This window comes from Equus caballus, chromosome 2, assembly GCF_041296265.1.
Source record: "Equus caballus isolate H_3958 breed thoroughbred chromosome 2, TB-T2T, whole genome shotgun sequence".
NCBI classification, from domain to species: Eukaryota; Metazoa; Chordata; class Mammalia; order Perissodactyla; family Equidae; genus Equus; species Equus caballus.
In genome coordinates this window covers 82,407,231-82,551,409 of record NC_091685.1, presented here as the reverse complement: position 1 = coordinate 82,551,409, position 144,179 = coordinate 82,407,231, and the positions used below count along the sequence as shown (strand labels likewise).

The 144,179-nt window shown below is 35.1% G+C and overlaps 1 pseudogene; it reads right to left on the bottom strand.

Annotated features, from left to right (window-relative positions):
* Window positions 1-62,261: 62,261 nt before the first annotated feature.
* LOC100069308 (ATP-dependent Clp protease proteolytic subunit, mitochondrial pseudogene) lies at window positions 62,262-122,828 on the bottom strand (annotated as a pseudogene).
* Window positions 122,829-144,179: the final 21,351 nt, after the last annotated feature.

The window sequence follows — 144,179 nt, the reverse complement described above, 5'->3', positions numbered from 1 at the left end:
CCAAGACTCTCGCTTGATATTAGAAGACTGAGATTTCAATAAATTTTTCAGAAATAACTAACTTAGCATACCTTTTGTCTCCCAGCTCAGATATTCTTTCTGGAGACATTTTACCCTGAAACTCTTCATTTTTTCCAATGTGCACTTTCAAGTTTGTATGTGGTGCATATTTCAATGCATTTCCCATTTTAGAAGAGAGGGAAATCCCCGTGACTAACCATATCTATCATGGAAAATCTGGAAATAAATAATTCTCTCTTGTCCTCTCTGTATTCATGGCAGACAGAACTACTTATACTCATATGCATAAGGAATGCCATGGGCCAAATGATTCAGTGCTTTCCCTTGGTTCAAATTCCCCAAAATACCACTTTCTATCACCTCCTACTCTTCAGCACTACCTACCCTCTCCAGAATGCTGGGCCATCTGGGGCTTCCAGCTCATGGAGAACACAACAGTCTGTTGTTACCTTTGGGGTGTTGCTTTCTGAGGGAGTGTTTTCTTTTATAATTCACTCATCATTTGCATTTTCTACATCTTTGCATCTTTAAAATATTATAGATATTTGGGTCTCATAATCTATGGAATCACTTAAATACAAATTTTGGAATAATTTAAATTATTAATAAAAATTCCAGGCTTTTGGAGAAATATGAAGATTTGAAGGAGAAAATGGCTATCCACAAAGGAAATCTAACCCTTTTGAAATGGTGGCTAAAAGCAGGTAACAAGTTCAACAGGAACATTAGTTTACAAAAGAATGGGATATACCATTGTCCCTTGTTGAAATTCTTGCTTCCCTTCTCTGTCACCTATTCATTCAGGTTTTGATTCTTGATGTGGTACCACTCATCTCTATTATCCTTGGAAAATATTTGCATTTTAAAGTTTTGGATAGGTAACAAACAATCACAAATTTTAAACATCAAAAAATATTGAAAGGTGCAAAGTTCCCTTCTGCTATGGACTGAAAGTTTGTGTCCCCCAAAATTTATATGTTGAGGTCCTAATCCCCAGTGTGGTGGTGTTTGGAAGGGGGACCTTTGGGAGGTAATTGGGTTTGGATGAGGTCATGTCATATAGGTTTGGCACCCTTATAAATGGAAGGAGAGACCAGAGCTCTCTCTTTCAGCCACATGAGGCTACAAGAAGAAGACTATCTGGAAAACAGGAAGGGTGCCCTCACAGATGGCAGATCCGCTAGAGCCTGATGTTGGACTTCCTAGGCCCGAGAACTTGGAGAAACAAATGTTTGTTGTTTAATCCACTCAGGCTGTGGAGTTCTGTTCTGACAGCCCAAATTCACTAAGACAACTTTCCCCGCTCCGTCCAAATCCGCTTAGTTAGCACCTCCACTCAACAGGTCACCCACTAGTATTACTTACTTTTTTCTTTCTGTTAGTGCTTTTTTTCTGTGTGTACATATATATGAACCAGTATAGATATTATACATATATATATGCACACACACACACACACACATATATATGTATATATATATATGTAGAGAGAGAGACAGAGAAAGACAGAGAGAGAGAGAGCGAGCCTTGGTGGTCTAGTGGTTAAGATTTGGCACTCTCATCACCAAGAGCTGGGTTTATTTCCCACTCAGGGCACCATACCACCCGTCTGTGGGTTCTCATATAATGGAGGCTGCTGTTGCTGTGATGCTGAAAGCTATGCCGCTACTATTTCAAATACCAGTACAGTCATCCATGGTGGACAGGTCTCAGCAGAACTTCCAGACTGACAGACTAGGAAGAAGGACCTGGCCACTCACTTCTGGAAAAAATTGGCCATGAAAACCTTACACATGTAATATATATATATATTCTGTTCTCTCTTCCTTTTTACACAAACGATGACATATTACTCATTTTTCTGCTTTTTTTGCCTTAATGGTACATTGGGACATTTTTTCTTATCAAGACATAGAGAGCTTTCTGATCCTTTATTTGTGGCTGATTGGTATCTCTTGTAGGGAAATCTCATATGTCATTTGACTAGCATTAACCTTTTGCTATTAGAAATAATGCTACAATTAAAAAGCTTGTACATAAGCTATTTTGCTTATCCACTAGTGTATATGAACAAGGAACTCCAGAAGAATTGCTGTCACAAAAACATATACATATTAAATTTTTCTGAAAACTCTAAAGTTGCCCTGCATAGTGGCTGTACCCCTTACACTTCCACAATAATGTATGAGAATGCCAGTCTCACTCTAACTGCCCTGCCCCTCAAGACCTCCCTGTTGCACAACCGGAGTTGCATAGTGAACAGCCATTCACAACACTCCAATATGAGTCAACATCCTGAAAGACGATAATCCATTGGCTCTGCACACAATTTCACCAATATTGTGGGTTATTAAACTTTCAGGGGTTGGTCAGTCTGATGGGTTAAAATGGAATAACACTGTAGTTTTAATTTGTATTTCTCTTATGAGTGAGATTTTGCATCTTTTCCTATACTTAAAAACACTTTTTTTTTTCTGTGACTGGTGTCTTCTTATCTTTTGTCTGTTTTTTCTAATGGCTTTCTTATCTCCTTGTAGGCTTTCTTTATACTTTTAGGAGTACTTGAACATGATGTTAGTCATGGTATTTTCCCAGTTGGTCCTTGTTTCTTGACTGGTCATTTTTTCGTTGTTGTTATATAGTAACTCTTGATGTCCACAGCATTAAATTTATCAGTCTTGTTCATGACTTCTGAATATCTGTGTCAAATGTAAAAAGGTCTTCCACTCTGAGTTCATGAAAGAAATCTCCCATGTGTTCTTCTCTACTTTATGGCTTCCTATATTTAAATCATTACCACATTTGAAATTCATCTTTGTGCAAATACGACAACAGCTTTTTTTTTCCAGAGCTAAACACAGTTGTTTCAAAACACATTTGTTGGTTAATACATCTGTCTGCTTCAGATTGATTGAAAGTCTTGTGTTAGAGTCATTGCCTGAAAATTTTGTGTTATTGCATTGATCTGTCTCTTCATAGTTTTCAGAACTCAGTTCACGTGCTTTGTTAAATATGTTAGGAAAAGTCTCCTTTATTGCTTTTCTTCTCCAGAATTTTAATTTTTAAAAAATTCCATATAAATTTGGCATTAATTCATGTAGTTAATAAATGGTATATTAATTGGGATCCTCCATCTATTTATGAGGGATTACTAGTTTTCCTGTTATTTCCATTGGTTTCTTTCTTGTGTATGTTTTTTATTTATGTGTATGAGAAGAAGATTGGTCTTGAGCTAACATCTGTGCCAATCTTCCTCTATTTTATGAAGGGATGTTGCCACAGCGTGGCTTGACGAGTGGCGCTAGGTCTGTACCTGGGATCCAAACCTGCAAACCTGGGCCGCTGAAGTGGAACACACCAACTCGTCCACTATGCAACCAGGCTGGCCCCTATTTGTTTCATTTTTTTATTTACCTTCAGGATAGTTTTAAAGTTTTTAATATGGCGCTGCATATGTCTCATTATGTACGCCTAGGAATTTTATCTTTTTTGAGTCTTTTTCCATTGCATTTCCTATAGTTTTTATGTTTGACTACAATTGACTTATGTAAGTTAATATTATACTCTACTATATTCCAAATGACTGTATATTTTGAGGGTTATTTTCCTCAATATATAATCACATAATCTGCAAATGGTGTCATCTCATTTTCAATTTTCATGTTCTTATTTTTTCTCCTTGTCGAATTGGGTAAGCTAATCTTAGTATCTTAGATAATTAGTGATAATAGTATCTCAGTACAGTGTTAAATAAAAGCAGTTATAGGTGCTATTTCTTGTTTCTGACTGTAGAAAAGTGTTCAGATGTTTCACTATTAAGTACAACATTAATCTTAATAAGAAAAGTTTTTATCATGTTGAAAGAATTGCCATCATGGTTCAAAACTGAGTATTTTAAAATGAAGAATGAATGTCAAAGTGTGTTGATGTTGTTTTATAAAGATTGGCGCCTGAGCTAACATCTGTTGCCAATCTTTTTTTTTTTCTTTTCCTTCTCCCCAAAGCCCCCCAGTACATAGTTGTGGGTCCTTCTGGTGGTGCTATGTGGGACGCCACCTCAGCGTGGCCTGATGAGCGGTGCCATGTCTGCACCCAGGATCCAAACCATCAAAACGCTGGGCTGCCAAAGCAGAGCACCTGAAATCCACTCGGCCATGGGGCCGGCCCCTGATGTCAAAGTTTTAAATTCTTAGAATCTATAACGAGATTATATTTTTCCTAGACTTATTAATAAATATTCTTAGTGTTTCTACTTATAATCCCACTCCTCTACCTGCCAATAGGGATGAACTATTCTGAAAAAAATCTCCCTTACTTATAGATATTCCTATTTTAAAACATTCATTTTTACTTCTCTTGATCAGAGTAAGGTAAAAGCCTGATTAGAGAGTCATGTCATAATGAGTATGAAATATGAATATTTCTGAATATGTATGTGTTATTTTATTTATTCATTTCTTTGTTTACTTACTTTGCTTCAAGCTCTGGTAATAGCTAGTCTAAACTTCTGAACAAATAGAAATGAAGAATTACACTAGGGAAGGAGAAGCCATTCACTAATCAGAAGGGAGAAAAACATTTTCTTTCTTTTTTTTTTTTGAGGAAGATTAGTCCTGAGCTAACTGCTGCCTATCCTCCTCCTTTTGCTGAGGAAGACTGGCCCTGAGCTAATATCCGTGCCCATCTTCCTCCACTTTATATGTGGGACGCCTACCACAGCATGGCTTGCCAAGTGGTGCCATGTCCGCACCCAGGATCCAAACTGGCGAACCCCAGGCCGCCAAAGCAGAATGTGTGCACTTACCTGCTGCGCCACCAGGCCGGCCCAGAAAAACATTTTCAAGTCACACTCTGGTCCCAGGGTGAGGGAGTCTGGTGGTGGCAAGGACAGCGGAGGAGCAGAGGCACATTTGGAAGGAAAGGCTCAGTTTTACATTAATGTGACCTGTGAACCTTAGGTTTTGGGTGCAGAACCACCACATTTACAAGATAGGAACATCTTTTGGAGCCATAATATAGCAAGTATGCACCAATACCAACATCATCACAATGGTTTGTAAGGTATGAAAAGACATATTATCTCCCAATAGAGACTTTATATCTTAGAAAAGAAGGCAAATATCTTAAAGAAAACATAGAAGGGGAGTTGTAGAAAAAGTATACAGTTCAAAAGGAGAAATGTAAAGGGTGCTTTGTGCTCTCTTGAGAGTACATACCGGACACTGTTTTGCTTTTCCACCTTCTACCTCTGCATCCTCTCCTCCATTTCCAAGAAGTCCATTGCTTCAAAAGCTCTCACTAAATGCTCACTGACTAGAAGTGGATTGAATAAACCTTACCTGTAGATATTTAGGCTGTTATTAGAGATTCCTTTTCATTTGTTTCTTCGGCAAGCTTGGCAGGAAACAGATGTCAGGCTCAAATATAAATACTTTGAGAATAATTTATTAAAAGAACCACATATAAAGGTATAAACAGGGCATTAGGAATCCACAAAGGATATTACAGATCCATGGTCTGGAACAGCAGAGCAGTTCCCACCCCAGGTACAAATGAAAAGAGCAAAAAGTGGGCACTATACCTTGAAAGACAGAATGCTACAGAAAGAGCCAATTGAAACGAAGAAACCCCCCCGCCTCACCGATGGACATAGCTTGCCTGTGCATGAAGGGAGCCAGAGGAATAAATACCCAATGTTACTCCATAATTTCAGTCTCCTGCTGGGCCATCCCATTGGCCAAACCCAACTGGAAGTGAGAGATCAAGAGAGCCCCTTATTTGGTCCACAGACCAGCCTCTAAGGCAGAAAGGAGGTTGGAGAATGGTGGAAAACAGATCTTCAGGGTTAAACAGAACATGTCCTGTACACCCTATGTTTCCTAACTCTGTTCTCAGGCTAGATAAGAGCTGGGGAAGTAACATGGATAATTTAAATACATGGGACAAAAGGCATCATGACAACTATCAACTCTGGCACAAAAGTTTTTTCTTCAGGAAAACAAAACCAGATAATGACTGCAGTGTCCTGAGTAATGTATAATCTTACTTAACGTTTGTAAAGACGTGGTTGACAAAACAAAGCATACTACTTATAAGAATGCATTTTCTTTACTTTTCTCCAAATGTGAGAAGTTGCCTCATAACTCCTTCATATTTTAGAAAAGGTCTATGAATTACTTATGATAATGTGGTTTAAGATGTTTGAGTAAGCATAAATGAAATATTCAGAAGTTGGCTAATGTTAAACATTTCACTGCAGAGTTTTTTTTTTAAAGTTTTTCTTTTTCTTTTAAAATCACTGGTTCACATCATACCTTTACTAGCCTGAAACATATAGACACAAATAGAAAAATTAAACTCCTTTTAGCCATCTCCAACCCTACTGCCATACACATAAGGCAACCAGAATGTGTAAATAAACTCTGTAAGAGGTTGTCCTCAGCATTTTCTCATGCCTGGTACAAGAAATAATTCCTCCAATTGTTAAGAAAAATAATACACCTTAAGAGGAAATAGAGAGATAAACTAATGATATATTTGGTTATTCTTTTGGATATTGTGATAAATGTAAAGGATTCAAATTTCTCCTTTGAAGTTTGTTTCTAGCCCCTTGAAAATGTTATGTAAATGGACCCAGCTTTACATGTTAACCTAGCACTCTTTACAATGTTCAAATGTGCTTCCTGGAAGAAAACAGAAGTATCTTCACTGGAAAATACTGAAATTGTTCGAGCATGGAACATAATAACTTGAAAAATATTTTGTAATTAATCTGAAAAATTTTGTTGAGAGGAGAGAATACTAGAGAAACTCAGGACCATTATAGTTAAAGTTCTATTGACACTCAGGATTCACTCTGGGAACCAAGATAAGATGTGTCGATTGGTTGCACTTCTCCAGCAACACGCTTAACTTGGATCTATCAAGTGAGTCCATTTGAGCATCTTGGTGGCATCTCCAAAATTGTTGAAGACTGATTTTCAAAAAGGTAAAATCATAGCTGTCATTCAAATATAAAATGACAACCTGTCAAAGGTTTTATTTAACTCACTAATTAATTAGGAAATCAATCAGATGTCAAAACTAGTTTCAATGAGAACATGAGTTATAGGGGTTTATATTCTCTACCAGACGAATTTCATTTGCATTGCCAAGAACAGGAATCATTCGCCTTGCTATGGACGGGTAACATTTGCACTGTAGCCAGTTTGCTACAACTTGAATTCTAGCTCTTCAAAATCATTAAGTGATGCAAAGACATTCAGAAGTGTACAGCTCTTAGAGCATCAGCTAATTCTTTGAGGCTCCACTAGACAGACAACATTCCGGTGAAAGGACATTCAGTAACATTTTTTTTTTACACATTTCCAAGTTTTGGATGATTTTTCCTGAAAGGGCATTATGATGAGGTTAAATCCATCTCAGAGACACTCAGTTACTAAGTCACACTTACATTCTTTAGAATAAAAGTTATTTCTCCCATATTCTCATGTATTAAAATATTTCATACAATTCTGTATCTTTACACTTCCAAAAAGCGTTGCCTCTGTCTCCCATAGTTTCTATCAATATTGATGTTGGAAAGATATGCAAGTAGAAAGTTCTCTGTTCTAAGTACTGATTTAGATAGTTTGCTGGCAGTAGCCAAAACATAAGGTGGATATCTCACATCAGAGTGTAGCCTGAGTTTTCGTGGCTCAGAGATCAGTAGCCTAGTCAATATACATTCCCTCCTTTTCAATAAGTAAACTTCTGTATTATTCCAAGTGGGAATCTTCTGAGTTAATAAACTACCTTGTTTTTGATTGCTTTGCAGATCAGGGTGGGCACAGCAATGGAAATTGAGATGATTGCCTGGGACCTCAAGAAAATTTCGTGAACATGGGGGCTGCTAAGCTGGGAAACATTTTTTTCCTCCTGCTCAGTGTACAGACTTGATGGTTGGATGAGAAAGATGATGTAGTTTGGGACAATAGTGATAACAGTGGCACAGCCGCTGTATCCTTAGACAGTGTACTTCTGAATTTCACAAGAGAAAAATAAATCTTTTTATTATTTAAGGAAGTGTTATGTTGACCCTACGTGAACATCAGTTAATGCAATTACTAGCTGGTCCAGGTCCATACTTCCATCAGGTACCCTAAGTCATCCACACTGAGTCATTTTATCATCATATGCCAAATACTTTTTAGAACAGAAATTCTGCCTTACTCTAATGTGGAGAATATTGGATGTAAAAACTAAACAGATGGGTAGAGTAAATGACAGATATTTGGAACTGACTATAACTGGGCAGTGTTACATTTGTAAATAAGTTTTTTCACTCTCTCACAGCCATGTTGGCCAGTTTCCCTTTCATTATTGACTTAACCCTTGGTCCAAAGCAAAATTCCATGTTCTACAGACATCATATAAGAATGAAATGTTAACCAACAATTCCTAAAAAAGCTTCTTTCTATAGGTCCCGGTTTGACTTAATTTCTTCCTATTCTCTCTTTTTTTTAACTTTTAATTATGGGAAATTGTAAACATAGAGAAAATAGTATAAAGAACCATCATTTAATTATCCCACATCAGCAAATCTCAGTATCGCTTTATCTGGTGCACTCTTCTCTTCATTCTTTCTCTGAGTCATCTTGAAGCAAATTTCAAACATCAGCATCATTTTAGTTTATCTACACATTTTAACATGTCTCTAAAATACAAAAATTCTCTTTTTTAACTTAGCCACAGTTTCACGTTCCCATCTAACATTTTAAATAATGATTTTTTAATATTCCTCTATTATTTTTTCTTACATTTTCGTCGTTTTTAAAACTAGGTTGTTTTTCCTACAGAGACTCCCATACTCTTGATATTGCCAATTGAGTCCACTTGGTGTGGTTTCATATGTTCCTTCTCTTGCAGTTTTTCTTGTAAATGGTAGTTAGATCTAGAATTTTGATCAGATTTAGGGTTGATTTTTTGCAAATCTACTTCACAGATGATGCTTTAAATTCTATCAGAAAGCACAGGAGGTCTGGTTGTGTCTTTTTCAATGGTGTTAGCCTCTGATGATCATTATATCATTTGATGCATTATTCCATTGGAAGTAGAAAAATAGTGATATTCTAATTTTATCATTCCATTTTCATTTATAAGCTAAAATACATCTCTAAAGAAACTGTCCCCTCAACATTTGGTAAATTTGAGGTAGCCTTCATGAAGGACGGGCAGGATAATTGCTCGATTCTTTCCTTTTATATGTTAGTTTTCAAAATAATGACTTGACTACTTAGAAAAAGGATCAGAAAACTTTTCATGAAAAGGGCCAGATAGTAAATATTTTAGGCTTTGCAAGCCATACAGTTTCTGTCACAGCTTCTCAATTGTAGTGTTGTAATGAGAATTGCAGCCATAGACAATATGCAAACAAATGGGCATGCTTTGTTTCGATAAAACTTCATTTACAAAATCAGGCATTGGGACAGATTAGACCCTATGGGTCATAGTTTCCAAATTCTGACGTAGAATCCTCCAAAATGGCCAATGGGATTTTGTTTTCTTTTGGCTTGTATTTAGCATATTAGCAGCTCAGCTCATAAATTTAAGCTTAAACTTTCATATCATTGTGGTTACTACAATTTTTTTAAGATTTTATTTTTTTGAGCAGTTTTAGGTTCACAGCAAAATTGAGAGGAAGGTAGATTTCCCATATATCCTCTGCCCCCACACATATATAGCCACTCTCATTATCAACATTCCCCACCATGCTGATACATTTTTTATAACTGATGAACCCACATTAACACATCATTATTACCCAAACTCCATAGTCTACACTAGGGTTCACTCTTGGTGTTGTATATTCTCTGAATTTGGACAAATGTATAATGATATGTATCCACTGTTATAGCATCATACAGAGTATTTTCACTGCCTTACATGTCCTCTGTGCTCCTACTATATCCATTCTCATATTCTTTCTTACTAACAGAGACCTATTTTTATTTGGGGTTCAATTATACTCAGAAACGTGGCATGCGGACCTTGAACAAAATTTAGATTCTGTTAGTTAAGAGAAAGGATATAATATTTATTGAATAGTTAACAATTTCTGCCACTGTAACTTTAAACCATAATTAAAACAAAAAAGTGTAAAACATAGTAACACACACTCACTATGAACCATAGCCCTGCTTGTTTCCCCAGCCTAGCCATTAGTTCATATCGCTAATGACTGTCCTCCTGGCTTCGCATTGTAGTTATAACTAATTTTTATATTTCTCATTTTGCATTTGCAAATAGATTGTTACATCACAAACCCTGTCTCATCTACTTCTTACCCTTGCCAACACACTCATACACACCTACACACTAAATCTGCTTTTGATCATTACTAAACTGAAATATCCGAAACATTATTGTCATCTTGTAATTTTTGTCTATAGTAGATACAGAAACAGATGACTAAACATATTTCTAAAAGTTTTTTCATTATACATTCTTTTAGAGATACATATTTTCACTTTTATCCATATTATCTACATTGTACTTTCTTTGACATGACTATTAATAATTAAAGAAAAACATTCAACAACAGAAGTTATGTGTCAAATACTCAGCTAGACATCACAAAGCACGGATACAACATAATTCCTTTCTCAAAAGGCTTGCAGTAAAATGCTGGAAATGGACAAGATTTAGAGCTTTTTCTAAAATCTCACTGGTGGCATTATTAATAATTATGCAATCATTTAAATTTAAAAGAAAAACATTTATAGATTATAGAGCATGGCATTTTAGAATGATAACTGTGAAGCTAGACCCTCTGGATTTAAAACTGGATCCATCACTTTCTAGATGTGTTACCTTGGATGAATTATAACCATAGAATAGGTATAATAATTTTATGCATCCACAGAGCTGTCAGGAGGACCAAATGTGTGTATATATATGTGTACATATGTACATATATATATACACATATGTACACATATATCCATAATACACATATATCCATAAAATATGTAATGTCATCCTCATATCCTATATACGATTTCCTTAAACAATAAATAATAAAAATTTTGCTAACATTTATTGAGTATTTCCAATATGTCAGAAGTCCTCCCTAGTGATATCATTGGAAAAGGTATCTGGCATATTAGGAATACTCAATAAGTATTGGCAAAATGATTATGTTTAATTAGCTATTTAAGAAAATGATATATATTGGATATGTGAGTGATATTATTCTTTAATGATTATAAAACTAGTGAAATATAATGGAAATTTCCTTATACATATTAGATTAGATTTTGAAATGTGTGGTCAGATTCCTCCAATACTACTAATTATTAATAATATGCTTTTAGGTATATGAGTTATTTAGCATTGAGAAAGCATAGATTTTTAGAGAGGCATCTAATTACCATGAAATATTTTGCACAAATTAAATCTATAGGTAACGTTTCAAGGAACTACTTTTTGCATAAGCTCAATAAGCTTGCAGTAATATACTTTTTCACATATAGTCAATGCACTATCTATTAGAGTCTGAGAAAAAGTTTTATGATTATATTGGAGAAATAATATTAACAAACACTCTAATGGCTCTTTTATCTTACCCTTTCTGTGCTATACCAGGCATGTTAAACTAGATTTACTTGTTCTCTGATATCTTAGAAATTATCAACAGAAATTATACTCAATTTTGTATGGATTGTGGGAGACATATAGCCTTGATTACAGGTATCCCCCTGCCCCCGCCACCAACCAAGGCCAATCCCAACATACATGGCTGGTTTAGCAACAGCATTAGACCCATATTCTACAAACTTGGCTTAACATATCCAGTTTAGGAAAAGAAGTTTGACAACCACAGAGCTGTCATATTGCTCTCTTAGAAATTTGGATTGGAATTAGGAAAGACTGAGCTAATTAACTGAATCAAAAATTCAAATAAACCCTGGACTAGGACCTGATGAATAAGTTTAGCAATCTAATGCAAAGAGATGGGCAGGGAGAAGACATGACTCTATTTACTAACATTTTTTGAATTCTTACTATGTACCTGTAGCATATTTTGTCAATTGACTTATTCAACACTTAGTCTAAATATCACATATTCATTTGTCTTTCTCTCTCATAGAAGCTATAAAACTAAAATATTTATTACCCAGCTTCTCAGCACCTAGGCTACACATTTAAATCTGTTCTTGCTGATGAGATATAAACTTTAGTCTCTGTAGAGGATTTCCTTTTGTTGTTTGCCTTCCTCTCTTCTTCTTATGAATAAAGTCAGACATGCAGACATCTGTAGTGATATACAGTATTCATCCTTCAATGATAATAACAGAAATCACATACAAAGAATGGGGGAGCAAAAAAGTTAGAAAGAGAATGGATCTTTGATAGCATCATCGTCCACCTCTAACCTCTTATTGAGCAAAGTAAATCAATCAGGTTCTCTGTTATCTACAATTTTAATTTATATGTATCTAAGTGCTTTACTGTGTGAACTCTATTAACTCATTGCACACTCCCAACTACCATTATTTGATTGGAATTTTCTCCATTTCACAGATAAAGAAATTTAGGCATGGAATATTTATATCACTGTATTAAGATCACATTTCTAGTATGTAGAAGGGCAAGGATTGGAACCCACATGGTCTGGTTCTGGAGCTGTCAGCATAACCATCCTACTGTGCTTTTATTTATCATGAAAATTCAGAAGAAAAAGAGAAACAAGGAGATATCTATGATCTTCTGTGAGACAAAACAGGGTAAACCTAATTCCAAGTTTCATGAAACCCATTGGAGTTTGCTTATTTTTGGTGTTTGGGATCTATGAGATAAAAATCTTAATTCATGAGACATTTTATTCATCTACAAAATAGAGACATGAATAGATACCATCCAGTGTGTTAATTGAGATAACATTTGTTTGGTGGCTAAAATAGTACATGTCAAAAGCAATGTAGTGCCAATGAAATTCCATTCAGCTCTCAAAGGAATTGAAAATCTTATGATAAACCAGAAAGCAGATTATTTTTAATCTATTAAATCTTTGCTAGTCTTTCAGTTGTATGGATCGCAAATTCTGGCATCACTGTCGGATAACTACCAGCCATGTTAAGATACTTTGAATCCTTGATTTATCTTCCAAACTGGACTTAAATGAAAAGATCTACCATATTAGTCTTGAGTTAGTGTTTTGCAACCTAAGGTCCTAATGAATATCATCCTAACCAAAGGAATCTGATTTTTTAACTAGTCTTTGTGCTGGTTCAGAGCATCATGAAATGACTTAAACTGTGTTGGGTAAACAGAGATGCAACTAGTAACAGAAATATTTTAGAGCCATTGACAATCTCCACCATGACAAACATTGAAGAATTACTTGCTTACTTGGTGTAGGTTGGTTGAGAGTAGTAAACAATCAAATAATTTCTCAATGGTACATGTGCTTTTTTGTTCTCTTGAATGGTAGTCTGCCCTTTTGAAATCTCTTCAGCACATTGCAGAGCTTGACCAACTTACCAATTCATGACACTTGTATAAGCAGACCCAAGTCTGAAAGTTAGATCCCTGGACAAAATCTGACAAAATTTACAGCTTATACTCCTCCTTCCTGCCTCAAATTTTCCATTATAGAATATTCATTACAGACTAAGGATACACATCCTAAAAGAATTCATCAATAGATAATGAGTCTGATGTTGACTTTGTGGGCTAATATAGAACTACATCAAACTAACTATAATCTTAAATAAAAGGCCTATGTATAAATTCTGCTTCCTCAATTTAGGTAGTTCATAAATATTTATATGTGATGATCTTCAGAGCAAAATGTAATAGAAAATACTAAGCAAATCATCCTCAAAGTAAAATGCTCAAGAGTAATTCAGCAATGTCATGTTATGCATCTTAATGGCTTATATAATTCTTAATAATATGTGTACCACATAACAACAGTCATAAAAGTAGCAGTCACTTGTCGAGGTATTTTCCAAGGGAATCAGCAATAAAGGCTACCCTTTAACAAGCAGATGTCCAAAGCTCTGAGATCTGTTATGTTAATAACCCCAATGGCTAAGCTTGATTGGCAAATGGAAAGCTTCTCACACCTGGCTGCCTGCCCCTTTTCCCTAGTGGACTATCTTAAAGCATTTTCCACAAGAAAAAAAAATCAAGGTAGCACATTACTTTTTGGATCTCAATTACTTATGATTATGTTATTAAAAAAATCCAAGACTATTGACTCTAAAGTCAATAATCAAAGGCTACAAATATTACAGGCAGCTAATATACAAGACAATTATTTTTAGGAATACTCTACATTAAGAAATATTGCATATGTAACAAACATCAATAGATTAGAAGTTTTAGCTATATGATGCTTTCCTTCTATGACATCTTAAGTGGAGACTGTTGAAGAAAATCAGAGCCTGACAGTAGTTAAATTGGTAAAGACAGATTTTATACAGGAACTATGTCAATAGGGGAAAAGAGACCTCAGTACAGCTCTGGGCTCAATTCTGAATACAGTGTGGACAAGTGGGGATGTATAGTCAAGAAGCAGGGAGGGGGTCAGTGGATAGAAAATTACTAAGAGAAAACTTTAGGGGTAAGGAGGAACTTGCTAAACTGACTTGACAGGGTTCTTGCTGAAGGCAGACCAGGGTGATGAGATACCAAGAGTGGGGGATGAGGAACCTGATCAGATATCTAACGGTGATCAGATATGGAGAATGGGGGAATATGTACTAAAAAAAATCATAACTTAGTAGGATTTTTGCTAAAATTGGACAATGCAAAAACAAATACAGAAGTCCAAATGTCAAGGCCTCATTGAGAACAGGATTCAGAGGAGCCTGACTAAAGTGTGGTCAAGGAGGGAGTCTTTGTCAAGACCCAAAATATAAAATAGATAAAAAATATAGCTGTTTGAACCAGGGGATGGGGAGGAGTGATTAGCCACCCATTTCAGCTCCTCTCCCCCTGTGGTAGTCTCTGAGGTCCATCTGTAGAAATTCCAGAGGTCCGTCTGTATAAGAAGTTTTGATCGTTATTGAGAACGCTGATTTTGTAGTTGGCCAACAGTTCTAAATTCTCTCCTAAGCTCTTACTGCGTATTGACTTAAAATTATTTAAGCTCCAGAAACTTCAGTTTCCTCATCTGTAAAATGTGAATAGTACAACTTACTTATAGTTTATATAACATATCTAAATATGTATATATATAACCTACATATATAAAGTTATATATAACTTATAAGGGATTTGTGAATAAAGTGAATAAAAACTTACATAGCACTTATAAGATAAATCAGATAATTCAGCAACATATCTGATACTTAATATGATAATTGCAGTTAGTGGCTTTTCTATCAACACAATGACTTTTAAATATTAGGGAGGAAATTGACTATAAATACAGGCAGGAAAGTTCTGTATAAAATAGTTATTTTAAATGGTTTTGTCCTATAAGTTTGAATACATAGTTAAAGAAAAAATAAATTTGAAGAAATGAACTGAAAGAAGGGTAAGCGTTAGTGTTTGATAGTCCATTAACAAAATATAAAGGACTAAAAAAGAGAGAAAGCGAAGGCAATGCCGCGGACCAGGACTTTTACCACAGTGAGAGTCAACCTATGTTTATTTAAATGCTTTCCCAGTATGAATCTGAAATGGAGTATACTTTCAAGGAGTTTAGAGTCGAATGGGGAAACAGATTTGAAAAGATATAACGTCAATACAAATATATAAGTGCAATGACAGAAATTAATGCACTGTTAAAACAGCATGGCTTTCTGTGAAGGACTTACATAAAAGCTAATCATATAATTTGTTGAAATATTGAGTGAGATGAGATATTACGTGAGCCAAATTTTAAAGCATGGGTATGCCAATCAGGGTTATTATCCAGAGAATGTAATACTCTCTGGATTGTTCAAAGAGAAAGGGATTTGTAATGGACCATTAAATGACATTTAATCATTAGGAGTACTGATGAAATGGACTGTAGTCTGAGCTTCCAGAAAAATTTCCCAAAACCACACTACAGGATTGGGCTGTGAATCAAATTGCTCTACCTGCCATTTTCAGGAAGCCATCTGCTGATCTGAGAAATTATCACCACAGGTATTCGCTCTCAAAATATACTGTTCTGCTACAGTCAGGAAGCTGCCCGAATCAGGAAACTGAATCTGCCTTTGTGGTGTAACAAAATCAATGTTTTACATTCTGCCTCTCCTGCTCTCCCCAGTTATTAAGTTCTGAACTCAAGACTTAGATGATTACCAGACTTACATGAGAAAGCAAGGGAGTTAGGGAAAGGTCATTTTAACTTTCTACCTTCCACAATTCAAGGAGGCATACTAGAGAGAGGTTGGAATAAATGATAAGCAGTCACATACACAGTATAAATCATGCATGAGAAATAGGAAGAAGGAAATAGACTGAAGAAACAGCAAGCAAAGGTATTGGGATATAGAATAGCATGGAGTGTGTAAAAATATAAACATTGATATTACAGCACTAGGTACAACAGAGGAACCAACTAGAAAAATGGAATAGGTAGACAGAGGCTACAATGTAGAGGGTAGAGGGTCTTAATTACAAAACCAAAATATTTTGTTCCATGAATGATCAGAATGCTCCTCTTAAGAAGAGGTGGCATATGAAAGACACTGTATCTCTGAATATTTTGTTTTATGATTAGAAGAAATATTTTCCCACTCATTCAATCCACTTTTCACACACTCTTTTCTTACATATATTTTCTACTTCCTTGTAATTGATACAATAGAATGAAAGCTATTAAAACATAAATTTTGATCTGTTTTTAAGAAAAAGCCAGCTTTAGAGTTTATATACTTTTATGGATGTCTGCTTTCATTTAATATTTAATCTCTGAGGATTATGAATTTCTTCACAGGTAAAGTGAAGCATTAACTATGTATTTCCCCTAACACTTTCAGAAGATATTATCAATAGAATTTTCATAATATATTTTCAGAAATATGAGGAAATTGAAAATATAATTAAGGAAAGAGATACTATAAAAATGAACAAAGAGTTTTGAAAAGGAACCAATTTGAACCTTTAGAAATGAAGAATATATTAACTAAGATCAAACATTTCACTTCCAGATAGGATGTAGCAGGTAATAGCGGATATTGTTCTTAGCACAAAAACTAGAAAACATAGATACATTACAAAAATGATATTTTGAAGACATCAGAAGTCTGGAGAAGCCACAAAGACCAGATGAATTAAAATTGTAGTGAGGAAAGTGATCTTCTGAGCTAAACTAATGATTGCCGGCTATTTTGTTCCCCAAGGGCATCGACTTATGTTGTGATCACTTTAAAGACCAAGCTTGGCAGCCACTAAGATGACCTTCAATCATCTCATCACCTAGTATATATGCCTTTATGTAACGACCTCCCTCTGAGTGTGGGCTGGACTTACTGACTTGATTCTATAAAATAGAACATGGCAGAGTGAAGTAATGTGGCTTCTGTGATTAGGAGTTAAAAAGATAATTGCTCATGTTTCAGATTCTTGCTCACTTATCCATGGAGAAACCAGAAGCTATGTCATGAGGCATTCCTGTGGGAAGGCTCATCTAGTGTAAGGCCAACACCTGCCGATGACCATGTGCGTAAGCTTTGAAATGGGTTTTCTATCAGTCAAGCCTTCACAAGAGACCACTGGGGTAGTTGTATTAAGGTTTGATTGAAAATTCATAAGGGATCTTGAGACCGAGGCATCCAACTAGGAGATGCACAGATTTTTGACTCACATGCTTATGAAATAACCAATTTTTGTTTTTTAAGCTGCTAAATTCTGGAGTCATCTGTTTTGTAGCAATAGACAACTAATACAGGGATCAATTCATCAAGAGGACATAATAATCCTAAAGGTGTATGTAATTTATAGCAGTCTCAAAATAAATGAAGCAAACTTTATGGAACTATAAGGAAATATAGACATAGCCACAGTTATAATCTGAGATTTTTGACACCTTGCTCTTAATAGTTTAAAGAAAAACTATTTAGAAATTCAGTAATCACATATAAGACTTGACCAATTATCAAAATTGACCTAATTGACATTTACGGAACAATCCACTCGAAAAAATCAGAATGCGTCTTCTTAAAGTGAAGATGGAATATATAACAAGACAGAATATATCTTTTCCATGAAAAAAGTTTTAAGGATTCAAATCATACAAAGAATCTTTTTTGACCAAATTAACTGGAATAAAAATCAATAAGAGAAAGAAAACTAAAAAAGAATCTCCAAATATTTATAAACTAGAAAGCATACTTCTAAATAACTTAGAGGTCAAAGACAACATGAAAAGAAAAATTAGAAAGCATTTTGAACAGAATAAAAACACAAACACAACAAATCAAAATTTGTGCAATGTAGCTAAAATGCTTATTAGAGGGAAGTTTAGAGCACGAAATGCCTGTATTAGAAGAGAAGAGAGGTCTGGAGTCAGTAATCTGAACTTCCTCCGCAAGAACCTAGAGAACAAGGAACAATTTATACACTACGTAAGCAGCAGAAAGGAAGTAATAAATAGAAGAATAGAATTCACGAAATATAAAATTGATTGATAGAACATATATAAAATATTGCCTGCAACATGAAAGCCTGCTCCTTCTCTTCAAGCAATCTGAGAGCTTCTTCAAGATGGATTTTGTAACATCGAATAAATCTTACCAAATTTCAAGACTGATATCCTTCAGATGATGTTTACTGATAACAATATACTTAGGCTGATTAAATAATAAGAGAGTCAAAAAATATCCTAACTAATTTAAAAAGTAAATATACTACGAAATAATTTCTTATTGAATATAAAATCATAATAGAAATGAGGACATTTTTAGAGCTGACAAATAAAAGTACTCCATATCAATTCTTGTGAGATGCAGTTAAGGTAGTGCTAAAAGGAAATGTATAGGTTTAATATGAAAAGAAAAAGACTGAAGATTAGTGAATAAAAAGCAAGAAATTAAAAAGAAGGAAGAATAAAAGTACAGAGAATAATAAGTTATAAAGCAAACATATAATAATTATAATCCTATTAGCTAAATTTTATTCTTAAGTGTAAAATAAACTAGATCAAACTCTGGCAGAGATCATCGGAGAAAAATAAGTGATAATATAAATAAACTTTGTTGGGAATGAAGAAAGGACATAATGCCAGATGTTACACAGGTAAATGTGATAAGAAGATATTAATAACCTGATGTCAATGCATTTTGAAACTTAGATGAAATGGACAATTCCATTACCGAAATTAACTGAAGAAGAAATATGAAACCTGAAGTAGATAACTATTAGAATAATGGAATCAGTAGTTTAAAAATCTTCCCACAAATGAAAAACCCACAAATGGCATTACCTATTTACCAGGAGGTTCTAAACGCAATTAAAGATTAGATAAATTGGTATACCACACACGTTATTCAAAGTAAAAACTGAACAATCTCCAGCTTATTTTATGAGACTAGTATTGCATCGATATCAAAATCAGTCAAAAATATGGAGATAAAAGCACCACAAATAAAGCTCAATGATAAACACAGATGCAAAAATCCTAAGCAAAACATTAGCTACCAAACGTAACAATTTATTGAAAAATAATACATCATGGCCAAGTTAGGTTTAATCACACAATGAACTTAGTAAATATTAAAATACTAAAAAATACATCAAATTATTATTTTAACATGGTATAGTAATTTTGATAGAAATCTAAATGAAAATCTAGATAAATAATTAAGATTCATTAGAGAGCATAGCAAAGGTTTCAGATACAATGTACAAGTTCAGTTTAGTTACATTTCATCCACCAGAAAACAAGAGAATGTAATTTTCTTTTTTTTTCGTGAGGAAGATTCACCTTAAGCTCACATCCATTGCCAATCTTCCTGTTTTTTTTTTTTTCTTGCTTGAGGAAGATTAGCCCTGAGCTAACATCTGTGCCAGTCTTCCTCCACTTTGTATGTGGGACGCCTCAACAGCATGGCTGATGAGTGGAGCACGTCCACACTCGGGATCTGAATCTGTAAACCCCTGTTGCCGAAGCAAAGCATGTGGAACTTTAACCACTCAGCCACGGGGCGGCCTCAAGAATATAATTTTTAAAGAGACACTATTTATACTAGCAATGAAATTTTTTAAATACTGAGGACTTAATCTAACAAAATATATACAATATCTTAATGGACAAAATTCCAAATATAGGAAAACATTGAAGAAGCCCTAAATAGATGTGTGTATGTGTATCTTATAAATAACAAAGAAAAAAATACAGTAGAAAAATGGGCAAAGTACTTGAGCAAGCAAATAGGTTGCCAGGAAAAATTCTCAACCTCATTAGGAATTAGAAAATTGGAAATTTTAATACCAGAAGGAGACATCATTTAACCACTGTGCTGGCAGATATTAAAAAGTCTGACAAATATAAGGATGTGGAGCAAAGATATGTTTACTTTTACTTTTTTGCTGGTTTGTAAATTTGTAGAAATATTATGGAAAATTGGTTGACATTATTTAGAAAAACTGAAAGTGATTCATACCATATGATTCAACAGCTAGGTACACATTCAAAGAGGTTCTTGCAGGCGCTGGCCCTGTGGCCGAGTGGTTAGGTTCGCCCACTCTACTTCTGTGGCCCAGGGTTTTGCAGGTTTGGATCCTGGTTGCAGACATGGGACTGCTTGTCAAGCCATGCTGAGGCGGCATCCCACATGCCACAACTAGGAGGACCCACAACTAAAAATACACAACTATGTACTGGGGGGACTTTGGGAGAAAAAGGGAAAAAAAAAAATCCAAAGAGGTTCTTGCAAATGGTCAGAAGATACATTCATGGTTAATGCAGAAATATGTATAATGTCAAAACTGGAAGCAATTCAAATGCCTACCAAGTGTATCAATTTGATAATGGATACGTTATGGTATATTCATTAATTGAATAACATGCAGCAGAAAATGTGAATGATCTATAGTTATATCCATCAACATGGTTGATCGTAAGAACGTAATATTAAGTGAAAAAAAGAAATAACTAGCTACATGCATCAATGAGAATGAATTGCCCATTATGCGAAGAATTTTCCTTTGATGACCAAATTGGGATATTCATTTTTATTTGAGAAATAAAACAGATACTTTCTGAATTTCTTATCTGTAAGTACCCTCTTGAACTTTACTAATTAGTTGGAAAAGTTTTAAGATAGTTTTAACCTCTTTTCCGGAAAGTATTATATTGATATTTAACCTTTTTATTTCAACTTCTCCAAGTTTTAAAAATAAAGGAAAGAAACTGCAAAGAAATTGGCATGATCATTATAACCAGCTAATTAAAGCCAGAGCTGAGGTAAGAGTGAGGTTTCCTGACCCCAGGTTAAGAATTCAGTTTACAACACTCTGCTGATATAAATGACTTGACAGGAAAAAGAACAGTAATTTTACTGACTGGAAGCTATTTTGATTTCTTTACACAGTTCAAATATATTATTCTAGGTAAACTAGGGTTAATTTTCCAGCTGTCCTATTTATTCTTAAATAATCAATAGTTGACTGTGTTTGAAAATCAGGTTTTCTGAGGAGATATTTGTCATAGTTTTGTTGTGTTGGTAGTTAACATGATGTTCAAAATTGAGAACAGAGGAGCACACTACCCATTAAAGTATATCTTTGGAAATTTGTATTTGAAATTCTCACAACTTTCACGTGTACATTTTGAAAAGATTTTATGGTTTATAATTTTAATATTTTTATCTCGCTTTCTTTTTATGTCTTTTTTATGTGTTTTTGGCAATTCCCTCAATATCTTTTCCAAATATTTATTTGTAAGCCTTAAGCATTATTTCATCCAACAAATCTCTCTTATAAACAGAGTGTATGTTTTTTAAAAATTTATTCATTTTTTTCTTTTAAGGAGCTCAGCTATTAACATTTTTTGATACCTCCTTATATTTGTGTTTTATTTCTGAGATAATCATTGTTTTCAATAATTTTTTTATTTATAGTTTTATTAAATTTTTTGAACTAAAAAATTTTTTTGATTCCTAGTAATCTAGATTTAAACCATTCATTAACTCTCAATTTTCATTTTCTGCAGTATCTGACAAAGGTCCAATAATATGCCCCATTCTCTATTTGAAACTATCTGTTCCTTTGAAATTCTGCTCTTTGCTCCCCACCACTGCATTCCTGCTACTCTGGTTCATGTCCTAATTATGTCTCTTTCAGGATCTACCTACCTCCATTTTCTCTGCTGTACTCTTTAGTACAGTTCCACAGATTTCCTTTTATCTAATCAAAAACTTGCAAGAACTTCCAGTTACCTCTGGAATCAAGTACAGTCCTCATCCCAGTACGCAAAGGGATTTATGATCCAGGCACAAATCAACTTTTCAAAGATCTATTGCTCTACTTCTCTTCATATATCTTACATCCAACTAGAGAAAAACATCCATTACTATTCCCACCATTCCTAAAATTTTCTGACTTCAGATCTGCTCATGCCCTCCCCGAACCAGAAACTCCCTCTCATTTTTCCATTCTTCACATTAAATTTTCACTCTTCTTTCATAATCAATTTAAATAGTCCCTTCTCCACAAACTGTAATAGGTGAAAGAATGTGGCATTTGAAATGAGACATCTCTTTTGGAATTCAACATATCCCACTTATTAGCAAAGAAGATTAGGACCAAGAACTGATTATTTTTTCTTTTTAATTTTTTTTTCCTTTTTCTCCCCAAAGCCCCCTGGTACATAGTTGTATATTCTTCGTTGTGGGTCCTTCTAGTTGTGGCATGTGGGACGCTGCCTCAGCGTGGTTTGATGAGCAGTGCCATGTCCACGCCCAGGATTCGAACCAACGAAACACTGGGCCGCCTGCAGCGGAGTGCACGAACTTAACCACTCGGCCACGGGGCCAGCCCAAGAACTGATTATTATTTTTTTTTTTTAAAGATTTTATTTTTTCCTTTTTCTCCCCAAAGCCCCCCGGTACATAGTTGTATATTCTTCGTTGTGGGTCCCTCCAGTTGTGGCATGTGGGACGCTGCCTCAGCGTGGTTTGATGAGCAGTGTCATGTCCGCGCCCAGGATTCGAACCAACGAAACACTGGGCCGCCCGCAGCGGAGCGCGCGAACCCAACCGCTCGGCCACGGGGCCAGCCCCCCAAGAACTGATTATTTTTAAAAAACTGTTAGTAATAAAATAGGTCTAACATTTACCTTTTTTAGAAATGTTTTTATGTAAAATAAGAAAATGCTCTGGAATACCATAGGTGTGAATCCTCTCTGGTTTCCTTAGCCAGAAGCACCGCCTTTCTCCTGACATCCATAGTACATAACTAATCTCTCTTCTTTGGCTCATACCCTAGATAACCTTTTTGTTTTAATAAATATTTATATGTATTTCATTTCCTCTACAAAACTGAATTCAATGCCATATACTATGTGGCTTTCATATTCCAAACAGTACCCAAAATAATGCCCTGCAAATAATACGTGCTCCACAAATGTATTAAATGAAAGTATATTGATCTTTGCTGTGGTTATTAAAGAGTAATTGTGTTCAAAATGTAAATTAATAATTTAGCTAGCTTTTACCTAATTTAATATATGGGATAAAAATAACATTATGTTAAGAAGTAATTGCTTAGAGTAAAATTTGTTTTAGCCAGAGTAATAGGAAGATATGTTGCATATAACAAATAGCAATTAAAAAATACTAGTTTATATGTCTTCAAATTGTTTGAATATAAACTTATTTAGTTAAAATTATATCCAGTAGTTAGAAACAAGTTTATTATTCTACAAAGGTCACCTGAACATGTAAAAATAATATATTCACAATAGTTTAAAAACAATAAAATCACATAGATTTATTGATGAGGAAAGGTCAAAGCTATCTGTTAAAATTGATGTTATGCTTCACAGAGCTCGGATTCTCTTGCTAACATTAAACTTGAATTGGGGAAGGCTGCAGTTTCAGCTAGAGTTTCTCCTCCCTGTCCTTTTCCCACTATTCCCTCTATTTTTCCAGCTCAGACTGGAGGCCTTAGGCACGCCCACTCCCCTCTGTCTTGCTTAGACTCCTGGCAGTAGTTTTACTTTTAGAGAAGTAATTGAAGGAAGGACAGAGTCCTCCTTTGACTTGTAATATTTCTGACTGGCAACTATTTCCATATTTTTTAAATGTTCAAATTTATTCATATATTTAATATTAAGGTTAACTTTGACACATTTCTTAGTGGTGTACATACAATTGAAAGACTACAGTCTCACAAAATATCTTCACATAACTTTTAGAATGTTTCTATTTAGACCTCAATATTGCAGCCAAATATTTATATACATTCTTTCATTTTGCTTTAAAAGTAAGGTACCAGAAGCTGTTCTTGATTTGGTTAGAACATTATCAAAAATCATTTTAAAATATCTATAAATAGTTTAGAATTTGTATTTCAATAGAAAAGACCTAGTTTGACTTCTAATAAATATTTTTTGTCATATTGTTTTACATAGAGTCCTAAATGTTTGTATTAAAATCTGTCTATTCATTCAAGTAGTGTTTTTTGATCAAATACCAAATGCTAAGATTTTTCTTGTTCTTGTCGTTGTTATAAGTACTTGGACTTTATCAGTGAACAGTCAAAAATTCCTGCTTTAATGAGGCTTACATTCTAAGGAAGAAAAGACAGAAAGTCACTAATAACACAAATATAATAAGTAAGTAGTGTGTTAGAAGGCCATGTATGGTTAGGAAAACAAAATAAAATGCAGGACAAAGGGAATAAGAATATTGCTAGGAGTAGGAGGTGTAATTTTAATAGGCATGGTAAAGTTAGGTCTCAGTGAGAATTTAATACTTGAATAAACCCTTGAGGGCCATTAGGGAGGTGACCATGCAGATATGTGTGGGAAGAGCATCCAGGTAAAGAGCATAGCCATTGCACAGAGACTAATACGGGAGAAGGTCTGGTATGTTCTAAGAACAGCAAGAAGGCTAACACACAGAAGAATATTGAAGAACATGAGGGCTACTAACAGATGAAATAATTAAGGGGCAAATGGTGTAGGGTCCTAAAGTCATTGTCAGAGTTTGACACTTACTCAGAGGGAAAGGGAAGTACTGCAGGGCTTTGATCACAGAACTGATATGACCTGATTTTTACTTTAAAAGCCTCTGGTTGCAGTGTTGTGAGGACACTCTAGGAGATAAAGGTGAAAGCAAAGAGATAATTTAGGAAAGAATTGCATTAATTCAGGTAAAACATATTGGCCACTGAGACTAGGCTGGAAAAGACTTCTGGTGAAACAAATGCAGGGGGAAGGAGATGAGGAGTTTAGGAGATTGCATATTAAGTTTGGGATGACTTTAAAACATCCACTAGAGAGCCACACAGGCAGTTGTAAATTCAAGCCTGAGAGGGCTGTCTGGACATCATTAACAAAAAGATGGCAATTACAGCCATGTGATTTGATGAGATCTTGAAGCCTTGGTTATTCTAACATTAAGAGGTAAGGAAGAATGAAGGGCCTAGCAAAGATCAATGGAAAGAACCTTCAGGAGAGGTAGTACAGAAGCCAAGGGCATTTGGCGTCCTAGAAGCAATGTAAAAGAGGTACACCAAAGAGAAGGAAGCGATTAACTGTGCCCAAAACTGATGAGCAATAGGATAGAACTTATCACTCAAACACTGACAGTGACAGGAGGAGTTGATGATAACACTTTTGGTGGAAGGAAAGAGCACAAGTCTGGTTGAAGTGAGTTTGAGAGGGAATAAAAGAGGAGGAATTAGGGAGAGTAAGTATAGTACATTTTTAAGGTTGTGTTTTGTTTTGAATTTTGTTTGGCAAAGTGGCAAAGAGGCAGGAGAAGTTGGTTCGACAGAAAAAACAAAAAGCAAAAATGGGAGAAATGACAGCATGTTTGTGGAGATGGTCCAGGACAGTGAGAATAACTGATGATGCAGGAGAGACTTGCTGAGGGGATGATACTGTAAGGTCGTTGTACGAGGGGATGGAGGAATAGATTATGTACACGTGGTGAAATCAGATGTGAAGCTAGGGCATAGACATACTGGCAGATAAGTAGATTTGGGAGTTTGTGGAAGTTCTTTCCTGACTGCTTCAATTTTTTCATGAAATAGAAAGCAAGATTATTTTTTGAGAATGAGGATGGAGAGGAGGTTTTAGAGGTTCAAGGCAACAGGAAAAGGTGTGAAATAGATATCTAAGAGGATGTGAAAGTAAACAGCTTAGGGAAATGTAGTATGATTGTTATCCATCATTAAGAGAAAATTGCCACATCATGATCATGAATTCAAAGCAAGGAGAGTAAGTATGGTTGGGTTTTTCTTTATAGACATGCAGGTAGAACAGAGATGAGATGGAAATTTGGACTTAGATTTGAGGTGTTGCCAAAAAAATATTAACAAAACAAGAGAAATTCAGGATAGTTGAGGGTGAATGCAAATGATTAATTAGACTTACTGGTCATGGATTTAAGCTAAGGAGGTAGGGAAGAGGATGCAAATTGTATGAATGATAGTGAAATGCTAATAGGATCAGCAGACTGGATGTTCTCATGAGATAGAAGTGTTACTGAAATTGATAGACTATAATGAGTGAGCTGTGTGGGGAACATTTGTGAAACTGAGATTAGGAAGTATTGCGGTTATTGGTAATGAGCATGACATGGAAGTGAATGGTGGAGGTAATGTGAGGGACATGATCTTTGGAGCAGAAGAGTTATTGGACTAAGAACCAGGCTATTAGAAAAATCATCTAGAGGATGTTGAAATCTCAAAGAATGTTGGAACGAGTGACAGTGAACCAGAAACAAAAATTGCCCAGAAAATGAGGCTTGGTAGATGACAGCAACAAAAAGTGGTGGTGGATGATAAATTCTGATGGATGACGAGATTCAAAGCTGGAGGAGTTTATGGGGAAAGAAAAGAATTGATCTGAAAGTGACAATAGTGTGAGGGCTGTAGGAGAAAAAAATAGCAGTTGAGAAGACAACAGGAGAAGCGGTGTCTTTAGAGGAGAACCACATTCCTATTAGAGTAAGAAAATGAAAGAACAAGACACATTTGCAAAATAGATTTTACTCATGATGGAACGTGAATTCTCTGCAGCATAGATAATTTCAGCAATTAGGGTCACAGTGGAAAGGAACCACATAGGCAATGTCCAGAGTGTTAAGGAACTCAGTGCACAGAAGGTGAGGAGTGACCTGGGTGTCAAGTGTTCTCTTGTGACTGACATAAAAAGAGACATGAAGGGCATAACGAACTTGATCCTGGTTGATTCAAGATGGACGGGGATGGCTATGATGTGTGGTTGAGTGATAGGATGATAGGGTATCTGGGGCTCCCTTTTGATCTTGCTGATGAAAGTGAAGAAGTAGGGGAATATCGTCTTAGTTCTAGTGCTTGAAACTTTCTCTTGATCACTCTCAAGGGAAGGGCCGCCTTATTCTGAGAGCTCCCCTTGACACCTCTCGATGGGGTTGAGGTATCTGGGGTAGCCAAGTTCTCCAAAAAGTACTTCTCTCACTTGTTCCTCTTCCTGTGTTCTCAACTATGATTACTATCCTTATCATCAACCCAGTGTCACATTCCTCTCTCACAATATGTAATACGTCAGCCGTCAGGTCGATAGCCTCACTCTTCCCCCTGGCCTCTTACATCACTTCCTCCCCTTCGAAGCCTTCATCCTTCACGGGATTTTGCAGCCATCTTGTGATTGCACTGTCTGCCCTCTCAGTCTGATCAGTTCTTCAAAATGCTCCCTCGGATATCTTTTTTTTAAAAAAAAATTTGTATCTCTCTCCTCAGATATTTTTACTGACATTCCCTTTTCTATGAGAAAAGGTCCTTAGTAAGATACAGAAAGTTCATCTCTTCTCTTTAGTTGCATCCTCAAACAAAATCCAAATATAGTTCACAAAAAACGTACTTACAAAAAACTCCTGCTTTTCCCTTCCAAATATTGTATCATTTCATACTTCCATGCATCTAATCATGCTTTTCCTTCTGTCTAGAATACCCTCTGGCTCTCAACACTCTTAATATTTGAACCCATCTAACCAGACCCAGGACAAATATTGCCTCCTTCAAGAAGTCGTCCATGATTGTTTTCTGTAGCTGACTTCTGTCTTCCTCTGTGTCGGATTGAACCATGGTTTAAAATGGTATAGCACTCATGCTGTATTTTATGTCATCTGTCCTCTGCACAGTGAACTCCTCAAGGATAGGGAAATTGATTGTTGAATCTGTTTTCTCCAATATAAATAAGGAGGAAGGTGAATATTATATAACTCTAATTCAAAATATGCTTGAAAAATAAAATGCTAATATGAAAAGAATATATTTATAATTCATAAATATCATCTCTAGTCTAATAATAAATTACACAAGGGATTTAAATTAAAAAATGTGTCAAAATTAATGAGTTTGTATCTTTAATATTTATAAAATACCAAACTGACATTTATCATATTAAATTCCAAAAGATATTGTACTTTAAAAAGAACATACTAATATATTGATAAGCTTGATTATATCTTTGGAAAGAAGGGGTTTTAAAAGAGAGGAGATCCTTCAAATCACTAAACAGCAAGTTTGAAGTGAAGTAATAGACATCCGAATATAATAAAAGAAATTGAAAAAGATAACTTCTAATATTTTTTTAAGAAAAAGGCAAAAATAATGTTTGATTTCATTTTTAAGGTTATTAACATTTTAGATATACAGGGAGATAATGTAGTGTCTAGAAAAAACTAGCTTATTAAATGTTATTTGATAGCTTTATAGAATCATTATGTCTCCTTAAAATGGAAAACTTAATGCACTTTCATCAATTGATATTGAAATCTTTCTCTCTGTTGGCTGTGATCTTTTCTTATTATCCCATATTTCTAGTTAGCCCTTCATAGAGTTCAGTCCACATTTTAGAAACCAAGGAATGGATTAAGCTTTGAGGAGGGTAGAAGCTATTGATTCTTTGCATTTACGGGTATACATTTTCCTATTGGGGTTACAAAAATATATTTTTGACTGAAAGTGGAGTACAGGATGGGACTGGAGGACACATGCCAGCATGAAACTGGCACCAAACATAAGGTGTAAGAGGAGACAGCGGTATTCACCATGAGAAGAAATAGGAGGAGGGAGAGATATGTAGGGAAAAATGATTGTGAGTAAAAGATACAGGAAAGGGAATAGAAGTGGGACAGGGACGTCTCCCAAAGCGGTGCAACAAAAGAAGGGGAATTCTTAGACCTCAGGCCCTGACTCTCTCTGCCAGGCTTGTTATTTATAGCTCACACTGCTAGCGAAATTCTTAGTAACCTACATTGCAGTCCAAGTTGACCTAGAATTCAGTTGTCCTGCTTTTCTTCTTCTTTTTTTTTTTAGTAGAAATATAGTCCCTCTTAGTCTACCGGAGGGAACTTACACTGCTTCAACACATGGCTGATTCTTAAAGCACAGAATTCTACTAGAGAAATCATCAAAGTTCCTTTAAAGGAGTCAAAGTAGATGAGATGGGAAACATTAATATCTGATTTTTCATATGGTGTCTGTAGCTTGAAATAAATCAGTCTCTTAGCCTCATTATTTAGATTAATTGTTGTTTTGATATTTATGTTATTTTAAGCATTAAATATTGCTTTTCTCATTCCCAATATCCTCACATCATTCATGTCTTCCTCTTCTTTTTCTTCCATAGATTTTACCACCTTCACCTTCCTTTTGAAAAACTGACGAAAGAGAACAAGGGAAGATGTTTTAACTGGGAAAGAATGCACTATAATATTGATTCTGATATTGACAGCCTTGATTCTGATATTGGCAGATTTTTCCAATTTGCATAATACAATGCTTCCAATAATTTAATGTGATATATGGGGCCCTCAGAAGGAAATAAACTTTCTTCAGTCTGAATTCTCTAAGGCAAGCTACTTAGAGGTTTTCTTTCCTTCTCAATACCTGAAACTTGATGCTAATCAGATAAAGATGATCAAATATTTACTAGCAGCTCCAGCCCAGGACTTGATGACTATCATACCTAGATTAAAAAGATTACCAGAACTTTACAATTTTATACACATATACAACTTAAATAATAGTGCTCAGGTCCTGTTTATTAAGGAACTGTAGTAACTCTTACCCACTGGAAAAGATCATCTTTGCAGGACCTCAACCTATATTCGTTCTTTGCTCATCTCTTTTCTTAAGGTGTTGTGATGAGTTTTTGGCAAAAAAAGAAAAGTATTGCTTCTTTCTATTGTTTCTGCAAATGCTAGGTTTACATTCTCTATTAGCTGCTTTTCTATGTGCATTTGATGAAAGAAAGTATTTTGTGCTCTCTGGCTATTAATTCCTTCATTTAGACTTGTCACTCTTTTGATGATTTCTCTGCATGTGGTGATAATGAGAGGCATTTTAAGGCCTCTTTATAGATAGCTACTCCATATTTGAAGCCTGAAAGAAGGAAAGATCCAAAAAGTAGCTAGCAACAACAGTAGCTTGCAAATTTACTGTTATTAAGATCATTTCTTAAATCTGCTATTATGATTATTTTAGAGAATTGGAAAGAAAAGAGTGAATCTAGTTTAAGGCTTTTTATGCAAATATTCCTTTGCAGATAACAATTTTCATGCCCCATCTACTGAACTTGACCCCTACAAACCCATTCCGGATCCATCCTGGGAAATGATGATGGAAATAGATTCCAATGGTACACTTAAACAGTGGCTCTAGCTCAAAATGTACCACGAACAAAAATAAAACATGTTTTGAATTTAATCCTATCCATCCAAAAGGATAATCTAGTTCATAAATTATGTTTGCCTAAATAAGAAACACTCTGATCCACCATAAGTTAGAGCACTCCCACTCATGCATGAGTCTTTGGGGAAAGAAGCCAATGAGATCCACCCTAACACTCTTCCTCATCCTAGTTTCCTATACAGTTGTTTTGAGGGAGATGACAACTCCGATCACAGGAGCTGAAAGAGGCCCTATGGCATTTGCAGGCAGTTGTATGTTCTTTGTTGATCTCGTTAGGAATTCATCTTGAAAATAAATCTTCTCCATTGATTGGCTTGGAAATGATGGGTACCAACTCTGCCCAACCATGATGCAGAAGGAGCCATTAATTTGGTGTTGTCAGTAGTCCATTTGCATCCAGAGGGGAACTAAGCTTGGATTCAGGCAGTTTCTTGTCTAGAGGCTCTGTAAACCAGTGTCTCCCAAATTAAAACATGCATCGGAATCACTTTGAATCTTGTTAAAATGCAGGATCAGCAAGTCTAAGATGGCCTCATCTTCTGTATTTCTAACAAGCTTCCAGGTGATGCCAGTACTGCTAGTTGGCTGACTGTAATGTAAGTAACAAGATTCTCAATGGAATAAAGGAAATATCTTTTTATTTCTCCAATAAATGGGCTTCTTTTCCTTAGGGGACATAAGGTAAAATGTATTGCACTTGCCTTAAACATGCAGGTGGGCTAATGAGAATGATAACAGAGTGTCTGTCAATTAATTGGCAATTCTTTAACCCTGATGAGTTACAGTATCCTCCATAGGTTATAGTATGCAGATCACATAATTAACCTGTTGTCTAAACTGCAACATTTTGAGAACAAAAAGAGGCATTTTTCGTAACTATACTGGGACAGCAAGCAACTCAAGAAATACAGATATGTTCACCCTACTAAGAGTGACAACATGCTAAAGAAACCTGGGTAATTTATTTCAGCTTTACCATATAAAAAATTAATTTTGAAAAATGACCCACGTAACTGCTGTTCTCTCCCAGTATTATACTCTTATAAATATTGTTGCTTTCTTTCCTCATATATTTAAAAAAATTTACCCTCGGATAGAAAGGAATTTTTAAAAGTATATCCCTTTATAATTCTGTATTTCTGAAAACATGTAAAAAATATAATTAAAACTTCCGTGGGATTATTAGCATGAGATTATTTCAATTTTTCTAATAGATAGTTGATTGAAATAGTAATTTTCTTGAAGTTTTGGGTTGAAATTGTCTTATATTTACTAAGAAAATTGTGACTATTATTCTCCATGTTCAAGTTAAAATCTGATGTGTTTTGCTTGACTCTTGGTGGGTGTTCTTCAGCCTCAGTCCTGATGATAGCTATCTCTTTTTAAATGTACAGGTAGATGCTGCTCTGGTTACGTGCGTAGTATTACTGGTGCATTTAATATATTTTGTGGCCTGTCGTCATGTTCGTTTACCCAGGATGTTTACCACCCATAGGCGATATCTCCTAATTCCACAAGAAATATTGATTTCCATGCTGCCTATTTTCATAGCTTGGCCTTATAGACGAACTTTATGTGCTCATAGTTTGTCTTGTGCACCTTCGATTTTACTGTAAGTTCACGGTTCTTAAACAAGATTTATTTAAAAATCATCTTCATTTTATCTCAAGTGATTTACTTTTAAATCCTCTGACTGCATTTTATGTGTATGGAATTGCATGGCATCAACTTTAATATCACACTATCCTCTAAATCTTAGGAGAAACAGTGGAAGCTAAACTCAATTACCCACAGGTGGGTTGTCAGTATAAATGAGATGAGGGCTGTTTTCCAGTATGGTTAACTGGCTTAAAGCTGGCATACAGGAATTGATCCGCTAGAGATAACCTTTTCTTAACACTTTTTAAAATATAGATTTAAAATATAGATTTAAGATGCTTTGCTACTTAAGTTGGCAGTTCACTTTGTTCATTGTTTTAGAACTGTATAGTTTTCTTAAATTCACAATGGCTAGGTAAAAATTCATAGGATACAGCTGCCCCAAAGAAAATATTCCTTCTCAACAACATAAAATAAGCATGTAGATAAAAATGGATGATCTAAACTCCCATTGGCTAATTAACTGACAAAAAAAATCCAGTCTTTATTTAAAGGTCCTTAAAATGTAGCTCATCAATTTTCGTTTTTCTCTCAGGTGAATTATTTTTATATCTCCTAACAGAACTTTATGCTTATGTCAAGTTATTACATTCTATTTATCTATCTATTAACACATTCTCTTTAAAAAATTATATTTTCCTCTGGAATTATATCCCAGAAATCAAAGTAGTTTCTTTGAAAAATCAATATTTATGTTTACCTTATAGTTAAGTTGTCTGATTCTTTAGTTTATCTACAAAAAGACGGCTTGCCCAAGTCCAAAATTAATCTATTGTTTTTATAAGATTCCAGATTCTAAAAATTTAGCAAAGATTATTTTGCTTACATTTATTTTATTCATTATGTTTTTAATTTTTAGCTTTTTGTTTTGAAATAAAATCAAAGACAAATGAATTTTCAAAAAATATTACAAAAGGTCTCCATATACCTGCCCCTAGATTAGCCAAATACTAATGTCTTCCGTAATCACAGTTCAGTTATCGAAACCAGGAAATTAACAATGAAAGAATTCTATAAACTAGTTCTACAGACTTTACTTGAATTTCATCAATTGTCCTTCTAATGTTCTTTTTCTAGATCGGAATCTAATCCAGGATAACGCTGCATTTAGTTGTATGTTTCCTTTTAATTTAGGATAGTTTCTTATTCTTTGTCTTTCGTAACCATCTTAGTTTTATAAGTTCTGACAGATATTTTGCAGAATGTCCACCAATTTACTCTTTGATGTTTCATCACGACCAAATTCAGGTTATGTACTTCTGACAAGGACACAACAGAAGTGATGCTTCCCCTTTCTCCATTAATCATAGCAACACGATGATTTGTTTCATTTCAGGTGTTAATTTTCACCACTTTGTGTAAGGGGTATGGTCCAAGTTTCTCCAGTATAAAGTTATATTATTCCCTTTGCAATTAATAAAGATGTACTGGGGAAATATTTGAAACTATGTAAATATCCTGTTTTTCATCCTACTTAACCCATGAAGTTCGGTGTCCATCGATGACTCTTGCCTGAAACAATTATTGTGGTGTTTGCCAAATGGTGATTTCTATTTAATCATTCATTCTAAGTTATTTGCAGTGTGTTTTGAAGTAGCCTCTGATGATTTTTAAAAATATATTCTCTTTCAATGGTCATTTCCCCTTTGACATTTCTCATTTTTGTGTTTGGGCTTTCCCAATTTTTTCTTGATCAAATTATGTGGTAATTAATCTAGTTGGTTAACTTAAACCAAAACCCAAAAGAGGATTTTAATGTATTAATTATATCTATTATTTTTCTATTCTCTACTTCATTAATTCTGGCTTTTATCTATATTATTTCCTCCATTTTGCTTTCTTTTGATTTACTTATCTCTTTTCCTGTTTTTGAGCTCATAATTATATTAAATTTATTAAAAATTAAAATTTTAATTTAAAGTTTCTAAAAATTTTGAGTTTATTTTGATGCCTTCATTTTTACTAAAAAGATTATTTAGTGCCATGAATTTTCCTCTGATCATTGCCTGGATATATACCATAAATACACATGATTCAGTCTTACTTCCCTTTTTACCTGAGTTGTTTAATATTAGGCTTTTAAATTTTGTTTTTGCTTTTGATTTGGTTAATGACTTCCAGTCTTGTTAATAATTTATTTTATTGTATTTTGATGAGAGATTGTTATTTTTAATAAACCTACTTTATGGAACTCCATTTTTGTGTGTGTCTGACCTAAAATATGATAAATTTTGTAAATGTCACATGAGTGCTTATGAAGAAGGTATCTTTTTAATTATCAGAGTGTAAAGTTTGATAGACATCCACAAAATCCATCATATTAAGTATATTGCTTACATCTTTGTTTTGTGCCATTCTCAGCTGATTGATAACCACTATTGTGGCTGGACCAGCCTGTGGTTCTTATTATGATTGCAAGCTGCCCTCAGCAACAACTGTTAGGAAACCTTGGGAAAAAAAAAAAAAAGGTTTATTACTCACAAGTCCTGGAAAGCACATGGCATACCTGGGGCCACACAGCAAGGTCACAGGTAGAGAGAGAAAGCCAGCACTGGACTGGGGTTCTGCTTTTATTTGGTTGAGAGTGGGGCCTAGGGTTTCTGGACTCACTCTTTATTGTTGAGTTCAAAACATAAGAGCGGGAATTTAAAGCTCAGAAAGAGAAAAAAGCAAGTGACCCAAATGGTCAGTTATAGAACTCAACCAAGATCTCTAAAACAAAGGAGACTCAGGAGGGCAGCTGGCCTAACTCTTCATCTAGTTGTGTGGTTGGTAATGTGTTTATTGGAGATGGTCATCTTTGAAGTGGTTGCCTCAGTAATCAAAGCTTGAGTTGGGCACTTGAGTTACAAAAAGAAAAGCCAACTCTCCTTCTTGTAGTTTTTGTGTTATATCTTCATTGTGAATTGCAACTTTTAATGTTAAAATATGCCTTTCTTTGTCATGTTTAATATATTTTTTGGATTGATTTCTACTCAGGATCACTATACTACCTGCTTTCTTATTGTTCCATTTGCTCATATATCTCTGTCCTTCTCTTTATTTTTAGCCTTTCAGAATTCATTTAAGTATACTTTTAGTACACAGCATAATATTGAGTGCTGCATTGTGAGCTAAATTGAAAAGCTTTTTCTTTTAGTATGTGTTCTCAACTCTGTGTTATATTTGCTATTTTTTTATAAGATGTAGATTTTTTTTACTTAACTGTTTTGATATTTAAGATTTGTATTTTGTTTTATTTACATGGTATCTACTTGCTGGTTTTTTTACTCTAGTATTTTTACTCTAGTATTTACATGATTTTTAATGTTCTTCTTAGTCCTCTGTTTTATTATTTAACATTTGACAATTTAATTTCTCAATTTTTAATGTTGTCCTTTAATTCACACCTACTGCCTATACCACAACAATCAATGAGATTCTTTCACTTTCTTCTTTTCTTCTCTCCTGTTCTATTTTTAATTGCAATATTTCTACATTGTTACCATATATAATATTCATACATGAGAATTCTACTCTTGTTCCCATCATTTCTTAGTCTTATATTACACATGCATGTATACGCAGATGTGCACACCCACACACACATACACGGAAGTGTTGAAGATTTATTCTTCATTGTTGAAGTCAAACAATTTTTCTAGATTATGTCTCAGAATTGATAGTTTTGGGTTAATTACTCATTTACTCAGTGGATCCTTTCAATAATTATATTCAGGTCTGCTTTTATTACTGCAAAGTTTTCCTGGATTATAGTTTTAAACGTTAAATTGTTTTGTTCTTCTTCATGGAACTGCAGTTCTACAAATATTATTCCTTCTTTGCTTGTCTTGTATTTCCCCCACTTTTGTTTTTTCCCGCTTTTGTCTTTCCTTTATCACAATTTCATTCTCGGGTTTTTTCTTGCATTTCTTCAACAATCTTGTTAGATTTTCATCTGCGTCCATTATCCCTTGGCCACCATACACTTTAGTATTATTTCTGAGATAATTTTGTCTTTTTATTGCACTTCATTCTTCTTCATATCTTAGTTTTAATTCTTTTGTCTTTTAATTTTTGCATTTCTGGCTCAAGTATTTTTGTTTTTTTGTCTTCAGATAAATAGAGTGTCCCGCAGTTTTTTTGTGTTTTGTTTATTCTGTTTTATCTTTGTTTTCTTGGGGGCAGGGTAGGGGGATTCCTTAGTTGAAGAGTGTTGAATTTCATTTTTTAAAAATTTATTATACCTTTGCAGATATTTATTAAGTTCTTTTCTGTTTATGTTTTTTTTGAATTTGAGTTGTTTCCTGGATTCCTTGTCCAATGAGACCCTCTTCTGTAATGTGGCAAAGTCAACTTCTTGAGTTTGGTATTTTTGGTGGTGGTGACGGGTGTTGTGTTATCTGATTTTTTCATTCTCTTTTCATCTTGTTGAAACTTAAATTTTTCTTTTCACTTCATTACCTCTTTACTACCCATTTGCCAATGAGTGTCTCTTCTTTCTTTTTACTCTCTGAGAAGCTATGCTTTTCAAAGACTGATGTTTCAAATCACATGTACCCTTCAGTTTCTTCTTTGTCTTCTGTACTCTGTTCTCCTGGGACCTATTTTTGTGTTTTCACATTTATGGTAGACTTACTCTTTGTATCTGTGATGTCGTATCAACCAATGGCCTGTTGTTAGCTTCTTCTTCCTTTCTGCAATTTTTCTTACTCTGTCCTTGTACTATGCAAAGGTATGTGGCAAGATAGGTATGTGAGAGGTTGCTTGATGGAATTTGGTGTGATTTTTTTAAAGTTATAGTTATTTTGAAGTTTGCACATTCTTTGTCCTCACATTACGCTGAGGGCACGCTTGTGTTCATGTGTACATGCCTGTGTGTGTGGATGTTTAATTGTTCTTTTTGTTCTATTTTATTTTTGGAGAAAATATCAGGAAATGTGGTCTTGGGCAATTACCAATGTCTTCAGCTACCTGTAAGACCAATATACAGTCATGTGTCATGTAATGACAGGGGTACATTCTGAGAAATGCATCATTAAGTGATTTTTATCATTGTACAAACATCATGGGATACACTTACAGAAAACTAGATGGTATAGCTTACTACATTTCTAGGCTATTTGGGACTAATCTTATGGGATCATCATTGTATATGCGGTCCATTGTTGACTACTAAAACGTTGTTATGTTGTGCATGACTGTATCTTGATTTCTAATTTCAATATGTCATAATTAAAAGTATTGAAATTTAATTAATGATTTCTATCCAGTGCTTTGAATGACTATTTTTCCCATGATGAATAACTATAATACAAATACTAACAAACTAATTTCTATTCACTGACGTATGTCAGCAGTTAAACTTTGAGGTCATATTTATTACAGAATGGTTTCAGAACATACTTAGTTTTGGAGTCAGACTAACTGAATTTGTATCAGCTACGTGGGACTGTATTGCCTTGGGCAAATTCTTCACTTCCTATCATTTTCATTTACTCCGTAAAATGAGAATTGCGATGTTCCCATTTCATGCAGTTGTTAATAAACATTAAAAAAGATAATCAAATAAAGCAATTGAAACAATCTCTGACATAAAACCGTTGCTCACAAAAGTTAACCCTTCTTAGTGATGTTAGAAGCACTTTGAAAAATGTGTCTCCATTTCTACATCAGTATAATATTTCTCACTAAGAAGCCAGTTATTTCAAAATTTTAAGTACTGGTGCTTAATATCATTTTATTCCTTGCAGCCCCAGAACTTAATCTTATTCTTCTAATTACTTTGATTAGCCAGTACTGTAAATAACTATTATAAATTTTCATTAATACAAAGCTCATAAAAAAATCATTACTATTTGTGGGAGGTAATGAGTGGCATTGATTTAAAATGTAAAAGCATGCAGAGCTACCGATGCTTACATTAGTTGCACACTAATCTGTTCTTTCAGTAAAACAAACTCCTTTAGAACATCCAATTAAGAAAGGGTTTAAGAGGATGAATTGAATAACAAAAAGCATTAAAAATAAACTTCTTTATAAACATTTAAGCTAGGGGCTGGCCTGGTGGTGCAACGGTTAAGTTCGCACGTTCTGCTTGGGTGGCCCGGGGTTTGCCAGTTCAGATCCAGGGTGTGGACATGGCACCGCTTGGCAAGCCATGCTGTGGTAGGCGTCCCACATATAAAGTGGAGGAAGATGGGCATGGATGTTAGCTCAGGGCCAGGCTTCCTCAGCAAAAAGAGGAGGATTGGCAGCAGATCTTAGTTCAGGGCTAATCTTACTACAAAAAAGAAAAAATTTAACCTAGAAGGTGGAACAGCGAGGGTCATTCATAAAGTTTCCCAAAGAACTTTACTTATTGGTTATTATCAGCCTGAGGTATAGTTTCTAGTGGTATCTTAAGGTATAGAAGTTTTGATGTTTTTGTGTATTTTCATAAAAGTATAGATAAAAGTTACCAAAGAGTCGATCTTGCTCACAATATTTTAAAAATAGTAATTAGTATTATCCAAATAGTATTTCCTGCCTCTAGAGTCTGTTTCTCCTTTCTATAGAATTCCTTTTATTTTGTATGTTTTGTAGTGTAAATAACACATAGTAGACATGAAGAAAATTATTTTATTCACTTGATCTTGTATGTTTTTATTTAATGAAAACTATTAGTCACAAGCAATGTGCAAAGAATGCTATTAAGTGTTATGGGACAATATAGCAACAATCACAACCATTATTTAGAGCTTATCCTAACAAAAACATTTGGGTATGGAAAATACTAGTAATGACATTATTTAGAATTGCCAATACATGGTGATAATAAAAAGCAGACTGATTTGGGTTGACTTTATTATGTTTTTGAATTCTCTTTAGACAATTTCCCTCCTTATTGCCTGCACTCTGGGTGGAGCAGCTCCCATCACTTCAACATTGTTATGTCCCTGCTGGTGTGGTGAAAAATCTTAGATCTCATTTACTCAGGATACAGGTTCCTCAGAAGGCAGAAGGGAAATGTATGCACTCAGTTTCCAAGATAGGAAGGGACTGAATTGTAGGGGCCCTTCAACGTCTCACAAGTTAACGACTTTAAAATCACAATTTCAGAAACCTTAATAAATGTACAATTTAACAGAATACATTAATAATTTTTCCTGATTATCATACAGGTGACATAAACATTCATGTTAGTTCATTTAACTGTAAAATTGAAGTGGATACTCAGAGCTCTCCTAACAAAGAATGTTGATTTCCTCTCCACAGGGATTGAAGAAACAATCTGCATGGAGACGATTGGAATATTCATCATGTTGGTAATATAGCATGTAAAGTAGGACTAAAATATTCAGTGGATAATAGTTCTGAAGAATAAAACATCTCAGGATGAAAAATTATACTGTGCCTAATATCAGCATATAATATGATCTGGTTCTAATCAGTTAACATTTCATCCAAAGCACCCTTAATCATGACAATTTTCTGTCCTCTTGGGACTACTCTTTATTTTAATGTGACAATGTATTAATATAAGGCTTTCAAATATAACTAGTTATCTGAACTAATGATTGAGTTGGTATTTACTCTCTTATCTAACTTAACTGTATATTTACCAAAGAACTTTCATACTCAGCAAAATGGAGCAGAAAGAAAATGCAGAACAAAACAAAAAACTCTACTATTCCAACGTTGGTTATTTTAGCCTGTGCCTGATAGTCAACTGCAATTGATTTAAGCCTTACCACCAAAATTTCATTATTTCATTGTAAATAGTAACTTTTCCCCCAGAAACAACTGAGATTTGAAATATAAAGTTCACATTTATTTGGATGGCATCAAGAAAACAAGCTTCTCAGAAGTCTCTTACTCAAGAAATGTTTGAATGCCTTCACTGATAATTCCTCCACTGCCCTCAGTACTCTGTATACTCATCTTTATCGCTAGTCTGTAAAATCCATCAGAGTATGTGCTTCCCATGTCTATCTTGACAAGCACTTTAATCCATAAAATTGTTCAATAAATATTTGTAGAATAAAACTGATAAATCAGTCTGATTTATATTGGCAGCTGTCCAGGCAGCAGTAGTAAACTGGGACTACCAAAATTACTTCTGAGGAGGTAACATTATAAATAATATTGATAGATAAAAATTTAAGCTCTTGCCATGTGCCAGATACTGCGTGTTTTATGTATTGTTGACTCATTTAATCCTTACTACGATCTTAGGAGCTATGTCCTAATATTTATCTCATTTTATAAAGGAGAAAATTGAGGCACGGAGAGGTCGAGTAAATTGGCTATAAGTACAATTTTTGCCCTGGGTCTGTTTGCTGATCCAGAAGAGATAGTTGAGAGGCTGAACAACACTTTTCATAACCTCACTTGGTTAGAGGAAAAGCAAATGGAGGCCCATATTCTGCCCAAAGTGAAGCCCTAGTTGGCCTCCCAGGATGTAGATTGGAAACCTCAAGAGCTCTGCCCTGAGAGAAAGGGTAAACTAGAAATACACCATCCCTTGCTATATCACAGCCCCGATTGGAATCATCTGAGTGGCCTAGTAAATCTCAAGATTAGTCTCGACTAAGATGATGCCAGATTTATAGTTCCTTTAGGCATCTGGCAGAAAGAATATAAATCCTCTCAGGAAGATGATAACATCATTCTAGGCCTGAATTGCTTTTTAAAATAATGACTTTTTAATATAAAGTCTAGAACACAATAAAAAATAATCTAGATATATGATGATATATGAAGACATGAAGGAGAACCAAAGTAAATAATAGTTAGCAGAAACAGACTATATTCCCTCCAAATAATGGAATCACCAGATACAGACTAAAAAACTCATGGATATAAAAATGTGAAGCTTTCTCTTTCAGGAAATAAATAAAACGTATAAAGTATTTTTACAGTTGAAAAATACCTGAATAGAAATAATAAAACTGGAAAATATAAAAACAAATGTTATATTTTATATTGATGGTTTAAGAGCATATCAGACACAAGTAAAAAGAAAATGAAGGAACTGGAATACAGATCAGAAGAAACTATCCAAAATAACAAAGGTAAACCAAATGAGTGAAACATGGAAGGTAAGAAAAATTTATACAGAAGAAAATGAGGACTTCTACTATGTGTTTAACTGGATCTTGGAAGGAGAAGAGAGAGAAATTGTGATAGAACAAAGTTGAAGAGATAATATCAGAGAATTACCCCAAACTCAAGAAAAACAAGCCATAGAATTAACAAGCTAACAAATCCAAGAGGATAAAGAAAAGGAAATCAACACAAAGACATATTACAATGACTCTACAGGAAAACCAACATAGAAAAATCTCAAAAGCAACCAAAGGAAATATAAACATTAACTTCTGGAAAGCACAAATATCTCAATATTATAACGTATGACGTCTCAATACCATATTTTTAATGGTATAAAAGAAAATGAGTATGCCCTTAGTCTTCTATTCCCTGCAGAATATTTTTCAAGGATAATATCAATAAAAATATTTTCTGACAGGCAAAAACTGAAAGAATTCACTATCAGGAGAACCACACTAAAGAAAATACTAAAAGATGCTTTTATCAGGCAAAGGAGAAATTGTTCAAGATATAAGACCATAAATAAGTAAAGAAATGAAAGAAAGAAGAAAAATGAAAGGAGGAAAATACCTGAGTAAATATAAATGAATATTGTCTGTATAAGATATCTCATGAAGTTATATGATAGAAATGTTTTATAAAAATACCACATAAAAAAAGAAAAGACTAAAGAAATTTGAAGTATTCTGAGGTCCTTCTATCAGGAAAAGTACCAATTGACACATTTTGATAAGTCAAAGAGGCATGTTGTAATTTCTAGGGCAGCTACTAATTCATTACTAATGAAATATTAGCAAAGATCTCAATCTTTTGCAAAGATAAAAAATAATAGATTAAAGATAAACATATAAAAATGAAACGATAAATAACCCCAATGAAAGAAATAAAAGGTAAAAAAAAAACCCATATGGAATATGTAAGCAAAGGGAAAGTATGTAGTGAAATAGCAGATATGAATCTCAAAAAAATTGGCACTTATGTTAAATATTCATGAACTAAATTATCTAGTTAAAGACAAACACTGTGTAAAAATAGCTGTTGACTGTTCATAAGCGACATGGGAAACATGAGTTTACAGAAGGTTCAAAGGGAAAGAACAGATAAAAGTGTACCATTTAACCACAACCAAAAGGAAGGAAGTGTCTATATATATATATACGGTAATATATAAATTTCAGGTGTACAGCATTATAATTCGACATCTGTATACACTACAAAGTGATAATCTAGTCACTATCCATCACCATACAATTGACCCCCTTCACGCATTTCACCACCACTTCACAACTCCCTTCTCCTCTAGTAACCACTAATCTGTTCTTTTTATCTATGAGTTTGTTTTTGTTTGTTCCTTTGGTTTTTTTTTTTTGGATTCCACATTTGATTGAAATCATACAGTGTCTGTCTTTCTCTGTCTGACTTATTTCACTTAGCGTAATAACCTCAAAGTCCATCCATGTTGTTGCAAATGGCAAGATTTCGTTCTTTTTTATAGCTGGGTAGCATTCCCTTGTATATATACATATCACATCTTCTTTACCCATTCACCCGTCAATGGACACAAGTTGTTTCCACATCATGGCTATTGTAAATAACGCTTCAATGAACATAGGGGTGCATACATCTTTTCAAATTAGTGTTTTCATGTTCTTTGTATAAATGCCCAGAAGTGGAAGAGCTGAGTCATATGCTAGCTCTATTCTGTTTTTTGAGGAGTATCCATACTGTTTTCCACAGTGGCAGCACCAATTTACATTCCCACCAGCAATGTATGAGGCTTCCCTTTTCTCCACATCCTTTCCGACACCTGTTATTTCGCCTTTTTGTTGTTTTGTTTTAATTTTTATTTTTTTTGGATGTACATCATATTTCGAATTCTGTATACATTACATCATGTTCACCCCCCGAACACTAATTATAGTGCATCCCCTCACATGTGAGCCTAATCACCCCTTTTGCCCTCCCCCCTCCCCCCTTCCCCGAAGGTAACCATCAGTCCAATCTCCAATTCTATGTGTGTTTTTTGTTGTTGTTGTTGTTTTTATCTTGTATTTATGAGTGAGATCATATGGTATTTGACTTTCTCCCTCTGACTTATTTCACTCAGCATAATACCCTCAAGGTCCATCCATGTTGTCACAAATGGCCAGATATCGTCATTTCTTATGGCTGAATAGTAGTCCATCGTGTATAAATACCACATCTTCTTTATCCATTCGTCCCTTGATGGGCACCTAGGTTGCTTCCGTGTCTTGGCTATTGTGTATAATGCCGCAATGAACATAGGGGTTATATTCGTTCCAGGCAGACAGAAAATGGTAAAAATACCGATTTTGAGCACACAGTAGCCACATGTGGCTAGTGGCCATCATGTTAGACAGTACAACTCTACGCAATCCACATATGACTCTTCATATTTTATTTTAATTTTCTGTGTTAGGTAGCATCTTAATTCCTTTATTATAATTTTTTTAAAGGCATTGGGGTACACATATCCTTGTTAACTAAAGGTGGTAAAGTTCGTAATTACATTAGAGGTAATTTTTCAAGTAGGAGTCCATGCTCCAGTGCTTTTTTATGCCATTCCACCTCAGGTGCATGACTTTTGTATTGAATAGAAAGTTTTGAATATCTAAAACTTTTATATACCTCATATATAAAAGATACAATAAAACTATTTACTAAAATATCCATTGAAATGTTTGGAAACCCGGAGAAAAGTAGTCAATCATATTAATCACAGTTTACTGGAGGAGTATCACCACTTTTATGCCAAAGGTAAGTTACCTTTGGGTCCGTTAATTGACACCTTTGGGGGCTAGATAGCCAGTGGTATACACAAACATTGTGACCTCTATGATCATTTGAAGGATTGTTGTACAATTCTATTTTTAGTGATAAAATCAAAAATAGGACTCACTAAGTACTTTACAATGCTACCACAATGATTCCCAGCTGCCTATACTATTTTTAAACAAGAGGCCCTATATAAAGTGGACAAGTTCTTAGTGGACTAGCTTGACATTTCCTGAGATTCTTTGATCTGTAGCTTGATGTCTTTCACTAGATTTTCAATAGTCTTGCCTACTATTTCCTGAGATGTACATTTGTCTCCCAGTTCTTTCTGTCTCCTCTTTTTGTATTATAACTGTACATTGTCCTATAACATTTTTTAAGCATGTCCACGTGTTACACCTGAATTCTGATATTTATATGTATCTTTTTTCCTCTTTTTCTCCCTTTGTATTAGTTTGGATATTTTTTTCCTAACCTCTCTCTGAGTTCACTGAGTCTATTTTTTGCTGTGTCCAGTGAGCTATGAAACATATTCAGTTAATTCTGATTTTCAGATATTGTATTATGCAGCCCTAGAATATTAACTTGATTATTTTTATTGAATTGACTCAACTTTTGAAATACTTTATGTTTTAATCTATTTTTAACCATCTATTTCTTTAGCTATTTGGGAGTCGTTGATTGCTAACTCTAATATCTGGATCATCCTTGAGTCTGCCTCCATTGATTCATTTATCTCTCAAATATCAGTCACCTTTTCTTAGTTCTTAGTATGTTTAACAATCTTTTTTTGTTGTGTCCAAATTGCACATGAAAGGCTGTGGAGAGTCTGAGTGAAGAAGTCTTCTTCTACGAAGGACTATCAGTCAAATTGTGTAGATCCTATTGAGTCTTGGTTCTAAGCCTCATTAAACCGCATTCTTTTAGTTTCCCTTACTTCTACAGAATGGTTTTTTTCTCCTAGTGCACAGCTGTAATTCTTAGGAGTACCCTTTCAGGGTTCTCATCTGAAAGATAGATGTATTCTCGATATGCTTAAAATTCAAAATTTTCTTGAAATCTCTGCTTTTAGGTTTTTTCAGCTAGATCTTTTAAAACCTCATTGTGTGTATGTGCATTGTAGAAGCTAGCTAAAGACTTGAGGAGAATTTTTGCATAGATTTTGGGAGCACTTTTATAGCTCCTTTCTCACTGGCATCCTGCCCCCCAATCCCAGCTGCCTTGGAATCTTCACACTCGTGTCACTCTCTCTCCTACTCAGTGAGCCTATCAATCTCATTCCTTGTGCCATGGTTTGGAAAATACTGTCAGAGATAACGTCTGTGTAAATACAAGGCTCATTTTATGTGTTCTTTTCTCAAGCATTATAGGCCCATATTGGTTGCTGTCCAAAAACTACTAGCATTGTTTTTAAAGCTTGTCTAGCCTAAATAGTGCTTCACAGTGGGAAGGTACAACTGACTCAGCTACTATGTCGTGTTTGCATGCAAAGATCTTTGCCATGCATTTTAATAGATCTGATTTTTTTCTTAATTTTGAAGTTATGTGAAAAAACAATGCAGATTCATATGTCATATATATTTTTATGTTTCCTATAGCTAATACAGTATCTAACATGCATTTGGCACTGTACATAAGTGTGTCTGAGTGTGTGTGTGTGTGTGTGTGTATGGAGGGAGAGACTGGGTAGACGTATAAATGTATATATACAGCTATACTTACATTTTTCCTACTCAGATAAAATGATTTGAAGAATTAAATGTTAGCACAAGATTATTAAAGAGGTTAAGAAAATATTTCACTGTAGATTTGAGGGTACTATTACATGGATATTTGTTTCATGCAATCATTTGCAAGAAACTTCACACAGCATCTGCAGGTAATCTTTAGCATCAAGGTCAAATTTCTAGGAGATATTAAGTGTCAGTTTCCCAAATATGTTTCACTTCTCAATGACATTGTAGATTTGACTTAAAATAACTGAATTTCAAATCCACAAATGAATGATGAAGAAATAATTTGCCATCATAATTAAATTTAATCGTCTCTCCTTGAAACCAATTTTGTTTTGCCTGGTGCCATCATAGTCACTGTCTTTGCTGCCAATGGATCCTATGTATTCAGAGTAGACATTCTTAGAACCTTGGGTATATTTGGATTCCAATCTGGGAAATGCTGTCAGATCAAAAGAAGCAACTTTATACTTCATCTCAAAACCTTATACTTTGCCAATGAGAGAAATAAAATGCTAAAAATATAATTTCCTTGAAGCCAGGGCACTTGTTTTATTAGTTGTGAATACTAAACAGCTGGCATTCAAAAAATATTTTGAATGTCTAAGAAAAGAACTGGAAAAGAAACCCTGAGAATTTAAATTTTTATATATCTAGAGGAAAAATATAATAATTTTCTTTTCTAATACTTTATATGACACTTTTATAACATAAAAGTCATAGTTAAGAGTGATTATTCAGACATTCTGCTTAGAAACATTTTTTCAGTGCGATGCACCAGATGTCAAAATCCATTACATTCATGTTGTCATTTTCATAATTTTAATGAGTGAGCTTCTGTGACAGATATAAAACACTGTCAGTATTCCCCAGGGATTCAAGTCCCTTCCAAATTTTCTTCTTTTAATACTTGAGACTTTTAAAAGTATTAAATTTACTTTTTCTTATCTAAAAAATCTTTATGAAGCCAAACGAGTAACTGACATTAAGCTTCATTATTCTGTATTGTTATCCAAAGTTTCTGATTTGTGATTTGCTAGTTTGACCTGTTTGAATACTGTAGCTGATGTTTTATTAGGATTCTTGAGCCAAGCATTTTGGTTTGCCTTCTTTTTTCTGAGAGGGCCAGATTTCTGCATGAACGTTTTATAAGAATTAACTGAAAAATGTTCTGACAGATTTTAGTTAATATTTTAGTACATACTAACTAGTGCTTATCCTTACAGACAATTCTTAGGGTGAAAACAAACTACCCAATCTACACATCTTGGGCGGTCTCTAAGATATCAACAGCTCAGGGCAGGAGAAATGTAAGACAGATGAGACAGAATGAGAGACAGAAGGCGGAAGAAAGGGAGGAACGTATGTTTTGATCCTGTTTCCTCCCCCAGGGCCAGTTCCTGAACCTTAGAACTACCAACTTGAACAGGTAACTTGGTAACCCAAGGGGATGAATTCAGCTTGGGTAGAATCCTAAACTTTGCCCTACTTCAAGGTAACAGGTATCTGTCTTCTAGTTTCCTTTCTCTAAATTAATTATCCTGTCCTGATCTACTTGGGAAAAATCTGCCTTCCTCTCCTTCAAAATAAATTTCACTAGAAAATATTAAATGATATAATAAATGTAAAGCACTTATCACAAGTCCTGGGCTATAGTTATTACTCAATAAAAAATTATTTTACTTCTTTTATTGGCTATTCCTCTATCCACTTGTGGCAGTGGGAGTGGTAGGAAAATAGAGAAGGCAGTAACTCATTCCAGCTCTTCCCTTCCTCTCCTACATTCCCTTGGAAACCAACTTTAAAAGGTCTCCTCATCTGCTGCCTCCTTGCTGCTGGCCAGTCCTATTTTCTGCAAATATTCAGATCTGACTCTATCATCAATTCTCTTTTCTCTGGGGAACAGTAACCATAAACTAGATTAGATTAAGTATATTGTTTGTGTGAAGTCCAACATTAGTATCGTCATAAAAAAAATCCAGCCAATAAGTATTTTCCCCATATGAGTGTTATTGGAAGGGTCTTCATAAAAGAACAAAAATTCAGAAAGCATCTCTTGGATACAAGCCCCCTCAGTTTCCATTCATGATGAAAAATATCTTCAATTTGAAATGTGCAGTGTGCTTTTAGTTAGCTTCTGTTGTCACTATGTCTATAGCAGGTGTTCAGGTGACAAAAGCAGAGACAATGCAGTTTGAGCTGATGAAAATCCAAAAAGATATTTATCATAACTCTTTAGAGCTATAGTCTTTACTCAAATAATGGGAATATTGTACAGTGGGAAAGATGCTGAATTTTATATTTCCATCCTTGGCACTTAAAAACAATCATAATTATAGTCCAGATAGAAATCCCAGACTAGCCCTGGACATTTCACTTGAAGAGGAGGTTTCTTTTATTCAGTAAGGACAAATAAGAAACTGTAAAACAAAATGATACGAAACAAAACAAGGAACTAAATTTAAGCCTAGAAGACAAAATGTATGGAAAGATCACAAAAATATACATTTAGTCCTGCCATGTAGAATTCTTATATTGTCTGTGGAATAATGTTCGATTGAATATATTTTCAGTATCTCTTGGCGAAGTGTTCATAGACAAAGGAGACAGAGCTCAATGACTTGCAAAATTTCTTTTGCTTTGAATTACCTAGATTGATATATGAATTTCTCAAATTCTCTGGGTATTAGAGTCAGCTACATAAGCATGGCTTACGAATATAAAATTAGTACATATTCATTCCATCACACATCAACTTCTCTCTATGTTAATATCGCTTTAAATCTTAACAATCACCAGCAAAATTGCAAAGATTAAATTGTACTATTAGTAATGCACTTATTTGTTTGGTACTAACTATATACTATACAAATATTAAAACAAATGAGAATGAATAAATCAAATAATAATATTTGCACCTATTTTAATATGTTTGATATAGCAAATAAACATAGAAGTCACATGAAACCTTTATCATATAATTTCTAGTACTTCTATTTTCAAGGAGGCTATAAATGCTCTTTAAAAATTATTAAGACTTTCCAAAAATGTATTTGTAGAATACACAAAATCATTTCAAAAGCGCTTGCCAAGTTAAAACCTTCAAAGATATTTACTTCTAAAAATTGGCGATTTATTCACAATGCATTTATCAGAATATCTACAAGTTTCTCTAAACTGCAACACATATATCTTTGCTATACAGAAAGTTGATGACACCCACTTATAATGTATCTCTAGATTCATTTTATTTTCCTAATCAAATACATACACCTCTGTAAGTATTTAGGGGCTAGAAGTGAAAAATAAAGTAAATACAGTGTTTTATGTAAAGTTATTTGAAAAAAAGAGAAGAAGTTTTAAATCAAAGATATACAACTTGTAGGGTTTGGAGTTTTTCATTAACCTTTATGCCCAGTGCATGTAGGGAACTGATATTAGATGGATTTCTGTTGAGATCCTGACTTTTCCCTTGTGCTCTGAGAATTCTGGAAAATTTACTTAAAAGGTGAACCTCAGCTCTTTGTCAACAAAAATAGGCATTATATCTACCCTCATTACTATTGTGAGAATTAAATAATAATCATAACAATACTGGAATTGTAATTTTATAACCAACATTTATTAAAGGCTTGTGATGTGCCAGATTCTTTAATAAATATTTTAAATATATTGTCTCATTTGTTCTCAGAAGATTCAATGCATAGATTTCATAAAACTTACTTTAAAACTTAACGTCACAGACAAAGAAAGTTAAAAATGTTAAGTAAGTTTGCACCAGATGATAATTGCTTTAATAGAGAGTTCATAACATACAGCGCTGCAATGAAAGAAGTAATGATGAAAAAAGTTTTTGCTCTCACAGGGACTAGAACATGACAGATACTCAATGTACCACTGCTCCTCTTTTTTATCAATAAATTCCTCTCTTTTGATTTATAGGGAAAGAGCTATGACAGTGGGTGTCAGAGACAGACCACGGTTCAGTCCGTATCTTGCCACTCTAGCTGTGATGCGTCAGGAAGTCAGCTAAGCTGCATATTCCAAATCTGTTAAAGCAGAGGGAAAACACACATTGTAAAATAATTAATAAGACAACTCTTAGAAGTTAATTACTACTATGGAGAGACATGTCTACCTTCAAAATATTGGAATTTTGACCTTTTCTCTAAACTTTAAATACAAAAATATTGCTTCTTTAAGATATGACAATATTTATCTATTTTTAACAGCCAAAGCCAGGGAAAGATGTGCATTTCCCCAGGGATTTTGGGATAATCTGCACTTTATGACTGTTTAAAAGGCTAGAAAAGCAGCAACAATTGCTACAAAAATAGATGTTTTTCTTCCATAATGGGTCTGGGGCCATCTAAACATTTTGTCTTATTATTTGAAGATAGGCTATTTCTAAATTTTGCCCCAAATCTAAATACTGCTCATTTGTTACTCCAGAGTCTGTTTGTATTACATTTCTATTTCTATCCTAAATACTTCAGATTTATAGTTTTGTTTTCATAAGCATTATTTCATTGCTTATAGTTGATGTTAGTACCGAAATCTTTAAATTGTTTAAAAATATTTTCCCATTTACTAGCAATCAAATCATTTAAATCTTACTCAATTTTAATCCTACTTATCAAATAATCATAACTTTAATGTGAAAGTATTAGTTCTTGATCTCCAATTACTGGTTTTAAACTGGGGTAAATGTGATTAATTTTTTTGTTACATATTCAAGTTAGTATTTTATTGTTTTGCTTCCCCATCAATTCACGTTCACGTACTTATTTGGTAAATCTTTCTTAAACAGAAGCAGTATAATGAAAACATATGAAAGAGCAAAGAAGAGGGTAAACGTACTCAGGACACTTAGGGGAAAAAAACAACAAAATTATGTCAAAGAGGGAATTGCACACCCATTTATATATCTTTTTTTTGGAAAACATACAGAAAAAATATATATAAGATAATCAACATTTATTATGTAAATTATTTTAGAGTCTACTTTATGGCATTATCCTTAATTAAAACAGAATAAGGAAAATGAATACAAATGTTAAAAGTAACATTATTTCCTTTGGATATATATGCAGAGGTAGGATTGCTGTCTCAAATGTTAGTTCTATTTTTGATTTTCTGAGGAATCTCCATACTATTTTCCATAGTGGCTGCACCAATTCACTTTCCTGCTAACAGTGTCTGAGGGTTCTCTTTTCTCCACATCCTTGCCAACGTGTTTATTTTTGTCTTTTTGCTAATGGCCATTCTCACAGATCTGAGATGATATCTCATTCTAATTTTGGTTTACATGTTCCTGATGATTAGTGATGTTAACACCTTTTCATATGACCTGTTGGCCATTTTTATGTCTCCTTTAGAAAAACGTGTATTCAGGTCCTTTGTTCATTTTTTAATTATTTGCTTTTTTAATATTAAATTGTGTAGGTTTCTCACATATTTTGGATATTAACCCCTTATCAGATATGTGGTTTGCAAATATTTTCTCCCATTTTATAGGTTGCCTTTCACTCTGTTGACTGTTTCCTCTGCTGTGCAAAAGCTTTTTAGTTTGATGCAATTCCGCTTGTATATTTTTACTCTTATTGTCTGTACATTTGGGGTCATATCCAAAAAATCATTGCCATGATCAATGTCAAGGAGATTTCCCACTAAGTTTTCTTCTAGTAGTTTTACAATTTTAGATCTTACATTTAAGTCTTTCATCCATTTTTAGTTGATTTTTGTATACGTGTGAGATAAAGGGTCCTATTTCATTTTTCTAAGTGTAGATATCCAGTTTCTCCAGCATTATTTATTGAAGAGAGTATCTTTCACATTGTTTGTTCTTGGAAGATCAGTTGACTGTAAATTTGTGGATCTCAAAGAGATTTCTGCATTCCTATGTTCCTTGCAGCATTATTCATACCAGCCAAGTCCATCAGCTAATGAATGGATAAAGAGAATGTGATATATATATATATATATATATAATGGAATATTATTCAGTCTTAAAAATAAGGTAACTATGCCATTTGCAATAACATGGATGAAACTGGAGAACATTATGTTAAGTAAAAAAAGCCAGACACAGAAAAATAAATACTGCATGATCTCACTTATATGTGGAATCTAAACTAGTCATATTCATAGAAGCAGAGAGTGAAATGGTGGTTGCCAAGGGCTGAAGGGAGAGGTAAATGGGAAGATATTGGTCAAAGAATACAAAGTTTCTTTTATGCAAGAGGAATATGTTCTGGAGATCTAATAGACAGCATAATGACTATAGTTAACAATACTGTATTGTATACTTGAAGTTTGCTAAGAAGATAAATCTTAAGTGTTTTTACGGCACATACACAAAACGAAAGAAAATGATAAGTATGTGAATTGATGAATATGTTAATTAACTTGATTGTGGTGATCATTTTACAATGTATCTGTATATCAATACATCCAGTTGTATATCTTAAGTATATGCAATTCCTATTTGTCAATTATACTCCAATAAAGCTGAAAACAAAGGAACTTGTTATTTATCATCCATGTACTAGGAGAGAACACTTACTGTTTGAATGAAATCAGAGTTTTATAATTAGAGGAAAACTACACAGCTGTAGTAGCTGTGAGATAATAGAAAAAATATATTTTGGCCTCAGTCTCTGGTTCCTGGCACAGAGATCCTAAAACTCTGGTAATTTCCTAGTGATAAGAACACTAGAAGCATCTTCTGTTCTAATATTTGTCTTTGACCCTGTCCGTAACACAGGGCTCCTAAAACCTTTGCAAATTCCTAAGACATAATAAGACTAGGAGCATCTTTTATTCTAATGAGGTGACTCTGAGTGGGCTCCTGGATGGGGGCTGGTTACTGGAAAGACCAAGCCATGATTAGAAGCCTAGAATTTTCAGCTCCGCCCCTCATCCTCCAGAGAGGGGAGAGCAATGGAGTTAATAATAGATCATGCCTACACGAGGAAGCCTCCATAAAATCCCAATAGTACGAGATTCAGAGAGCCTTCAAGCTGGCAAATGCATCCACACCAGGAAGATGATGCACCCCAGCTGCATGGGGACAGAAGCTCCTGTGCTCAAGATCCTCCCAGACCTTGTGCTATGTATCTCTGAGTAGATAGTGAAATTGTAGGACACCCAGATGGTTTCAGAGACTTGCTTGTTGTTGGGGGGTGGAACCCACAAATTTGGTAACCAGAAGTGTCAGTTAAGTGTTCCGTGTGAGAGTAAAGACTCACAGAAGAGAAACACAGTGGGAAGAACTGGGTTTTTCCCGACACGGTGGGGTGCGGAGGGAACAGGGTTTTTTCCCTTAAAATGGCCTTCTGATAATGTTTAGTGAAAAGACAGAAGATTATCATCTCATATGATGCGTTTGTTTTACAGGAAAATGTCAAAAGAATTTTGCAGGAATTTTTCATACATGTATTTGATATAAAAGTTTGAAATGATTAGAGATTTAAAATCCACCCACCCTGGATCATGTGGCTTAGTTATATGACTTAACAGTACAATATCTATCCCAAAACCCAAGTTTTATCACTCATGCTGTCTAACTACGACTTGGAACTTATTGTTGATTGCCAAATATCTCGAAGGTTATAATATCTTGAAATAAATATCTTGAAGGTTATGGTGGTAGAGGCAGAGTCACAACCTTTGTTAAAAGCAGTGCAATTATATTATGTTTGGAATTAACTAGGAATAGTCATCCTTGTCACCAGTTAATCAATTACATGTAAATGGTAATGGTCTTCTTCTTTCTCCATTACTTCAAAGATTTTCTAAAGATATTTTCTTACTTGGTACATGTTATAGAAGAAAATGTATACAGAATGTGAACGTTGTCTGCTTATTAACAAATTTACCATCTAAAAAAAGACATTCATCTGTGTAATGAAGCACTGGGACTGAAAAATTCAGGCTATTGCAAATCTCCTGATAGTCTGCTCTTTGCTGCTCAAAGAGTGGTCCATGGACCTGTAGCATTGACATCACTTGAGCTTGTTAGGATTGCAGAATCTCATCTACACTCTAGAATTACTGAATCAGAATATTTATTTAACAACATACCCAGGTGGTTTGACTGCATAATATATTTTGAGAATACTGCAAAGTCATACCGTTAGTTAAGTTCAAGTTTTCCTGAGCTCAGTCATGCAGTCCTGAAATATAACTTGGAACCTAGTACAGATTCTGAAGCCTATGAGAAAAATGTGTGTAGGTTGGCCCTCACCAACTGTTAAATGATAAAATTATACAGAGAAAAGTCCTCTAATATTATACAAGGTGAAGAAAACTTAATTAAAATAAGTTTTCAAACAATTTCAATTATTATATTCAAACTGTTGCTTGCTCAATCAGCCCTTCACTAGCACACTTCCTTCAGAGACTATATAGTATGATGTGAATATAAATATGAATGGACTTGTTAGTGTTCGTGTCTTCTGAAGCCAAAGCACAATTTGAAAACTGGGCATTAGGATTCAACAATAGCAATAGTACTCAAACCCAGAAGACAACATTAAAAAAAGAAGTAACTTAGTGTATAGCTGACAGATTGACTGACAGCTTGGCTGATTGAAATCCCCTATATTCTTCCTTCTTCCTTTTTTTTAATGCGTTAAACATTTATAAACAAAATAGTGGTATCTAAGTTGGAAGTGTTGAGGCCACTCACCTAAAGAGTCATATTTACTATAGATATTAAAGCTTTTGGTCTTATTATCTTTAAACTAAATCAGGATATAGGGCATTGCTCCAGTATCTGATGCATATCCAGTCTCTTGAAAACAGGAACATCAGTCACAAGGGAAGAAAAACAAAAGATTATCAAGAACGAAGACCAGATGTCTGCCCCACCCAGAGACCAGCCCCTATATAACTGGCCTATAGTCTTTGTTCTGGAGGATAGACTTTAAGGACACTAGTCCACCACCCTCCATCTTTGCTGGCAAAAATGAATAAATCTTTTCTATTCCACAGACTTGCCTCCTGACTTTTTGGCTAGTCTTGTGGGAAGCCTGTTGCTCTCTAACAGGTATAGGGGAGGAATAATCATTACTCCACCCTCTAGGTCTTTTGGGTTGGTCTAAGTACTAAATTGACATGAGACAGAATAATAGGAGAAAATCAAACAAAGTTTAATAACATGTATACATGAGAGGAACCCAGGAAAGCTGAGTAACTCGCCAGAATGGCCGAAGCTGCCACCTTAAATACCATCTTCAGCTAAAGACAAAGGAGGATGTTGGGGGTGGTGGTTTGGGATTTCAAAGAGGGGGAAGACAATTTACATGGAGACAGAAAAGCAAATGTTTGATAAACAAATGTTTGCTCGGCCATCTACAGACAATGTAACCAGAGAGAGAGAACTTTGATAAAAATGGGCTTAGCAAGGATCCTCTCAGTCTACTATACCCAGACGTATCTATGGTGGTGCCTGTTCTGGGGACAGGCCTTCCATCTTAAATTCTTTTAGGCAGTTAGGGAGAACATCAAAGTTTCTTTCAGAGTCTTCTGTCCTTAAAAATAATCAAGCCAAAGAGACACATTTAGGGGTGGCCAATTCTGATCCCCCATACAAGTAGTAAGTTTTAGCACTGAAATGGTGAGAATCGTTTAACTTTTTTTTTAACTTTTCCAGTTTTCTCAGGACATTTGGTCCCAAAGTTACTTTTATCTTTCAATTTTAGAAGAGTTTTCTGGTCTACCTTTAGAAAAATCTCATTTTTATAATAAAACTAGATTATCACAATTCGTTTTCTAATATTTACATTATTCACCCAAGTTTTGTGACACTTTAAAAAATTAAATTTAGTTTCAACTTTGCAGCTGAGTATAGAAAACATGGGAAAATTTGATATTGATCAATAAATGAACAAATTCCAAAAATAAAGGACATCGAAGCTATTACAATAGCTTCATTGGTTTTATTTTGTAGGACATTCAAGCTTTTATAAACAGTAAAACAATGAGGATAAAGAGAGCCAGCCCCGTGGCTGAGTAGTTAAAGTTCTGTGCACTCCACTTCAACAGCCTGGGTTTGCAGATTCGGATCTCAGGCATGGACCTACTCCACTCAGCCATGCTGTGCAGGCATCCTACATACAAAAAATACAGGAAGACTGAGACAGATGTTAGCTTAAGGCTCTTCTTCCTCAAACAAAAAAAGAGGAGGATTGCCAACAGATATTAGCTCAGGGTGAATCTTCCTCACCAAAAAAAAAAAAAAAAAAAAAAACCCAAAAAGAAAGAAAGAAAGAAAATGAGGACAAAAATTCCAGAATATAAGAATTTATATAATAGCAGTATTTTTCTATCAAAATGCTGACATGAATTAAGTCTTCTAGAAATAGATATGGTATTTAAAAACAAATTAAACCAAAGTCTATGACTCTAATATCTTTAAAATCTCAAGGATTAAAAATGAATTCTGCTATGTTGACTTAAATATTTGTATAATGCAAAATATTGTTATAACATAAACATAATTAATGGTCTAGCTGACATTTCTAACTTTGACCTTACCAATCAGGTTTCAGTGACTGGAGTCTTAGTTGGGAAGCTGGGATGCATATCAAACATTCAAGAGAGGAGAATTTTACATAAATTTTCAAATTTATTATTCACCCAGGACTTTTTTACCATGACCCAAATGGAAGTTAGGACATCCAAGGACTGACATCTTCACAACCTAATTCTGCAGCTAAATAAAACCCTGCAGGCACAGTTGTGCTCAACTCATCCAGGTTACCTGACGGAAACAAAAAATAATTTCCACGGCTGTAGGGGAAAAGCTCCATAAAATGACTGGAAAATTGATTAATAATACCTACAATTTCACAACCTTTTAAATACTTGTTATTAATCAGAATTTTTTAAAGGCATACTACTAGAGGTAAGGATTCAGATTAGAGGATTTTAGACTTGTTTACAAATATTCTTGTGAATGGCATACTGAAAATCTGTTGTTCTAGACCGGAGTTCTCGATTAAGGTGTTTCAACAGAATTACCCGGGACCTTTAAAGATGTGCATGTCTGGGCACCACCTCTCAGGGATTCGGATGATTAAAATACTGGGCCCTGAGCATTGGTATTTTTTAAAATGCTTTCTGGAAGTTCTAATGCGCACCCATGCCTGAGAACCAGTGGTCTAGACATAATGGAGAGTGTCTCTCTCAAAAAAGATGACAAACTTTATTTGCAGTGTGCTTCTATCAGTTGAAAACCTTAATTATTCATTTATTAAATATATTGAACACTTAAAATGTGAAGTTATTGGGCTAGGTTCAGAAGGCATAAGAGGGAAAAAGAAAACATAATCCTTACCCTCAAACTTCTTACATTCTAGTGGAAGAGCCAGCCTCACAAAGAGATGATTTCAATATAATGTTAGGATAGGGTTAAGAATATGCTACAGGGTAACTCAGGATGAAATAAACTCTTACACTGCACCAAAATAATGCATCAACTCAAGAGGCACAGAGACCAGCATGAACTATGTCCTAAGGCAAAAGTTTACCTTTGCTTAAAAATTTAAAAGCCCCTTGTATATATATATGTACGTACATGTGTGTATGTATATATATATTTATTTATTTATATTAAGTTCTGTTAACCTGATTTGTCAGGCATTTATTGAGCGTTACAATATTTGATCTATTACAACTGTCCCCCCCCCAAAAAAATTGTAAACTTTGACTCAACTTTTCACTTAAAATATGGAAAAAGAAACATGCAACCAAAAAGTTGAATAAGAGTAAATCTTTGATAAATACATATATTTAGATAGCTGAGATTTTATTTTAATTACATGTTGGACATTTCACAGTATTAAAGACTATTTGGCTACAAAAGCAAACAAAAGTGCTACAGGGGGTTCTTGGTGGAGATAGAGGAGGGGGCTAAGAATGGTGAGCAAAAGGACATCAAGGACAGAAAAAAAGGTGAGCAAAGACCTGGAGCAAGAAAGATCGTGACTGGGTCATTTGAAAACTGCAAGTTGCAGCAAGATCATGAGATTCTTTGCATGGCCTACTCAGGAAGATAAACATTCTCCAGAAGGCAGAGTAACATTAAACGATTTTAAGAATAGCCAGGAAATGAAATACAATGGAGAATCAGATAGTGTTATTCCGACTGCTGTTTTACTATCCTGTGGTTAATAATAATAATAGAGATAATTTACATATTTTAATAATAATGATAGCTTACCTTTAATGAGGGCAAATATTCTTTAAAACAATTTTCACCAATCAGCTCATTTAATAGTTTCCCATTTTTACAGATTAGGAAACTGAGGCATACAGCAATTAAGTAACACCCCCAAAGTTCATACAGTAAGTGGCAGAGCCAAGATTTAAACCAGGCAATCTGACTTCAGAGTCTGTATTTAATTACCATACTAATAATGACTCACATTTAAAAATTTTCATTTTGTGATTTTTTACCAAAGCACTTTCATTATAATTTTATTTATTGACATATAGATTAATATTCATATATCAACAATTATCTACAATTGACATATAAGGAAATGGGATTTTAAAATTGAAATTAATTTTGATATTCTTTCTTTGAAATATTTATTTCAAATTTATTTATTATCACCATTTAATTCTTTCTTGTTCATAGTGAACAGACAGAAATGGGATTTTTGCTATCTAGAATTCTGCTAACATTACAATGTTTTTCCTAGAAAAATGAGTGGTAGACTTTGATTGCAAAATTTTATCCTTTCTCCCCTCATTTTTTATTCTTTATCATGGGTTAATTTTATTTAATTTCCATTCTGTAAAACATGAGGAATTAATAGGACGGGTCTGAGTGCTACTAAAAGGATCCTAGAATCCAATAGCTGAGCTTTGCTGAAGGGCAGGCAGAGGCGCCATATCCTGGGGCGGCCCTCCTTCCCACTCATGGGGAGATTGTACAAGATGCTGTGGCAGCTCTCATCCTGTTTCTTCCTTCCAGATGAGGTTCCACTGGAGATACTGTAATGACATTGGCTGGGAAAATAGTCTAGCTTCTCTTTCTTCTACACCCAGGAGGGTGTCCTGTACATGAAGAATCCTTTTAAATGCTTTTATCAGACTCACAAACCAAAAATCTGTGTACAAAAGAAGACTGTTTCAATCTAAGAAAGCAATCCTTAGTGGAAGTTCACTTCAAGTGTCTCATTCTCTAAGCTTCTCAAGGCAGGGATCCTATCTGGATTATTTTTGGTCCCCAGTAATTAGAATGTAATTATTAATTCAAACATATCTGTACAAAGACTTCAATATGCAACTAGCATGGAGAATACAATGATCTGCAACTGTTTTGGTGAAGTCTATGAGATGAGTAAACTGGTGCAGGTAGAGGAGAGTATTGGAGGCAAAAAGAAGAGAATGTGCAAATGTCCTGGGGTGTGGAACATGGAGAAATACATGGAATAGATGTGTAAATTAAATAATAACACTGTCAGATATAGCTCTCCCACCCACAAATGCCTGGTTTCCTTCTTTGTTATGGGAAGCTCCAATGCTCACTTTTTTCACTTGCATTATGGAAAGTTTTATTATGTATCAGTTCCCAACAAGTTTGGGTCATCACCTTCACCGATGAAGGCTCTTGACAATTGCTACTTACACTGGCACATTATTAATGAGGCCAAATCTTGATTTTCTTGCACTATACCTATCAGAATCATTCTCCACTGAGAAATTTTCCTCCATCTACCATGATTCATATCAGCAAGAAAATACATAAAATCAAGATGAGCTTTGTGAACCAAAAAAAATCACTGAGGAGCAATCACACTAATTCTCATGTCTGTTGTGTTTTTTTCTCTTTTTTCTCCAAAAATATTAATTTACAATTTATTCTAAAACTTAACTAGTGGTAGATTTCCTGCTTGGCCAAATCACAGGCTGACACACTAATGATGGCACAGGTCACTATCTTTCAAATAAACCTTACAATTTCACATTATTTCAAAAGTATTTGCCTTCTTTACAAATGTGATCACTATTGCCACCAGCTTACTCATTTTTACTTTTCATTCATTAGCTTGCAATTTTACATTTTAGAACTTTTCTAAAAGACCCATTGCGAATGCAGAGAACACACACATTCACACACACAGGTGCTAATATCTATCTGTACCTATGAATATTGTCTATAACTTGAGCATTAAACTCTGCTTAGGAAGCAGTTCTAAATATAAGTGCAATCTAAAGTAGTATAACCATGTGGAAAATGTGGGTACCACATGCCTATAAGAGGTTTTCTCAACACCTGTCACCATTATCAGAATTAGTGACAAACAATTTTTGGGGGGAGAAGGTTTGCTGTAAGTCTTAAATCAGTTCAGTGAACAGTTTAGCTGCTGTTGTAATTCCTCAAGAGACTCAAAAAATCTTATTTCAAGGAAGCATTTATGGTTATAATTTACTGTCTGCATTCCTGATCGTTTGTGCCCCCTCCCACCATAGTATTTCATACAAAAGTCTTTAATCATTCTGGGAAGTTTAAACATTGACCCGAGGCCACTGAGTCATTATAACAGATTATCATGGACATTTGTCAACACGTGAGAACAACACCTGTTATTTCTTCCAAGGGACTGGATTGTTCTAGTCAGAGAAATTAACAAAGTAACCTAGTGAGGTTCATTCCTTCCAGCTGAGCAGGTCTCTCATTCGTCTAACAAAGACACAGAGCAGCTTAGTGCTAAAGAGGAAAGAGCAGGCAATGAGTTCTTGTCCTAATCATCTTATTTTTACCATGACTATGACTTAAATTTGCATTCATAACAGAAAACCTGTGACAGGATCTACTTCCATATTAGAATAAAAAGTCTCCATACAGTACTTGAAAAAAGGGTGCTAATGTACTGTTTATTTATAGACCATTCAGTGTGCTGCTTCCACTTATTTCTTCTGAGCAAAAGCAACCAGCTAGCCATCTGCTGCATCAACACAGAGCGCAGATAAATTGTTCAGCATTTCTAGCTTGCAGGGGTTCAGAAATGGCGATACTAGCTCAGACGAGCTGCAAGTGGTGTCGATAGGCAGAAAAAATGAATCCAACCTTCCCTGCGACAGACCTTGATATCCACCACATTGTATGCACATGTGGCTCAAATTCACCCTGCTGGTTGATAGGGTTCCTAAGGAGAAGCATTTTAAATGCCAAAATTATAAACTATACAGTATTCAACAGGGTAAAAAAATGGTCAATCATCTAGACCAAAATGTGATTTAAACAAAAAAACATGGCCGTGTGACATAGGCAGAAGCTACTACAGAAAGACTAGAGAAGGGGATTGACTGAACAACTGTTGTTTGTGACATGGCGCAGAAAGAATCCTGAGTGAATTTCCAGGGCCGTGGATGGGAAAAAGTGCTGTGGTATCGGGAGCTCTGGTTAAGCAAACGAGCTGTAGTAAAGCAGATCTTTTGACCTAATTCTTTTGTGCCTGCAGTTTTGCTTCTTGGAACGGTTGTGCAATGTCTAAAATTGGTCCCAACAAAATTTATTATAGAAGGGAATATGCGATGGAGAATAATATCTTGGTAACAGTGAAAAAATGAAATCCGCTCGTTGTAATTAAATGTAAACTCCTGGAGAGCTTGTTATGTGTTCGAACAGATTCTGGCCCTTAGCAGATGTCCGATATTGAAGGGAAGAATGAATGATTGTTTTTAGTACTTCCGCTCTGCAGAATTGAGAGAATTTATTTGTGTGAGAAAATGCCCTTGAAATTCACTGAGGTAATGTGCACCACCAGCCATTTTTATTTGTGTTTTTCTATCTTGATTCCAAAAAGTTGGAGCAAGGTATATTTCTTATTCCTTAAATTATGTCCATTGTTTGACAGAGTCTACCTATTAAAATCTTCATTTTATTAGACAGAGGATGTGACCTATTAACACATATGTGATAATTATGCAAAAATTATGTAAAATATATATAAATTTATCAGGCAAATGTCAGATAAATAAGAAGCATTCAAATTTTAGCTATCTTTTTTTTTTTGCAAAGACTACGAAGATTTAATTTAAAAGCACAGTGTCTCAGCTAGGATACCCGCCCTCAGAGGCACCCCCAAATCCAGAGTTCCTCAAAGGGCTCCTCCAGGCTCAGCAGTGAGGGGTGAGCAGGGCTGCAGCGGCAGCGTCCGGCGGGCCCCTGGCCCCTCCCCTTTCGTCCAATAGCTGAGGTCTGACTCTCAGGTGCTTGCTGGGGTAGGTTCCGGGGCTGCCCCCCACCACGGGCTCCCTCTGTACCAGCTCAAGCTCGTCCTTGCCGTTCTGGGGTGGGTATACCAGAACCCTAAGATGCCCAACTCTAGGCCTCCAAGGGGCTCATGGAGCAGTCCCTCTCCACGGCCGACTCAGTGACCTACTGGCTCTGCTTGGTGTGCTTGGCCTAGGTGTTGTAGAGCTGCTTCTTCGGTCCCATGATCTCCTCTGCCTGGATGCCGATGTTCGTGGCTTGGCCCAGGGCGCCCCCAGAGGTCTGGCGGATCAAGGTGCGTGAGTTGGAGAGCGAGTGGAGCATGCGCAGGGTCCAGGCAGCGAAAGAGGGAGTCCATGCTGGCGGCCTGGCCCAGGCACCACGTGCAGGTGGGGCTCAGGATGTACTGCATCGAGGGGTAGATGGCCAGGCCCGACGTCACCACGCTGCCAGGGCTGTTGATGTGCATGTAGATGGGCTTCTTATCGTTCTCCAAATGCAGGAACGGCAGCAGCACGGTAACTAGGCTGGTGACGCTGTCATTAATCACATCCATGACGCAGCCGTGAGTAGATGTCATAGGCGCGGTCGCCTTGACCCGCCTGTCCCACCACGACGAGAATGAGCCAGAGAGCCGAGCTGCCGTCGCGTGTAGGCTCCGCTACAGGCGAGCAGCAAGGCGAGGTCTCATCGCCAGCACCTGCCTGCAGCTGCCCGGGCCCAATCCTCCCAGTATTCCGGGCCACATCCCCCCCCAGCTATCATTGTTTTTAATGTTATTATTAACTCATAATTATTATCTTTTTAAAGAGTTCCTACCCAGACATTGCTTTTCATTGTTAATTTTATTTTTTTCATTATATCTCAGACTGCAAAAAATTATACCTATCTACATTAGATGTTTATATGGAAGATAAATGAAATATGATTGATAATTTAAACACCCATGCTTCCACCTACTGCTTAAAAAAATAAAATATTACTAATACAATTGCCTTACGTGCTGTTTGTATGTTTACTAGTGATTTCTATTGTCTCTGCACAAGAATGCCCCTTCATGTCTTTTGTTTATTCTAATTGAATTGTTTGTCATTTTCTTATTGATTTGTGTTTATTATATATTCAAAATACTAATATTTTAATTTATATTCAATGCAAATATCTTCTCTCAGTTTGTAGTTTATGTATTTTTACTTTTTTTTTAAAGATTTTATTTTTTCCTTTTTCTCCCCAAAGCCCCCCAGTACATAGTTGTATATTCTTCCTTGTGGGTCCTTCTAGTTGTGGCATGTGGGACGCTGCCTCAGCGTGGTTTGATGAGCAGTGCCATGTCCACGCCCAGGATTCGGACCAATGAAACACTGGGCTGCCTGCAGCGGAGCGTGCGAACTTAACCACTCGGCCACAGGGCCAGCCCCTGTTTTTATACTTTTTAATGGTTTCTTTTTTGTTTGTTTTTTTGGTAAGTAAGGAAGATTGGCTCTGAGCTAACATCCATTGCCAATCCTCCTCTTTTTGCTTGAGGAAGATTGTCCCTGAACTAACATCTATGCCAATCTTCCTCTATTTTATCTGTGGGACTCTGCCACAGCATGGCTTGATGAGTGGTGTGTAGATCCCCAGCCGGGATCAGAACCTGTGAAGCCCTTTGGCACCAAAACAGAGCACGTAAATTTAACCACTACACCACCAGGCTGGGCCCTTAATGATGTCTTTTGATGAACAGAAATTTTTACTTTATCAGAATTTATCAATCATTTTCTTTATGGTTTATTATAGACACAAGTGTTTTATAAAATCATTCTTTACTCTGGTTTCATATAGTCCCATATTTATTCAGGTAATTTCTTGAGCATCAATTATGTCCAGGCATTTCCTAGGACCTTAAGTACATTGCTAAATAAAATTCCTGAATATTTTTTCTTTTTCCACATGGAAGTGTTTAATTTACCTGAAATTGAATTTTTGTTTATGGTGTGCAATATTTTGTTTGTTTATTTTTAATAAGTATAGTCAGTTATCAGAGCACTATTTAAAGAAAACTATATCTTTTTCTCACTGAACTGCAATACCACCTGTGTGACAAATGAAGTATTCATACTATGCAGAAATATTTCTATGCTCACTCCTCTGTTCAGTTTCTCTCTTTTAATCCTTACATCAATAGCATCTACTCTGCATTACTATAGCATTATACCAAGCCTTCATATCCAGCAGGCAAGTCTCTCCCATATGCCATTCTTCATGAATATTTTGTATATTCTGAGCCCTTTGCTTTACCACATAAATTTTATATCAGTCTGAACAAGTCCCAGACAACTAATGTCAGAATTTTAATTAAATCACATTTTATTTATAAATCAATTTGAAATAAACTGACCTACTTATGATAGCCATGAATATGGTGTGTTTCTCTCCTTCATTTAGGTCTTGAGCATGGGTTTCAATATAGTTCTATAATGATCTTTAAATATATCTTACACCATTTCTTAAGCGTTATTCTTATTCCTAGATGATTTCACAATGTTATGCTATTTACATTCTGTATTTCACTTAAATATTTTCTCTTTGTTGCTTCTCTATAGAAATACAGCCAATTTTTATATAACTTGTCTCATTTTAAACTCTCATATTAATTCTGATACTTTATTTGTAGAATATTTAGGATTTTCTATGTAAGCAACCATATCACTGTAAATAATCAGAGTTATATTTCTTCTTTTCCAATACTTAGATATCTTGTTTTTGTGTTTTGACTTTTTTTGTCATGGCTAGGACTCCAATACAATAAGTAATATATTTGTAATGGAGTATATATATTATTTATATATTTATATAATAAGCATACTTGTCTTGTTCCTGACGTTCAATAGAATGTTTTTAACATTTTGCCATTAGTTTTTTTCTCTTCTGTTGCTTATTGGTTGGCTTCCTTAGTTGGATACTCCCTTTTGTTTAATTTTATGGGCATTTTTTTTCTGTTATTAAGGGGTGTTGAATTTATTGCAAGCTTTTACAGGACAATTTTAGTTTTGTTGTCATTGTTATTGATATGGAACTGAATTGTCTCATGATCCTAGTCCATGGTCCCTGTTATACTAATTCTTTAGAATTTGCTTTATACCTTAGTGCATGTAACTTTGATAAAAATATTTTGGTGTGCTTAAGAAAAATATGTTATATGATTGTTGCACATATTTCTACCTGTGTCTGGTAAATCAAGCTTATTAATTATGTTTATCAACTTGTATATGATTTTTAGTGTTTTATTTTTTGTCTGCTTGACTTATTTACTAAAATGGTTGTTTTAGAATCTTCCACATGATGGAAAATGTTCTGGTTTATCCTTTTAGTTACACCACTCGTTAGTTCATATGTTTAAATTTATTTATTTATTATTTTTATAAAGATTATGATAGTTAACAACCCTGTGAAATTTCAGTTGTACATTATTGTTAGTCATGTTGTGGGTACACCACTTCACCCTTTGTGCCCTCCTGCCATCCACCCCTTTCCCCTGGTAACCCCCGATCAGTTCTCCTTGTCTATATGTTAACTTCCACCTATGAGTGGAGTCATACAGAGTTCATCTTTCTCTGTCTGGCTTATTTCACTTAACATAATACCCTCAAGGTCCATCCATGTTGTTGTGAATAGGATGATTTTGTCCTTTTTTATGGCTGAGTAGTATTCCATTGTATATATATACCATATCTTCTTTATCCAATCATCAGTCGATAGGCACTTAGGTTGGTTCCATGTCTTCTATGCTGCGATGAACATAGGGGTGCATGGGACTCTTGGAATTGCTGATTTCAGGTTCTTAGGACAGATACCCAGTAGTGGGATGGCTGGGTCATAAGGTATTTCTATTTTTAACTTTTTGAGAAATCTCTATACTGTTTTCGATAGTGGCTGCACCAGTTTGCATTCCCACCCACAGTGTATGAGGGTTCCTTTTTATCCACAACCTCTCCAACATTTGTCACTCTTAGTTTTGGATATTTTTGCCATTCTAACAGGTGTAAGGTGATATCTTAGTGTAGTTTTGATTTGCATTTCCCTGATGATTAGCGATGATGAACAACTTTTCATGTGTCTATTGGCCATCCTTATATCTTCTTTGGAGAAATGTCTGTTCATGTCCCCTGCCCATTTTTTGATCGGGTTGTTTGATTTTTTGTTGTTGAGCTGTGTGAGTTCTTTATATATTATGGAGATTAACCCTTTGTCAGATAAGTAACTTGTAAATATTTTTCCCAATTAGTGGGCTGTTTTTTAGTTTCAATCCTGTTTTCTCTTGCCTTGAAGAAGCTCTTTAGTCTGATGAAGTCCCATAAATTTATTTTTAAGATTATACAAGTTGAACCAATTACTTTTCACCATATTTAAGTGTACATTAAAGCCAACAATTAAACTAAAATATAGAATAAAATGAATAAGAGAGACAATAGTAAAATTTAAGAATTGTCCTTTTTTTTTACCTCCCCACCCAAAGTAAATTGCTCCTTTCACTATGGACATTTGTCTTGTTTTAATGCAGTAGTATAAGAAATTTTGTTTGCCCTTAGTATAGATTCCTAAATATCCAGGAAAGAACTAAGATTTGCAAAAAGGATTCCTGTGTATTTAATGCCTACTTGTGTGTATTTAGATAATATTATTGTAGAGTTTTGGTGATATGCCTTGACATATTTTAGACCAAAGTCCATGTCGCCAGTTGAGCATGGTCACTTTTGCATGTGCAAGGTGCCATGCTAAGCTCTGACCCACTGTTTTCTGTATTTTTGTTCTTGGGGGATTTATTTCATTTTTATGTATAATCTACATATTCCAAATGGAGTATAAAATTACTTATAATATGAATATAATATAGCAAAATAATATAACAACAGTCAGAGAAAATTGGAAAACAAATGTAAGACTGTAAAATATAACCTGTAATAAGTCTGGACTATCAGTCTTAAAGCCTAAAAACATATTAATGGTAATAATAATATCAATAGCAAACAACTTTGTAGAGTTTATTGTGCTTGCCACCATGCTCAGTGCATCGTCTGTGTAAAGATTTCTAATGCTTATAACAACCTGACAAGAGAGGAACTATTTTCCCATTTTTCAAATGAGAAAACTAAGAGGTTAAGTTAACCCATCCAAGATCTCACAGCCATTAAGAGTCTCCAGAGCCCATATTCTTAACCACACTTCACAATTCAATACAGATATTTTGCTATTCCATATATCCAGGTCATTGTTCCTAGCATAAATAAAAACTGTTGAGAATCAATTAGCATAGATACACACGATGTATGAAAATGTATGGAAGGAAATTCAAAGTTCTTTAAACACTGCATTTGACCTTTAGAAACCCTACTGTTTCAATTTCTAATGCTGTGCATGTATGCGTTAAAACTTGAAAGTTTCACTAGTAGATTACTAGGTACCATTAAAATTTTTGTTTTTCAATGAATAAAGAGAAAGTCTGATTAATTATAGACCTGATTTATCATTATTTTCTAACCATGTAGAAAGCCCCAAGCAATTGTTTGTCATGAATAAATACGTAAGGATTGTTAAAATTGAGAGACAGAAAAAATAAGGTGATAATAATGAGCTGAGAACCATTTATACACATTTTAAAAGCAAAGGTATACAAAAGGCAACATGTTTGCAAAAATTCAATATTCTAGTATAGGTTTGGCCGTTAATTTTCTGCTGGTTACATATGCTATGTGGAACTCAAGTTTCCTCGATTGTAACATGAGAGGATTAAAATAAATTGTCCTTTCTAGCTTTCATTTATTTCTCAATGACTTTCTGAACTAAAGTCTGGAGAAGAGGCTAACCTGTATATGAGAAGTAAGAGCCTTACAGGTATGTTGGGGAGGGGAGCAAGGAAAGCCACAGCCCCAGGTGCACCTTAATGCTTTAGTGACCCATTTTCAAATGAAAGTAATTGGGAAGGTGAACACTAGATTTCAGCCATTTGTTATAGTATCTTCCTCTTCACATACTATTTTCTTTCTCATCATTTTTGGATATTTTTTATTTATATAACGATATGAACCCCAGTGTTGGTCAATTATAGGAATTCTTACCCAGACCTCATGATGTTGGAAACTGCGTTAGTAGAATAGAAAAAGATTGAGGAATTTCTCCCTGTTCTCCCCTACATTCTAATTAGCTATAATCTCATATAGCATGGCTTCTTTTATTTCTAACTACAAAATCACACAAGAAGAAAACGTCTACTCTGGACGTAAATATATATGAAAGCTCAATTTCTGGAAATGTGACTGTCACTAGAGCTTTGCCTAGTTCTGGCTCCCTGGATAACAAATACTCCTTCATAGACAGGCATTTTAATCTCAGAAAACATTCTTCTATGTCACGTGTCATTTTTGAACCTGATTACTCCCTAGAAAATACCCTTTTCTTCTGACTCTTTCCTTTTCGCTTCTTAGAAAAGGAAATTTCTACATATCTATAGAGATACATCTGCACCACATCTTTTCAGAGGATCTCAAGCCAAACAACTTTCCTTTATCCTATGTCTCCCTAATTTCTCTTCAATTGTCTTTCATTTTGGTCTAAAAAAATGTTTAAATATGGCAAGATCTAGATACATGTTTTTAGACAGTTTGAACTAAAGTCAAATTTGAATTTTCAGATTGTAATTACATATAGAGGTCAAATATACTTTACCACATTGAAGAACAAAGGAAAGAGGGAGCCAGCCCCATGGCTGAGTGGTTAAGTTCTTGCACTCCACTTCAGTGGCCTGGGTTCACCAGTTCACATCCTGGGCACAGACCTATGCACTGCTCATCAAGCCATGCTGTGGTGGCGACCCACATGGAAGAACTAGAATGACCTGCAAGTAGGATATACAACTGCGTACTGGAGCTTTGGGGAGAAAAACAAAAAAGAAGAAGATTGGCAACAGATGTTAGCTCAGGGCCAATCTTAAAAAAGAAAGAAAGAAAGAAACTGACCTGGCCTAATTTTGAGTGACTTGGTATGTAAGGAATGACTTTATGTCCTTTTCTTAGTTCTATATTGATTTTAACTATTATCTGGAGTTATTAGGAGAACATATCATAATTCTAAGTACTTTGAAAGGTAAACACATACTTTGGATAACTTTCTTGATGTGATGCAGTAAGTTATTTTTCTTTATGTGTGTGTTTATTCAGGAAGTTCCATCTAGTCACTGGCCCCAAGTTGTAAGCATTAGCAATTAGCATTTTTTTCCAGAACCAACAGGAAGTGTAGTTATCTTTCTATGGAGCACATTTTATCTCTAGTAAGCATTTCTTTAATTGGATTTTTATTTGGATCACTTAGGTTTATTCTCCTTTGAATTGGTCTTTTCTCTTTTAATTTTCCCATCAGTATTACACGCCAGCTGACATCCATTTGCCTTCATATTCTCCATGACACTTTCATTTCCTTGAATGCTGACATTATTACCTGAGTGTATGTTTTACAAGCCCACTGGGTAGCCACAACTCTGTTAGCCCAAAGTACCTTTCTTCAATATACCCTTAGCTATCTGGTTGTTTCTACTTTAGTGCTTAGGGTTCTTCAGAGAAGGTGACAATAAAGAAACCAAAGCATTGAAATGAGGTTGCAACATGATCATGACTGTCCCTGAGCGTTGGTTTAATAATATAAAACTTTGGAAATACATATCCCATTGCACTTGGAGACATTACGAAGAACACATTTTTTTTTTTATTACTGTTGCTATTATTAGTATTATTGAGATGAGAGAGTTGAAAATATAAAAACAAGTTAAATCTTATAAATTCTGAAATCTATCTACTGACCAATAAACATTAATTAACATCAAATATATACCTGAGTCTCATAACAAATAAAGTGTTATGCAGAAAGTACTGTTCAGTTGTACAACAGAGAATACACTTTCAGCTTAGACTCCAATCAGAAGGGGTTCTTTCTGAGAGAGAGAGTGGAATATTACCTCTGATCATTACAGCAGAGAAAATGCTGGTATTGCCAACAGCGCGAGATGCAGAGTCAGATTCTCGGCGAGAAAGATGCTACTGGGCCACAAAAACTGACCATGTGGTTTTTGGGGTTAACACATCAAGCAGGAACACCACATTAGTGAAGAATATAGAAAATCAATGGGCTAAAAACTTGTTTCTTGAGGTGAATTTTGAAAAATCAGTTTAATTCACAATATGAAAAGTCTGCAAACACTAAGAGATGTCAGGAAAACGCTGCTACAGTTTTTGAAACAAGAACAAAGTGAGCCAGGGATGAAGATCAGCAATAGCTGAGGATCCAGAGTAGATTCCTTAGCCTCTCTGGTGCAGAGTCCCATCAACGCAAAGAGAACCTGAAGGCTGACATGTGAACACGATGAAACTGAAGTGATAGGGCTCTTTAAAAAACTCTTGTTATTACAAAATTTTATTGGTTAGTGAAATACGTACAGTGACTGTTGGTTCTCAATGCACGTTCAAGCATTTTTAACAAATATTTTTGTAATCTCCATTAAGTTCCGCATAAAAGACTCCCTCTGGTTTTTGCTGCATCGTGGCTACATTCCCAAATGATGTATTAACTAGACTTTATTTTTCTGTGTGTTTGTGCTGCAGTGAAAAGAACGTTATCCTTTTCCTATCCACTATTGGTCGTTCTTCAATAATATATAAGTACGATCATATAACTAAGATAATCTTACCCCTACTTTTACTTTCCTTTCATCTAAGACTATGCTTCTATTTCTATAAAAAATTTACTACTGAAATGCCACTTTAATCTCAAGAGAATCTCCTCACTCTATCTTGAAATGTGTATCACCATTATCCTTTAAGACATACACATATGCACACACACGCACACACTTCTGACATACACCATTCCAAGGCATGCTCCCATTCCACAACAGAAACGAGTTCTCAGAGACACTGTTTCTTTTCAGATCATGTAGAAAATTCCTTATATCTACAGCATGCTCCTCATTTAGTTATTAATTTAACAAATATATCTGTGATTTTGAGGTAATACTAGAGTACCACAGAAATCAGTCAAGGTAGGAAAATATGGATTTGGTAGTCCAAAGATCTTGGAGCGATTCCTTTTCTCCTTACTGGCTATGTGCCTTCTTCCCCTCGTGATCCAAAGCTTGCTTATTTGGACAAAAAATGCTAATACCTGGCTTATAGATGTGTTTAACATTTTTTAATAAACGTAAATAAAACACAGTACAGTGAAGTGGTGATTCAATGATTTCTTCAGTACTAGTCAAATAGGATATCCATATGAACAGAAATGAACCCAGAATCTGTACCTCTTACACATTGATTTTAAATGGATCATAGACCTAAATGTGATAGGTAAACAATAAAGCTTCTAGAAAAATAAAAACATAAGAAAATATCTTTATGACTTTGGATTAAGCATTCCTTTTTAAAGAGGACATAAAAATAAAAGATTCTGGGCCTGATTTTCAACCTAAACTCTCCTGGAACTGTGGTGGGAGAGAAACTTTTAAAGTTCTCCATCCAGGCCCACTGTGTTTCAGAGACTCTTTTTGGTTGACAATTAGTAGTCTGAACCTGGAGATTGAGATTGCTTTCGGACTCATCTTGACTTGGGGGTAAGCAGTCTAGGCCTTTATATGTCTAAATCAGTTCGTGGATACAGGCCCCTGCCTGGGTAAAGGCCATGACCTTATCTAATTTCAGAGATCAAGGCAGAGGAAGCCCTCGTGGTCCCATGTTTCAAGATGCAGATTTTCTCATAAAACCCTCTTTCAGCCCCAGGTTTCATCCTTTCTTATGATGGTTCTAGTTTCAGAGTCTCACTGGTGTAATATCTCTGGAAAACAAGCCTGCCTTCTCCTGCATGGCCTTGTCATTTCCCTGGCCATATGCATTTGGTGTAATAGGGAACTTCTCTCTAAACTTGAGAATAAAAAAGAAATAGAATATGAGATGTCAGGAAAATTCTCTCAATAGCTATATGGTCAAACAAAAATCCTTTGAGACATTCCCATTCATAAGAATGGATTTCCTTCATAATATAGTGACAATCAATATATATTCAAATATTTTTTAGCTTACTGCAATTGGATATCATGAAATAAGTGTTTATTTGCACCATTTTTTTCATCTAGTAGGAGTTTATGATCAATAAAGTGTTATTATTCTAAATGTTTCAAAATGATTTATCCTAAATATAACATATCTACTCTAAGAAATACACATGTGGGCACATGCACACGTACACTCCTCTCTTTACTTTTCGCTAAAACACACACTGGCCTCAATCTTAACTATAGGTGGTATCTCCAGTAAAAAGAAGTTATTAAAAAAAAACCCAAAACTTGACACCTCAGTGTTAGAAGAATTGTGATAATAAAGTGGAATTTCACTTTCTACATGTGGAGGTTATATAGTGACTACCATGGTCATCACAATATTTCTCCCGTGATTGATTTAACACGCACTGAAAAGGCGGTTTGCTAAGACACTGGGTGAGAAGTCATGTCTCAAAAGCCACAGGAGATCCAGAGTAGTAGCATATGGTTGATTTCTGGAATAAAAGAACAGTTCCTTTCGTGGAGGAAGCACTATATCAGTATTTTATAAGTGCAGGTTCAAATAGACATTACTATTTCAAAGAGAATCAATTTCACTTACACACAAGATCTTTTGACTTAATAGATTGTAAAATTTCCCAAGTGCCACTAATTCGTCAAGAGATCTCATTATTTTTGACTTATATAATGGAAGAGATATTTTCAATTGTACCTGTGGGAACATAAAGACAGAATTATTTAAAAAAACCCTATGGTTTAAAAATTAGTTAAAGAGACAGTTATTTTTATATGGCTAATCATTTCAATCAAGCTATTCAAACGTGATTTTATAAAGTGCAAATAATATGTTTAAGACATTATTTCAAATTTGTGAGAAATGCAGATAAAAGAAACTGCGTATGAGTTCTTTAGTAGGAGTTTTGGTCAGCTCAGGCTGCGATAACAAAATACCATAGACTGAGTGGCTTAAATAACAGAAGTTTATTTCTCACAGTTCTGGAGGCTGGAAGTCCGAGATCAGGAAGCCAGCATGGGTGAGGTCTGGCGAGGACTCTCTTCTTGGCTTGCAGATGGCTGCCTTCTGGATATACCCTTCCACGCCAAAGAGAACTAAGCTCCCTGCCCTCTTCTGTTAAGGGCACTAATCCCATCATGAAGCCTCACCCTCATGACCTCATCTAAACCTAATTATCCCCCAAATCCTCCTAATACCATCACGTTGGGAGTTAGAGATTCAAAATATGAATTTTGAGGAGACGCATTCAGTCCATAACGGTAGGAAAATAGGCAAAAAATTTAAGAACGTTATTTTGAAACTGATAGGGATTTTCCCAAGGCTTGTTTTATTTGCCGTTCTGTACTGAGAGTGGTAAGATTTTAAACAACGTGCTTCTGTGGTATCAGTTTTGGTGGACTCCTCTGGTGCACCAGTGATGATGTATGTTTCTGATTGATCATTGCCCACACCTCAATTTATTAGAAGGAGGGGCCTGTGGCCAGAGGACAAACTCTAGTAAAAAGCTTTAGAACAGACAGTCTCCTTCGACTTAATCTCTTTATTTTATAACAGTATGGACTTATGTCTCTACAGAAAGATCACCATTACATGCTATTGCTTTGGAATAGCCATGTGTTTTCAAAGATTTGTGACTTCCAGTTTTACAGATGACAAAATAAAGCTCTGAGAAGTTATTGGCTTACTCATAGTTAAAGAACTAGTAAATGGCAAAAATGAGACCATAGGAGTTTTGACTCTTAGCTTTTCTTTTTTTTTTACTTCAATACTCTACTTTTCTTTGTACGCAGGAAGAGTTAGAAATGCATATATGACATTAGAAATCATGAGTTCATATTGACTTTCCAGTTCCAATCCAAATTTTTCAGGGTTATTCTTTAACTACCTTCTTTCTTCCTATTTCCTTTTTTTTTATAATGAAATCTCTGGTTTCCAACAATGTGGATATCATTTTTTATTTGCTTAATCTCACATAAAATAGTTTCAGAACTGCTACTTTCATATCACTGTGCAAAACCAAACCGTGAAAAAGAGTTCATGACTTGTTTGCGCTTCTGTTTTATTTTTCTCTCCGGACTTACAGAATGTAGTGAAAATACTGTGTTTAAGTTACTCGCACTAACGATTTACATTTCTTTAGCTTCTGAAATGCTGCTTGTTTCACCTGTTTGCGTTGGCATTCAGTCTTAGTTACTTGCCAACACCCTTTATGGTTTACTGTTTTTTTAATATGTAGAATATGAACATACTTTCAAGCATCAAAAAGCTAAGGTAAAAAACCCTAAAGGATAAAATTTTATAATATCAAAAGTACCTAGCATTTTTCTGTAACAAAGTATACCCAAAGTGGTGCCATTTCTTCCCCCATACCTGAAGGCTGCTCTCCTTGGGGCCCTCAGAAAGCAACGGATTTTATTGCTTTCTGGTTTATCCTCCCTATGCCTTCTAGATACAGATAGATACATTTTAGTTTGTTTTCATTTCTCTCTCTTCTTTACATGAAACATAACACGCTATATTTAATCTTTTGCCCTTCATTATGTTATTCTTATACTTAATGAATCTTGCAAATAATTACTTCAATCTAATTTTACAGCTGCAAAATCTTCTTTGTGACTTTGCATCTGTGAAAAGTAGACTTTTTACATCACAAAGTCTACCGTGTGATGTAACTATGACTCACAGATGTTATAACACCTTGAAATTTTCACTGTCAGTAATTTGAAAAAGGTTATTTCCACAGAACCTCATCAACAGAGTAATGTGAAGCTTTTGACTTTTTGGCCAATATGATGAGCGATAAATAGTATATCAGAGAGTTAATTTGCATTTCTCTTACTCTATTTAAAGATAGGACATTTTTATACTTTTATGTGAATTGTTTATCATGGTTTTACCCATTTTTCTAAGGTTTTTTGGTATTTTCTTCCTCAATTTTTGTATTTTTCCAAATTGTTATAGAGTTGCTCAACACCATTTACAAGATCCACTGATGGATGCTAAAACCTGTAAGTGAACATTTGAGAAGAACAAGACTCTCCTCCAAGATGTGCATTGAGTTCGGGGGGAAAGATAAAAACTTCACAGGAAGAGTCTTTTTCTACAGCTGGCAGAAACTTTATAGTGGAGAAAGCCAGGTGATCAAGGTCAATATCATCAAAAATAAGATGTTGACATCAAGAACTTGATAATATGGTACACCGAGGACACAAGACTATTTCTGTCTATTGTAAAAAGTGCATAACCTCAGTCCAATCATAGGAAAACACCAGACAAACCCAAATTGAGATATATTCAGTAAAATAGCTGACCAGTACTCTTCAAAGATGTCAAGATTGTGAAAGACAAAGACTTGGGAACTATAACAGACTGCCAGAAACAAAGGGGAAATAAAAACTAAATACAATGTAGGAGTCTGAATGAGAATCTGGAACCATAAAAGGACATCAGTGGGAAATCTGAGGAGATTTGAATAGTCTTTAGCTAATAATATTGTACCAGTGCTAATTTCCTGGTTCTGATAATTGTATTATAGTTAAGCAATAATATTAACATTGCAAGGGGCTGGGAAAAAGATAAATGTGCTACTTTTACAACTTTTCTATAAGTTTAAAATACTTTTCTGTAAATTTAAGTGATTTTGAACAGTTCTTGTTAAGATTATTATGAATCATTTTATATTTCTGTTGATTTTTTAAAAAGATTTTCCTTCTGTTGTATCTTCTAAGCAGTTATTATATGAAGGCTATTGACTTATGCATGTTAATTTTATATCTTGCTATGTTACTAAATTCTTTCATTGCTTCATTTTTTTTAAAAAATTGGTTCTTTAGGTTTTTCCTAGTGCTGTCATGTATAGCATGTCATCTGCAAATAGACTTAGCTTTTCTTCAGATTCAGGTGACCACTGGAACCTCAGATTTCATGAAAGAAATTTTTTATAGTCAATCCTTAATAAAGACTGCTATAGTAATCTATAATCCAAAGAGTTAACAATTTTTTACAATACCTACATTTATTTATAAATTATTTCTCTACTGTAAAAAGCCAGATATTGTCATTTTTATTTTGAAGATGCAATTGTAAATCTCTGCATAATGAGAATGTTTTTCTTTCTCTCAAAACACCCCCATGCTGAAACAAAGGTGACAATAGAAAGGATCAATGAAACAAAGAGCTGTTCTTTGAGAAAATAAAAAAATTGACAAACCGTTAGCCAGGATCACTAAGAAAAAAAAAAAAGAGAAGATTCGAATAAATTAGAAGTGAAAGAGGAGAAATCACAATGGATACCACAGAAATACGAAAGATTATAAGAGAATACTAGGAAAAACTATATGCCCACAAATTGGACAACCTAGAAGAAATGGATAAGTTCTTAGACTCTTACACCCTCCCAAAACTGAATCAGGAAGAATTAGAGACTCTGAATAGACCAATCACAAGTAAAGAGATTGAAACAGTAATAAAAAAAATCTCCAAAAATGACAGCGCAGGACCAGACGGCTTCTCTGGAGAATTCTACCAAACATTCGAAGAAGATTTAATACCTATCCTTCTCAAACTATTCCGGAAAATTAAGGAAGAAGGAGCACTTCCTAACACATTCTATGAAGCCAACATCACCCCGATCCCAAAACCAGACAAGGACAACACAAAGAAGGAAAACTACAGGCCAATATCACTGATGAACATAGATGCAAAAATCTTCAACAAAATATTGGCAAACCGAATACAGCAATACATTAAAAAGATCATACACCATAATTAAGTGGGATTTATACTGAAGACATAGGGATGGTTCAACTTCCACAAGTCAATCAACATGATACACCACATTAACAAAATGAGAAACAAAAACCACATGATCATCTCAATAGACACAGAGAAAGCATTCGACAAGATCCAACATCCATTTATGATAAAAATTCTCAAGAAAATAGGTATAGGATGAATGTACCTCAACATAATAAAGGCCACATATGACAAACCCATAGCCACCATCATCCTCAGTGGGGAAAAACTGAAAGCCATCCCTTTGAGAACAGGAATGAGAACAGGAACAAGGGTGCCCACTCTCACCACTCTTATTCAACATAGTACTGGAAGTTTGGGCCAGAGCAATTAGGCAGGAAAAAGAAATAAAAGGAATCCAAATAGGCAATAAAGAAGTGAAACCCTAGCTGTTTGCAGACAACATGATCCTATATATAGAAAACCCTAAAAATGCATTGGAAAGCTACTAGAAGTAATCAACAACTACAGCAAAGTTTCAGGATACAAAATCAACTTACATAAATCATTATCACTTCTATATTCTAATAACGAACTAACAGAAAGAGAACTCAAAAACACAATCCCATGCACAATCACAACAAAAAGAATAAAATATCTTGGAATAAATTTAACCAAGGAAGTGAAAGACCTATACAATGAAACTACAAGACTTTCCCGAAAGAAAGTGATGATGACATAAAGGGATGGAAAGACATTCTATACACATGGATTGGAAGAATAAACATAGTTAAAATGTCCATACCACCTAAAGCAATCTACAGATTCAACACAATCCTAGTCAGAATCCCAATGACATTCTTCACAGAAATAGAACAAAGAATCCTAACATTCATATGGGGCAACAAAAGACCCCAAATTGCTAAAACAATCCTGAGAAAAAAGAACAAAGCTAGAGGTATTACAACCCCTGACTTCAAAATATACTAGAAAGCTACAGTAATCAAAACAGCATGGTACTGGTACAAAGGCAGGCACACAGATCAATGGAACAGAATTGAATGCCCAGAAATAAAACCACACATCTATGGACAGCTAATCTTTGATAAAGAAGCTGAGAACATACAATGGAGAAAAGAAAGTCTCTTCAACAAATGGTGTTGGGAAAACTGGAAAGCCACATGTAAAAGAATGAAAATCGAGCATTCCTTTTCACCATTCACAAAAATAAACTCAAAATGGATCAAAGACTTAAAGGTAAGACCTGAAACCGTAAGACTTCTAGGAGAAAATATAGGAAGTAGACTCTTTGACATCAGTCTTAAAAGGATCTTTTCAGACACCATGTCTTCTCAGACAAGGGAAACAATAGAAAGAATAAACAAATGGGACTTCATCAGACTAAAGAGCTTCTACAAGGCAAAGGAAAACAGGATTGAAACAAAAACACAACCCACCAAGTGGGAAAAAATGTTTGCAAATCATATATCTGACAAAGGGTAAATCTCCATAATATATAAAGAACTCACACAACTCAACAACAAAAAATCAAACAATCTGATCAAAAAATGGGCAGGGACATGAACAAACATTTCTCCAAAGAAGATACATGGATGGCCAATAGGCACATGAAAAGATGCTCATCGTGACTGATCATCAGGGAAATGCAAATCAAAACTACACTAAGATATCACTTTACACCCATTAGAATGGCTAAAATAAGCAAAACAAAAAATAACAAATGTTGGAGAGGTTGTTGCGGAGAAAAAAGAACCCTCATACACTGCTGGTGGGAATGCAAACTGGTGCAGCCGCTATGGAAAACAGCATGGAAATTTCTCAAAAAATTAAAAATAGAAATACCATATGACCCAGCCATCCCTCTACTGGGTATTTATCCAAAGAACTTGAAATCAGCAATTCCAAGAAACCCATGCACCACTATGGTCATTGCAGCATTATTCACAATAGCCACGACGTGAAAGCAACCTAAGTGCCTATCGACTGATGATTGGATAAAGAAGATATGGTATATATGTACAATGGAATATTACTCAGCCATAAAAATAGGATAAAATCTTCCCATTCACAACAACATGGATGGACCTTGAGGGTATTATCTTAAGCGAAATAAGCCAGATAGAGAAAGACAACCTCTGTATGACTCCACTCATATGTGGAAGTTAAACATATGGACAAAGAGAACAGATTAGTGGTTACCAGGGGAAAGGCAGGGGTGAGGGGTGGGCACAAAGGGTGAAGTGGTGAAGCTACAATACAACTGAAAAATAATGATGCACAACTGAAATTTCACAAGGTTGTAAACTATCATAACCTCAATAAAAAATAAAATAGAAAAAAAACCACCCCCATGCATTTCTGGGCACTTCTTAAAAAATATTTTATTTTATGTGGTAAGGACACAACATGAGATGTACTCTCTTAACAAATTTTTAAGTGTGCTATTCAGTATTGTTAACTATAGGGGCATTTCTGTATAACAGATCTCTATAATGTATTCATCTTATATATTTGAGGGTTTACATCCATGATTGCAAGTCTCCATTTTTCCCTCTCTCCAGCCATTGGCAACTACCAATTTACTCTCTGATTCTATGCATTTGACTTGATGCCTCATATAAGTGGAATCATTCAGTGTTTGTCCTTCTGTGACAGTCTTTATTTCACTTAGTATAATGTCTTCTGGTCCATCTATGTTGTCACACATTGCATAATTCTCTTCTTTATTAAGGCTGAATAACGTTCTATTGTGTGTGTCTATCACATTCGCTTTATCCATTATCTATCGATGGACATTTAGATTGTTTCACATCCTGGCTATTGTGAATAGTGCTGCAATGACCATTGGAGAACTAATATCTGTTCGAGATCCTGATTTCAGTTCTGTCAGATAAATACCCAGAAGTAGGATTGCTGGATCATATGGTATTTCTATTTTTAACCTTTTGATGTATCTTCATATTGTTATCCATAGCAGCGGCACCATTTTGTATTCCTACCAACAGTGTACAAAGTTTCCTCATCAACACTAATTGTCTTTGTTTTTTTGATAATAACCATCCTGACAGATGTGAGGTGATGTCTTTGTGGCTTTGATTTGCATTTCTATCTTGTTAGCAACATTGAGGATATGTTTATAAACTCTTTGGAAATTTGTATGCCTTCTTCGTAGAAATGTCTATTCTAGTTGTTAGCCCCTTTTTTAATCAGGTTATTAGATTTTTGCTATTGAATTGTAGAAATTTTTATATATTTTCAAGATTAACCCCTTATCTGATATATGGTTTGCACTTATTTTCTCCCATTCCATAGGCTGACTTTCTGGACACTTTAAGTGTTGGACATATTGCTATAAACCACATGGAACAAAAATCAATTCAAATAATATGCACAGATAGGAAAATGGAATATATTTGTGCCATACTCTTTAAAAGCCAAACAACTAATCAGTGATCTGTCTCTGCTCAAACTGTAAAGTTTCATATTTTGTGTCTCTATGATTATAGACATCTTGGTCTACCTTTAGGATCTCTGTCCCTACTTACATGTTCAGTATATGGAAAACATATGTATAGAACGCTTTGACAGAGCTGAGATGCAAATATAAGTGTAAATGTAAAGAGCTGTGACTGGGCTAAGACTTGGCCCAAGAATATTTATTAGTAAGCAAAAGCTTTTATTTCATAAATCTCTGTAATTCCTAGAAGGCCTATATTTCACACAATTCTTTTGTAGCTGGCATTCACCAATTAAAGGAATAAATCTAATTTTTAAAAATAATTTTTGTCTAGGGGCCGGCCCCATGGCCGAGTGGTTAAGTTGGCGTGCTCCGCTTCAGCAGCACAAGGTTTCCCTGGTTCGGATCCTGGGCACGGCCATGGCACCACTCATTAGGCCATGCTGAGGTAGTGTCCCACATGCCACAACTAGAAGGACCTACAACTAAAATATACAACTATGTACTGGGGGGATTTGGGGAAAAAAAGCAGAAAGAAAGAAAAAAAAAGATTGGCAACAGTTTCTAGTTCAGGTGCCAATCTTTAAAAACAATTTTTGTAAATAAAAAGTAAAATTGGTATTTTTGCTAAACTTTCACCCCTTCTCTGAGTCATAACACAACATGCATATAGTTATATAATATTGTAGATTTATGCTGCATATACATATATGTATGCATATACACACCACCACATGTGCTATGTGACTGTGACAGGGCAGTAGGCCCAGACATTAGCGTAACTTTAGCGAGAAATTTAGAGGTGAGTCTCCCCTTTTAACAATCAAACTTCTTTCTCTGTCTAAATTGTTGAATTCTTACACATATCCCCCAACTCTGTGTGATTTCTAACTGTATGGAATTATGTAATTTTGGAGCTGGTTGCTTACAGAAAATGAATTCTGTAATTTTTGATGTATTTTTAAAAATGTATCTATGGCAGCTTTCTCAAAACAAAAGCATGCATTGAAACCCAATATGTAAAAGAAAGAAGTTCTTAGCTGCTGTGGTTCAGAGGCAGCAGGAGGGATGGGAGATATAAAAAGGACATGTGCATATTGCGTAACTAGTATACATTAACTGGGCTCCGACCTAACCTGGCTACCTCTCCAGGCCCATGTATGGCAGGTGTCCACATGTCAGCTCCCATGTAGGAGTTCTTTCGGGGCAAACTCTAAGTAGCTTCCTCACAGCACAGTTCCTTAATGAGGCAAATTCACTCCAGCTCATATTCTGCCCCCTTTCCCAGCTCCTGCCTTTGGCAGCCCACCACACAATCTCCTGCTGCTTGATGCTCTTAGGTAGGGGACCAGCAAGACATCTCACGCTCAGCTAGTTTTCATGGCCATTTAACCCGGGGGGGAACTAACCACCTTCACTCTGCCAAATGGTGAGCAGACAGACTGCTTCATGCAGTCGCCTCTCTCTGCCCTGCTGTCTCTACCAGTCTCTTTAACTTTTAGTCACGTGGACAAAAGAAATAGATCATGGTGTGTGGAATAAGCACATAGCCAATGGAAAATGAAATATTTATCAATTTTGGCATTAGATACCCCAGTTTCATTGCATATTTTTATGTTGAGACATATGAATTGGACTTTTAGGGAAGATTAAGTCCTCTCAACATTGGTGGAAAACGCTTTGGTATTCCTCTCATGATTCTGGCGCTCGGCATTGTCACTGGTCTTTGCTTAGGCACACTAGGGAAAGGGAGTCTGGTACATTGGTGGATGTTGTAAAAATGCTTTGGTTGTTTTTTTGTAAGTTCTTAAGGACATGGCTACTCCATAAATTTGTGCACCCAACACTTTTTATTCTCCTTATTTTAGTACTTGACATTTTAATTCAATATATTCAGAAAACAGTTTTGGGGAAAGTATATTTTCATGTATCTAAATAAGACTATTTTCCTAATAGCCAATACTTATGGAAATTTCCACGTTTATATCATTTTTGATTGAGCCAAATGAGGATTACAGAGAGGAGATGGCATTTTTCCTGGGAATGCACTCTATATTAGTGTGTGTGTGTGGGGGGGGGGGTGTGTATGTTTTTATTTATTTTAAGAATTGTCTGTGTGTGTTTAGCCTCAGACTAGTATTTAATTTGAAGATTATTCTTGAAAGCAAACATTAATTGCATGCCTGTAGGGAAATAAAACACAGGAAAACATAATCATTGATAGCTTTTTTTAAAATGATGCTCTTAGGTTTTACAGATGTTTCACATTGTTTTATGGCTCATCTGCTTTCTATCTAGGTACAAAGGGATATCCGACTTTTCAAATAAATTTGTGTATCCTCCTATGCATCACATGAAACAGCAGTAGATTTTCTATCATGAGTTTGCATCGCTATACAATCTCTTTTTAACCAAGTAACTGAGAATACAGGCATCACGCTATACAGCCACACAGGATCGATAAAGCTAGTTGTTTAGTGTAAGCCTCTTCTGTGAGTCATATTCTAAAAATATTTTACCACTGTGGGGAATTGACCTTATAATATATTTGTATAGTATATAAGCCCATTTTTCTTAGAGCACAATAAAATATAATGGTAAAGTGTAAAGCAAAGGGCATTTTATTAAGAAATTTGTGCAGCATAAAATGGAGTCAGCCACCTAAAAGAATGATGAAGATCAGACAAAAGAAACAAGTTGCGATCTCTTTTAAATGACTCTGGTGGCCCCAAGCAAGGAAAATAATGCAAACTAGATCAGTGCTTGATGCTCATCATGAAGAAGTATAATTTAAGCAAAGAAAAAAGGAATACATATATATGTGTTTAGAGGGACCAGTACATAGAAGGATTTTTATTGAAAAACTATTATACTTTTAATATTTCTTTTGTTAAAATGAACATCAGAATATATTGAGACTGTGTGCTAGAAAATTAGGGAAAAAAGAGAATTGTCATTGACATTCATTTGAAAAAAGACCTTTTTCACAAACAGGATGTACAGTACCTAACTAGTAATTTTCTATCCTCCGCTTTCTATTTTTGCCAACAACTATATAGAAATAAAGCTGTCTCCCTCACAAACCTCCTTTTCCTTTCACACTCAGGGAGATGCAAAGCATAATAAAGCAGCCACCTCACTGGTTGATAATGGTAAACTACAAAGCCAAAAATGTTCAATTGAAGTGTCACTGTAAAACTGTACGAAAATTTCAAGACTATGCAGCTTATTCAGTATATAGTTTATTCGCTTATTATTTTCATAATATTACTTCATTTGGCTTATGAATTTGATTATACAGAGCACCTAGAGTTTGACTCCATTACTGGAATTTTAGTGAGCTTAGCTTCATTATTTTCTTGGTAGTCACGGAAATAGATTTTTTTTTCCCACTCACAAAAGCCTGTATGATTGCATCTGTTTGAATCTCAGCATTTCATTTTATAAATGTGGAACAGATGTATACTACTGCTGGAGCTGCAACCCGTATATTTGGATCACAATGCCACATTCGACTATAGTAGCAAAGTGTGTCTTCATAGGAAATGGATCACTTGTACCATTCTCACTGCTATAGAAAAAATATAAAGGAAATTTTAAAAATCTTTAAATTGTACAATACTTTATCCAATGGGTATTATGTTCAATCAGTCAACCAATTTATAAGACTATATTGTGAACCAAATATGAATGAGAAGAATTTGGCTTAATTCTCAACAATGTTTGACCTTAGACAAGACATTGAAGTATTCCAGATCTCAGGTATTTTATCTAAAACGAACAAACAGACAAAAAAAAATATATATATCTTATAGAGCTGTTTTCAGAATTAATGTTATATAATTTGAAAGCTTTTATAATTCAATTTATAAGTGTTAATGTTTTATGCAAATAACAATGAACTTCACTTAAGACTGGTACTCTGCTGTTCCTTCAATTAATTATTGCATTTCATGTGATTTTTCTTGATAAGATATGAAGACACTTAGAAATGAGAGACTTGGATCCCAACGTTTTGCAGAGAGTGTCCTGGTACTTCTGCAAAGACTGGCATATCTTTTCTCCACCAATCTTTTATCTTTGACAGTCTTGGAAATAAATGATTAGTGAAGTTACTTTACATCTTACTGCTTAAAATCAGATTGCAGATTTTTGCCCTAGATAGTAGATTTTTGCTGTAACATCAGAATATTTTCTCAGGACAAAGGATAATAACTTCCCTTATGTTGTGCTCTTTGACAAGAATAGTCAACCCAGGACTCTCAGTACAAGGATCACAATACTCAGAAACCAAATTTCAAATGTAATTAAATCAAGGAGAATATATATCTGGTTGCAAGCATTAGAAAAGTTTAAATCACAGTTGAGAAGTCTCTTGAGAAATGGATACAATTTTGACTGATCGACTTTGGAGGAGCTTTGGAGGGGAAGAGATATCTTAGATGCATAGCAGTTTGTAATAGTAGTGTTTTACGAAGCCAACAAGCATCATACACATATGTACATAATGCATATAGGGGAGAATGTAGAGCAGTGATTTCACTTTGAAGACCAAGTTTGTGCTTTCTTTGATAGACATTAGGAAATCATTGAATGTTCTCATCAGGGGACGGTTAAGAAGAAAATTCTGGCAGCATTATTAAAAGAGTTTGTAAAGATTGAGCTGAAAGTGAAGATGTTAAAAAGTAGTGATTTATTTCAGCACTGGAAGGGTTATGTATGCTGATCATTACCAGATGTTAGAAAACTGGAACTGAGTTCGTTGCCTTTTTGAAGACTTAAGCAGCTATAGAATCCCCAAACAGGGATGAGTGGTACAGATGCTGGACCAGAACCTTATAGAGTATTTTGTTCTTCATCCATAGAACAGGAGAAAGCCACCAAAAAATTTAAGGAGTGGATATATTAGTCAAGTTAAGTCAGGAAAATAGAAAACAGTCTGTATTTCAAGCAGAAGAGATTTCATAAAAGAGAATGGGACTAATAAATCTGTTGGGAAATCTGAAGAAGTAAAATCCAAAAAGGACCACCACTAGTTTTCAGTCGCCCTTCTCCAGCTGTACTGCAAAGATAACAAAGTCAGACATAACAAAGACTTCAGGAAAATTTGGGAAGCTAGAGTCAATGTCTCATCTGCCTCATGACCCTAATAAAGGAAAATAAGGTCCAGCTAATCACTGCAAAAGCTCATGCACGCTAAGATGCACTTACCTATTGCCTCTATCATAAAAATTATGTCTTCTGCTATTCTCTCATCCTGTAAGACTGCATCATTATGGTAGACCCTAAGCAATATCTGGAACCCTGTTGGCAAGGGCATCCAGGATTTTCCAGGCTCTGGACGGGTGGGAAAAAGGGTGAGGAGCAGCAAACAACAGCCAGTACAATGGAGGAGGGATGGCACAATCACATTTACATTCTAGTGTTTACTCTAGTCGACTTGTGGAGATAAAAGAGGCAGGAAAAAGTTAATAGCAGTCTAAGTGATAAGTAAGTTAAGATGGATAAGTAGATAAATGAACTACAGTGGTGGTGTTGAAGACGAAAAAGAATTTAAGATTGTCAGATATTTCAAATATAAAATAGGCAGGTTTTAGAGATGGATTAGGTTATTTTTCATGTTATAATCTATGGGCTATAAAATTCCACAGTTTTCTATGGATTCTTCAATATCCTGCTTTATTTCTCAATTAAGCTTGTCTAAAAGAGAACAGCTTGAGGACAAGAAATATTCTATATATAAATTATCGGAGGAGGCAAATAATTCCTTTTGTAGCTTATTATTTAGTGATATTTGAATATTGTAATATGATTAAAAACTAAATCATGCAGACATGTCATATAATTAAAGATTTTATTAGCCTTATGGAACACAAATACATGCATCTCATGCCAAAAAGTTGAGGAAAAACCCACTGAGCACTTTAGATTTAGATTATCTGACTGCCACCCAATAAAAATAGAGAATTATATTTTTATATTTCCATTTTTGCAAACAATCTATAATAATACAGGAGCTAATGCTCTTAAAAGTTTGTCTTTATTGAGTAAAGTAATAAAAAATAATATGCATTGCATGGAAATTTTATTATTAAATAGTTCAATCATCTTTTAACATGCATTCGTCTCTGAAAAAAATCCATATAAGCAGTGGAATTTGAAGCTTCCATAAACGATTTATAATATGTGAATATAAATGAAAAGGTACATATTCTCCTCTAACCCAGAATTTTAATTTTACATATGTTACAGAATTTAAAATGAAAGATTAGAAATGAAGGCCTACTTCCCATTTTTGAGGACTGAAATCCCATTCTGCAGCATTTTAGAAGTCCCAGGCTGGTACTTTCCCTTCATTATCTTATGGTGCACTTTTTCACTTATAGATCAAGACCAGAGGGACGTGGTGGTGAGAAATAGTCACTGTGATACGATCTAGGACAGGATGACAGATGCAGTCTCCCAATGGCCTCCTTATGCCTTAACATCAGAATTTCAATGGCAGAGCCTCATTTTTTTATCAAAATATTTTATTTTTAAAATTTTTTTGAGCAAGATTAGCCCTGAGCTGACATCCACTGCCAATCGTCTTTTTCTTTTGCTGAGGAAGCTTAGCCCTGAGCTAAGATCCGTGCCCATCTTCTTCTGTTTTATGTGTGAGATGCCTGCCACAGCATGGCTTGACAAATGCTGTGTAGGTCCACACCTGGGATCTGAACCGGTGAACCCCCCCACCCCAGGCCATAGAAATGGAGAGTATGAACTTAATCGCTATGCCACTGGGCCAGCCCCAATTAAAATGTTTTTTAAATAGTTATAATAAAAACAAAACTCAAGTGATACCATTAAACATGAAGGATCTTGAGAGTAGGAAGGGCTCCACTGAGGGAAGTGAAAGGGTAGATGGATAGGGGAATTTGGGCACGAAAAACAAAGTCTACTTCACAATTTTATTTAGTGCCATAGAGATATCATAAGGTAGTATTTCAGGTTATTTCAAGGAGGAAAAAGCGGAATATGTCAGTATAGAATTGCCAAATTGGCAGTTATATGTGATAGGCAGATTCCAGAGGCTAGATCTATAAACTCTCTCATGGGATCAGTTTTGGAAATTCATACTTTCTTAAGAAGTTATTCATTTAATCTAGCTTTCCAAATTTATTTTCATAATTTGCAATTTCCAGTTTTCAAATCTCCAGTCGGGGGCCGGATCCGTGGCCGAGTGGTTAAGTTCACACTCTCCGCTGCGGCGGCCCAGGGTTCAGATCCTGGGTGCAGACATGGCACCTCTCGTCAGGCCACGTTGAGGCGGCGTCCCACATCCCACAACTAGAAGGTCCTGCAACTAAGGTATACAACTATGTACAGGGGGCGTTTGGGGAGATAAAGCAGAAAAAAAAAAAAAAAGACTAGCAACAGTTGTTAGCCCAGGCGCCAATCTTTAAAAAAAAAAGAAAAAACTCCAGTCATCTTTTTTTGTTTCCTAATTCCTTCTCCTAGTTATGTGCCTTGTGACGTATTATCTTGTATAATTTTGATTTGATCAAGTTAATGATATGTCTATCTATTGTGATGGCTGATTTTATCTCTTCACTTGGCCATGTTATGGTGCCTAGTGCTTTGATCAACCACCAGTCTAGATGTTGCTGTGAAGGCATTTTTTTTAGACGTGTTTAATATTTAAATCAGTAGATTCTGAGTAAAGTAGATTACCCTTCATAATGTAGATGTGTGTCATCCAGTCAATTGAAGGCCTTAAGAGCAAAGACTGAGGTACCATGAAGAAGAAGGAATTCTGCCTCCAGACTGAAACATAGAGATTCTGCCTGAGTTTCCCACCTTTGGACATAAGATGCAACGTGAACTCTTGCCTGACTATCCAGCCTGCCAGCCTGCCCTGCAGATTTCAGACTTGCAAGTCCCCACAACTGCTTGAGGCAATTCCTTAAAATAAATCTCGCTCTCTATAAAAATATATCCTATTGGTTCTGTTTCTCTTGAGAACCCTAGCTCATACATATATTTTGTTAATTTTTTTCAAAGGAATGAATTTTAATTTAATACTTAAATATACTCTTTAATATTTATCTCATGAATTTCTACTTTAAATTTTATTTCTTCCCTGGACTCTATTGTATTTCTTTGTCTTTTTTTTTCCCACATATCATATTGAATTGGAAAATTAATTTGTACATTTTTGTTCCTTCATTTTATTGATATAAGTGTTTATGGCTATGAATTTTTCTCTCTTCATTGCTTTTAATATAGCCTACAGATTCTTATATGTAATATTTTTTCATTGTTTTTTAGAAATTCTGTAATTTCAATTTGCATTTTCCCCTCTCATTCAGAGTTGTTTAATGGAGACCTTGTAATTTCCATGTTGAGGGCCTTTTAAAAATTTGTTTATACTTTCTATTTAGACTCATTATGGTTGGAAGTAGCTTGTAATATTTCTATGCTTACTATGTAACCAATGTTGTGAATGTCCCATGTGGATGGGAGAAAGTTGTGTTCTCTAGTATTAGGGTGTAAGTTTCTACGTTTATGCAAAGATTCATCTAGCTGATTGTGTTGTGTAAGTCTTCTGTATCCATATTTAGTTTTTGTCTGTTTAATCTGTCTTTTACTGAGAGTGGTATGTCAAAGTCTCCTATTGTTAGTGTTTTATCTATTTTTTCTGCATCTCTTAATCCTATTTACAATTTTAGTAAATATCCATGTGTACTGAAACATTATGTGAAGAAATTTATGTTTATTAGATATAGTTTATAATTGTGCCATTCATATTGTTTAGTGTATATTTTTTTTGGATATTGCCTGAAAGGTACTAGCTGCAAGCAAGTTCAAAACTATTATATGTTCCTAGTGAACTTTCTCCTTTATGTAATCATCCTCTTTATTCCTAATAACCCTATTTGGCTTAAAGTCAATTCTGATTACTTAGTATTAAAATATTTATATAAGCTTTATTTTTATTGATATTTTTCTCATATTTTTTTCTATTCTATTACTTTTAGTATTTCTGAAATCTACATTTTGACATGTTTTGGGGGCATTGATTACATTGTTGTTGTCCATACATACCTTATAAAGCTGTTATTTGATATTTCTCCTATTAGTATCTTTATTTGAGCTTCCACATATAGTCCTTGAATTTATTGAAGCTGATACCAATTATTTCTCCATGTTATAGTGTAGCAGCTTACTTCACATCGTTTATTAAATAATCTGTCTTTTCTCCAAATTTCGCTGCTCTCCTTTTATAATTTATCAAATACCCATACATACAAGCGTCTTTTTCATTCACAGAAATTCACGAGTCTGCTTTGGGACACTTCATTTGTGCATCTGTCTTGGTCTTTTCCATCTCACATCATTGTCATTTCTCTGGCTTTATAGTACATGTTAATATTTTTGAGGATAAATTTCTCATCAGTGTTTCACTTTTTAAAGCACAGACTTATTTTTAAATTATGGTTTTATTTTGTTCAGCTGTTAGGGGTGTTTGCATGTGAACAGACTTCAGATTCTTTTATCTTACTCCCTTGCCATAATCAGACATCTATAACATACTATTTATTCCTTCCTATAAGTATCTTCAAATTTCCTGAACTAAGCTGAAAAAAAAGATCACTTTTTAAAACTTAAAAGCTACTACAGAAAGTCAGTGTTCCAAGAAATATGTCTTTGAAAATAGCACTTTAGATCAACTTTAGCCTATAGATGCGTAAATCTTAAATAAAATATTAGCAAACAGAATCCATCTGTATTTTTAAAGACTAATATACTATGACCAAATGGAGTTTACTTTAGCATGTAAGTGATTTCATACTAGGAAATTCATTTATGTAATTTATTATAATAATTATTTAAAGGGAAAAATATATGATAACCTCAAGAGAATCCAAAATGTCTTTTGATCAAATGATGAAGAGAAAATTTACTGCTCAAAAATAAATAAATAAACCAGAACTCTCTTAAGATACTTGTTAAAAAGTGATTAAAGAATACAATTGAGGTGATACAGGGGCCTGCTCAGTGGTGTAGTGATTAAGTTTGCGTGCTCTGCTTTGGCAGCCCAGGGTTCACAGGTTCGGATCCCAAGCAAGGACCTACCTACCTCTCATCAAGCCATGTTGTGTTGGCATTCCACATGCAAAAATAGAGGAAGATTGGCACAGACATTAGCTCAGGGACAATCTTCCTCAAACAAAAAGAGGAAGATTAGGAACAGATATTAGCTCAGGGCCAATCTTCCTCATCAAAAGAAAAGACAATTTAGGTGATACAAACAAACTTTGACACTTCATGAAGTGGACAGTCGCTTTCGGAGAACTGTAAAATGGGGCAGAGGCAGAAAGCTTTTCTAGGATAAAGAATAAAGAACAAGGAAGAGAAAAGTAGAAATTGTCTGACTGACTGGGGCCACATGGTCACCCTTGTTTGGGGTAGAAGGCCCAGAGTTGGCTTGGCTTTTGGAGATTGGCTGACTGGATGTATTATGTTTCTGATCAGTCAGAACATTTACAGGGACATGAAAGTTATTTAAGTTCCAATTTGCTGACCTGGCACTCAGGCAGGAGTGGCTCCATCTTGGGCCTGGAAATTTATTACAGTATACTATAATAGGTAACTTTTTCTTTATATAAAACTATATATCATATCTACTGCTAAAATAATAGAAACATTTACATTAATATCAAGAAAAAAAATTGGATTTTAAAAGTATTTATTATTAAACATTTTGTGAAGAAGCATCTTATTTGTTCAACATGTAACAGATAGAATTTTAATAATAAATCATTATTTGCAAATAACATGTTTATCTATACAGTAAATCCAATAAACCAAACAACGAAAACAAAACAGTAACACAAATGACAGAGTTTGATAATATAGGCATACCTTCTTTTATTGCCTTTGCTTTATTGTGCTTTACAGATATTACAGTTTTTACAAATTGAAGGTTTAAGGTAACCCTGTGTTGAGCAAGTCTCTTGGCACCATTTTTCCAACAGCATTTGCTCACTTCATGTCTCTGTGTCACATTTTGGTAATTCTTGCAGTATTTCAAACTTTTTCAAAATTATTACATTTGCTATGGTGATCTGTGATCAGTGATCTTTGATGTTACTGTTGTAATTGTCTTGGTGCCCCACAAACTGTGCCCACATAAGAGGGCAAACAAAGGATAAATGTGTGCGTTCCGACTGTTCCGCTGAAAGAATCAGCCATTTCTGTCTCTCTCCTTCTCTGCAGGCCCTCCCTCATCCTGAGACACAACAATATTGAAACTGGGCCAATTGATACCCCTAGAATGGCCTCTAAGTAGCAAGTGAAAGGAAGAGTTGCACATTTCTAACTTTAAATCAAAAATTCGAAATGATTGAGTTTAGTGAGACAGGCATGTGGGAAGCAGAGAAGCTAAAAGCTAGGCCACTTGTGTCAAACAGTTAGCCAGGTTGTGAAGGCAAAGGAAGAGTTCTTAAGGGAAATTAAAAGCACTCTGCCAGTGAACACAGGAATAATAATGAAGTGAAAAAGGCTTATTGCTGATATGGAGAAAGTTTTAGTGGTCTGGATAGAAGATCAACCAGCCACAAGATTCCCTTAAGCCAAAGCCTAATCCAGAGCAAGGTGCTAACTCTCTTCAATTCTCTGAAGGCTGAGAGAGGTGAGGAAGCTGCAGAAGAAAAGTGTGAAACTAGCAGAGGTTGGTTCATGAGGTTTAAGGAAAGAAGCCACCTCCGTAACATAAACGTGCAAGGTGAAGCAGCAAGTGCTGATGTAGAAGCTGTGGCAAGTTATCCTGAAGACCTAGCTAAGATCATTAATGAAGGTGGCTACATTAAACAACAGATGTAGACGAAACAGCCTTCTATTGGAAGGAGATATCATCTAGGACTTTCATAGCTAGAGAGGAGAAGTCAATGCCTGGCTGCAGAGCTTCAAAGGACAGGCTGACTCTCTTGTTAGGGGCTAATGCAGCTGGTGACTTTAAGTTGAAGTCAATGCTCATTTACCATTCCAAAAATCCTAGGGCCCTTAAGAATTATGCTAAATCTACTTCTCCTATGCTCTAGAAATGGAACAACAAAGCCTGGATGACAGCACATCTGTTTACAACATAGCTTACTGAATATTTTAAGCCCACTATTGAGACCTACTGCTCAGAAAAAAGATTCCTTTAAAAATGTTACTGCTCACTGACAATGCACCTGGTCACCCAAGAGCTCTGATGGAGATGTACAATGAGGTGAATGTTGATTCTACACCTGCTAACACAACATCCATTCTGCAGCCATGAATCAAGGAGTAATTTCAACTTTCAAGACTTATTTTTAAGAAATACATTTTGCAAGGCTTTAGCTGCCATTGATAGTGATTCCTCTGATGGATCTGAGCAAAGCAAATTGAAAACCTTTTTGAAAGGATTCACCATTCTAGATGCCATTAAGAACATTCGTGATTCATGGGAAGAGGCCAAAGTACCACATTAACAAGAGTTTAGAATAAGCTAGTTCTAACCCCTATGGATGATTTTGAGAGATTCAAGATTTCAGTGGAGGAATTAACTGCAGATGTGGTAGAAATAGCAAGAGAACTAGAGTTAGAAGTGGAGCCTGAAGATGTGACTGATTGCTGTAATCTCCTGATAAAACTTTAATGAATGAGGAGCCGCTTCTTTTTGAATGATCAAAGAAAGTGGTTTCTTGAGGTGGAGTCTGCTTCTGGTGAAGATTGTTGAAATGACAACAAGATTTAGAACTGTACATAAACTAAGTTGATCAAGCAGCAGCAGGCTTTGAGAAGACTGACTTCAATTTTGAAAGAAGTTCTACTGTGGGCAAAATGCTGTATCGCATGCTAGAGTGAAATCGTTCATGAAAGGAAGAGTCAATTGATGAGGCAAACTTCATCACTGTCTTATTTTAAGAAATTGCCACAGCCACATCATCCTTCGGTAACCACCACCCTGATTAGTCGTGAGCCATCAACACTGAGGCAAGACCCTCCACCAGCAAAAAGATTGCAACTTGCTGAAGTCTCAGATGATGGTTAGCATTTTTTAACAATGAAGTATTTTTTAATTAAGGTATGTACATTATTTTTTTTTAGAATTCACACTAAATAGATTACAGTATAACATAAACATAAGTTTTATATGCACTGGGAAACCAAAACATTTGTGTGATTGGCTTTATTGTGATATTCACTTTATAGCAGTGTCCTGGAACTGAACCCACGATATCTCCGAGATACGCCTGTATAGACTAATTTAAGATTAATATAATCATTCAGATATCAAAGTGGTTCTAAAGAAATTTGAAGAATAAATGAATAGAATAAAGTATAGATTCAGAAAGGAGAATTCAATATATGTTAAATGAAACATTGGTGACCAAGAAAGAAGTTAATCAACAGATTTCATTGTACTAATATGTTAACCTTTTCAAGAAAGCTAGAGCTTTATCTCACATAGTACAAAAAATAATTAACACTATATGAATTATGGATTAAAATGCAAGAGATACATATAATATGGAACATACGATATGGAAATATGATTTTTATATTAATATATGGACAAAGATTTCCTTAACATAATGCTATATGCATAAAGTATAAATAAAAAAGGAAATGTATGTGTACATAAAAATATAAAACTTTCTATACACCATAAACAAAGTAAAAATATAAACGATGTGTGAGGAAAATATGTACCATTTTTAAACACCAATAGATGCTAAAATTCACTGATATAACAAGAGTTTTTACAAATAAATACAAATATTATCAATGTAATTTTTATAATGGGAGTAGCTCCCTCCTCATGGTGATTCTTCTCAAATCATCAGTAATTCTTCGCTTACCAAAAGTTGAGAAAAGATTGCATATTTCCCCAATTCAAATGAGAATACCTGTTTGCCTGTACATGAAAGCAGGTCCTGTCTTCAAAATCCTACTCCTTGTGTGTGCGTGTGTGAGGGTGTTTGCATGGGGATATTGTTATAAACAGGCCTGTGGCTGGGGAGGGTGTGCAGATAACTTGCTTGGATGTTTGACTCAATTCACCTGCAAATGTACGATCTTATGCTCACCTCTACTTTCCAAGCCAAAGCACCTGCACTGGCTGTCTCCTGGGATAGAACTCCCACTTCAGAAGTTGAATTTGCAGATTTACTTTGGGCCAACTGCCAGAATCTACTTGCTATTGACATTTACTTACTTTTCTTCTATGAAGGTTTCTAAGCATCCCAGGCTCTGCTGGCATCTTTTGCAAGTACCAACTGTGAGGTCGGAGTTCTACCTGAGCAGATTGTTCTACTCAGAAAGTTATTCTTAGGGCTGTAGCCTTTGAGAAAGTGCCCTTGCTACACCTCTTATACTACTTACAGAGTAATGTCCTAATGGACTCAGCTACTCAGAATGTGGTCTTTCAGTTAATTGCTCTTATGATTGCCCCAATGGCTCCCACCTTCTCCTGAAATTTTTCTTTGTACTTGACATTCCCCTGGGATTCTGTAGTGGAAAGTTCTTAATTCAGCAGTGGACTTATATTTCAAGCATCCTTGACAGCAGTTTTCTCTGCTCTGGTTTCTTCTTCAATCTTATCCAACCAACTTTTCCTGTATTTTGGAAATTCTTCAAAATTTCTAATACACCAATAGAACGTTATCTCAATATCTTCTTTAGAGTATTGGACTGACGTTTTCACATGTATAGCTTCAATTTAAAATTGAGGCAAAAGAGGAAATGGATACATGCCCTTTTTTTTCTTGGCCACTATGTATCAATTGACCAGCAATATTTTATTAAGCAGCAGCCAAGTGTCCAGCTTTTTAAGAAGTCTAAGGGAGAAGGTTTGCCCTTTTCTCCATCCTTGGAGTAGCTTTTTACTTTGGGATTAGAACCAACTTCTCTCCATTTCCAACAACGCCACTATAGACCATTTCACAATCATCCTTATTCTAGAATGTTACAATAGCAGCAAACTTACATTCCTGCTTGCCGTAGCCACACAGTCCTAAAATCTATTCCTCCCAAGGCAGGCTGAATGATCATTTTTTAGTATGTAAGTATCATAAATTTAACCCCCTAATAAAAACCCTCCCACATCTTCCTCTCACATACAAAAAAATCCAAATGCCTTACCCTATCTATCAAGCCTGCCACGCCGAGTCCCAGGACTCCTCTGTCAGTAACATTCACATATACTGTTGTTCTTACCTTAGGATCTTTGAATTAGCTTTGCCCTAACTTTGAAATTCTTTTTCCTCTGATCTCTGCATGGCTGGCTCCAAGATGTCCTCTAGATTTTAGCTTAAATGTCATCTCTTCAGAAAACTCTGCCATGACCACCTAGTCTAGATTATTCCTCCATGCTACCTCATCACTGTAATTTACTTCCCTGATAGCTCTGTTCAGACCGTCTTCCTGATGACTAGCACCTTTCTTTCTTTATTGTCTCTGACACATAGTATGCTGTAAAGTTTATGAGAGCAAGGACCTAGTCTGTTTTGTTCACTGCTGTATCTCCTGCACTTAGAACAGTGCCAGGCACGCAAAAGATACTCAATATATATTTTGTGCTAAAATATGTGACCAGATGAGTGGTGAGACTGGGAGAGAAGCACAGGTGTGCACAGCTGAAGCCTGGTTTCTTGGCTTGCGTTCTCTGTTGCTGTTGCTGTGCACTGACAAAGACTAGAGCTCTTCTCTGCCTCCTAGCACCAAGTGATAAGCAAGCCAGGTAGTCTCCTCCTCAAATTCCATCCCAAGGACTCCATCAGTGGCACCTGTGACTGAATGGGCACGTTCAGTTGAGGGAAGGATGAGAAGGTAGCCCTTAGGTTCAACCTAAATTCAGAAATCCATCTTTCTTATTAATAGAGCTGATACTGTGATACCCATTTGGCTTTGTGTTAGTTATATAAGAATTTGGAATAGGAAAAAAATTGATGAACACAATACACTCAAGAAAAGGAAACCGTGGGGCCTGCCCAGTGGCGCAGTGGTTAAATTCACAGGTTCCGATTCTTGGCGGCCTGGGGTTTGCCAGTTCAGAGCCTGGGTGTGGACATGGCACCGCTTGGCAAGCCATGCTGTGGTGGGTGTCCCATGTATAAAGTAGAGGAAGATGGGCATGGATGTTAGCTTCCGGGCCAGTCTTCCTCGCAAAAAGAGGAGGATTGGCAGTAGTTAGCTCAGGGCTAATCTTCCTCAAAAAAAATAAAAAGAAAGAGAAAAGAAAAGGAAACTTCACTACAGAGTTAGTGATTCTAGGAGATTTCATGGATGTGAAAAAAGTTTCTGAAGAGTAGGTGCAGAGAAAGAAAGGAACCAATCGTATTGTTGAGATGATAAGGAATGAGCAAAATTACAAAAGTACAAAAGCAAAGGATAAATTAAAAAGACTGAAGAATCCCTTTCTTACAGGAATAGAATGTTTTATGTCATCATTTACTATTTTAGAATATTTACCAAAATGTTTCCATTACTCTAACTCATGTGTATCAAACATTACAGTAAAAAGTTGTTACATCTCACTGTCTTCATTTCACTGCAGTTATAAGTTCTACCCCACTTTTACAATCATTAAAACTAATTAATTTTTACATCGTCTTGACATAACTACTAAACAATTTTATGTGATCATTTGTGATAAAAGGAAAATTCAGAAACAATTTATGTCTTGCTATAGCCTGGTCCATACTAATTAAAATTGAAAAGACGATTGGATTAAAAATTACCCAACAAAGTGGCTTGATTGATTACAATTAGTCTATTAGTCTGACATATCACTCATTCAGTCTAGTGGCTAAAAGTTATGCTGAGAATTATCTTGATGTACTTCTACTTTGGGTTATAATATTTGTGTCAGAAATTTTTACCAAAAAAAAGTTTTCCTGACTAAATGACAATAATTATGCTTACTAAAATAAAGCAAAATAATTCTATGATTTGAACCTAATTTTAGATGGAGAGGAGATTCTGAGAGTGAAGATTCTGGAAGTGAAGCAGCTTACCCTGCCACTCACCCAGTGTTTTTCTCTCTCCCTTTGGTTTCATTTGTTTTTTACTGTGACATCAGCACAAAGGCCACAAAAATATGCTTACTCCTTCCTCCTTCTGAAAGAAAAGAAACAAAGCAATGTTCTTGTTTCTTTTTTTTTTTTTGAGGAAGATTAGCCCTGAGCTAACATCCGGCAATCCTCCTCTTTTTGCTGAGGAAGACTGGCCCTGAGCTAACACCCGTGCCCATCTTCCTCCACTTTATATGTGGGACACCTACCACAGCATGGCTTGCCACTCGGTGCCGTGTCCTCACCCGGGATCTGAACCAGCCAACCCCAGGCACCAAAGCAGAACATGTGTAGCTAACCGCTGCACCACCAGGCCGGCCCCAAAGCAATGTTCTTAATTACAAACAAAACATTTTGTTTCAAATTTTCACTCAACCAAATTGAGACAGTTTGACATCTTCCAGATTATCCTTACAAAACTCAAAGATTAAAGGGACATAGTTATTAAAAACACAAACAAAAAGATTAAAGAAAGCTAATTTTCTAAAAAACAGGTTTCTGATCCTAATCATACTAGTAAAACCAAGTAATTTGATAGGGACCCATTTGCCTTCATCATACACAAGAACCAAAAATAAATAGAGTTTGTGAGTTAGAGCTCGCCGTCTTGGAACACCACTGCCATGTGAAGAATTCCAGGCCCACTACTGGAGTCACAAGGCTCAGCTCACAGCCAGCACCAACTACCAGATATATGGATGAGGCCATTTTAAACAAAGCAGGCTCTGCGAAATCACTAAATCAACATACTTACCTCCATTCACCCAGTGAGATCAGCTCAAGCTGCTAAATCAAAAAACCATTGGCAAAGAAAACGATTACGAGTTTTAAGCTTCCCTGTTTAGGGGCTGGTTTGTTTCACAGCCATCAATAACTGATGCACTAATTTATGAAGTTTCTATAAATATTAAATGAGTGAATGTTTCTACAATGCGCATGACAGTAGCCAGCACATTGTAAGCGCTCATTAATATCAGCATAGCGTTTTTTTTACTTCTGCCATTAATATTTAAGGATGGTAAGTATGACTCTAATAACGTATCCTTTATCTACAATTTGGGGGAATAAAACGTAAGAGGTGGTGCAAATCCGGGGAATTGGGATTTGATATCTAAAACTCGCTTTGCCTCAATTTGCACAATGACCGTGGGATGTCAGTACTCATCTGGGTCTTAATTTCCTCTTCTACAGAGTGAGAGTGGTGCTGGGGTAGCCAAGAGCCTTCCTATCTGTGTATTCATGAGCTTACATTGTTCAGATAACCTAAGGTTACCTCATAAAGCACTAAAGCTTTTTCTTTTCATTTTAAAGATATTGTGGATATTTTATTAAAATACGTTATGTTTCCTGACCTTGTTAATCAAAGTGTGATCAGCATCGTGGAGTCATTATTGAATGACTCCTGATTGCTGTCAATACTTTTGCAAGTATGAAGATTGCTTGTCCCCAAAAGAAATGTTGAAAGTTCGAAGGCTATCTGTGTCTACACAAAACACAAAATTCTCCCAGACTGTTGTACTTCGGTGATTACTTGTATCTGCTTAATTTTGTAATTCTGTGTTTTTATCTATAACTTTTAGAATGTGATTGTCTGGCTCTTATCCCAAACATTAAAAAAATTAGTTTCTCTGTTGTTGTAGGCTGGGATGGAATAAAACGAAGACCTTCAGGACTATGCTAAAAACAGACTGTAGAGAAGCAGCAATTAAGGCCCGGAGGTTTCTTTCTTCAAAACAAACAAGCAAACTCAGTGAAACATGCATACAGATTAATGCATGCAATTTATATAGATACAGAAAAGCATGTAAATGTGAATAATAACAAAGTTAATGCTTAATGTATTTAAAACATATTTAAAAAAACAAAACCTTGCTAGCAGCTTAAAAGTACCATTTGTATACCTCTTAATCACACATCCTTTTCTGAAGATAATATCTGTGTATGCATAGATGTGTATATACATATGTACATACGTAGGTACAAATACACATACATACATATACGCATGCATATGTGCGCATACACATACTTGGGAAAAATCATGCCCTTACTATTTCAAGCAAGTTTACTGCATACACACCTTCCCCACATGTATACATACATACATACATTTATGTATGTAATTTTGTCTGTTTTTGAATCATACATAAATGGAATTATATTGTACCTATTGTTCTACGATTTGCTTCCTTCTAACCCGTGTGGTTATTGAAATTCATTCAGGTGATTGCACATAGCTGTTGTTCCCTCATATTTACTGAATTATGGTATACCATTTACGACTATACAACAATTTTATTTGTGCTAATCTTAACAAATATCTGGGCTGTTTCCATTTGGGATTTTAATACACAGTGCTGCTATGTGCATTGTATGTGAGTGTCTTAGCTCAGGCTGCTATAACAAAAATATCATAGACAAGTTGGCTTAAACTATGAAAATTTGTTTCTCACAGTTCTGGAGGCTGGAAGCCTGTTAGCATGGTCAGGTTTTGGTGAGTGCCCTCTTGCTGGTTTGCAGATAACCATCTTCTCCTTGTGTCCTCATATGGCAGAGAAAGAGGGAGAGCTCTAGTCTCCTTCTCTTCCTACATGGACACTAATCTCATTCATGAGGCTTCCCTGTCACAACCTTTACCTTCCAAAGGCCCTACCTCTAAATACCATCACACTGGGGATTAGAGCTTCAACATATGAGTTTTAGGGGGACACAAACATTCAGTCCATAGCAGCAAGAATTTCCCTAGATTTAATTGGAGTGAAATTGTTGCGTTTTAAAATATGAGCATATGCAACTTTACTATATAATGCCACACTGGTTTCTGAACATGGTTGTACCAATTTTTTCTTATCAACAGTGTATGAGAGTTCCAGAAACTCTCCAAGTCTTACTACAAAAACTCACCAAGTCTTGGTAGTGTCTGATTTGAAAAATTCTGTCTGTCAGGCAGGTGTGTAATAGCATCTCAATATGTTTGTAATTTGTAATTTCCTTGATGATTAATGAAATTGAGAATTTTAACTCATGTTTGTTGACCACTTGAGTTCTCTTTTGTGCAGTGACTCTCAATTTTGTTCCATTCATCTATTTAATTTTTTCCTAATTGTCTTAATTATTATAAGGCGCATCTTTCTAACTTGTTCTACTTTTTCAAGAACACTAGGCCTATTTTCAGAATTTTTTACTTTTCAATAAATTTTTAAATGAATTTGTCTAGTTCCACTGTGGAGGATAAAAAAGCCTACTGGAATTTACTGAGATTGATTTGAATTTGTAAATAAATTTGAGGAGATCTGATGTCTTTATAATATTGAGACTTCCAATCCACGAGCAAGATATCTCTCAATTTATTAAGAATTATTTAATGCATCTCAATATATTTTTATAAATCTTTTCTTTGAGTTATGCAAAATTTTCTTAAATTTATTTCTAGGTGTTTCATATATTACCTTCTTAGAATAATGACTTTCAGCTAAGCCTTTTGTTTCTTTTTGTTTCCTTTCTACTCTGGCTAAGACCTCCAGTATATAATTAGACACAAATGACAATAAATGGCATCTTTGTTTTGTTCCAGATCTCAAAGGGATACATTTGAACATTTTCCCATTGAATGTGATATTTGTTATAAGTTGTTTTTGCTGATATTTTTTATTAGAGAAGGGAAATTCTTTTCTTTTTATAGTTTAATAGTTTTATCATTTATGGATATTTAATTTTACCAAAAGCTTTTTCTGCCTCTAGTAAGATAATCATAAACATTGCTTTGCTCTTTTACCAATTCATATAATGTCAAATGATTGCTCTCCTAATATTAAACCATCTCACATTACTTGGACAAACTAAAATTGGTCATTTAAAAAATTTATGTCTTTATGTGTTCAGTTTTCTAATATATTGCTTAGGGCTTTTATATATATGCTTACTACTGAGGATGGTCTGTAGTTTCCCGTGCTTACATAGTTATTGTCAGATTCTACTATCATAAAAAAGTCTACCTTCATAAAATACGTTAGGAAATGGTCTTTTTCCTTTACTCATTAACAATTTTTTAATTGAAATTATTTATTTCTCAAATATGTGTTAGAACTTACCACTGGAGAAAAATGAGCCATAAGTTCTCATGATGATCAGATTTTGGTTACTGAATCAATATTTTAATAATGAGACTATTAAATTTTTCTATTTTTTTGAGTCACTTTTATATTCTTTATTTTTCTTGTAATTTGTTCTACTTCATTTAAATTATCAATATATTGACATAATTTTTATAACATCATCTTATTAGCTTTATTGTCTCAGCTCTTAAAATAAAAGCATTTTTTTGGGCTGGCCTGGTGGCGCAGCAGTTAAGGTCGCACATTCGTCAGTTCGGATCCAGGTGTGGACATGCACACTGTTTGTCAAGCCATGCTGTGGCAGGTGTCCCACGTACAAAATAGAGGAAGATAGGCACAGATGTTCTCTCAGGGCCAATCTTCCTCAGCAAAAAGAGGAGGATTGGAGGCAGATGTTAGCTCAGGGCTAATCTTCCTTAAAAGATAAATAAATGAATGAAAGCATTTTTTCCCCTTTGAAAATGGTTATTTGTGTCTTCATTGTCCTTTTCTTGATGCCCCAGCACTGATGTGCCTAATTTGGGGTTCTTTTAATTGAGACAAAAATATATTCTGATACTTGTTTTTCCTATTCTTTTCCTGATTTTCTGTTACTAACAACCAAAACTATTCCTTAAAAATTTTCTCTCTCTCAGGTATACAATTATCATTTATTTAAAAATATCCAAAAATGCAAAGTGTTGGACAGTGATTATCTTATAGATGTTATGGCTTTGAGAGAATTGCTTCTTATAATACTCTTGTTGAAGAATATTAGGCCTTCTTAGAGCTTAAGTAACTTGCTAGTGGTTAAATAGTTAAGTAATACAGCCAGGATTCAGAGCCGGGTTTGTCTGAAACTAACCCTGGACGTGTCCACAGCTACAGTGGATTGCCTTAAGAAACGCACGAGGTAATTGCAATCCCTAAAGGTCCAAGGAGAGCTACTAAACTACTTGATCAAAGAATTAATAAGGCCAAAGTAAAACCAAAAGTAAATTATGAGTTCTGAAAAAAGAAGTAGATATAAAATGTAAAAGAGTTCATATTCTTACATTTTATAACAAATACTTGAGTTTTTGTCTAAGTAGTGTGAAGAATGGCCCGTACAATTTAGTGTAAACAATTCAGTTTTAGTAAAAATGATGATAATATGTACGCTATTTAATAGTCTCATCATAAACATACTGTTTGTGGGTAATTAAATGTATAGTATGTCAATTTATGATTTATAAATGTAGATAATCTCAGTGTCATTTATTGAAATTATTTATGTTTGCCAAATTTTTAATGAGAAAAAATCTCCAGATGCTTTTATATAATGTTAGGCCTGGCTATTAAGTCTTGCTTTCTGTTGTTGTATAGTCCTCAGGTTTGGTAGACAAGAATCATAAAAGGGAGTAAGTAAGATTAAAGGGATGAAGAAGTCACTGCATCTAATGAGCACACACGGTGTTCTGTCAAAGCAAATTAGCCCATGATGCTAATAATTAACTAGGCTGCCACTTGTTCTAGGAGCTTGCAGTGCCGTGAGCCAAGGAAGCATAATAGAAAACTGTCAACAAAATTAGAAGCCTGCTTTAATTTCATATTTATCACCATCTTGTCATCTGTGATAACACTTCATCATACACGTGCTAATGCCTGGAGTGATCGAAATTAAATTCACTTAAATAGAAGTATTGTGCAGGACCAGTAAGTGCAACAAACAATAAGGTGTACACGTTAGAATGAATTTGTTCCAGTTTGAAAATAACAACACTACCATAATGTCGAAGGCTTCCCTTTCTTCAGTGCTATCATACGTTTCCATGACAGGGAAATACACCCCATTAAGTCTATTGGTAGTAATGCACACATAGTAATCTTTTTCGCATGTTGTATTTTGTCATCTTAGGATTTCACCCTAGTCTCATTTTAGAAAAGAGCCCTAGGTAAATGTCTTTTTGAAAAGGTGTTGTGAAGATAGAATATTTACCGTCAAGCAACACAAAATAAAAATGCAACTGAATAATGTAGAAACATGATTAATCATATCACAGCAGTGAATCCAATTCAGAGCCAAGGGGAAATTATAAAATATATATAAACTGTGCATTCACTTCATGTTCCTAAAAAAACATAGTTCTTTATTTTGATAACCATCTTTGGCCAGGAGTTAAAGCTTGATTCCATTGCCCTCAGAGAGAGGGTGTCCATCTCCCCAGAATAATCAACTGTAGTCTTCCCTGCTCCTTAACTGGGATCCTATAATTTCTTCCAATCCGAAAGATGTTCCTTCTGCCCTCTATCTATGCTAGCCTTATCTAACTCACCCCTATAAAATTATATGAAATTGCTCCAGTTCAAACTACCTCTTTGCTCTAAATTCTTATTGCATTCGTAACCCCTCAATCTGTATTTGCTTCACACATGTTAGCTTTATTTCCCCAAATTATAAGTTTTTTAAGAAATATGATAGTTTGTTTTCTCCCCCACAGTATTTAGGGCAGTGATGAATATAGCACAAATGCTCATATATTCTCATTGAATTTATTTTTTCTAATCATTGTAAAACTTGAGAAACCTCAATATATAACACTTTTTTTCTACCCAATTTCTGAACTGAGAAATGAAAAAAAACAGCATATTTAGGACAAAATCTCATCTTCATTACCAATGAAACAGATATCTTGGCATGTGGCTTGAGTATTAAGACAAAATGAGTTTCCTAATTCTGATTGTACCCCATTATTAGACTGATTAGTCACGAGTAGGCCAGCTCCTTCCTGTCTTTTTGTTTTTGGGAGTCTGCACTCAAGGGACCTGCTCTATGTTCTGTTTTTCTTATAAACCATAAAGTACAGAAAAGCAGCACAGAAGGATGCTTCTTGTGCATGTACTACTAAGATGAAAAAAGAGGAAGGAATTAAGCTACTCATGACCACTTCCTCTTTTCAACCTTACCAGTCAGCTAATAGATGAATGAGTGAGAGGGTAGAGAGAGGCCAAGATTTTTGTTTTAATAGACAACCCTCCACATGGAAGAACCGTTGAGTAAGAGCTCTTCCCCAGCACTATTACCAAAGCAAATAGAATAATGTGTTCACGCTAGCAATGGTGATTTAAGATTATTGTTACAATTTAGAGATTTTTTTTTAATTCAAGGAAATATTCTTGGCAGCTTTCAGTAACCAAATATATTTTGTTCCCAGTCAATTTGGAAGAGCAAGTTCAAAATCTATAGGCGATCCTAATTTGGCGTGTTCAACTTATTCAAGAATAATGTTATGAATGTGTTCAATTCTCACATAGGACATGTGATATGTGTGTTTGCATAATGGTATTAAGCATGTAATTAACAGTGCATGCAGTCTGAACAAAATCTTCATCTATATCAGCAAGAAAAATAATTACATTGACATTGGTAGTGGATAAAAGTAGTCAAATATCATATTCAGATCTTCTGTAATTCAATAATATAAAGTTTGAATATGTAAAAGAAACTAAACTGTCAGTAGAGAAAAATTGTCATCCAAACTACAACAGGAAAGTTGGTTGAATTATTTAACTATGTCCTTTGTAATTTAGGGTATTCTTAAATTATTGTTCTATTTATGAACATACAAAAGATTAGAAGACAAATAAATGATAACAGCTGATAATAGCTATGGAAAAATTCTGCAATACCAACAAGACCTAAAAAAAACAACAGAGTGTATTTGTTCCCTCCGTTTTAACAGAAGTTCAAACATTTTCTGAGGGTCTACCACTGGCATGATATTTGCGTGTGTGTGGCATTTTGGAATCTACACGTAACCCTCAGAGATGTCCCTTTTTTGGGAAAGTGCTTTTTGCGTGTGGATAGCTAATCAATTGGTCCTCTATGATATCAACCAGGCTTAGTTTCCTTTTGAATCATGCTAGCCTATTTGTCAATGTATATAGATTCATTGAGTCACTTTGCTCCCCAAACAATGATTATAAAGGAGCTAGTCTCAGAAAAGAATTAAACTCATTTGTTCTGGATCTGAAAGCAAAGGACAACATGGATGGACCTTGAGGATATTATGCTAAGAGAAATAAGGCAGACAAAGTCAAATACCTATGATTTCATTCATAAGTGGAAGATAAAAATAACAAATGAATGTATAGATATACAATTTAGATTAATGCTTACAAGAGGAGAAGGGAGGAGGGAGGAGGATGAAAGGGGTAAAAGGTACCTGTGTACAGTGATGGATGGGAATCAGTCTGTGGGTGGTGAACATGGTGCAGTCTACACAGAAATCAAAATATATGATGTACATCTGAAATTTATATAATGTTATAAACCAATATTACCTCAATACAAAATAATAATAAATAAAAAATTATCATGGAAATATATTCTTGCACCATATAATCCTCTGTGGTAGGATTTCTGAATGAATTGTGCATTTGAATTAGCTTACTACACCAGTTTATGTGTGTCGTAGATGAATGAACGATTAAATGAATTAATAAATGTATAAATGGACATCTCTTGTGTTTTGTAAAACCATGCTTTTGAATGACAGACCCTGGTGAGAACACTTGGAGGTACAACATACGCCGATTCCTTCTAGCTACGATCAGTCAAAGCACATTTCCAACCTCGTCACTGTTTTTATATGATGCCAGTATTTTGGGTTCAACAATGGAAATAAATCCTGATTTTCCTCTGCTATTTATACTAACCATTCCCAAGTCTACATTTACAGCTACATTCTCTCTTCTGAACTCCAGATGTATTTTTCAACTATCAAATAAAAATTTATACTTGCATACTTCTATCTATATTGTATAGATGTTGTTTAGATATTGTATCTATACTTGTATATCCTGAGAATGTTTGACATACGAAGTACTTGTCCTTAAACTCATTATGTTTCTCCAACCTACTATTCTTCCCATGTTCTGTATCTTATTTACTGGTATTATCCACCTAGCTACACAAACAAGAAAACTAAACACAATACCTTAGCCCTTCTCCTCCTCCACTGCCTGTATCAAATTAATTGCTTCTCTCCTAAACCAGTGGAGAAGTGAATGGGCTTTAGAATCAGACAATCTGTAGTTAAATCCCTCACCTTGATTTTCTCTGAGACTTACATTCCCTATTTTTAAATGTCTTTAAAAAATAACTTTAAAATAAAATTTGTCATTTAAAAATATCTACTTGAATCAAAGAAGAACTAAATAGAGATATTCCATATTCATGGATATCAAGACTCGATATTGTCAAACGTCAGTTCTTCCCTTCTTAATATATAGATTCAGTGCAACCCCAATCAAAATCTCTGCAAGTTATTTTGTGGATATTGGCCAACTTATCTTAAAGTTTACATGGAGAGGCAAAAGACCCAGAATAGCTAATGCAATACTGAAGGAGAAGAAGAAAGTTGGAGGACTGATGCCACCCAATATCAACTTACTATAAAGCTATAGTAATCAATACAGTGTGATATTAGTGAGAGAATAGACAAATAGATCAATGGAACAGAATAGAGAGCCCAGAAATAGACCCACATCAATATAGTCAACTGATCTTTGACAAAGGAGCGAAAGCAATACAATGGAACAAAAGATAGCCTTTTCAACAAATGGTGGTGCAACAACTGGATATCCACATACGAAAGAATTAGTCTACATCCTTCACAAAAATTAACACCCTTCACAAAAATTAACTCAAAATGGATTACAGACCTAAATGTAAAATATCAAACTATAAAACTCCTAGAAGATAACACAAAAGAAAACCAAACGACCTTGGGCATGATGATGACTTTTTAGATATGATATCAAATGCACAATCCATGAAAGAAATAATTGATAAGCTGGACGGTATTAAAATTAAAAATTTCTGCTCTGCAAAATACAGTGTCAAGAGAATGAGAAGACAAGCCACAGACTGTTATAACACATTTATAAAAGACACATCTGATGAAGAACTGTTGTACAAAATGTACAAAGAACTCTTAAAATTCAGCAATAAGAAAACAAACAACTCACAAAAAATGCGCCAAAGACCTTAACAGAGACCTCACCAAAGTAGATATATTGATGGCAATAAGCACATGAAAAGACGCTTCACATCACATATCATCAGAGAAATGCAAATTAAAATGAGATACCACTACATACCTATTAGATTGGCCAAAATCCAGAAAACTGATAACAGCAAATGCTGGTGCAGATGTGGAACAAGAACTCTCTTTCACCGGTGGTAGAAATGAGAAATAGTACAGTCACTTTGGAAGACAGTTTGGCAGTTTTGTACAAAACAAAACATACTCTTAACATAAGGTCCAGCAAATGTGCTTCTTGGTATTTACCCAAAGGGGTTTAAAACTTATGTCCACGTAAAAACTTGCCCATGGATATTGATGGTAGCTTTATTCATAATTGCCAGCACTTGGAAGCAACCAAGATAACATGTCTTTCAGTAGGTGAATGGATAAACAGTGGTACACCCAGACAATGGAATATTATTCAGCACTGAAAAGAAATGAGCTATCCAACCCATGAAAAGGCACAGAGAATCCCTAAATGCATATTACTGAGTGAAATAAGCCAATCTAAAAAAGGCTACATATTGTGTGATTTCAACATATGACATTCTTGAAGAGGCAAAATTGGAGACAGTAAAAAATCAGTAGCTGTCACGGATTGGTACAGGGGGAAGGGTGAACAGTTGGAGCACAGAGGATTGTGGGGGCAGTTAAAGGAGTCTGTATTATACTATAATGTTGCTTACACATCATTATACATTTGTCCAAACCCATAGAATGTACAACACCAAGAGTAAAGTATAATGTATCTTTGGACTTTGGGTGACAATGCAGGTCCATCGATTGTAAGAAATGCACCACTCTGGTAGAGAACGTTGATAATGGGAGAGGCTATGTATGTGTGGGAACAAGGGGTAATCTCTGTACTTTCTTCTCAGTTTTGCTGTGAACCTTAAACTGGTCTAAAAAATTGTCTTAATAAAAGGATTATCTACTTTATAGAAATTTGGGAGGAATAAATACAATAATGTGTGAAAAGCAACTACTACTATGCCTAACAGGCAGTACTCAATAAAGATTAGTTATTTTATACCTATTATCACTATTATTAAATATGTTTCAAACCCATCTACTCATTCAGGCTTTTCTGCGTCTCCCATAGGTTAACCAAACTCACCTTTCTACTGGAACACTGCAATAACTTAGTACTACTCTATCTCCTGTTTTCACTCTTGAATGCTCCCATCTGTTACACTCTGATTTCCCTTACCTTCAGGGCTTTAACATGATTTTCTTTTCTCTGCTTTAATCCATCTTCTCTTCTTGTCCTAATCTTTCTAGCATCTACTCATGCCTTGGTTTGTAAATTAGACATCAATTTCTCTGAAAGTCCTTCTCTGACCCACATCCTCCTCCAATAGAAAATATTTCGTATGATTATCATTCAATATATTCTACAAAATTTATCTTCCTGCCCTCTTTTCTACATTCCCCATTAGATTGTAAGATTCTTGAATTCTGGAACCATGTCCGTCAGGTTAACTATTATATTCTCTGTGCTTAGCCTGATGATCATCACAGAGTTACTTAATAAACAGTTTTTGAATGAATTAATGAATGTATAAATGAACTCCTAATCTATTTATTCCTGATAAGCCATTATTAAGTGACAACAGATTCTGGCTAGAGTTTCCAGGACATCAGACATTCTGATTCTTCTCCTTGGAAGCTGCTAGAAGCTTTTTTGTTGGTTGATTTTATTTTTAATAATAGAATTTCATAATGATCAACTACAGATCTCTTAGATGTTGTTTCCCAATTCTATTCTACTTGTTACATTGTGATAACTCTTTATAAATGTTAGAATTTAACAATACTTTCCCAACAATTAGTATTAGTTATCTATGAAAGCAAAATTTCCCTTTGGGCTTTTGGAAAACAACTTCAGGGAAATAAATTTCCATTAGTGCTTTAAAGAGGTTTAGCATATGATATAGAATGTAGTAAAAAATATATACAACTTTAGAATGGTACACACTGAGATTGCAAACCTTCCATAGCACTTAAGAGATCACGTTTTCCTAAAATATACACCACAATGAGAGAATTCAGTCCTTAGGACTTCCATCTGGCAGACCTGATGAACAAAGGCCATCAATCTGTTCTCAAAAATAGCTGGATGCTTAGACTCAAAACTTGTGAAAACATCTCTTATTTGTGATGCTTTAATACGCCTCTCAGACTTCCTATCTTTCAAGGTGTAAGGTTAAGGAAATGACTCTGCATCTGCTGATTGGAAAAATAGATGAGGAAGACAATCAGGCAGAGTTACAGAATCCGCCCTCTGTTATTTACACTTGGAGCAAAGGGTATATATCTTTCAGTTCAAGCTGATTCCACCCTTTATGCCTGGTTCTTTTTTCCTGCAGTTCTGTTTCATTTTATTTAATGATTACCTCCTTGAAAGCAATCACCGTTAGATTCATCCTTCCCATTTCCCCTTTTATTGGTCTCATAGTTTCCGAACTGCTTTTATATTTACTTTCCCAGATGCCGAACTCTAGGACAACAACTCCTATGGGTAATGTTTGTGTTAAAAGTTCAATTTTAATGTTTTCTAATATGAGGAATAGAACTTGCAAGAGAGTGCCATATTCCTCTTAAGAATCCTCTATTTTCCTTCCTCAGGATGTACATAAAAGTGACACAAACTGTTCACCACATCAGTGTTCTCAGAAGTATTTTTCTTGAAACACTAACCCCTTGGATGTTAATATGGTCAAAGACATTTAAGAAATATATTTTAAAAGTTATATGCCTCTTTATTGTAAGACTTCTCAGAGGCTTTAATAAGCTAATGTAAATAGTGAGTCTGCAAGACAAGAAAATGTAGACATTTCCAAAATTTATTTGCTACTTTGTTTCAAGTCCTCTCTGAACAGTTTGTGGAACATTTAATAGGAAAGCCTGCACTATATACACTGTATGGCAGCCATCCAGTAACTTTTAATTATTATCTAGTTTTTAATTCAATCAGGCAAAACCTTTGGTAAATTACTGCACTAGTAGTAAGTGCCCATGAGCTTTATTCAGTACAAGCCAGTTCATTTTCCATTTGAATTTCAAAAATTTGTATGAAAACTTGATACATAGGGGCTGGACCCGTGGCTGAGTGGTTAAGTTCGTGCGCTCCACTGCAGGCGGCCCAGTGTTTCATTGGTTCGAATCCTGGGCGTGGACATGGCACTGCTCATCAAACCACGCTGAGGCAGCGTCCCACATGCCACAACTAGAAGGACCCACAACAAAGAATATAATACAACTACGCACCACGGGGCTTTGGGGGAGAAAAAGGAAAAAAATAAAATCTTTAAAAACTTGATACATAGAACCAAGTTCCCTAATTTTATTTATTGTTATATGTTACTCCAAAGAGTGAATCATGTAAAAAGGTCAAAAAAACTCCAATGCTATTTTTTCTCCACCAGCCACTAATATTTATTGGCTTCAGTTAGAAAGGTTGGAAGATCTACATTTATTCTACTCATATTTAATTCACTAATTCAGCCAATTCAACAGCCCCACTATATTACAAGTACTTTAATAGAAGTTTTGATTACAATGATGAAAAGTCAGAAACTCTGTTCTTATGGAAATTTAGGCCAGGGAGGAGGCAGGCCAACGACTCTCTCGAATACTGGATAACACTGCTGCAGTGGCGCCCAGCATGGTATCGCAGAGGAGGAAGAGACTAACTCTGCCTCGAGTCGTCAAGTCTGCTTAGACAAGGAAAGCAGTGTTTGAACTAATACCTGAAAGACCAGTAGACAGAAAAGTAGATATAGACTTCCAATAAAAGAATATATCACATCTAGGGATCTACAAATAGCTCTGTTTTTCTCAGGGGAACAGTCTGAGGAATTGAACAGCCTCTCCTGGACATTTTTAGCACATGGTGCCTATTATATACTTTGGCTTTAGTCTCTTTCAAAGACAGCATCTTAAATTGATCTCATAATTTTCTGATTTCTCCTTCACAAAGGGTGAGTACTGTGCTTACTGGCTGGATTCTTCAGGGCAACAGTGAGTCCCTGAAACAAGGCCGTAGCTAATGTATACACTCACAATATTATAGGGGAGAGTTGTGTGTTAGGATGAACAACATCATTATTATCTTGATATTAAACATAGAAAATGGAATAAGAAAATTGGAAGGGAGAGAAAATCGGAAGAGAGAATGAAAGTAAACAGGTAGGAGAGAGAGTAAACTTTTAGAGAGGACATCATATTCATTCCATCGAATGCTATAAAAGTATGAATTCTAATATTCAGTGTTAGTGAAAACTGGAAAACACACATACACACCTGCACTGTACTCTGAGTACTATCTTGGGCAAAAAAGAAAGATCTATCAATAGAATTATTAAGTATAAGACGTTTCTTCAGTTTAAAAGCAGAAGATAAAGACAAGTGCTCACATCAAAGTGCACAGACCGCACAGAGCAAGCTCATCTTCTTCCCAGCTGGAAATCGTTCTTATCGTTTCTTTGTCTCACTTACCCAAGATTCTCTCTTTTCTCCAACAAAAGCAATGCTCCATTGAAGTTCCCTAAAACAAGAAAAAGAGGATTAAGGAAACCAATGTACTGAACTAAACGGCAGGGTTTTCTGAACTTCTTGAAAGGCATTATCACTGAAATGTAAAAGGAGGATCTGAGAATTGTAAACGAAAAGACAAAGAATTGAAAAAAATTGTTTTTATGAAAGGCACTATAGCTGTGGACAGAGATAGGATGGAAATAATTGCTAACACTTCACAGCTATTTCTATGAGCCAAATAGTGTTCTCAACGCTGCATGTATTCAATACTTTAATCCTCTGAATGACTCTAACAGATAGGTTCTATTGTTGGCCCCACTTTGAGAATAAGGTATTCAGCCACGGTGGGGTTAATGCGAAGCTCTAGGTGACATAGCTAGGAAGTGACAGAGAATAAGTGAATTCCATGGTTTAGGATCGAGAATCTACAATCTTAATATTTATGCTAAACATATTTTAAATACTAAATGATAATATTTTTGTATGTTGAATACATTTTATAAAATATTTATTATTCCTTTAAAGATTGAATCTAGGTGTGTAAAAATAATTTCCTGGCCAACACATTGAGGTCATCTAGTTTGTCATAATTTGTATTCAAGACCATACATGAAATTATTGGTCCCATCATTAGCTGGTTATTATAATAACTACATAAGAAACAGGTAAAGCACCGTTTTTATTCTTCATGATTGATTTGTGGATATATCCATGTACAGACATATTTATTACATGCGTAATTCTTAAAATTCTAACCATAAGCCAAGATTTTAGAAAATAAATGAATAAGCAGAGAAAAACTAAAATAAATGTTCAAAAGGTAAAATGAAATCAATATTAAGTTAATGCATAATATGTAAGCCATAAGATCCTGTCTACTTGTTAGAAAAGAGTCTATAAACTTTGTTCCAAGAGTCTCATGTTTTATATATATATATAAAAGACAATTAGTAAATTTGTCAGAGGAATTATTGCTAGCAGAGAGAAAAAAAATAAACTTCTCCTATAGATTTTTGTAAAGTAGTGGCTACGGTCCAAGTGCTCAGGGAACAGGAGCATCCACTGCTTCCTTCATGAAACAAACAATGGATTTCATGTAGTTCTTGTTTTATAATGCGCTTTGTCGTAAACCGATAACACAATTCCAAAGCAGAATTCAGTAAGAATAATTTCTACATAGTGCCAGAATTATACGGTCCAAGTATATCACTCAATGATGTTATAGATTAACATAAAGATAAAATATATTTTACAAATCACAGTAAAATATATATTGGTATATATAAATTAAAAATACACTCACATATATATAATGAAACCGTCTATATGCTTACTGTGCCAGATGGACTCTGACATTTTCTATTCTGTTCTGATATCATTCAATATTTAAAAGTAGGCCAGGAACTACTCAATTAATTTCCTGACCCACAAATGGCTTGTGACCTATGGATTGAAAAATACTGACCTTGAGCGAATTTGAATCTCACATTACCTGTTCTGTTTCTTATAATAAAACCTGATAGATATTGAACAGAAATGAACTTGAGTTTTTGTGCCGTAAAATAGTATATGGGATATCAATATTATATTTTAATGATTAAAGAGAGACACTGTCACAATTTAGTGAAAGTTGCGATTCTGGCGAAAAGTTGTTACTATCTTATGTAGATACAGAAGGCTGAGAAGAATCTCTGACAAGATATGTGGTTACCCAAATTTCAGATGGAAGTGGGCCAAGGCAACAAATATGAGCCTGACTCCAGTCTAACTCAGAAAATCATTTCTAGTTCATTCTAACTCTAGGACAAATGGACAGTGAAGCCCCAGGGTTTTAGGACATTGACTACAGCCTCAAATATTTTATTCCCCAAATTAAAAATCTCAAAAGAAACTTGCTAATGTCTAACTTAAAATAGTGTGATATCTTTGTAAACTCAAAAATAAACTGAGTTGCAAAATGTGCCGTGTATTTGGGCGTGGAAATAGCTAATTCAGATTAGTGCAAGTAAAATGATACATTTGCATTTTACAAATGAGACCTACCCAAGAAAAACCGCCTGCTGGTGTCCTGGCTAACGAGAAAGTTCTTTTTAGAGCTGGTACATGGTAGGGGACCAAAAACTTGCTTCTAGAATTAATTAATTAATGAAGGAGAGTTAGATAGAAAATATCAATTGCTGGAAGTATTAAAAAAACGTGTTTTCATGACAGGATAACTTTTATAGAAGTGAACCACATCTACCTTAATTTCTATCTTTTAATAGAAAAGTAGGCTAAATCTGTACATTATTCTAGTGATCAAAAAATTCATAATTAGTGGGTGTTGAAATTGGCAAATACATTTTTAACTTAATGAAATATGAACAACCTTAGATAAAGTCTACAAAAATTTGAAACTGAAATATTCAATGCTGAATTTTTTAAACTATTTTATGAATTTTATGCTTTTATTAATCCAATTTCATCTTAAACTACTGATTAATGATTGAATCAACTGAGATCTTATGTGTAACTATAAATTCCATCATTACTGTCTTCATCACTTCATCTTTCCCTTCCACAAAGCAATACAATGAATAAATGATTTATTATTGACATCATACACTGTGAAAATGCTAGAAATGAATGTTAACAAATGAATATAGAATGATTACTACAAAGATGGTAAGAGTATAGTTTTGTCAGGGATTTGAAACAGCATTTGATGAGGCTTGAAATTATTATTGTTTACAAAAAGACTATGAAACACACATTTCTCTCTCTTAAAGATAGAAACTATGGCATTTTATCTTATAAGAAGGAAGAATTCATTATTCACAGTAAAGAACACTATAATAAAAATACTCCTTTTTTTCCTAGTGGAATTATAAAAATAATGAGAGTTGTTTATCATTTTCTCATGCATGAATATCAAAGTTAATGCCTGAAAATAAAATTTGTAAAAAGCAGCATTTAAAATTATACTGGCAACTGAAAAATTCCCTCGACATCATTAGAAGAATCTAAACTGATGTTTCCTTATTACTGTGCTCACAACTCCTCATTTTTTCATGCCTTACCAATGTCCTACATTTCATAAGAATATCTAAGTCAAAAGGAAAAATATGCCTTTAAAATGTATTTGCTCAAAATAAAGTAGCCTTGTTTTCTTTTGATTTTTGAAAATGTCCTGTTTCCATATCCTTTGAAGTTTAGAAATTAATCTCCACCAGTAATGAGCAGATAGGCAAGTGCTGATTACTTATTCTGATAAATCAATTTACTTATCTAATTATCATTTATTTTTTAAAAGTCTCTTAGACACATGCATTTTCACTTGAAGCAGGATTAGATTGTTAGCTTTTCCTAGCTGAAGCAGGCATAGGTCAAGCCAAACTATATTTTTCTCCAAAATAGAAAAACTTAAAACGCTATGTATAAATGTAAATTTATTGGGTTTATATCTATATATATATAATGACTACTAAATTATGTAAATGATACCATAATAGTTATCCTGAATAATAACAAGAGTGTATATGTACAATGGACACCCTTTCTGTTATGCACATGAGAAATGATTCTATTCCCATTTGTCATTTACTAAATCTTTAAGAAACTATGTCTGTTTTTCTCACATTCATTTGGGAGGTTTTCAGAAGAGCAGACTGTGAATAAAGTAAAAATCACTGCTGAAAATGAATTAGCACCATGTCTGAAAGAGGCAGACCTCACATAGGTGCCAAATGAAAGGCGTGATGACCCTCATAAACACCTTGTGTGAGTTAATAAGAGTGAAGGTTCATTTCCATAATGACTCCACATTTGCATCTGTTGTATACCACTCAGGGTGCACGATAATATAGGCTGTGCATGGTAGAAGTCAACTATGAATCAGACAGGTTGTGATTCTCATCACTTCGGTAATAAAAATGACCATGCAGACTTTCTATCTGGCCCAGCGCCCAAGTAACAACCATTAAATTGGCTTAACAACCACGTAGACTTTGAAGTATACCATCTGCTAGTCATCTTTGTTGCTACTTCCTTCTCCTTGTAACTACATAAACATTAATTTACCATCAAATATATACTTCCAGAAGGCCCACCTAGGACAAGGTGAAAAAGCAGATTCTCTCACTGTTTTCTACTTCTGCCACCAATATCCTCTGAGCCAAAGGAATAAGATAGCATGGAACAAGTTCAATTATGCAGAATGGAAAAGGCAAACTGTGAGGAGCAGTAACATACCTTTGGAGACTCTGCTGACCTGGAAAGTACAGATTGCAGCCTGGAAATCCAGTGGTTTTATTCTTCAAACACAACCACAGACTCAAGGCATGAAGATGAAGAGAAAAGGTCCATGTCTTAGGTAATGGCATACCAACAAAGGTAAACTATCCTTTTAACCATCATCGGAGGCCAAATTATTTCTTTGGGGAATAAGCTATGCATGGAATTTTTTTCTGTCCATTTTCTCATTACAGGAGGAACCAAAATGATACGGATTAGATAATATTAGTCAGTGAAAAGAAATGAACGTATAATTGACATTCATATATTCATATAAGGACTAAGCCATAGAATTTCAATATGTGCTAACATACTTTTAGAATTGAATACTAAAAGCAGCAGCATGATGTCCAATTCTGTCTTTGACTTGACTTATGTTCATTTTTACTCTGAAAAGATCACTTGATTAAGTGATAAAATGAGAAAAATGCAAAAAAGATATAGTTGATAGTTTCCATCTCTGCTTAAGAGAAACTCCCTATGTCAATTCAGCAAATGTGAAACTAAAGATGATGGAAGAGAAGGATATCCAGAAGAGGGAAAAAATGGAAACAGTAATGGATGGAAATACCAATAATCAATAATGCTCTGGTACATAATTCTTGGGGGCCTACAATAGAGAGGAAACCAAAAACCATCAGACAGATGGAGTGGCCCATCACAAGCTTTTTCCAGAAAGCTCAACAACTATATTTTCTTACTCAGAAAGCTCGTCCTATTTTATGACTCAACTTTTCTTTTATTACTGATGGTTTTCATATCTGTGAGCTCAGTCCTGTTCTCCCATTCAAACTCCAGCCATTATTTTCAATTGGTAGACTTTTGTTTGGTATCTTCCTGGCTTTTGAAACTCAACAGTAACCAAAGCTTCTCTGCCTCCAAAGAATCAATGCAGCCTTAATGAGTCAGGAAGACTTGGAAACTTTCTTTTAAATCTCTTTCAGCTGTCCTATCATTTTATTTCTACTGCCACTAGCGTTGTACTCTACCTCTTCAAGCCTGAATTGCTGAAATATTCAATTTGATGGTCTCTCAAACTCTAAATTCTCTGTCTTTATTCTGTGTTCTACTGTTGGACTAAATTAACTCAAATATGGTTGCCTGATTTGCAGTCTTTAGGGAGAGCTAATTTCCAACTACATTAAATGTATTATTTCTTTGCTTGACTTCATTTAAGTTTTAGCTAATATTTATTGAGCACTGAGCTAAGTGTTTGACAGGGATTATCTCATTTACTACCGGAGACTGTGGCAAATGTAGTAATGTTCCTATTTTAACAATATGGAAACCTAAGTTTACAGAGATTAAATAAGTTGCCCATGGTCAGTCATAGTTAGTAAAAGTAGAGTAAGTATTTAAACCCATATCAAAAGAGGAATGATAATTGCGTGATGTGATAGAGAAGTTAGTTAATGCTCCCATGGTAATCATACTGAAATATGTAAATATATCAAATCAACATGTTGTATACCTTACACTTACACAATGTTATATGCTGATTAAAAAAAAGTACAACAACAAAAAACTAAACCCATATCAACCTAACTTCAAACTTAGTCCTCTTAATCATTCTGCTGTATTGTTCCCACACCACTTTCTCAGCTTCACTTCTTCCTAGGGTCAACACATTTTCCCTACATTTAGAATCTCTCTCCCCAATCTTTCATCTATCTGTGTTTCTCTCTCCGTCTACCCTCCTTCTCTCCCCTTTCTCTCTCTACACACACACACACACACCCCTCCTTATGCCATCTTCCTTATATCGAACTCGTTCCTTATCCTTCATATTCTCTATTTAAATATTTCAAGACAAAGTTCAAGTCATTTTCAAGCTCTCCTCTTTCATGAAAGCTTTCATAAATACTTATCTTTATTAATTTCCCTATGTATTCAACTCTTACAGAACTCATAGTCTATCATGGAAATTATTATACAGTTTGCCTTGTATCATTCACTATTTTTTCTTGTATTCTTATCTCTACAACTCATTTAGACCTCTTTCAAGGTAAGGAACTTACAGTTCTCGATAATATGCTATACAAATGTAAGTTGTCATTTCTATTATTATGCTTCCGCATACTCTGCTGATACCAGTGTACTGAATATATAATGTGTACTCGCTGAGCTCCATTTTCGTTTATCAATGGCAGAGCTAGAACTTAAACATAGGCTTTTGATTTTCCAATTCAGTTGAATGAAACCACAACTTACAACCAGTTATAAATCTTTGGAACTAGAATCCTGGTAAAGGGAAGTTTGTTGTCCTCTACAATTTGAAGAGCAGAACACTCAGACCTGTTTAAATTCAAAAAGGGACAGGCAGATCTTTTATAAATAACAATCAAACAATTAAAATGTGCATCCACTGAAAAAATATTTAACATTGATATTCAGTGGATAAAGCCATTAGTATTCACAGGGAAATTACGAAGATGTAAGAAAAAACTATCAGTAAAACTATCCAATCCCAAGCTTCTGGAAAAAACAGAACTACAAAGGTAATTCTGAGAGAAAAGGAAGGATGTTTCTGCTTAGACTAAGAAAGAAGTTGGGTGTTGTCAGAAATATACTGGTAGGGGTCGACCCCGTGGCCGAGTGGTTAAGTTCGAGCTCTGCTTCAGCGGCCCAGGGTTTCGCTAGTTTGGATCCTGGACGTGGACATGGCACCCCTCATCAGGCCGCACTGAGACAGTGTCCCACATAGCACACCCAGAAGGACCGACAACTAGAATATACAGCTATATACTAGGAGGCTTTGGGGAGAAGAAGAAGAAAAAAAGAAGATTGGCAACAGATGTTAGCTCAGGGCCAATCTTTAAAAAAAAAAAATACTGGTAATGAAACTTTACCAACACTGTATAATTACCCACCAAAAATGTAATAAGACAGATTCCTGTCTGAAGAGGAGAATAAATTAATGAATTCTAAGCTTATTTCCAAACTTTTTCTTCTTGATTCTAAATTTATAAATTTTTGAGTGTCTGAAAATGTACGCAGTTGAAAACACAGTGTTGCATAACACAGAACAGAGATTCTTAACCCTGGCTACATATTAGATTTCCTAAGAGAGCTTTTTAGAAAATGTCAATGCTTAAGTACTATAGACTAATTAAACCAGAATCTCCAGGGACAGAATCTGAATGATCATATTATTTTAAATGGTGCCCAAGTGACTCCAGTGTGCATTCAGGAGTCAGGACCATGCCATAGAGCATGGCCTGGAAGTTATGAGGGTTGAGAATTACTAATTGGTTGCATGAGTCATGGAAAAACTATCAATTAGTCCCAATAACAGATATGACTTTGATCAGAGCCTTATCACAATAATGACATAGATGAATATTAATTAGATAGAATAAGTGAAAATCAATAAAATTGTGTTCTAGTTCTCACTTTTCTGTAAACATTTGTGGGGCCATGAGAGGCTAAGTCACTTCTTATATCTGAGCCTCCTGATGGCCAGAGCCACAGACATACATTCCAGGGTTGCAATAATGTTAAATCAGAAGATAGTAGGAAAAATTAGAGCCAGAAATAAAAATTATTGGTTGTGAATAAACTTCTGCCTTTAAGCATGTTTTTTAGGCAGTCCAGAGATTACTGCTCTTGATATAGTAAATTCAGATGAAAGTATGAGAAGCCCGATTTGATAAAAGTTGAAATCTAAAAATTAAAAACTACTAAAAGAATCTTTACTGCAAGTAATTAAAACACACATACACACAAATACCTCATAAATAATACTGTATCAGTTCAGTAATGGAGACTACACTGAAAACTCTTGAAGTTCTGACCTAAATCTGTAATATTTTAAACTCTAAGTTAAAGGCAATTTAATAAGGCTGTATGATGAGCTGAAAAAAAGAGACACAGACACTAGCTGCTCTGAATTCTTCAAATAAAATGTTAGCCTTTAAACGATTATAAAATTAATCAGAAACTTGTTTGATTATCAAAATTTTTGAACAGACATGCAATGTGATATAGCAAGAGCATAAAATACACTTCTCAGTGCCATGGAGAAAACTCTCAAAAACAAGAAGGGAAAAACCGTTAATTGGGCTAAATCCTGTGTTAATATTTAACATTCTATTTCCAAAGCAGCCTCAGTGAAAAGGCTTGGATCTTCTTCCTCTGCCCATGGATGTACAACACAATGTTTTCTAAGAAATTTGCTTTGGATGTGCCATCTTAAAGCTTGTACATCATCCTCCTGATTGGAATCTACAAGAGCAGTTTCATACTGAATTCCTCAGAATGTGTAAGAAAACTAGATTCCATGCCTTCCAGATCTTTTTGAGGAATTTCGCAGTCATTTTTTATTTGAATATGCCACTAACAGCTTCCCTGGATGACCACTACTCAGTGATCTCATGTTGTACTGTTTATGTGCATAACAAAATGTGCTTTTTTTGCATAAAAAAGCAAAATGCTTTGCTTCAGTAATTTTAAAGAGAAAGTTGAGGACTCTTCTTCAGTTAACCAAATCAAAAAAAGCACTATATTCATAATTATAGTCATGCGCCACATAATGACGTTTCAGTCAACGATGGACCACATATGATGGTGGTCCCATCAGATTAGTACCATATAGCCTAAGTGTGTAGTAGGCTATACCATCCAGGTTTGTGTAAGTACAGTCTATGATGTTTGCACAACAACAAAATCACCTAATGACATATTTTTCAGAAAGTATCCCCATCATTAAGTGATTCATGATTTTACTTAGTTTTACTTATTGGACAGACTTCAAAAACCACACAAAACATTCTGAAGAGCAAGTCTGGCTTTGTTACTGATAAGTTATAGATTATCTTATCCACTATACCAGATGAGCTGTCTCATTTACTCAATGGCAGTAAAGTGAATTTACACATAATTCTGGTAATTCTATCCAATTAAGACAATTGATTCAAACTGATTTTCTTTTTTTATATTTGCTGAGAGCCAGTGTTCCTTCTATATAACTCCCAGAGTCTACCGACTGACAACAAATTCACTATAAAAGGTTATCTTATTTTCCTAACTATCTTATCACTTGTTCCGGGATATTTTTAGTGTTGTTTGTAGAATACCCGCAGAGTTTCTGATTGATATCTTACTCCATTCCCACCTTTGTAAGGGAAGGAAGGGCGTAGGGTAGTAGAGATGCCTGCTTGTTTTGCACTAAGAACAAACATCACTCATCTCTTTCACTGCAGTAAGAATCTCAAAGTTATATGAAAATGAAACTATTTGGCCTACTTCCTATTGCTGGTTTGGCCAAAATATTTTGGAAAAAAATATTATTTTGATTAAGAATGAGTGAGGAATGCAAAAATAATTGAAGGACAAGGAGATTATCAAAGAAGTTATTCAATAAAATTTAATATAACTGAGAGATAACCTTCTAGATTGAAGTGGCCAACAGAGTGTCCAGCAGTGTGGATAAAAATAGACCTATACTGAGGCATATTATGCGAAACTTTAGAACATGGAAGATCAAGAGAAGTTTCATTAAATTGCAAAAATTAAGGGGGAAAGAAAACTCATGTTCACGTGCAAGGGATCAACATTCAAAAAGGCAACAAGGCTTCAGGCTTCCAAGAAGCTATAAGATCCTAGAGTAAAACTTTCAAAAACTGAAGGAAAATTATTTTCAATCTTGAATTTCATTGTCAGCCAAACTATAAATAAAGTGTAAGAGTAGAATAAAGAGATTTTTAGACAAGCAAAGTCTGAAAAAATTATCTTTCCCATGTACTCACCTGAAAGAAGGTTCTGGAGGATTTGCTCTTAAAGTGATTCAATAGCCAAAATCAAGAGGACATGGAACCAACTAAATAGGGACTCCAACAAGTGAGACACATGTTGGAAATATCAAGATGACAGTGAAGAGAGATTCTAGAATAACAAATATTAACCAGGTGGTGGGAGGATTGTTTTGTGCCAGTCTCTGCCTGTCAATAGTGATGCTATAGGCTAGAAATGCCAGGAAGCACTCACCTGTGCCCACCAGGAGCCCCCAAAGGCACGTCTCCTTTTCGAGCCAAAGCTGTGACTGGATGGGCCCTTGTGGTTCCTATTATGATTGCAAGACACACCTCTACAACAACCATCAAGGAATTTTGAAAAAAAAACACAAGCCTTAATACTTACAAAGCCTGGTGGGTACATGCCATGCTGGGGCCACATAGCAAGGTCACAGGTAGCAAGAGAGAGAGCACAGGGACCTGGGCTTCTGCCTTTATTGAGTGGAGGGTGGCGTGCTTAGCATTTCAAGGGTTTGCTCTTTATTGGTGTAAGACATAAAAGAGGAAATTAAAGCATGGGAAGGGCAAAATAAGCCATCAAATGGCCAGTTATCTAAGTCACACAGAGATCTCTAAAACAAAGGGCAACTTCAGGAGTGGGGTGGCCTGACTGTTTATCTAGTCATGTAGCTGGCAATAAGTTTTTAGAGGTAGCTGTCTTTGAAGTGAATGGCTCAACAATCAAAAGCTTAATGTCACGTACCTGCGTTACAATCAAAAAGGCCAACTGTAAGGCTCTTCTACTACAGAGGATGGAATGAAGATGGGGAAATACTGGGCACGTGTGATAAGCTAAGGGATGAAATGAGTAAAATATATTAGTATATAAAAGAAACTAAAAATGAAAATGACAAGAGCCATCCAAGGGCATATTTTAATTAAACAATTAGAATGATTTATGCTAAAATTGTGTGTTTGGTGTGTGTGTGGTTGTAAGAGAAGTGTGTTTATTGTTCAAATTAGAGTTTCAGGGCATTTTATTTTGAGTTTTGAGATGATCAGCAAGGTATCAGATCATTATGTCTTCATTATTGGCCATTGATTTCCATACAAAAGTGTTCAACAAATACAAAGGGATGTTTGATTTCTCTCCTCTGCTTCAGTCAAACATACATTTTTCTTTGTCTACACATCCATCTCCTTCACCTTCCATTAATACTTCATCCCCCTACAGTCTATCTTCCACATTTACTGCTTCACTAAAAGTGCTCTAAGAACAAGAGTAAACTCACTGATGCTAAATTTGATAGACACATTTCCATTTCCATCTGACTTGAAGTTTCAGACACAGGATAGTTGACAATTTACCATGTATTCTAGGTGATAACACCCTCTGCCTTTCTTAGTCTATATGGAGCTGAATGGGGGGTAACTCAATTCTCAAGGAAGACATGTAGCCAGGACCTGACTAATCAGAGTATATAATTATAATATCCTTGGCATCAGTAATTGGTTTTTGGGTTGACACATAAACTGAGTGACATCAGCACTAATTCCAAGAACTTTGATTTAGTGGTCAGGCAGGAGGCAATTCCTTTTCCACAGACTTAAGGAAAAGAGAATGTAAACCTAGAGAATGGAGCAAATAATAGAGGGCAAATGCTTCAATAAGACCTTTGTAAAAGGATTTCAGTCTAAAATGGAACTGGAGGATATGAAATGGAGAATTTCATGCATGTGCTCTCAGAAGAATAGAATTTAGGAACTGAAAGACTGATTTCCCGTAAACACTTGACTTGCAGAAGACCAAGACTTACCTCCTGACCAATGAACACCCACCAAGAATCTCTCACCATCCTCAAGCCAATGAACTTACTGCTTGGACTCTGGATGGACTCCACACTCTTTGTGCTTCTTGCCCAAAAATACAGCCCGCCCCAAATTCTAAAGAGACTTGCCTGAAGCTTGCTATAGCATATGTTTCCTGAATTGCAATTCCTCTGCTATTCCTGAAGAAACTCAATTTCAGGTAATTTGAGTTTGCCTCAGTTTACTTCTTTATTTGGGTTGAAATCTTCATTAACTTGTCTTCTGACTTTTGTCTCTGTCTGTAAACTTGCTTATTACTTTGTGTGTCACTGCCATGGAGAGTGGAAGAAAAGACAGAAAGGGATAGGATTCTATTTTTTGCTTTGTATTGTTTTTTTAAGGCCCTAGATACCACCATAATTAAAACTATAATATACATATTTCCAAGTGAATCTCCTATTTTCTTAGATTTTTGTCTTTGTCAGTAACAAATGAAAAGTTTCTACATAATATGACCATTCCTCACATTTGAGAGTTAGCATAGTTGAGTACATAACTATTAGCATTGCAAAGTCAGACTTCCTGTTGACTTTGGGTAAGGTGCTTAACTTCTTGAAGCTCACACCATATCTAAAATAGTGACAATAATAAAACCAATCACACATGATTTTGTGAGGATTAAATCAGGTAATACCTATAAAGTTCATAACAAAGTACCTGTAACATAGAAAATAATACATTTTAGCTAATTTGTTGCAATTATCATCATCATTATTATTTTTCCCTCCTGCTACAAACACTCTCTTCATTTTGCCTTTTTTGCTCCACATTCAGGTGGTTTTCCTATGATTTATCTGATGGCTTCTTCTCAGCTCGTATAGAGTTTATCTGACCTTATCTGAAATAACATATTGATATTTGTGAGTGCTCAGTCCATCTACCCTTCTCATTGAACTATACACTCTCTTCCTGGGTTATCTCATTTATTCCCATAACATTGAATATTACTCACCCATATATATAAGTACAGAGCCAAAACCACTCTACTGAGTATTAGATTTATATATTTCGATCCACCCCAAGGAGCTTATACTTGGATGTCTCACAGCGAATTGGAACTTTTTCATTATATCACCTTCTTGAGCTCTCTTATTCTTACCTGTTTCTACTGTAGGGTTCTACACCTCAGCAAATGGTAATTCCTTAGAATTCCTTGAACAATTCCTTAGATCAAAAGCATAAGAATCATTATTGCCACCTTTCTTTCGCTTACACTAAATCAAATCAATTGTTATTAATTCTTTCTCTGTTTGTATATGTATTCAGTTCCCTATATCTCTGCTGTTGTCCAGAACACCAAAGTCTTTTCTAACTCTACTTGAGTCCTCCAATTTTGACCCTATTTCTATCTCATCTATTTTCCACATAGAGGACAGAAGGATCTTTCAAAAATGAAAATTGTAGGGGTTACTCTCTTGCTTCAAAGCTGTCAATCTCTTCTCACTTTCCTTAGAATGTGGACCCAGATCTTTACTTGATCTATACTATGACTCACCATGTTGGTTTTCTTTTTGTTTCTTGAATGATCAAACTCTTCGCCTACCTGAGAGATGTTGGCAGGCCATTCCCTCTGCTTGAAAGTTCCTTCCTGGCCTAGTCATAGCTAATCATATCCCATGACTGTCTCTTTAATATCACAGAGTATTTTGTGACTTTCCAGTATCTATCACAAAGCTTGGGACCTAATGGGGCTCAAAAAATGTTTTCAGATGAATTAATGGCACTTATGTAATGATTCTTTGCTGCTTATTATGGCAAATAAAAATGGGCAGGAAACAAATTACCATGACTGATGGTTACCACCCACCTTTACTTGGAGGCTGAGATGGTTACTTTTATGCATCAACTTGACTGCTTCACGGGGTATCCAGATATTTGGTCAAACAGTATTCTGGGTATTTCTGTGAAGGTGTTTTTGAATGAGATTAACAGTTAAATTGGCAAACTGAGTAAAGCAGATTACCCTCCCTGATGTGGGTGGGCCTCATCCAATCATCAAAGTCCTGAAGAGAACAAAAAGACTGATCATCCCCTGAATAAGGAAAAATTCTTTCCTGCCTACCTGCATTCAAACTGAGACGTTGGCTTTTTTCTTACCTTCGGACTCAAACTAAGACATCAACTCTTCTTAGGTCTTGAGCCTGCCAAGCTTCAGATGGGAGCTACCCCACTGCTTTCCTGGGTCTCAGGCCTGTGGACTTGCACTGGAACTAAAACACTGGCTATCCTGGGTCTCCAGCTTGCTGACTTACTCTGCAGACCTTGGGACTTGTCCCATCTCCATTATCACATGGTCCAATTCCTTGTAATACATCTCTCTCTCTTTCTCTAGGTAGATAGATAATTAGATAGAGATGGAATAGATCTCCCTATTGGTTCTGCTTCTCTGGAGAATCCTAATACAGAGGCATTGTGCAAATACAGCCAAAGTGACTTTTTGATTAATTAAGAATGTCTTTGAGGAGGTGAACCTCAGCCATATGGCTTTGCTTTAGAATTTGAGTGTTCCCAATTAGCACAATTCATCCACAAAATGCAAAATTGCATTCTCTATCGTAGTCTGCACGATGACTGGCATAATAAGCATCTCAACAAATGTAATGTAAATGAATATTTATAAAGACTTACTCTATTAAATATATCATATTTCCTATTTGTATTTAAGCACAATTATATAAATAGTTCTCTGCATTATGTAATAAAAGTTTGCTTAAACAGGGGCCGCCCAGTAGCACAGCAGTTAAATTCGCCCATTCCACTTCCATGGCCCAGGGTTCGCCGATTTGGATCCCAGGTGTGGACATGGCACCGCTTGCAAGCCATGTTGTGGCAGGTGTCCCACGTATAAAGTAGAGGAAGATGGGCACGGATGTTAGCTCAGGGCCAGTCTTCCTCAGCAAAAAGAGGAAGATTGGCAGCAGATGTTAGCTCAGGGCTAATCGTCCTCAAAAAAAAAAAAAAAAGTTTGCTTAAACAATTGTTTAGCTACATGAAAAAAAAAGCATCCACATAGAAAACATATACAAAAATCAATTCCAGGTCAATCATAGATTTGAAATCAAAAAGCAAAATTTTTAAAAAATCATACGAGAAAAAATAGTAAAATGTCTTTGTGACTGCATAGTTAGATTAAATTTCCTTAAAAAGACACAAAAAATGTGAAAGGAAAAGATAAATAAATTTACCTACAGTATATCCTAAACCTATACAGAAAGGATTTTCTGTAATTGAGGCATGATAGAACAGCTGGTATCAGAATAACTTTCTTGCAAAAGCAGTTATTAAAGTGGGACAAAATAAAAGAAAATTGTCTAAAGGAATTGGTAAAATGAAAGAAGTATCTAAAAGACTATTCTTGAGAAAGGAGAAGTATAGGAGGTAAAATCCACATAAATCCTGTCTTGAGGCCATTTCTAAGCTCTTCTTGCAGGAGTCTAGAACCCAAGAAGAAGCTGTGGTCTCATTGGGCAGGGAAGTCAGAGACCAGAGACCTGGGAGGCAAAGCAGCTGAAAAGTGAGGGGCAAAGGACCGAACATAAGGAGGCTGCATAGAAGGGAGTCCCCAAATCTCCATACAAATACACCCTCAGTCATTGCCTGACTCCAAAGCTGTCATATCAATAAAAACTACAGCTACTCGCAACAATGTGGATGAATCTCACAAACAGAAAGTTGAGTGGAAGAAGCTAGACACAGAATAGTGCATACTGTATGATTCCAGTTATATGAAGTTCAAGGTCAGAGAAAAGTAACCTATAGTGTTACTATCCTGAAGTTTCAATGAATGACATGGAATGGCATATACTAACATTACATATTCTAAAAACACGTAAAGAAAACAAAGCAAGTTCCAAAAAAGATATATGACATGACAGTGTTCAGATAAAAGTTAAAAATCTCAAAAGCATGCTATATGAGTTTATGAATATATACACATGAAATCTGAAGTTAATATTCAACAAAACTTTGTGGAGGATACATTATTTTATATGTTATTCTGAATGCTGAAAATATTTTGTTTTAAAAAGGAGGTCTATGTGCTTTACTTTAAACGCTTATGCTAAAAATTATGTCTTCAATTGAAAAGTTGCTGCAATGGAAGCATAACCTCAGGTCAAAAGAATTGTACGCTTTTGACAGAATTATTACTTTAAAAATGTATTTCTCAGAAGGATGCCTTAATTTATTGTTTGTGGTTTAGATTTATTACTAAAAAATGTATCATCCAAAAATGTTTGTCATGTAGAGTAAGACATCATTCACATTCTATTTCATACTATGAATATTTGATAATTAAAACGCTTGAATATTTATGCTTTAAGAAGGCATATGATATTCTTACAGTAAAACACAGAAGTGTCTATCAGTTTTTTTATCAAGAAGTATACAGTTTAATAGGAAACAGGTATCAATAATTTTGGCACCATTGTTACTTATACGTCCAAATCCAAATTTTCAAATTGGCAAGAAAAGGATCAAATAGTTTACCATGTGAAACTATATGGTCACTTAGAAAGTATATAAATTTGTTTTTAACCTATATTGGGCCCAAACTCAATGACATGATGTTTCTAGGTGTGGTATATGTCAGTATTTGCATTTTTAATGTTGACTATTTGACATGTCTTTAAGTCCCAATAAGAATTTTTCTCAATTCAAGAGAATACACATAGTTTAAAACATAATAAAGAACTTAAAGTATGTAGTAAATACTTTTATATTGCCCTTAACTCAGTAACCTTGAACAAATCATCCCTCTTTATCCATGAACTTATTTTATGTGACTTTCATGAAACCTGGATTTATCTGTGATGATATAGAATTACTTATTTTCTTTCTTGACTTGGAGTTAGTCTATGCAGGCATTAATAAGCCTAGAAAAAAATATTCCAATTATTAACCTCTAAAGAGGGAAGAAAGATTTTGCACTATTACCAGGAGGGCCAAAATAATGCACTTTCTCAAAGTTTTAAGAATGATTATTATTCATTAAAATTTCAAAAAGAGGTCATAGATATTTTCTTATTTTGTCTATATCAGAAATGAAATATTTGAAGATCATGGCAAAATTCCCATTGTCTAATGTCAAATTTGGTCATTTTTCCCTTGTCAGAAAAAAAACATGTACTAGCAAGAATATATTCAGTGAAATACAAGAGGATCTCATTCAATTACCACAAAAAATATACAAATATATTCATTCACGAGAATACGTTACTGATCATAAAATTCTTTATCAGGCTATTTTCCCTAGTGAATGACATAATTACTTCCTAAGGAGATTTGATTTGGTTGTTTTTCTTCCCCTCCACAATCCATATAAAAGGAAGCATTCCTCTAATTTTTAAATCTTCTACTTAACTCCAGTATTCTAATCAACAATAAAAATAGCTTTTCTCATATGGCAATTTCCTAGAACAATGAGAAACACAGATTTCACTCTGCATGTTATTTCATGTGGATATGTATGAATTCAGCTATTGAAGTGAAGCAGTAATACCAAATTGAGACATGTTTAAGCCAGGCAGTTTTAGCCATGTCAATGAAACTAAGAACAGAAAATCAAAGACAGCAAAAATTCCCAGTCTCCACTCAGAGAAACAGATATCAAAGTTCATGAGCATGGTTAATTTGATATACCTGTAACTATAGCTCAGTAGGCAAAATTTTATTGAATTTTTTGAGAAATATGAAGAGGATAAGGACACTCAAGTGAAAGTTATTTGAGATAATATTTTGGAATTAACTAATCTGACAACTTCTTATAATTTATATATTTTGAATGATGTAGCTTCAGTGCAGAATAAATTTGAAAAGCGAAATCAGTGGAAATATTCATTTGGCTGAAAGTTTAAAATTTTGTATAAAACAAAAATAAATGTCCATATGTATTTGTAACTCACATGAAAAATAGATTCAATTTTACTCACTGAGAACCTACTATATGCTAAACTTTATTAAAGTTTCTAGGGATACGGCAGTACAAAGTCCCTGCCCTCATGAAGATTACATTCTATTAGAGGAAGTAGAAAAGAAACAAATTTTAAAATTGCCTAGGTATATATAGTAGCAAGATTTAATATCTAAAATCTACTTGCTACTTCTTCAGGCTGTGATGGGGTAAGAGGAATTGAATTTACCGTCCCACTTTAAACAACTAAAAAAAAATCATCAGACGTATGAAACCTCACTTTTCACTAGATAGAGCAAGACAATGATCCTGGAGGGAAAGTGAAACAAATAAATGAGTCATATGATTGCCCACATTTACTATCTGAAAAGAATTTCCAAAGATGAAACTCACAAGCCCACAGAAAGACCACCAGATGATCAGGCAGAAAAAAATCCAGAAATTGCAAAAGACCAGGTTCCTGTTCACATGAGCCAGAGTGGAAAAATCTCCTAACACACAGGCATTAAGTTGAGTCCACAGAAGACTATTGCCTCAAAAGTGGGGCCAGACTAATCCTAGACTAAATGTTGTCCTGGATCTGCCTAACAATGATTAAACCCAAGTCTTCAAGGGATCATAACATTGTTTCTAAGTAATGTAACTGTGTCCCAGAAAAGAATCCAAATTTATAAAGGAATGCAAAAGTTCCAGCGACCAACAAAGTAAAATCCACAGTCTGGTATTCAATAAAAATCACTAGGCATGTAAAAAGTAGAAATAAGGCCACTAACGAGGAGAAAAAAATCAATCAATGAAAATACTCAGAAACAATACAAGTAGTATGTCTAGAAGATGATGAAGTAAAAAAAGCTATTGTAAATACTCGATACGATCAAAAAGGTAGAGGAAAGAATGAGGATGATAAGGAAGAACATGAAAGATTTTTTTTTTTTAAAGGTTGGCACCTGAGCTAACAACTGTTGCCAATCTTCCTTTTTTTTCCCCTGCTTTTTTCTCCCCAAATTCCTCCAGTACATAGCTGTATATTTTAGTTGTGGGCCCTTCTAGTTGTGGCATGTGGGACACCGTCTCAACATGGCCTAATGGCCTATGTCCGCGCCCAGGATCTGAACCCTGGTCCGCTGAAGCAGAGCCCACAAACTTAAGCACTCGGCCACGGGGCCAGCCCCAGAAGGATGGTTTTTTTTAAAAGATCCAAACTGAACACTTAGATATGAAAAATACAATATCTGAAATAAAAATATTTGAGATAGGATTAATAGGAGATTACACACTGCAGGTGAAAAGATTAGTCAATATAAAGTAGACTTTCTTAAAATTTCCCTCCCTCACTCCCACCCATAAAACTTTCTATCGCTCCTAACAGCTCCTTTAATCTAATGGTTAAACACTGTTACTCTCAGTATAGTCTCAAAAACCTGCATGGTACATCCCCACCTATTTCCAATCTCATCATGCATCATAGTCTCTTTACTCTCAGCAGGCTTTAGCTACATTGCCCTTTTTTTTTTAATTCCCTAAAACTAAAGATGCATCAATTGCACATGATATTCCATCTTCCAGAATTTCACCCTCCCATTGCCTCCCTTTTTCTCCTAGTTAACACTTTTAAATATCACCTGCAGCATCACCTCTTCAGAGAAGTTCTCCATGACCCCACAGTTTAGGTCGTACCTTCCTATCATACACTCCCATAGCTCCTGTGTTTATTTCATTGCCAATTTATCACTCAGCTGTAATTTTACATTTTTTCTGTCATTACACTATTAGTGCCTAGCTTTTCCACTAGTGTGAGTCATAAGAGTAAGAGAGAGATTTTGTTCACCAGTGAATTCCAAGCATCCAACACTCTGCCTGACATATATTAATTATTAAGTAATCAGTACATTTTTTGAAAAAAAGAATGAGCAAATTCATTTTAAATTAAGCTTTCTCATTGAGTTAAAATGTTTTTGGTTTATGAAGTCTCTGTTTCGTTCAATATAATTATGCAGTTGTAAACTTTTTCATTAGCATTTAAGCCTCAAATCAATTAGTTTTCCATATTTGGATTTATTATTTATTATTTATTTATTATTTGTTATTCTCAAGTGGCAATTTCTCAGAAATACTAAGTAATTTATCAAGACTAACACTAAGCTCAAGTACAAATGGATTCATGTTTTAGCTAAAAACATATCAAAGAATAATAAATAAAATACATTAAAATGTAACAGTATCCGTATCAAAATGCCAACAGGTCTTAAACTTTATAAAATTTTAGTGTTTATGGTAAGAGCTAAATTTAACATAGACTAATAGTTAAATCATATAGAATCAGCTAGTATCTAATACTAAAAATATTTTGCTTCCCATTATTGAATTTAGTCCATGATTGACAAAAGTAATGACTTATTCAAATTCCCCTAGTAAAATATGTAAGATAATTTGTATTGATGATAAAAGTTAGTGATGATGCTAGTCAGTATGTGCCAATAAAAATTCCCCCAGAAGTCGGGAGAGATAATGAAATTGCTTACCCGCATCAAGGTGCATATTGAGTTTAGGGGGAGTAGTCTCCCCTGAGTAGAAGCACTCCCTTCACAGAGTATGGGGTTAGATTTTAGACTACTTTCACATTCTGGAAATTAAAAGCAAAAAATTAATATAAAATGATCCTCTTTATGTGTGAAACCAATGGAGTGCTTGACAAAAAAATAAAAACCACACTGCAAAAGAACATAATCTTATCCCAAGTCAAACACAATTTCCCATGAAAAAGACTCATGAAGAAGATTCATATTTCAAAATTACAAAATTCACAAGATTTTACCACAAAGCAGGGTGAATTGACACAATAAAGAGCAGATAAAGATCCTCCAGAAATCTTCAGAAAATAGTTGACCACCTGAAAGAAATTATACGATAGTACATGTAAAATTATTAAAAGCCTAACAAGAAGGAACATAAAACAAGGAAAAGAAAACAAAATATAAGAAAAGACAACTTGGAGGAAGAACAAAGCAATTTCTGAAACTAAAAAGTAAAAAAAAGATGAAGAAAATATAAAATTGGGGATTATCTAACAGCAAATACAGAATTAGTGAACTCCAAGATAGAGCTGAGAAAATTATACAGCATGCATCACATGAGATAAAAGGACAGATATGCAAATGAGATTGAGAGACTTGGAAGATAAAATAAGAAGGTACTTATATTAGAGTCAACCATGGAAACAGACCCAATATGAGTGCTATGAGATAAGAAATGTATTACAATAACTGGATCTTACACTACTGTGGGGGGAGCCAAGAACATAAAATAGAGTCACATGACCAAAGAAAAGTCACTAATAAGGGACCTCAAAGGAGAGCTGGCACAGAAATGAATGAAGGGCTGTTGCCTCTGAGTCTAGTAATGGCCTGAAACTGCTGTATGTCAATAGGACAATAGTTGATTAGAACAGCTGGACACAAACCAGGGGAAGGCAAGGACAAAGGGTAACCAAACAGCAATAGCTTCAAGGACAACCTTGAAAAAGTAAAGAGGAGATCTGGTAAAAGCTGGAGAAGCAAAGGGCCGGAATGCTATCCCACACCAACAAAGTGAGCCAATAAGTCACCAGCAACATAGCAGAGCTGTAGTGGGGCCTAGGACCTACCAGCTGCTTCAATTCTGCCTTCCAAATCTCATGCAAAGTTTTCTTGCAGCCAGTGCTAACCTGGAACCATAGATAGAAAAGAATTCTGGGAAAGATAGTTCTAGCTTAGCTACATTGACAAAGTATGGATTCACCACAGTCCTCTTCTTTACAAATGGCATCCATACATCACTCTTTAGAACATATTTAATTTGCAAATAAATACACCATTGTGCTTTCATCTTTGCAACAATCTCTTCTACAATTGAAAACAGCTAACTTTCACCATAAAATAATACAAAATTTCATATGTCCCCTTGTCCCTCTTTGGGTGATGTTTATTCCTCTTCTGGCTGAGTCTCAGTCCCTCTTTGATATCCTTTAACATAATACCAATAAATTTTATATATATGTATATATAACACAAACCCAAATATACAAATATGTTATTTTCAAAACAAGCAAGAAGCACTCATAAAAATGTAACTAATCACGTGGTAGTAGCAGGCATTTAAACTTTCTTTTCCTAATAATTCCATATTCCTTTTGCCATCAGCCAGCATCTCAAATGACTGAGTCCTTGCTTGATGGAGTAACTCAAAACTTCATTCATGAAATGTCTGGGTGATAAATAGGTTGCTTGTGCTGAGTTGTGTGTGGGTCACCATCGATTTTTATCACAGGAAAATGACGGTATTAGAAGAGAACTTAATTTTTCCATCCTTAAGTGTGGTCTAGACTTTTAGTGACTTACTTCCAATGAATAGAGTATGGAAGGTGAAAAACAGTATCTTTATAGTGGAGAACCTGGGCAGATACCACCTCAACCAAATGATTAACAATAACATCGTTAGGGAGAAGTCGAGTTGAAATCATATAGCCCCTGATAGGATGAAATGAGGAAAGTATTTTATCTCTATGGTATTCCATAACCCCAGTCCCAAATCCATAACCCCAATATAATCATGAGAAAAGATTAAAGTCTTAAAATTCATAGAACAATGAAATGTTTGTTAGTATATATGTTTATTAACATAGAAATATAAAAATATATATGTAATGCATGGGAAAAATAACACAAAATTTAGGGATGTTGTTAGCAAAGGAGGCAGAGAATAGTGTGTCTGGAATTCTGGGGTCCACTAAGACATCTTATGAAGCTCCTATGCCCCATTATAATAGTGATTGGTCAATTGTATTCAATCTTAGCCAAGTAAGTACAAGGTTACTAATGCCTCAAAACTCTTGTGTTGAAGTATGGGTCAACCAATCAGGCTAACATCATCCCAGTTGAAGTGACACCCAAATGTGAGGAAAATATAGAATGAGTGGTAGTAGAAGAAGGAAATAAAGAATATTAAATGTAACCTTGGAACTAGTTAGAGCAGCAAGGACAACAGCTTAAATATGCATTAAATATGGAAGACTGGCTGAACGACTTAGGCACATTGTGGGCAGATCCAAGTGAAGCAAGAATGGACCATGTGAATCTTACTTTTCTACTGACTTATATCCTCTGATTCCAGCCATGGCTATGTGAACAATTCTGAGCAGACTTCAGCTTACTTCTGTGTACCATATGTAAACATCAGGACTTCTCTGATGTGGAGGCATGGGATACCTCAAAAGGATGCTTGGCTTTCATAAACAAACACTACATGAGTGTGGGCAGTATATGCTCTAAGGGTCAAATCTCAAGGAATAGGAGAATGGAGCTAATGGATACATCTTCCATTTCTCCCCTAGGCAGGCAATTACACAGCTTCTCAGAAAGTCCTGGTGGAGTCTAGCATCCGAAGCCCACGGTGGTCGCCAACTCAGCAATAAATTTTTATTTTGGCTCTCCCTCTTTCTTGTTTCATTCTCTTCATTCTTTACTCTTGTTTCCTGAATTTGGTACCTTCATAAACTATGTGCGTACAGGCTCATGTCTTGGGCTCTGCTTTCTGGAGATATTCAAGCTGTCCAATTAAGTAACTTAACTTCTCTGTGCCTGAGTGTCTTCATTGGATTGGGATAGCAATAATAATACCTGTCTCATCTGTTTATTATAAGGATTAAATGAGTTACCATTACAAACTACTTAGAACAGTGCCTGGCACATAATAAGCATTTTGTATGTCATTAATAATTAAAGAGGGGGAAGGAAGAAGTTTTAAAAGATTAGATTGGATACAATATAAATAAGAAATAAAATTTTCCAGAAGTATATATACTTTTCTTATTTGTACTGCCTTCAACTCCCCAAATTTTCCCATTTCTATGCCATCAGAATTAATTTATTTTGACTCTACCCACATAATGAATTTCTGATGATAATGGAAAACATGAGACGCCAGATCACACAGTGTAATGAAAACCGTCCACTGAGAATAAAAATAGAATGCCCAAGTGAACAAGTTGCTGCTGATAAAATCTGGGCAGTATTTACTAACCACAATTAAGGCGAGGACTTTAAAAATACGGTTTCCAGAGTACCATTAGAAGTAGATAGATAGATAGATAGATTCCTCCCTCATGAGGCTGAGTAGGAGAGGAGAAAGGAAGGAGAAATAGGTACAGTATCTTATGAGTTCCAATACTAATTGTCCATTTCCTCAAGGAAATAGGAAGAGGGGTACACACCTGTGAGATTTTCCTCAGGGCACTGACAAGCATCCTGCATCCATCTTCCTCCCGTGGAAGAACACTTGATTAACCTGAATATACAGCTTTTCAAATAGCCTTTAGCCTTGCACAAAGATAGTACTCCCAAACACTACTGAATTATTCCTTCCTAATGTGCCACTTCCTCAAATATTCCATAAAATTGCTGTCCTAAGCCCTCTCTTTCCTCAAAAGTATAATGAAATGCATTATTTTTATTGTAAAGGAAAATATTTTCATGCTTGATTACATAAATAGGCAAAGTATCTATTCTTTACACACTCTTGGAGAAAAAAGGAACTTTAATAAAAGTTCAATGTCTGCATATAAGAAATTGATTGACAATGGGGGTGAAATCTGGATAACAAACAAACAAATCTCCCAAAGCCTTTTTCCTCAGTATTTTGGATATTTAAAAATAGTGTTAAAATGTATTCCTTCCATTTTCAATCCTCTTGCTGCCGTAAATATTATCATCTACCATGGAGGCAGCCTTCATGTTCAGCTGTCAAACAGAGACATGAGCAGCCACTCTATGTATGCATTACAGTAAATTAAAAAATCTCAGGTTGAAACATTTCACACGATGAAATGATGTTATAGAGATTTTTATCAATAAGTGGATTTGGTAAAGAGGGTTAAAGGATTCATTTAGTATAAAAATGTCACTTAAGAACCATTCTTGCTGCTTAATTGCACTCTCTGTAAAATACTGCCCTTTCCCAATCATATTTTTGGAAAGTGAAGTATTATTCTCAACTACATAGTCACTCTTCAGAGAACAATGTTAAATCCTTCATCACATCAATCCATTGTTATTCAGAGAAGGAGAAAGGATGTATAATGAATGAGAACTTTATTATTTTATAGCACTTGTCAATCTGACATTTAAAAAAAAACAAAACACCTGCATGGAAGTTTTGTTTTGAAGAAATGACATTTTTCTCTTATGGACTCAACATTTCTTAGTAAATCGAAAGAAGGAGATTGCAAAGAATACAAGGAAGGTATCTAATCATGTCAGAAGGTAAAATAAGCACTATAGCCAGGAGCCATTCCATGCTGAGATATTGACAATTTTCTTTTACCATTTACTTTAAATATTAGAGAACCCAGCTCACTTGACCTTAAATGATAATGCAAATCAAATGTGGCGAGGAAACAGATTTCAGATGCCAAAAGATCCCTCTTTCTAGACTACCTGCATTGTTTATACATATTTATCTAGATTATTTTGTTTCCATATTAGTCAGATTAATAGATAAAACAACATGCTTGATTTACTGACAAGCTTAGTTTTTCTTTCTCTTTCAGATGATTTCCCTTAATAATTCATCTTTCCCAATTGTAAAGGAGAAGATATTCATCTCTTTTCCCTATCTTTGCATTCAACTTTCACCTAGTTTGTATCACGTGGTGTAAAAGATATTCTTTACAAAACCCCATCAATATCAGACCTTCTACCTTTGTGGAATATATTATCACAGTGCTTAGAAGGAGGGTATGAAATGACATCAACAAAAGAACATGCAGGCACAATACTAACTTTCTCTGTTTCTATAGCTAGATAGCTCTATACGAGGTCAGAGGAAGCCACAGAATTATACTAGAGAAGTTATAAAACGAATATAGATTTCCCACTTGTCATCATTGAGTTCATACACAAAAGAGTAAGAGATACACTGGAGAATAAGAAAGATGGTGGAGGGAACTCAAATCACAGAATTATTGCTCCCAATGCCTAATAAAATGAGTATAAAGCAACAAATCATGAAAGAGAGGAATTCAAAGTGGTAACCAAGATGGAAAGGATAGAATTTGATTCCATATAAATAAATAAAGATTCTGGTACCTTAACCAAGCCTCTATACTATGCTCCAAACACACACTCACACGCACAAACACACAGAATTAACACCAAGAAAGAGAAGGAGCAACTGAGTGACACAAACGTGAGCACTTCCACTATTACACTTGAATTTGGAAGGAAGCAGACTAAGGAAACAGAAGGTACTCTGAGGAAAAATGAGAAAAAAACTTATTGAGAGTAGGAGATTTTACTAAGACAGAGGATTTCAGCAGAAGCAAGAAAAGTGTCAAATTTTGACATTTTCCAGTATTCCTTGCAACAATGTGCTAATGATTAGAAGCCCAAAGTTATTCTTCTTATAGAAATAGTTGCCTTAAATCCTGGTAGAGGACATTTGCCAGGATCTTAGAAGAAAGAACAGAAGTTCCAACTGAGATTCTCCCACATGCTCAGACTGCAGAAACAGGATAAAACACCCCTCCGACTGGAGCTCAGAGGGAAGACAAACAGTCTCAGATAAGGTGGGAATCACTTGATGCCAAGGAAAATTGGTTTCACGATAGAGTAAGTAGAAGGGCGGGCTACCCTGAACATGAGCAAATGACAAGTGGTACTGCACAGCAACATGGTATGTGCAACAAAGACTATAGCTGGAGAGAAAGAAAGGAGGAAAGAATTGATGGTAGAGAAAGAGAAATGAAAGAAGAAAGAAAGAAATGTAGAAAACAGAAAGAAACAAAATAGGGAGCTCATTTTGGAAGAAAACATAATGGAATGATCAGAAGAAAATGAAAAGAGAAGAAAATGAGAACACAAATTCAAAAAAGTAAGACCACAATGATGAGATTAAAAGGTATTATTGTCTAAAAAGTGAGAGCCAGGGAAATAAATTAAGAATCAAGACAGCCATTTGAGAGAACTACATTAGAGTCCCATACTAGAACAAACACGAATGAAAATCTGATCACTGGCCCCAAAGACGGACGTGTGCTAATCGGAGCGAATACGAAAGAGAAAGACAAAGACTAAAGATATCAGAGTCCATAGCTTTTGTCCAATTGAACAAGAGGTTCCGTGCCCTCAAAAAAGGCAAGAAATACTGAGCACCCTTGAAAAACTAAAATATGCTTGGGTTTCAGAATATGCTTGTATGTCCATTTCCAAAATACAAAGCTGTGTTAACCTCGCTTATATTGCACCCTCACAACAGTCACATGAGATTAGAAGTAACCTTTTTCCTCTTTAACAGAAAACTAAATGGAGGCACAGAGAAATTGACTTGCCCAAGATCAAATGTCAAGGAAGTTAAGGAGAAAAGGTATAAACTTAGTCTCGACTCGGAGCCAGCCAGAGCCGACACTCCCTCTTTTGTTCTGGAAAATTGCTTGAGGGAAGCCAATTAAGGGAAAGAGTAGTGTTGTGAGAAATCGTGTGGAATCGTGAAGGCAGGATGAGAGTGGGATGGTCATTTATCTGTCATTTTAAAATGTCTTATATCTTTCTCCCAGATCATAAGCAACTTCATATATTTTATTTCAAATGACATCTTCAGAGAATAACCGAAAATAACTCAAATTGGATGAAATGCAGCAGCAGGTTCCTGTAGGGACCAATTACAAATAAACAGCCTCATTAAAGCTGTAAATGCTTATAAAGAACATCGGAGCAGGAGCAACCAACAGTGCAGCACAGGTGTACACAGTTACTACGAATATTTAGCATAATTTAAATTTGGAACGTAATTTAAAGTAATTTATGGGAGAATGCGGGCATATGAGGATCTCCCAACCAAATAATGAGAGAAGAAACTGCAGTGCAGTGAAGATTGAAGTGTCTACTTTGTTCTCTATTCTATTTGTCCAATTTGCCTTTTCTCTTTCCCTTTCTGTCCCCCTCTCTCCTCATGTCTCTCTTCTTATTAGAAATTAACTAGTGCTTTTTGTAATTCATTGATGTTCCCCACATTGGCTTCCTCCTTTGAAAGTTATTCCAGATCTGTTCATACATTTTCCTCATTTAGATAAGTCATTCCATTCTTTCTTCCTCCTGGATTTTTAGAACCAAGTTTCATTAACAGGACTAAGAGGATATTTATCAATACATGTCTTAAAGTGCCAATGCTTTTCATAAAATGAATTCTTTAAAAAGAAAAAAAATTTAGAGGAATAGATATTTGAGGATGATAGGGCAAAAACTATGATTATAAAGAAATGCATGGAATTATAATATCCATTTTTGCTTTCTAATTCCATAAAACTGAATTTAGCAGGATAGGCTAATTCCTACCACATCCAGAATAGAAAATGAAATTTTCATCAATACGAGTCAATGCACTTTGTATTGAGACTAAAATAGAATGTAACTGGCAGAATTAATTCTAATGGCTTCAAAGTTAGTAGTAAATAGCTCCATAAATAAGAATGATGTGTAGGGAAAAAGTTAATTTATTTTCAAATTGAATTCACAAACTGAATTTACTGACCGTGATTTTTATATTTGCATTAGAGAAAAAGTTATACTCAAATAAATTATTTGAAAATCACTTCATCTGCTTGCCTAGGACCTAGTTAAATTTGACTTTTAAACTGTCAAAAATTGAAAATGTGAAAGTCTGAATGTGTGACCTTAGTCAAAATATTAACACTCTAGGCTACTGTTTTCTCATCTATAGAAGAATATAGGATAGACTGAAATAGATTCTTTTAACTTGAGAACAAAGGACCTTTTGTTAACAAACTATACGTTGGCTTCACCCTTGAAGAGATCTCAGAATATCCCAGAATTTTATGCAAAATCGTGTGTAGGTTCCTGTGTGCATTGTTCTGGAGAGAAGATCAATAAATTTCACGAGATTCTGTGCAAAGCAAACTATATGTTTCTTTGCCTCTCTAATATTCTGTTAATGCTATGATGTTCTATCCGTGGTTCACTAACTTGAATGCATAAGAATAATCTATGAAGACTTGAAAATATGGATCATTGGAACACACCAAAAAGCTTTCTGACTCAGGAGTGCTGGGGTCAAGTTTATACGAGAAACACTGAGAAGGGCCAGTCCTGTGGCCTAGTGGTTAAGTTTGGTGCACTCCACTTCAGTGGCCTGGGTTTGGTTCCCAGGCATGGATCTACACCACTTGTAGGCAGCCATGCTGTGGTGGCAACCCATATACAAAATAAAGGAAGACTGACACAGACGTTAGCTCAGGGCGAATCTTTCTCAGCAAAACACAGCAACATTGCTGTGCGCCACAAGACCCATGCTAATTGTAGATGGGACAACCGAAAAGTAGTCCAAAGTTTTTTAAAATGATAAAACAGAATATTCTTTTATAGTCTGTGCTGATTAGCATAACTGATTTTCTGAGAATCCAAGCCCTTTGAATTTTCTTTATTGATGTGTTGATTCTTAATAAGATGGCTCTGCTCTCTATACTTTCACAAGCAGGGACAAGAATGGAGATGAAGTTCACCTAAATAGATTTAAGTTCATATAGAATGTCTGATAAAAGATTTAGACACATAGAAGAGCAATGCTATTAGCTAAAGTAAGGTTTGAGTTCCGGACACACACACCATATACTCTTACTACTTCAATGTAGTTGTACTAGCTCTATTTCTTTCAATTACTCTGAATTGCGAAGATCTAATTTTCTTCTTACAAAGCGGCCATTTTTCTGCATTACTGTTAATTCTACAGGGGGTTATATGTCAGAGAAACTCTAAAAACAATCATGTCACTAAGGAATCAAAGCCATTACTTTAAAATTTCTTTGTTTCATTGCTTATCACTTCTACAAAGTCATCTCCTTTGAAGTATCCTGGAGAATTTTCAGAGGGTCATGAGACAACACTAGTTATACTTCCAATTATTACTGAAAAGAAATGGAAATATCTACTTTGTCCAGATGAGGTCATTAGCTAAAAGCTAAGGAGGATGACTGCAACACAATAGAAAATTCATCTAATTCACTTTTTAAACACTGCTGCCAACCTGAAAAATGAGGAATTTAACAAACCATAAGTGTTCTCACGAATAAACGTTGCAGCAAATTAGGACATTTTCTTAAAAAAACAGAATAAGTAAACTACTGGCCTCTAACCATGGTTCTAGAAAATAAGCATATGTCAAATAAAGAACAAATCCAGACTTAGTAAGAAGAGACTTTATTCAAAAGGATAATCGCAAGGCGGGGGAAAGAGACTGTTGCAATAGAGAGAAAGCTCTGATCTTAGGGTGACCCAACATCTTAGTGGTTAATTAAAAAGGGCTTTCATCTTATAGAGAATAGTGAAGAAGCTAGAAAGAGCAGAGTGAGGGGAAGTGGGATGACAGGATAGTGTGACAGGATAGTAGGTAGAGAATGTTTTATCCTGAGGTCAGACTATACTCCAGTGGGGCTCCTAAGAAGGGCCGTATGCTGGCTCAGGCTGAAGGCAGGCCAAAAGTTAGCGACCTGGGGGAAGGAGACAAGCTTAATAGAGCTTTCTTAACGAGCATTTTGTTCCAAAGACCAGTAGGGACAGCAGTTCATCTAATCATTTATGAGGCAAAGAATAGGAATTGGAGTATCTGTAGCTGACAGTATCACAGGGAAACAAGGGGCATTGTGAGTCTTATCTAAGTTACAGGGGAAGAGTGGTTCTGTGCAGTAAGCTGTGGGGTAGAACACAAAAAGGTAGGGAGATTTCTTACCCTTCACTGTTTTCCAGGCTCACAGGACTCTGATAAAAGTCAACAGTGTTACAGGTTTTCCATATGTCATAGTAAAATATCACGCGAATTTTATATTCTAACTCATTGTGCATCCTTCACAGACAGAAACTAACTCCTCATTGATCCAGAGATGCCCTTCTTTTGGGGGTGGGGTGAGGCAGTAGAATGGGGGATCTAGATGTGATAGATAACTACAGAGCAGAAAGAGCTTCCCTCACCTGTGAGGACTCAGAAAAGGGAGACTGCACAGCCAAGGAGCCATAGGGAAATGTATGTTGCCTTATCACTGAAACAAACATATTGTCATGGCACCCAATATAGCAGTGATTTCAGCCAGAAGATGTGGAAGAAACAGATGACTCTGGCAGCCAATTTTAGATTCATGGAAACTTATATCTGATCTATTAGTTGAATCCAGAGAAAGGATTTTTCTTTTCCCTGTAAAATAAATTAATATTGCTTATTATGTTGTAAGCCCTACACTGTTTGCTGGTTTGCCAGACATGAAGGCATCATTCATATTTAATTTTAAATCTTCGTGAGTAACAATTCCTTGGTTATTTTCAAAGTTTATATATGACCTAATACTTCTAAATAAAATTTAGCATTCGTGGAAAATAGGTTGTTAAACATTTCCATTTAATAAACAACCTAAATTCAATAGTTATCTTAAACATGTCTCTGTACCTTCTCCTACCCCCTTACCATATTGTCATCATCATTTAAAACATAAACTACACAAATGAACTGCGGAGTAATTGGACCATTTCCACAAGCTATAGACCATATGCCCATGCTCTCATCTGGCTGTTTCTCTCAGCTTCATCCAGGGGAAATCTGAGAAACTGTAAACTACAGATCAACACTTGTCCACTTCATAAAGTATCCTGGAGTTTTATAAGACAGGCAAAGGGAAGATATATTTCAGCAAGCTTCCACAAGAACAGGTGGCATGCAGCTTCTCCTAGGCCAAGACTAAGAGGATGTTTGCCTCAGGTCTGGTGCTTTAAGAGCATTCTGTGATTCTTTGGGGAAAAACAAATAGGTATTCCAACAGCTGGTGCTAAAAAGTAAGAGACACGAAACAATGAAATCTATTTTCATAGGTACCACATGGAACTGTTATCATTTTAACCATCATCCTA